This window comes from Setaria italica, chromosome V, assembly GCF_000263155.2.
Source record: "Setaria italica strain Yugu1 chromosome V, Setaria_italica_v2.0, whole genome shotgun sequence".
NCBI classification, from domain to species: domain Eukaryota; kingdom Viridiplantae; phylum Streptophyta; class Magnoliopsida; order Poales; family Poaceae; genus Setaria; species Setaria italica.
In genome coordinates, this window is record NC_028454.1 from 5,065,708 (window position 1) to 5,203,977 (window position 138,270).

At 45.9% G+C, this 138,270-nt stretch overlaps 19 protein-coding genes across 25 annotated transcripts in view; 11 read left to right on the plus strand and 8 right to left on the minus strand.

Annotated features, from left to right (window-relative positions):
* The first annotated feature begins 1,362 nt into the window (after nt 1–1,362).
* LOC101757452 (zinc finger CCCH domain-containing protein 5) lies at nt 1,363–7,073 on the plus strand. The gene is made up of 7 exons (XM_004967755.4): nt 1,363–1,709; nt 1,885–2,051; nt 2,841–2,909; nt 3,025–3,138; nt 3,223–3,501; nt 4,032–4,352; nt 6,140–7,073. Exons 1-7 carry the CDS (start codon nt 1,652–1,654, stop codon nt 6,482–6,484), a joined length of 1,353 nt encoding a protein of 450 aa, XP_004967812.1. The 5' UTR covers nt 1,363–1,651; the 3' UTR covers nt 6,485–7,073.
* A 6,534-nt stretch (nt 7,074–13,607) lies between these two features.
* On the plus strand, nt 13,608–14,709 carry LOC101758123 (flowering-promoting factor 1-like protein 1). Its single transcript, XM_004967757.3, has one exon. It carries the CDS (start codon nt 13,905–13,907, stop codon nt 14,226–14,228), a length of 324 nt encoding a protein of 107 aa, XP_004967814.1. The 5' UTR covers nt 13,608–13,904; the 3' UTR covers nt 14,229–14,709.
* Nucleotides 14,710–19,601: 4,892 nt separating this feature from the next.
* Nucleotides 19,602–20,396, plus strand: LOC101758537 (protein RALF-like 22). Its single transcript, XM_004967758.3, has one exon. It carries the CDS (start codon nt 19,715–19,717, stop codon nt 20,120–20,122), a length of 408 nt encoding a protein of 135 aa, XP_004967815.1. The 5' UTR covers nt 19,602–19,714; the 3' UTR covers nt 20,123–20,396.
* Nucleotides 20,397–21,947: 1,551 nt separating this feature from the next.
* Nucleotides 21,948–23,219, minus strand: LOC111257307 (F-box protein SKIP23-like). The gene has a single exon (XM_022826608.1). It carries the CDS (start codon nt 23,217–23,219, stop codon nt 21,948–21,950), a length of 1,272 nt encoding a protein of 423 aa, XP_022682343.1.
* A 17,326-nt stretch (nt 23,220–40,545) lies between these two features.
* LOC101758941 (probable U6 snRNA-associated Sm-like protein LSm4) lies at nt 40,546–44,524 on the plus strand. Its single transcript, XM_004967759.3, has 7 exons — nt 40,546–40,762; nt 40,873–40,914; nt 40,996–41,094; nt 41,290–41,367; nt 43,100–43,142; nt 43,948–44,100; nt 44,189–44,524. The coding sequence occupies exons 1-7, from the start codon at nt 40,760–40,762 to the stop codon at nt 44,209–44,211; spliced, it is 441 nt and encodes a 146-aa protein (XP_004967816.1). The 5' UTR covers nt 40,546–40,759; the 3' UTR covers nt 44,212–44,524.
* Nucleotides 44,525–45,851: 1,327 nt separating this feature from the next.
* On the minus strand, nt 45,852–54,541 carry LOC101759340 (beta-glucosidase 10). Of its 4 annotated transcripts, XM_004967760.2 has the most exons (14): nt 54,263–54,541; nt 53,711–53,774; nt 52,826–52,878; nt 52,075–52,150; nt 51,913–51,984; nt 51,278–51,365; nt 51,145–51,180; nt 50,799–51,051; nt 50,331–50,446; nt 47,977–48,197; nt 47,343–47,365; nt 47,179–47,266; nt 46,896–46,986; nt 45,852–46,312 (listed from the first exon to the last, which is right to left on the minus strand). In XM_004967760.2, the coding sequence occupies exons 1-14, from the start codon at nt 54,431–54,433 to the stop codon at nt 46,084–46,086; spliced, it is 1,581 nt and encodes a 526-aa protein (XP_004967817.1). In that variant the 5' UTR covers nt 54,434–54,541; the 3' UTR covers nt 45,852–46,083. The 4 variants fall into 4 exon arrangements, with proteins under 4 accessions (XP_004967817.1, XP_004967821.1, XP_004967818.1 ...); XM_004967764.3 differs by lacking the exon at nt 53,711–53,774; XM_004967761.2 differs by lacking the exon at nt 51,145–51,180.
* Nucleotides 54,542–55,944: 1,403 nt separating this feature from the next.
* On the plus strand, nt 55,945–63,890 carry LOC101761113 (zinc finger CCCH domain-containing protein 4). 2 transcript variants are annotated; one of them, XM_004967766.3, is made up of 14 exons: nt 55,945–56,179; nt 56,746–56,932; nt 57,968–58,141; nt 58,272–58,419; nt 58,841–59,152; nt 60,025–60,171; nt 60,261–60,441; nt 60,813–61,090; nt 61,173–61,289; nt 61,489–61,633; nt 61,925–62,193; nt 62,301–62,492; nt 62,807–63,328; nt 63,452–63,890. In XM_004967766.3, exons 1-14 carry the CDS (start codon nt 56,026–56,028, stop codon nt 63,662–63,664), a joined length of 3,039 nt encoding a protein of 1,012 aa, XP_004967823.1. In that variant the 5' UTR covers nt 55,945–56,025; the 3' UTR covers nt 63,665–63,890. The 2 variants fall into 2 exon arrangements, with proteins under 2 accessions (XP_004967823.1, XP_004967824.1); XM_004967767.2 differs by lacking the exon at nt 55,945–56,179 and having other exon boundaries at nt 56,794–56,932; nt 57,952–58,141.
* A 738-nt stretch (nt 63,891–64,628) lies between these two features.
* On the plus strand, nt 64,629–66,730 carry LOC101761770 (H/ACA ribonucleoprotein complex subunit 4). Its single transcript, XM_004967768.3, has one exon. It carries the CDS (start codon nt 64,710–64,712, stop codon nt 66,465–66,467), a length of 1,758 nt encoding a protein of 585 aa, XP_004967825.1. The 5' UTR covers nt 64,629–64,709; the 3' UTR covers nt 66,468–66,730.
* A 2,855-nt stretch (nt 66,731–69,585) lies between these two features.
* On the plus strand, nt 69,586–69,972 carry LOC101762182 (cortical cell-delineating protein). Its single transcript, XM_004967769.2, has one exon. It carries the CDS (start codon nt 69,586–69,588, stop codon nt 69,970–69,972), a length of 387 nt encoding a protein of 128 aa, XP_004967826.1.
* A 3,529-nt stretch (nt 69,973–73,501) lies between these two features.
* LOC101762585 (protein SENESCENCE-ASSOCIATED GENE 21, mitochondrial) lies at nt 73,502–74,323 on the plus strand. The gene has a single exon (XM_004967770.4). The coding sequence runs from the start codon at nt 73,633–73,635 to the stop codon at nt 73,933–73,935; it is 303 nt and encodes a 100-aa protein (XP_004967827.1). The 5' UTR covers nt 73,502–73,632; the 3' UTR covers nt 73,936–74,323.
* Nucleotides 74,324–76,122: 1,799 nt separating this feature from the next.
* Nucleotides 76,123–80,082, minus strand: LOC101762994 (dynein light chain 1, cytoplasmic). Its single transcript, XM_004967771.2, has 3 exons — nt 79,737–80,082; nt 79,506–79,611; nt 76,123–76,655 (listed from the first exon to the last, which is right to left on the minus strand). Exons 1-3 carry the CDS (start codon nt 79,920–79,922, stop codon nt 76,573–76,575), a joined length of 375 nt encoding a protein of 124 aa, XP_004967828.1. The 5' UTR covers nt 79,923–80,082; the 3' UTR covers nt 76,123–76,572.
* A 7,028-nt stretch (nt 80,083–87,110) lies between these two features.
* Nucleotides 87,111–88,607, minus strand: LOC101774502. Its single transcript, XM_004971515.3, has one exon. The coding sequence runs from the start codon at nt 88,605–88,607 to the stop codon at nt 87,111–87,113; it is 1,497 nt and encodes a 498-aa protein (XP_004971572.1).
* A 9,877-nt stretch (nt 88,608–98,484) lies between these two features.
* LOC101763396 (cinnamoyl-CoA reductase 1) lies at nt 98,485–102,060 on the plus strand. The gene is made up of 5 exons (XM_004967772.2): nt 98,485–98,608; nt 99,007–99,161; nt 99,309–99,491; nt 100,191–100,543; nt 101,485–102,060. Exons 1-5 carry the CDS (start codon nt 98,485–98,487, stop codon nt 101,651–101,653), a joined length of 984 nt encoding a protein of 327 aa, XP_004967829.1. The 3' UTR covers nt 101,654–102,060.
* Nucleotides 102,061–103,628: 1,568 nt separating this feature from the next.
* LOC101763804 (disease resistance protein RGA2) lies at nt 103,629–105,098 on the minus strand. Its single transcript, XM_004967773.2, has one exon. The coding sequence runs from the start codon at nt 105,096–105,098 to the stop codon at nt 103,629–103,631; it is 1,470 nt and encodes a 489-aa protein (XP_004967830.1).
* A 594-nt stretch (nt 105,099–105,692) lies between these two features.
* Nucleotides 105,693–108,678, minus strand: LOC101764199 (epoxide hydrolase A). Its single transcript, XM_004967774.4, has 4 exons — nt 108,145–108,678; nt 107,843–108,025; nt 106,648–106,889; nt 105,693–106,185 (listed from the first exon to the last, which is right to left on the minus strand). The coding sequence occupies exons 1-4, from the start codon at nt 108,448–108,450 to the stop codon at nt 105,939–105,941; spliced, it is 978 nt and encodes a 325-aa protein (XP_004967831.1). The 5' UTR covers nt 108,451–108,678; the 3' UTR covers nt 105,693–105,938.
* A 569-nt stretch (nt 108,679–109,247) lies between these two features.
* Nucleotides 109,248–111,778, minus strand: LOC101764611. 3 transcript variants are annotated; one of them, XM_022826568.1, is made up of 2 exons: nt 111,420–111,778; nt 109,248–110,523 (listed from the first exon to the last, which is right to left on the minus strand). In XM_022826568.1, the coding sequence occupies exons 1-2, from the start codon at nt 111,762–111,764 to the stop codon at nt 110,425–110,427; spliced, it is 444 nt and encodes a 147-aa protein (XP_022682303.1). In that variant the 5' UTR covers nt 111,765–111,778; the 3' UTR covers nt 109,248–110,424. The 3 variants fall into 3 exon arrangements, with proteins under 3 accessions (XP_022682303.1, XP_022682301.1, XP_022682302.1); XM_022826566.1 differs by having other exon boundaries at nt 109,248–111,308; XM_022826567.1 differs by having other exon boundaries at nt 110,646–111,778.
* Nucleotides 111,779–118,892: 7,114 nt separating this feature from the next.
* On the plus strand, nt 118,893–125,944 carry LOC101765030 (syntaxin-22). Its single transcript, XM_004967776.3, has 7 exons — nt 118,893–119,425; nt 119,983–120,076; nt 123,290–123,429; nt 124,670–124,744; nt 124,997–125,154; nt 125,259–125,359; nt 125,502–125,944. Exons 1-7 carry the CDS (start codon nt 119,208–119,210, stop codon nt 125,565–125,567), a joined length of 852 nt encoding a protein of 283 aa, XP_004967833.1. The 5' UTR covers nt 118,893–119,207; the 3' UTR covers nt 125,568–125,944.
* Nucleotides 125,945–132,403: 6,459 nt separating this feature from the next.
* Nucleotides 132,404–132,847, minus strand: LOC101774898 (putative ripening-related protein 6). Its single transcript, XM_004971516.1, has one exon. It carries the CDS (start codon nt 132,845–132,847, stop codon nt 132,404–132,406), a length of 444 nt encoding a protein of 147 aa, XP_004971573.1.
* A 4,827-nt stretch (nt 132,848–137,674) lies between these two features.
* Nucleotides 137,675–138,270, plus strand: part of LOC101765425 — an 880-nt gene continuing 284 nt past the window's right edge. The window contains exon 1 of the mRNA XM_004967777.2: nt 137,675–138,270. This exon is cut by the window's right edge and continues 284 nt beyond it. Within this exon, the coding sequence (XP_004967834.1) occupies nt 137,700–138,270 (571 nt within the window). The 5' untranslated portion in view covers nt 137,675–137,699.

Consider the following 138,270-nt stretch of genomic DNA (forward strand, 5'->3'; position numbering starts at 1 on the left):
AAACAGGTTCGACTAGTTTCCAGCTAACAACTCTCAGCTAGCCATCTAATAACCATCCAGTTACTTGCCTTCACCCAACTAATTAGCCATACCCGATCTGAGACTTTGTTTGGACCACCAACTAAATTTCGCTTCTATGGATCCAAACAGGACCTAGCTAAAGTTTAGCATTTAGCTGCTATGGATCCAAACAGGACCCAACTAAAGTTTAGCTGGCTAAAGATTCTTTTAGCTGGTTGAATCCAACAAAATTTAGCTAAACTGCTAAAAGACTAAATTGCCCCTCCACCTTCCTCGATAAAAGTTTGTAAAGTAAGGAGGTGTAGGATAGACAAATACCTCTTCAACTACCATTTAGCTAGTGGATTTAAACACTCCTAGCTAAACTTTAGCCAGCTAAACACCAGCTAAAAGAAAGTTTCTCACCTAATTGGTGGATACAAATAGAGCGTAAATAGGATTTTAGCCTAGCCGTTAATTAAAAAACCCTCCACAGACACACACGTGTGATTCAACTTGCTTATAAACAGTATTCTATTTAGATCCACATCTAGAAAGTAAAAAATACTCGTTAGAAAGATATTCTATTTGGAGTATGGGATTTTTTAATGCTTTTTAAGAGAGAGCGCACTTCAGTTACCGCAAGGTATCCGTAGGTACTGACTGAATTGGAGTCGGGAGTCGTTCCGAACGATCTTCAATCACTAGGACACAACTGTTTTAATGCTTAAATCTGACGTGGATTTTACTGCCTAAACAGTAGATGCAGTAATCAATCCAAATTACGGTATGAAATACTAGTAGAATCCATGACAACAACAAAGGGATCCCAACAGCTACGATAGCGGGGGACAGAGATGCTCCTAGGATGCGACCCCCCGGTCTACTGTGGCAGCGGCACGTGACTACCCCCGCGGCCAAGAAAGCAACGAACCACCGTCGTCCTCCCCCGGGCCCACCACGTCGACCCCGCATTTACTGCGAGTCTGCGACACGCGGCTCCCCCTGCCCAGTGCCCACCACCCCCCTCCCATTTCCGTTTCCCCTCCCGCTTCCATTGGGCCTCGCCTCGTCTTGCCGCCTACTACTAGCCGCCTACAGGCTACTACAGCGAGCGAGCGAGCGGAGCGGCACCCGCCAAGGCGCCAACCGGCCTACGCGCCCCACGGCGTAACCGTACCCGTTGCAGTTGCGCGGCGAGCCAATCCACGCGGCGTCCGCCCGTTTCGCTCGCTGTCCCCTTCCCCCGCGGGGCACGGGCTCCACCTCCACTCCACACCCCAGGGCCGAACGGAGGGAACCCCACCGCACCACACCACCACACTCCCGATCGATCCCCACACCCCCCGCCCGCCCCCATCCCTCTCCCCGCAAAAGGCCACCGCGACGCGACCGCGTACGGGGGCCGAGCCGCGACCGTGCAGGGCAGCAGCAGAGGGGAGAGGAGAGAGGAGGAGAGGAGTCGCCAGGAAGCAACCGCGGGGAAGCAGCAGCACTGAAGCAGCGCGGAGAAAAAAAATTCCGGAGTGATTTCTGCTCCCCCTGTTGGCTGGCTCCGTGAGCTCTCGGCGCCCGCTTGCCTGTGAGCTTCGATCGAGCCCGCTCGGCGAGGCAGGCGCCCGATCGCCGCGCTCCGGGTTGGGGGCGTCGGATGGAGCCGTACGGGGCGGCGAAGGGCGGCGGGGGCGACGCCGGCACCGGCTTGGAAGGTACGCGTCGTTCACCGCAATTGGGGTTTTTTCCCCGCAGCGTCCGTGGGGTTTGGTGGTTTCGCTGCGTGCTTTTTTCCTTTTGCTTGCTCGCTTGCTAGGGTTTTGGATCTCCGATTCGGTTGCTGTATTGCTTCGTGATGACGGTGGTTGTTGCCGTGGATGCTTTTCGCAGAGTCGATGCGGAGGCTGGGGCTCGGCGGCGGGGACGGGGACGGGGACGCGAAGCTGCCGGAGCGGCCGGGCGAGGTGGACTGCGCCTACTACATCCGCACGGGCTCCTGCGGATACGGGGAGCGCTGCCGCTACAACCACCCCCGCGACCGCGATCGGGCCGCCCCGGTGAGCGCCCCCTTCCTCCATGCCGTTTCCTCCCCTGTTCTGTTCTGCTCTGCTCTGTTTTGTTCTGTTTTTCGGTTCGTGCTCAGCGTGTGATGGTTACTGGAGTGCTAAGCGCTCCTGCTGTCCTGACAATGACCAACGCGGTTGGATTACACCTGGTTGGTGGCTGACGAGTGTGTTGTTGCTTAAAGTTGAAGATTTTGGGCGAGTGATGGTTGTTGTGAGGGCATGGAAGTGAAAGTTACGAAAGTTTGGTGTCTTTTGGCTGATGTTGGGAATTCTGAGTTCCCAACTTTGGCTCTGAAACCATACTGCTTACGCGCTTACTAGCTTGCATTATAGGCCTGGTCTGGCACCGCAGTTCTTCTATTTCTATTAGGATTGTTGTAATTGCCTGCCCTTTTCTCACGCCTCGATTCTTTACCACATGACTCTGTTCACATCTGCAATTATTAGGTGGTAGGAGCTAGACCTTCATTGAACATGTGTAATATGGCCAGGGGCGGAGCTTAGTGCAATTCAAAGGGGGCCTTGGCCAGGGTGGCTTGTAAAAATCTCCACTGTATGAACAGTAAATCAGCTACTGTTCATTGATATTTAGAGCAAAGTAACATGGCTGGCCTCCCCTGATTACTTGCTCAAGCCCCGCCACTGAATATGGCTATGGATTTTGTCACACCAAATTGAGTGAATTAGAGTCGAATCATATATTTATAGGATATTTTGGAAATATTTTAGCTTGCTTTTGATTTAAACATGTATATATTTGCTTTCGGTGTGGTTTTTCAGGTTAATGGAGTTGGAAGGACTGCAGGTACAGTGGAGTACCCGGAGCGACCAGGACAGCCACTTTGTGAGGTAATTAAACCGATTACAAAGCTAATTCCAATTGATAGTTTAGGTCAAATTATATGATTTTGTTTTACTGTGATGAGGTGGGAACTCATGTTACAAAATTTCTTGTTTTCTTCAGTACTATGCGAAGAATGGGACCTGTAAATTTGGTTCCAATTGCAAGTTCGATCATCCCAGGGAAGGTGGTTTTGTACCTGTGGCATTAAACAGCAGTGGGTTCCCTATACGTCAGGTGGGAGTTCTCGTTCAGCCCAAGTTTCTGTTTGATTGAGGATCTTGTTTGTTCATTTTGTGAAACTTCCCATCGCTGGTGCAGGGTGAAAAGGAATGCTCCTATTACATGAAAACCGGGCATTGCAAGTTTGGAGCTACATGTAAATTCCATCACCCAGAACTTGGTTTTCTTTCAGAGGCGCCTACCATGTATCCGCCAGTGCAACCATCGCCTCTTTCCTCCCCCCATCCATATCCACATCTTGCCAATTGGCAAATGGGGAGGCCTCCTGTTGTGCCAGGGTCATTTTTACCAGGCTCGTATCCACCAATGATGCTTCCACCTACACTTATGCCAATGCAAGGATGGAACCCTTATATTGTAAGTTTCTGTTACATGTCATTTTGTAAAAAAAAAAAAGACTCGATCAAGGGGAGAGACGTCCCCTTGACTTTCGCCTTAAGATAGGGGCCCACCGAACCCGGAAAGCAGGCAGGGGTCTCACGTGCGCTCGCTTCATTGGCGGTCGCGGAGTCCGCTGCTCTGTTACAGTCCAGGAGGTGAGCGCACGACCCTGCAGCGCCAGGATTCGAACCCTGGCGGGGAGCGCCACACCTGGGTGCTCTACCATCGCGCTATCAGCGCGTCTGCCATGTCATTTTGTTCTTTACTTCTTTATTTACATAAGGCACCTTAGTATATAAATTAGGAAAAATATTTTTGTTCTAAACTGGCTTGTCCAATATAGACCCAAAGAGTGAGAAATAAGTTCATAACATCCCTTAGTACTGATGTAACATTTATTGCCTATCACAATAAAATAAAATCAGTGACCCATGTCTTGAAAATGCAATCATAGTTACAAAAATAAAACACTGCTGATGAATTTTTAAACTCTATTTCGTTCCCAGTCACCTATGAACCAAGTTGCGCCAGCTGGGGGACAGCAAACTGTTCAAGCCGGACCACCTTATGGCATGTCGCACCAGGGGCCTAGCTCTGCAGTAACTTATGGCAGTCATTATGCACAGCTGTATTCTTCAACTGGGACTTCAAGCAGCAACATACAAGAATATACCTTACCAGAGCGGCCTGGGCAGCCTGAATGTGAACACTACATGAAGACAGGAACCTGTAAATATGGAGCTGCCTGCAAATACCATCATCCTCAATACTTCAGTGGACCAAAATCTAATTGTGTGCTTAGCCCTCTTGGTCTTCCACTTCGTCCTGTGAGTAGATCTCATACATTCACCTGCTATCATTTGGGAATGTCTATGTTGTCTCCATGAAATATAGTCCAGATTGATTTGCATCCTTGACTACCAGTGTGCATTTTATTGCCTGATACAATTTAATTGACAAGTGTCATTTAATTCGCACTCTAGCATTTCACATGCATTTTTTTGCCCTATAAAGGCTTGGTGATCACTACACATTCATCTTTTAGCATGTTTAGAAACTCCAAAATTTTATTCCATAAAGTTAAAATTATTTCATTTAGGTGATATTCTGTTAAAACCTGTTACGTTTTAATGTCAATTCTGGACAAAACTGATGAGCTAATGCACAGTGCACACCTTTAACAGTTGTCCACTCAACACCTTAGTTTTATGACCTAAGTCTGTCTGCGTAATATGTTCATTGTTCATTGGAGCACTGGTCCTAGTATTCAACCAGGCCATCTCATCTCCAATACATGAAGCACTGCTATCATTATAGAAGTCTGAGGTGGAAGATATGTGGAAAAACAAAAGTGCTAGGAATGAGATGTTGGTCGTGTCTGAACCGTTTTTCAGTTTTTCCTTTGTCCAATTATTCATCTTAAAACATGTATAGCATGCTGTTTTTTGAGCCATCAATTAAATGCAGAGCAAGACCAAAGGAACGTGAGTACGTGACTAACGACCTATGGTTTACTTAGGAGATTTCTTATCTTATGTGACTTATTTGTTGGTTCTGCTCTACAGTTTAGAATTTCATCCTGGATTACGAGTTGGGGTTCAGTGCAGATTTTACCTTTTCCCTGCGTCCACATGGAAATGCAAAACTAAGATACAATCAACTGCATGCTTTTGAACCATTCTTGGTTGCGAAATTCTGTTCTTTCTCATTTCTCACTCATGTAGCTTAGGTGCTTTTACTTCTTATAGCTCTCGACTTATAATATACAGTAAACATACCATTAAAGTAAAATATAAAATATGTGCATCATCTCATTCCATTCTGTTGATGATTTTGTGGGGCAAAATCTTGTTTACAAGTTCCACAGTTTTTTTATACTTCAAAAAACCCCTGTATTTAGTTACAAAGGTTTGATCTTGACCAAGTTAGAAATTGAAGGTTACCTTTGCTTGCTTGCACATTGAAAAGTAATCCTCTGGCTGTGTTATATCATGTTGGGGAGCTAAATAGTGAAAGACTAACTTTAGAATTTGACTGATGAGAGAGCGACAGAGCATGTTATAATAGTGCGATTTACATTCTAGCATCTTTGATCTACTCTTTTTTGTTGAGATAAATTGGTTTTCTATTAATATGGCTGAGGCAGCCATCCTTATCATAGAACTTTGATTAAAAAAAAAACCTTTTCCATTATGTAATCACAAAGAGGCTGGGTGTGAGAATGTTAATGAAGATCTGATCAATGATTGACATTTGTTTAGTTGTGGCATCTGCCGTGAATTCAGTTTCTTTTATTTGTGACTTGAACCTTGCGACAGTTATGAATGTAGTCATGCCCCATCTTTTTTTCTTTTAGCACTTGGCAACATATTTTTTCTGAGTTTACCTTGTCACAACTCACAAGCAATTTTAAGTTAAAGCTCCTAGTACTTTCACTGTGGTTGCAAGTGATCTAAGGCACGCAGAGTCCTGCATGACATTGAATTTTCTATAATGCGATATGGTAACAGTGTTGAGATAATGTGAGACACAAGGTTGAAATGGACGTCATATGTTGCCTGTTTTTTCAGTTCTTGGTTCCACATGTTCAACTAAAGCTTCTCTTGATTTGCAGGGTTCTCAGCCTTGTAGTTACTATGCACACCATGGCTTTTGCAAGTTTGGGCCGACATGCAAGTTTGATCACCCAATGGGTACTCTAAACTATAGTCCTTCAGTGTCGTCACTTACTGATGTGCCAGTTGCTCCGTATCCTCCCAGTTTGCCTCTTACTCCTATGGCTCCATATCCGTCACCTTCTGATCTGCGGCCACAATACACTCTAACCAAGGATTCCTCTGCTAATCCACCAGCAGTTCCTGGAACTACTTATGGACCTGTTGGGACAATATCAAAGGTTTATGCTCCGCACACGCTTATCCGATCCCCAACATCCGCAGCTGCTGGCATGCAAGCGTGATAGGAAGCCAGCGTGGAGAGCTCTAGTCCCCTTTCTGTCATGAAGATGTATCTTCAGCAAGCTTATCTGGACTTTCTGCCATAGGTGAAATGAGGTCTCGGATTCTTTTTTGCTCCAATTCGACTCCCCATCGATTGTGAATAAAGGCTGCAGCTGACATAGAAAAGGCTGAATAAATGCAAAGATAGGAATTGGCAAGCTCATTCACTTGCCATTTTTCTGTCCGTCTCTGAAACAAGAGAAGGGAGAGAATTCTGATTGTAGTTCAGAGCTCCGTTGTTATCTCGTACATAATTAACGGAGCAGGCCAGTAGATGCACCGTCGGAGGGGACTAATTATCTTCTGGAAGCTAATGGGTTTCGCAGCCCTTTCCCAAACCTTTTGTTTATCTCATCATCATCATCATCATATATATATAAATATGTATATCCCCGGAACAGCAACTATGACTTCCGCAATATGTATATCCAAAGTTCCAAACTGGGAATACGGGACACATTGTAACGAGACACTTGGAACCCCTTAATTCGACCATCTGAAACCATTCGCTGGTCATTTATCGTCATGTATTTTGTTCTGTTGTACTTTCTCTAAGTTTCGCGAACTGCATGCTTCCATTTCTTGTTTGTTGGAGTTGGTGTATAGTCTGGTGGTTGAGCTGCTGGTGCTTCCAAAATATCGCCTCTGCTTGCTGTTGATAATTTTCTTCCTAGTGCAGTTTTCCTGCGAACTGAACTGTTCAGTAAAGATCGAGTTCAATTCAACCGTGTGACATTTTTTTTTGAAAAGCAACCGTGTGACATTGCTTAGAGGGAAGAAAAGAAATGGACCAGCAAGCAGCAAAACGGCAACGCCATAATAGAAACAGAGAACAATGTAGCCAATGTAGGGGGGCTGGCGGTCGGGGGCCGGCGCTCGCTATCGACGGGACAGCGGCCTCCGAGAGGACAAGGGCAAGAGGAAAGGCCCGTCGCTTCCGTCCTTACCGGCGGGCGGGCGGCGGCGGCTGAAGCTCTATCTCCGGCGGCCTCTGCCAGAACAGCTATCGAGCCAGCCGCTGCCGCCGCCTGTTCGCTCGCTCGGAGCGCTGCTGCATCGGCTGCTTTGAGATCAATGCGGACAGGTGGCGTCCATCCGAGTTGGGGCCTCATGGGGGACGGAACAAAATGCATCGCGTTTGGATATGATAGAATTTTGGCCTCTGTGTTTGTGATGGATAGTGAATTGGTGATGGATTATCAGGTGACTGATGACGGGGGAATCTGAAGCATATAGAATACTGTCTTGATCGAATAAAAGTCACGCACGTTACTTCACGCACAACTGTGCATGCATACACGCGCATATTAATAGTGTGTTTGGTTGGTTGTATCGTTTGATTCATGTATAAAATGATTCAAAATAATAATGATCATTTTATTTGGTTAGGTGAATTGTACCGAATCATCCAGGATGAGATCATCCTACTTAATACGTTATTTTACTAATTAGAGCAAACCATATAGCACAAGCAAATTGGTTAAACCACCCCATTCAGAATCATCTATACATGCATCATGTGGTGCATGCAACCAAACACACCGCATACGTGATGACGCGCATCTACTCTTCTGTGCATGCTGCAGGGCCTTCGACGCGTTGTTGGATGTGATCCCCATATATTCGATCGCCAGCCATTCCCACGAGAACGATCAGTTGATTGCCCATCCTAGATTGAATACTATTAGCACGAATCAGGTTCTCTTAAAAATTAATGGTACTAGCTGCTCGGGCACCACAATGGTACTGTGTGCAACTTCGGGGTGAGCTCGCGTTAGACTCAGACCTAAGCATTTTAGATCAGGTCGGGATCGGACCGAGCGGGGAAAAAAAAATTGATTCATTTTTGATCGAAAATTTATACCCACAATTCATCTTATGGGTGTTGTCGGATAAAGTTTTCGGGCCAAACTCGGACTTCCCGCTTTTTTAGCATGAAAATAAATGAATAAACAAAACTAATTGTCTAGATGGGGGCTTTTTTCGAACCTAATTTTCATTATCCAAGCCCGACCCTACAACTAGCGTGGGTGGGTCAAAATTTAGTGGGCTCAAACCGGACCTGCGGGCCGGATTGGGCTAGGCAAAAAAAATGCTCGGATCTAGTTTGCGTTCTAATTCATAACTCAAGTCACAAAATAACGGGAGAGTATGAGTGTGTCTATTATTCTTGTTATAATAAACTTTATGTGAGACCCATTTACTTTTTTTTTCTTAAAAAAGTACTACTTTTATTTCAAAAAGAAAACAAAAGCAGGAGTATAAGTACAACTGTAGTATGTCGTCTATATCTACACATTACAGTCATATGGTGCTCGGGCTTGCTCGGGCTATGTGATTGGTCCATGCAATACTTCCACCACCGTTCTCAAAATATGATATTTAGAACAAGAAAATTAGTTCATTGACCTAATTAGCTTATCCTAAACCTTATATATTCAAGGACGGAGGTATTACTTGTGAGTAGACCTGAGCTTTATCGAGTTAGGCTGGGCTGAGGGTAACCCGGTCTAAGCCCACCCCAGTATGCTGGGCTTGTTCGGGACAAATGTTCTTTGCCTCAAGAAGGCTCACTAAAAACCATCCAACATTCGCAGTATCTTCATATCTCAATATTTTGACCATGGTTCACATTTTTTAAATCACAATATCGAAAATTATTATGACGATGTGCATGGCAAGACGAGTATACTCATACGACCTTCATGTTTTTACTCCATATATACTCCATCCGTTCCAAAATGTAGGTTGTTTTGACTTTCTATATATATAGATTTTGTTGTGCATCTAAATATAGAGTTATGTCTAGATACATAGCAAAAAAAAGCTAAAACGATCTATATTTTGAAACGGAGGAAGTACGTTCTAAACAATATTGATAGGCGAACTAGATAGGAGGTTGTTCGAAATGTGGTATATTTATAACCGGTGGGCCTAGCCTCTGGAGGCAGGCACCATCGTCCTTATTTACCTTATTACCTGCTGCCGATCTCCTTAAAGACATGGACCTATTTGGTAGAGCTCCATATGATTCTAATTCTCTATGGGAGCTAATTCTTTGATAAAAATGATTCTCTTTGATTCTCTAGCATAAACTATTAAAATCTGGATGGAGAATCACTTTACAGAATCAGAAGAAGCTACTTTTTCCAGCTCCCAGCCTCTTAGTTTATTTAAGAAAATCACTTCACAGAATCAGTAGGGAATCACTTCTCTCAAAAAAAATATTTGGCAAAGCTCCTACTAAATTCAGCAAAGAATTAGCTCTGGAAGTTCTGCCAAACGCACCCATATAAATCTGGTAGCTCCTTCAGGCTAGCTTCGTGCTAATCCAAGCACGGGCGGCATGGCTGGCCAATAATCTGGAACATCCCTAGCAAGCTGGCTAGCACGATTAACGAATCGAGATCTTGTCAAAACGCAGTGTGAAACGTAAAACAAAGTCCCAGCCGGTTTGAACAAAATTTAGCATCTCGAGCTTGACTGGAGAGGAGTACGTTAACTTGTGGAAACCATGCATCCTAGTCACCAGCCATCTAGTAGTCATCAGAATCAGATCAGCCTAAGTACTGTTAGGTAATTAAAGACATATTTGTCCAAATATTCCCAAGCTGAAAACGAGAGAAAAGAATCACACGCATGAAAGATGAATACGTCGACGACTAGTCAGCTCCATCACCCATATGCATCTGATCTCAGGCTCATCAGCACGTGTTCAACTCGTCGTCAAAAATGGTTAGGCACGAGCTCGCCTTTTCAGATCAGCTACTAGCCGGCCGGTTGCTATCTGAAAGATTTTGGTGTGTACAGTTTGCACGTACGTGAGAGAGAATATGTCATACGCGAATTGGTATGATCGGTCGCTTCGTTCTCGAATGTGATTCCCCATCTAGAATTTCGTGGCTGTAAGTAACTGCATATATCCATGCATGCTGCTGGCCAGCTAGATCAGTGACGGAAAGCGCATGCATGCCATTCGTTCACAACGTGCAAGTTGATGTACTTAATGTAAGTGCCTACCTAATCATCATACAGCAGTATATAGCCTGATGTATACAGGGAATAAAACTAATGACACCGGCCGCCGGCTCCAAAACAGGGGCATGCATGTTACGTAGGGATTCCCAGGATTCACACTCTTGAAACATTAATATGATGCAAAAACAATTCGTATGTGAAGATACGTACGTATAGGTGTGTTAGGATTTCAAAAGTCAAACTTCAGAAATTTTGAACAACCGTGAGTTAAATCATATAATTGTTTAGTGTATAAAAGCTATATGAAAAGATTTATATTTCAAATCTCTTCTAGTGCAATCATATAATCATGATATATTCAATGAGAAATTGGCCGGTGGTCGAAGTATATCTTCAAAGACTCAAATTCCTAATTAATACGCCTACTAAAAATGAACGAACGTATATAGTACTAAATTCAGTACCTATCAAGTTCTAACTCTTTTGCATGTACCTCCCAAGTGGGATGGTAATGCTCTAATAGTTTCAGTGATAGATCGAAACTTGTGCTGCTGTTAATGTGTCACTGGTTGCAGAACAACAAGCAAATAGTACTAAACTAGAGCGCCACATACAAAGCACAAATTCTCCAGCAGGATGGTTTGGCTAGGACACAGCATAAATTCACATATTAGTAACGGACAGATTCAGAAGGGAGATAACGGCAACTTTATATATATAGGGCATGTTTGGTTCCTCTTGCTAAACTTTAGTTGCTAAAGTTTAGTCAAGACTGTTTGGATACCTTTGCTAAACATCATTTAATGAGTTGTAAAAAGACCTATGTACCCTTATTAAAGGTACCCTTCCTTTCCTCTCTCTCCTCCCACCTTCCTCCTCCCTCCCGCCCATCTGGTGGCCGGCGAGCACACCCACCAGCCTTGGCTCGCCGCCGTCGCCTGCACCCCACCGCCAGCATGTGATGAGCCCGTCCGAGGAGCCCACGTACACGGCGCGGGCCTCGGGGCAAGCGGCGACTGCGGTCACCGCGTCGTCGCCCTCCCGGAGCACCCGCTCCAGGACGTGCCTCGTCCGGTTGCCGCTGGCCACTGCCGCCTCCCGACGCCACACCTTGACGGTGCCGTCAGCGGAGCCGGTGAGGACGAGGCTGCCGAACCCGGGCGCGGCGACGGTGTTGACGGCTGGAGCCACACCGCGCGACGGCGCCGCCCACCGCCCCTCCCGCCCTTCGCGACGTAGCTGGATGGGTTGACGGAGCGGATCCGGTGGTGAGGCGGGGATGGCGGATCCGGTGGTGAAGGGGGCGGGGATGGCGGATCCGGTGGGGAAGGGGGCGGGGATGGCGGATCCGGTGGGGAAGGCGGCGGGGATGGCGGATCCGGTGGGAGGCGGTGGTGATGGCAGATCCGGGGGAAGAACAGCAGCGGGGATGGCACAGGGGGGTGGTGCGGCGGGGATGGGAGCACGTACCGGCGGCGGGGGTGGCCTGGAAGAGCCGAGGGTGGCGGTGGATTCTTGAGGAAGGGTGCGGGTGCGGCTGGGGAAGAAGCTGAGTGTGCGGGTGCGGGTGCCGCTGGGGAGAGAGAAAACTGGGCAATAAAAGAGGAGCAAAGGGTGTCCACCCTACCTTTTAGCAAGTTTAGCAAATAAAAACTTGCTAAAGTGCTAAACTTTAGCAACTCAACTTTAACAAACTTTAGCAAGGGCGTTTGGCAGTTTAGCAGCTAAAAGTTGCTAAACTTTAGCAACTAAAGTTTAGCAAGGTGGAACCAAACACCCCCATAGAGGGAGAGATCAGCTCAATGTACTTGAAAAAAGCGACTTTATAACACAAAAAAGAAACACTTCCTTTGCGGCGCTCACCACGTACTGTGCAAACCGAACCGACTCTATTTAGCAATCCATCAGCATGCCAAGTTTGCAGGGAGAGCTAGCGGATCCAACAATGTGGCATCACGTAGGCACTAGGAAAACTAAGATAAGCCAAAATCTCTCTTTGTAGATGCTCCAAGCAAATAAACACCAATTCCATCCCTCATTATTCCTACCGTACACCGAAATATATACTTGACAATGAGCGAGTATCGATTTTTTTTTCCCGATGATCGAATTCCCTTTCGCTAAAAAAAAAATTTGTTCCAAGGATGAGCACGTACAGCTCAAATTCTCTTGTGTGATGGCTAAGCAAAGTAGTAAACTAGAGCGAGTGAATCGTATTCCCTTCTTGAGAATTTGGCTCCTTTTTGTTTTCTTTTCGGGGAAAAGGTTGGTAGGATTCCGCACACAACGTATATTTTTTCGACAGGCGATCGAATACTTATCTAACTCCCACGGAATTAGCTTTCTTTGTAAACAATGAATGGACAATTGGTGGCTAGATCTCCCCATTTGCAATTAAGCAAACATTTTTCACATCCACCATCCCCATCACTAGATGCAAAATTGTAGCCATTTTTTCCTCTCTTTTGTACGTGTCCCGATGGCACCACGACACGTGGTGGATCGCGCGATCCCAAACTGACCTTTCACCTGAATTCGGTCTGAACATAATATATGGCAGTAGCTTCTAAGGATTTTACTTCTTTTTTCAGAGGCTATATACGGTGGTGCATGCATGTACAGTGGATGCATGATATCGGATGCCACTGCACTATCACACACTTTTCAACCATCCGTGCACTGCTGGTGCGTGTCTTTCAGCTCTTTCTTTCAATTCCGCAAATATATTCCAGGTAGCTTATCAAGCACATTGCGGATCGAGGAGAGAATCCTTAATCAACACTGTTGCCAATAAAGACATGCACTTCTCTTGCTTGGTTCGTTTCACATATATTCTCCCGCGCACACCCAAGTTTAATCTTCTTCCTCATCCCGCTGGCTCTCTCTCGCTCGTTTCTCAAGCTATTCATCAGAAACGGCGGCAGCATCTTCCGCGTGACCTAACCTAACTGCGACCCCACACTGCAAACCAAGATGTTCTTCTTGATATCTCTAGCTTTTCTCACCACCTTTTCCCCCATCTATTATATCAGCATCATGATATCTACCAACTATAGTACTCCAAAAGCTAGTGGTAGTATATATCCACACTGCATTCTGTCTGCGTGCTGTATGCCTCCCACACCCATGTCAACCATCACCATGTACATTTGTTAATCTGGGCCTTTCTGGCTACCATCTTCATCCTCTATATATAGACCCCCTTGATCCCCCTCCCTTGCTCCATCATATCCATCCCCAGCAGCAGCACAACCATCTCTCTCTCGAGCTCTAGCTGCTATAGCTGTTGTTGATCGACCGTCGACGACACAAAGTAGCTAGGCCAGGTAGCTAAGCTTAGCTTGTGCAGCGTCCGCAGCCAAGAAGAAGTAGCCGATCGAGGAGGAAAGGGAAGGAGCGAGGATGTCGGGCGTGTGGGTGTTCAAGAACGGGGTGGTGCGGCTGGTGGAGAACGGGGCGGCGGGCGGCGGCGAGGCGGTGCGGAAGCGGAAGGCGCTGGTGCACACGCCGAGCGGGCAGGTGGTGAGGTCGTACGCGGAGCTGGAGTCGGAGCTGCGGGCGCTGGGGTGGGAGCGCTACTACGAGGACCCGGCGCTGTACCAGTTCCACAAGCGCGGGTCGCTGGACCTCATCTCTCTCCCCGCCGACTTCGCAAGGTTCTCCTCCGTCCACATGTACGACATCGTCATCAAGAACCGGGACTCCTTCAGGGTCGTCGACGTCTGAATCGATCGATGATCTTCCTCCATTGCCGTTGTTGCGCCGAGCTTCATTCCACTACTACTACACTGATCGACGATCCATGCGTGCATGCACGCGTGCGTCCATGGTGATCTGATCTAGGTGACGATTATCTTATCGTCTCAGTATCCATGCAGTTGTTAATTAGTTGTGACTTTGTGAGGAGTTGAGCGTGCAGCAGCTAGTGATGTGACATCGTCATCAGTGAGAGAGGTTGCTAGCTGCTACTGTGCTTTTGCTTAATTTCGATGCAGTGTGTGTGTTCATCAGAGTGTGTGAGACTGAATCAGTGGCTGGTTTGTGTGCCAGCAGTGTGAGTGGGGTGTCTGGGAATGCTGTGCGTAGTTGCTCGAGGTCGGTCCTGATGTAGTCTGCTCTCATGTGACTGTAAATCTACCGTTTGTGCCAGTGAGACCAATACTTTTATGCATTTCCATTGCATTATACACATATACGATACATCAAATGGAGCGTGTGAAATTATAAACCCAGTACTTTCCTGTTTACCATGTCTTTCATTTCATTTTATTTCAGATCTATTCATTTCAAAAAAAGAAGTTCAGATCGATGGTTAGCAGGCGCCCTGCTGAAGGAATACTTGGGCCGAGTGGCCCGTTAACAGTTGCAGAATTTGCGGGCCGTGTTTGTTTGATGTGAAATGAGACGGAAACATGCAGTTTCCACCTAAGGGCCCACGGCCCACACAGGAGATGCAAGGCGCAATCTTCTTTTTCTTATCCGCCGGCATTCTTACATTTTGTTGTTATATGTTTCTCTCTTTCTCCTTTCTTTTTGGCCGCGAGAGAAATATCTCCTCGGGGAGAGAGAGAGCATGAGTTTCACACAAGATCTTTTTCAAAACAAAGGTAATTATAGTAATGATGAATCACGATATATACTACATTACTAAATTACATGAACAAACCTATAGGATAAAGAAAATACAATGAAGAATCTTCGAGGTTATATTCCTCCTTTGTTCTCATCTTTCATGATCCCTATCATCCTTTTTTATGTTGCCTTGAGTGGGGACACCACAACCACAGAACAATCTCCGTACCGGCAGTCCGCAAGATTCAACGCCTAGAGCTCACCCCGGATTGCATCTAACTCCATAATGGAATATTGGTATAAAGATGAATCACGACGCATCACTAAATTACACGAAGAAACCTATAGAATATAAAGAAATGCAATGAAGAATCTTCGATGCATTTCTAGCATTTCCCTTTTTAAAAAGATTTAATTTGATTTTAAAAAATTTATATTGGAGATGCAAGGAATTGAACCCTGATCTTCTAGCATGCAATACATAGTGCTCTACCAGTTGAGCTACATCCCCAATTTATTCTAATTTGTAATATAATTAATTTATTAATATTTATGTTCTATTTAATGAATCAGCATACACATAGACCGCCATGGTGGCCATGGGATGTCGCACCGGTACATCACTATGTTGCCTTGAGCGGGAGCGCCACATAACAATCCTTGCACCCAAACTTTTATCTATATGCGTGCATATATGCGCGCAGTTTTATCTACTTAAATATGTGCACTATGGTTTGAACTCTAATGGACGGAATTGGATTATTCGTGCCGAACTAAATTCACGGTGCCATGCCATGATTTATGATGAGTGTACCTTTGATGTGTTTGCATGCAGATCGATCGCCTCATCATATCATATTCATAGGTCACCACCGTACCTCTTGGCTGAATTGAAGCCAGAAAAAGGCGAACCGCCAGGACATGCACCAAACGGCCATTGATGCCTCGTGTCGCCGATGAGGTCAGCTTTGCTAGCTCGGTAGGGCCTCGGGCTCACAGCAGGGGCTTTGGACGGAGACGTGTGAAGGGCTTGCAGGTGGCGCTGTCCCCTACCGTCGAAGCAGTTCCAACTGAAACGGACGGACGGACGGCTGCTGCTACGACGACCGAGCGGAACGACCAAAGTGTAGTATATACGATGCAACCAATAATGTATTGTGTATATATCGCGCATATATGTGTACGCATGCATTGACACTGCAACAGCCGTGGACTAATTAATCAAAATATAGTAGTAGATTATAGTAGGTAATCAAATGGGGAAAAAATTGCAGTGTTGGTCATCCGTCAGAATCGGTCAGCTCCGGTTCGATGCGCGCATGCAGAGATCGATCAAATCGGTGCGTGTACACACGTGACAGTTTGCTCAAGGAAGAAGCGCTATAGTTTAGAACTCTGAACACCCATATATGATATTAAGTTAAACAGTATTTTTCGCGAAAAAAAAAAGTTAAACAACGTACGTTTGTTTCAGGGCAAGATGGCAAGAGCAAGAAGCCATGCATTGGAAACTAAACGCTCTGAACAGCAGCCATGACACAGTGGCCCAGACTGATCCAGCCACATCCAGCGCGGGCTGACAGCGCGCCTGCTTGGTTCGACCGGCTCTCCGGCTAGGCTACAGCGGCGTGGAGAATCTGCACCGTCTATAAAGTACTGTAGAAACTGGAATAGCTCACAGAGGCTGACGGTCAACGACTTGGCCGGAGGCCTTACCTGCAGCAGTTTTAAGTTTTGACGCGTTCGATCCGACCACGCTGTCCGCCGCCCGGTCAGTCGCGCGCGTACGTCACCATCCCCTCGCCGGCTCGCCGGCCGGCACGCACCAACCGTGTGCGTGCATTCGCGTCTCGTTGAATTGGTAGCACGTACGCGTGCCAGCAGGTGTAAAACCACCCACTGCGTGCGCGTAAGTATTAACTCCGTCCTCGCTCCTCAGCAAGCACCGCGTGTTACCACGTACTGTGCATTATATTAGGCTGGCTCCTGATTTTGTCACGAAACCACTAATCCTTAACCATGGCCAGCTTCTGGTTCCAGCAATTTGGTCCCAAACTCGCTGGCTGTTGCCTGTTGGTCACTGTTCGTACATACTAGGTGATGAGCGAGGCATGCACGGTGGGAAAATGACCATATCCTTGCTGCACATCCACCGCAGCTCCTTCAATCATGCAGCAAATGCACGTACGGGGCATCGGCCTTTTGGTTTCGGTGGTTGATGTGAGGCACACTGGAAAAGCTGGAAAAAATTTCGTTCCATGAACAAAATCTAGCTGGAAAAGCAAACTCTCTCCTATTTACTTTGGAACACCCGTTAAGGACGTCATGATTGGTCGAAGATGGATTAGGGACGTAAAAAGGACCCTCACATTACAGGTCATCGCCCAATACCTACATTTGTGTGACCATCTTCAGGATGTATACCTAAACCTCGAAGTCCCAGACCGCTTCAGATGGAAATGGCCACTGGATGGAAGGTACTCGGCAAAGACCACATACAAGACCTTCTTCCATTGTCATACCTACTTGCTGGGTGGGAAAATAATTTTCTGACACTTTTAAAGTGCAAATTTTTCTTCTGGTTAGCAGTCTACAAACGTTGCTGGACATTAGATCGTTTGTCTCGTCATGGCCTGCCAAATTACAGCAATTGTGCGTTGTGTGCACAGGAATCAGAAACGGTCCACCACCTTCTATTAGGGTATATCTTCAGCAAGGAATGCTAGTTTAAACTGCTCCGGGTCGTCGGAATGCGGGCCCTCACCCTAGCTATTGGGGATGAGCTGTTGTCGTGGTGGTTACAGGGTCGGAAAAGAATCGACAATCGATCCGAAAAGGTTTTGACTCCTTGATCATGCTCACAATTTGAAAAATTTGGTTAGAACGGAACAATAGGGTTTTCAGGAGGGAGGCGACGACGTTAACAATGGTGCTGACCCGTATTCTTGCAAAGGAGGATGCTGGATCGAAAGCGGGCTAAAGGAGCTGTCGTTCTTCATTAAGTCTCATGGCTAATTTTAATTGTCGTTAGTAGTAGGTCATTTTTCCTTTTTCCTTTCGTTGTAAGTTTTCTTTTGAGGTCGATCAAAACTTTGTGCAAATCTCTGCTTCTTCTTAATGAAATACTTGCTCACGCAAGTTCTCGGAAAAAAAAACTTTGGAACACCCTACATGTGGGCCCAACATAAACAATTAAAGTTCCAGTTAATATTTCTAATGCCAGGCCGACAGAGTGCTGTACTCCGAAGGACCCCGCCTTAGCTAGGAGTACCATCGAGCTAATCGTATCATACATTTTGCGGAGCATTCTGAAAAATAATTATTTTTAGGCAAATCCACTCGTGTCATTTTTTCATAACAACAATTTGAAATAATCGACTTCATAGAGGAGATAAGAGTGTACATCGCAACACACGCACCTGCTACGGCAACCGATATACTCTGTGCTAGCTCCTGTTTTGCATCACGTTTGCGACATCTCCTATTCTCCTCCCTTCCTTAAGAGACGACCTACTAGCAGCACAAGCAGCGCTACTTCCACACTGTTCATCATAGATCGAGGACCAGTACGTTAACACGCCAGCAAGCGAATACGCTGTCAGGCACGTGCAGCGCAAGATAACGTAGAATGCAAGGGACTGGATTCATGTTCAGTTCAGTCTGGCGCCTTTAATCACAAGCATTATGTGTTGTACCACTGATTTGCATTTGCACCTTGGTTTCCGCAGCCTGTACTACGGTGTGGTAAAACCTTACAGACAACGTAGAGCTCAAACAGAACATACTGCGACGATTGTGCATAAAAGCCCTGCTTTTTGCAAACTAACAGCTCGATTTTACTTTCTTCGCTGGCAAAGATTTAGTCATTTTACTATGGTCGTCCTTAATTACTTTTTGAGACCAAGTTTACGGGAGTTTTTCTTTCGTCAGCAAACCATGGCCAAAGCTAGACGGTGTCCTCCACCTCCACAGCCACAGGCCACATGCGCCGTGCAGGCGCCGGGGGGCGCACCCGTTGTCCCGGCCGAGGGACCCAACCGCCGACGTGCCAGCCATGCGGCCGTGCGCGCCCTTGGCTCCTAGCGTCCCTCCCTCGCTACGCTACCCGACCCTAACAGATAAACTTCCCCTTTCCCCGAGCACCTGGGTCCTCGTCTCGCTCGCTGCGACGCTCGTGATCCGATGCGCGCGCGCACGCACCAACCGCACGCCCGCCCCGCCTGCCACCGTCCGTCCGTCGAGATCACGCAATCATGCCGCCGGTATATTCGTACGTGTACGTGGGAGAGGAGACAGCCGGATCGGCGATCCCAATCCATGTGTGCTGCCGCCTCCAACTCCAACGCCCCACCCCCCCGCGCGCGCCCCCAATGATCAGGTGGTGATCGCGTCGCGCGCGAAGCGAGCGCGAGCGACCAGCCAACGGTCGCCGTCACGCCCCACAGCGCCGCACCGACGCCGACGCCCGGCCTCCTCAGTCCTCACCTACTGCCGCCCCGCCCCTTGCCATATAAGCCCCCCCTCCCCACCCCTCGCTCTCCCACACCACCAAACGCGCCTCCACCTCCTCCTGCTCCATCACATCAGCAGCAGCAGCAGCAAAGCAAGCGAGCCGCCTAGCTCTCCGCGCATTGCTCGCCATGGCGCGCCTTCTCCGCGCCGCGGCGTTCCTCCTCCTCGCGGTGCTGGCCGTGGCCCTCGCGGCGCTCCCGGCGCCGGCGTCGGCGGGCGCCGGGGACCTGGCCAGCGAGCTCCTCGTGGTGCGGCGCGGCAGTAGCGGCGGGCGCGCGTGCCGGGGCACGGTGGGCGAGTGCATGGAGTACGCGGACGTGGACGCCGAGGGCGAGGGCGACGTGGCCGGGATGGCCACCGGCGGCAGCAAGCGCCGCGTGCTGCAGGGCGGGTCCGGGTACATCGGCTACGACGCGCTGCGCAGGGACAACGTGCCCTGCTCCCAGCGCGGCGCCTCCTACTACAACTGCCAGCCCGGCGCCGAGGCCAACCCCTACTCCCGCGGCTGCAACGCCATCACCCAGTGCAGGGGCTGAGCTAGCTCAGCGCTGCACGCGCGCGTCGTCTCCAGTTAATATAAATCATGTATTTGTCGCGGCTAATTAATCCGTTGCGGCTGCTAGCTTGATGGTGATGTTTGTTTAAGAGTTTGGGGGCATGGCTGATTGGTTGTGCAGTGGATATGTGTCTCTCTTCTGTTCTGTGTTCTAGCTTCGCTTCGCCTTCAGGGTGAAAGGAAAAGTGATTATGATCGTGTAATTCTGGTGTCTCTGAATCTACAGCCAATGAATTTTCACCGTACGTCTTTCATGTGTTTGTTCCAACAGATTTGAGCAAATTTTCTGGCAAAACACGGAACAAACATTTCTGCATTTTCCTCTGCGAGTAGAGTTGCGCTCAATAACTTAATTTCTGGAGGCTTGTCAGGAACGAAACGTCAATTCCTTTTCCTTTTGAGTTGAGCTGTCAGTTCTGAGTATCAACTTCAACCCTTTTTTTTTTTACTTTGTTTGGGTGATAGGCGGATTCGGATCAGACCAGGCACTATGATGGCCAGTCATCTTCGGTTTCGCAGGGAAAACGACCCTGTCATGTTGAAAAGATCAATTCCAAATGGGTCCGTGATCAAATTGGTGTTTAGATATACTCTTTGAAATGAGTCATTTGCTCATGCCACCAACTGTGGTTGGGCTGTCATTTTTCACCTTATGTGGAGTCAATGTACCTAGGAGCTTTATAGTTGGCATAAACATAAACAAAAGCAGATTCCTTTGCTTTTCAAAGGGACGTGTAACTACTCCTTGAGTTGTGCAGTGCAGCCTATAATATAACAAAATGACAATAAATCTTTACCATGGCCAACTAGGAGCTAGGACCTACCAAATCCGTATCCAGGCTTTTCAGTGGAATTCATATGTATCGCACAAGATTGTTAGTGATAATTTTTACCACATCATCAGATGCCATCAGTGGCATTTCATTCAACCACTAACCTGAATCGTTAGATACAAGAAGATTGTCGGCCATGCTTTTACCACTCCATCTTTAAGAGGCAGGTTGCTCATGAACTGGTTCTGGGAAAATTTCTTTGCTGCTCTAACATCTTTAACACTTTTCTCCGTCTCTATTTTTTTTAACAACATATATGCATGGTCAGGAAAAAAGGGTCAACTGTGCATGCCAGGGACCATGTCAACTTTGATTATGTTGACATCTAAGATGATAGTAGATTGGTAGTAAGAGATCAGACGGTGTAGTAATTTTTGGAAACAAACTGTTATCATTTAGGAGGAGTTGTAAATTGAGAAACATTAAAGGAAGCTAGCAAATTCTATCATCAAAATGTATGGATGGACAACAGTTCATAGTAGCTGCAATAGCACGACAATTCAATACAAATGCAGCTTAAAACTAGAAGGAAAATTCGAGACAAATGCATAATTCTTTGGTACAAGTACAATTTATAAAACATTGTTTAACATCGTAGTAGCTAACTTTTTTTCCAAGTAGTATTTTAGCTATTTTGAGTGTTCCTGTCATATACAACGGTAAACAAACAAAAATTAATATCGCTCCGTTTTCATTTTTTTTCTAAGATTAGCGCATACTTATATCGTCTGCGTGTCAAAACAGATTGAGGCATTGAGCACCGAATCACTTATATAATTGGTTGGTCATCAAATCAAGGTGACATCGGAGAAGTAATAAAAGATATATAAAAGAATCTGTTTAACTTTAGGTGAACAATTTGCATGCATTTATCAATTAGTAGGGGCAAACAAGACAAGAAAGAAGAAAAGACAGCATACAACCTGCATCCAGTAAGCCAATATGATCAAACTAGGGTAATATCCAAATTTATCAGCCAACCCATTCACACGAGGGTCTAATCCAAATAGGAGGCGGCCAGTTGAGCCTTGAATCACAGGGCAAGAATTCAGCGAAGACATTTTCATCGAGGCTGAAAGCAACAATATGGCGCCGACTGAATTTGTGTCCTCCGATGTACTCCGTGTTGTCATCAGTATGGTAGATACAGTTCGCCTTCAACATAGGGGAGCATGCAACTGGGAGGAAAAATGAGGTGTTGAAACCAAGGAACAGGGCATATCCCTGTAGGTCCTTCACTTCAGCGACCTTCTGGTGAACAAGATCCATCTTGTACACAACCAGCTTCTTAGTGACCCACTCACCGTTGTCGACAACATCGTCGTCCCTCCAGACCTGAATGAGGTCACCCCTCGGTGCTCTAACAAGATACTTGTAGTTGTCTATATAGTTGACAACTTTTTTGAAGATGATTTTCACCACAGGAGATGATGATCCACTGAAATCAATGGTGTGAACCTCTCCAGTTCCTCGGAGGGCGTAGAACAGGGAGTCCTTGTCGTTGTAGAAAAGATCTTGGTAATGGCAGAAGTGTTCTTCGCCGTGAATCCATGTCCACTCGGCATCCCCAATCCTTGCGAAGGAAAGCTGCTCTTGGAAACAGTGGATGATCAGGACGATGCAGTTTCCACTGGACGGATCAGCAGAAAGGGCAACCCTCCTGTATAGCAAGAAGCGAGCTTCATTTGGATCATAAAATTCCCGCAGGTCGTACATGTGCGAGTTACGACACCCTGCTGCGACATCCATGTAGTGAAGGAAGTAGCCTTGGAGGGCCTTGGAGGATCTAGCAAGACGAAGGTTCAAGCTCCTCATGGTCTTCACCGGCGGGAGCGCGATCTGAGCACGCGTGACTGGATTGACGAGGAAAAGCTCCGACTGCTCGTCGGCAGTGATAAGCCAGCCGTGGGAGGAGCCGACGACGTAGCGGCCGCGGAAGGACGGGGCGGGGAGGGTGACATGGTGGCGGCGCCTGGTGCTAGTGGTGTGGTCGGCGGCGGCGGACTCGGAGAGGCTGCGCAGCGTCGCCACGTCGGCGTCGCGATCGGCAGAGGAGTAGAGCAGGCACGGGCCGCGGAAGAGGGGGGTCGCGTCAAGCCGGGGGTCGAGCTTGTACGCGGCGCGCCAAGAGCGGCAGACGGCGGCGGAGCGGAGGAGCTCGGGGACCTCCAGCGCGCCGAGGACGAGGACGACGAGGTCCGCCGGGAGCTGAGACCAATCGCGCCCCGCGACGGCTTGCTCCATCGTGTCCCCGACACGGAGAGCAGAGCCGAGATCGATTCTGGTTAAGCAATTTTTATTCTCCAAAAAATTGCAGCTTGCACGACACGATCCGGCCGGCGGCAAGGCGAACCCCAATTCGGACGGACTCCCTCGGCAGCCCGTCGCGCAGAGTTTGATCGACCGGCTGCACCTACAGCAATTGTGATGCAGTGGATGCCTGTTCTGTTACAGCTTCCAGGATGAAAGTAAAGCTTCTGTGATTTTGGTCCATCGGCCAATGGTTTTTAAACGTTAAGTATTTTCCACAGATTAGTTATCACGGTTTGTGAGTTGACTGAATTTTGTGTGGCACTACATTTTGATGAGGCAACCAACATTGATAGTATCTCACATTTGGATGAGGCATCTTTTAGTTGATTTGTGCTGATTACGGTTTATCTGGAAAACAACCATCAATTCTCTTTGAGTTAACATCTCTCTCTTTTTTAGAATCAACTTCACTCTTTTCTTTTCTTCTCTTCTTTCATTTTGTTTTCGGTGATCGGCTGATTTGGATTAGACCAGGCGTGATGATGGTGTCAATCTTCAGTCATCTTTGGTTTCAACGGGGAAACAACCCTTCAGACTTGTAGAAAAAAGATCAATTCAAATGGGTTAGTACTTAATGATCAAATTATTGTTTAGATGTACTCTTTGAAATTACTCATTGGCTGATGCCATGCCACCAACTGTGGTTGGGCTGTCATTTTGTCATCTTACGTGGAGTCAATGTACCTATGAAACTTCATCGGCATGATAAGAAGCAGATAGTCTACACTTCTTTTTCTTAAACGAGATAGAATTTCCAATACTAGAATTAAAGTAATTTTCCAAATTTCCAATACTAGAATTAAAGTATAAATCTTGCCAATTTTGATCGACCAGATTACCACTCCTATGAAATTTCCTTTTTCTTTCAAGGACTCTTTTTTTGGTATTCATATCGATTGCTAATAATACTATTAAGGCCATCATCGCAAATTGCTAATAATACCCACAATTCTTGCTCCATCAATTCCAAATTATTAGTCATTTTGATTTATACTAAGTCAAACTTGTATAATTTTAACCAAGCTTATAGAAAAATATAAAATATATAATACCAAATACATGCACTATCAAAAACATATATAACCAATAATGAATTTAATGAAACTAATTATTATTGCAAATGCTATTATATCTTTTTATAATCTTCGTGTCAGTATTTCGTACCGCCGACTAGTGATTGTACGCTGCGCTTTCCTCACTTCGGATGCTTAGCACACAAGAGACAAGGGGTTATACTGGTTCGGGAAGATACGTCCAATTTCGGCAGGAGTCGTGTTCCTTGGATCGAGTGCACTGGGCTTACAATGGGACGCTTGGGCAATGCGTGGGTGTGTGTGTATGAATGTGAGCGAGAGGGAAGGAAGGCCCAGTTCTCTTTATATAGGCCAGGGACCGGGAAACAGTGTTTGGAACTCAAAGGTCGGGGTGCGTGGCGTGGTCGGGTCGGCCTTGCACCAAGGGGCTTCATTGTCCTATCCTGTTGACCAGTCATGGATTCGCTCACCCTGTACGGTGGCTCCTATGTGGCGTGGCCTCCTTGTCCCTCCGCCAACCCCGTGGCAGTGAACGGGACTGAAGCTCCCGCTGACGCCCGTATTGGAGATGAGTGGGTGAGCCCTGGTCAGCGGCCTGGATAGGGCGTGCCGCTTCCCTTGGCTTTCCCTAGCCTCCTTGTTGCGCTCACGACCACTCCACGTTGTTACGCCTAACGCTGGGCCCCACCTCGCCAGTGGGCCTGCACCAGGCCTGGCATGGTGGCATGGCCTTGAGCTTGACAGATCACCCTGGCGGTGAGGGTGATGATGATGTCGTGGCCCATGGGCACATACAACCGCGTGTGGCGTTGTCCTGTAGGTCGTCCTGGGAGGTCCAAGGGGTGTAGCCTCACCCTCGGACCCCCCCGGTTAAAGGTCGAATCCCTTCGCCTGGTCACGTCCCCGCGTGGGGCGGTCACGGAGGCCACGTCCCACATTTAATGCCCTCGGTATGGTGCAGGTCATCCCTAGTCAAAGGAGTGGGTGGAGCGATGTGGGCCCCTTGCAGTCCTCACCCCCGATCTGGCTGGACTGGTGGGTTATGGCCCTCAGACCCCAACCAAGGGAGGTCGGGAGGTGGGTCGCGTCGTCTCTTGGGCCGCCTCCAGTATGCTTCTTGCTGTTGGGCCTTTAGCCTTTTTGCGTCTGGCTGTCTTGAATCCCTTCCCCGGGGGTACCCTTGGTATAGGAACCCGTCAGTAGCCCCCGAGGCCTATGGTCAGGGGAGGGCTCATTCATTCTCCTTGTGCGTCGTTTGATGGTTGAGATGTCCTGTGGGTTCGCACGAGCAGACCCACTGGGTCTAGCTCCCGAGCTTCTAAGGGAATTGGAGATTCGCTCAGAAGATTTTTTAGTGCGTGCACTGCTCGGTTTTTGTCATTGCTTGGTGTTGCTAGGCGACACCTCATGAACCCCCAATCACTCCATGGTCGCGTGCTGGTGCGTAGTCAGGACTAATTCGCCCGGTGCATCGCACAACACGGAATCTCGAGGTCCTACTCAAGACACCATCCCATCCTATAGCCGTTCACGTGGGTCTACCAGTGCATTAGGGCTTGCGATGCCTCCACCCGGCTGGCCCTCCCCTCACGTCGTGGCATGCCTTATGATGTTGTTTGGCTTAGCCCTACGCTCGGGCTATAAAGCTTGCACCGTGCTTTGCCTAGGGCTCCAATCCTCTCTTCCAGAGAGCCTTCATGTGCAGATAGAAGGATGAGGCTTATGAGAAGGTGTCTCTGACTCCTCCAGGTTGGCTGTCGTGCAGCCTGCTCGTGGTGCTAGAAGAATCTCAGCGAAAAGCTAGACGTACCACAGGGGGTCTGAGGCACCTTCGTTCCCATTACTGATCCTGCTCCAAGATCCTCGCAGATCCGGTGGGCTCGATCAGCAGTGACCACGACCGTCATCGGTTTCCGCTTGAAAATGTTTAGGAACTTCGATGCTCCCAATCATTTCCACAGTGGATTACTAGACATAACGAAGGCCACCATGACGCTGCTCCTAAGCTTGTTGGGTACAACTGTAGGGCCCCCTCTTGCCTCCGATGGGAGGCTTTGAGAGTGACCGATGTTTGCTCTCTTGCCAGGGAAGATGGTGGCATCGCTTGTTGGAGCTGAAAGTGCTCTCATCCTCGGTACCACCTCCGTACAGGCGGCCCTCGAGGTGTTGATGCTACAAGAAACTCAGTGACATGAGCATCCGTTGCTTCACACCGTCCTTGTAGCAGCATGCCCCATGGGCCCCAAGTGTTGCCTTGCTCGGCAACACCAACGTTTTTTGTATATGTACATGGTACCTCGAGCGCCCTATTTGTAATGTTTGTTCCATGGAATGAGAATTTTTGTCCCCCTGTGTCTGTTGCGAATGGCTCGCTTTGCCTTGGGGGCTAGTCGCTCTGAGCCCCTAGGTGCGCTGCTCCGCGGGAGTGTGTTTGTGTGGTCGGGGATGTGCCCTACGCGGTCCCTTCGTGGGGAGCGGTTCCTTGCCTACCAGGCTGGTCGAGCAAGTGCACTCGTTCGAGCGTCACTGTGAAATCTAAGTGGGACACGATCGCCTCTCTGATTACGGGGAGTTTGGCTATGTCTCGCTGGGAAACATCCCGTTAATCCTGGTTATCTGCTCGTTTGGTCCCCAACCCCCTTCGGAGGGCACGTTGCCTTCCCTCATCGGGAATACCTAGGGTGGACTTGTAATCAGGACTCAGATACAGTAGGAAGAGGTCAGGGGCCACGTGGCGTCCCGATACATTGTTGTTGGGACTCTCTCAGCCCATCCGTCCCTAGCTCTAGGTTTAGTTGGGCCTCAGGACACCGCGAGCCCATTTATTGGGCCAGCCTTCGTATCCTGGCCTGCTGCTTGGGCTTAGCCCAACCGCCAGGGCGGAGCAGCTAAGGGGTCACTGCACGGGAGCCAAGGTGCTGCCCGGTGGCCACCCTGTCATGTCTTGTCGTGCCTTGATGGCGCGGGCCACGCGCGCACGTCGTGCTTTTAGCGCGCACATTTCCAATGCCGCCGCAGGGGCTGGACCGACCAGCCCATACAGTTGCTTGAAGGGGATGGTTGGCCTTCTTAGGGTCGCGCCCTTAAATCCGCCGCCTCCCCTCTCCACCTCATTCTTTCCACTTGCCTGCCCTTCCCCCAACTGTTGCCCAGTAGCCACATGCGAGCAGCTAGGAGAGAGAGAGAGAGAGAGAGAGAGAGAGAAAGAGAGAGAGAGAGAAAGGAAGGAAGGAAGGAGTTGTGAGGGTGACCTAGGGAGTCCTGTGGTTCGCTCGTGCGCATCATCCCTCGCCTCCGCCAGCGCCGTTGCCTCCACCTCTTCCCTAGCGATGGGTTTGTGGGCTCCTTCGGTGGTGACAGAGAAAAAGCTGCAGGAGTTGGTCGCCGCAGGCTGCCTCCCACCGAAGAAGGTGGCCAGTGGCACACCGTCGCGGGAGAGTAGTTCCCGCAGCCTAAGCCCGGGGAGAAAGTTTCTTTCCTCGAGTTCCATACCCGAGGCTTTGGGCTGCCGGTGCACCCATTCCTCCGGGGCTTCCTCCACGAGCTCGAAATTGAGCTGCAACGCTTCAACCCCAACGGCCTGCTGCTGTTCACCAGCTTCATGATGGTGTGCAAGAGATTCCTCAGCATTGCTCCCCATGCGTCGCTCTTCCATCATATCTTTGAGGTCCGGCAGCGGAAGATATGTTCAAGGGATGCGGAGCTTGCGCTGCTTGGCGGTGCCTCCATCCAGATGTGCTTCAGGTACGCAGACAAGTACCCCAAGATCAAGGTGAACGACTCCAACTAGGGCTGGCACGCCAATTGGTTCTATATCCGTGATGACAGATATGGCTTCGAGTAGGGCACTAGGAAGTTGCCGGCGTTCATCAGCAGGCGCCCCGTGTAGCAGGAGTCATGGAGGTGTGGCTGCCTAGAGGCGGACAAGGACACGGTCGACCGCATCATCGAGATTCTAGCGGGGGGGGGGTGCTGTTGGGATACGAGGTAGGCTACACTAGCACAAATCAAAATTTTCTACCGCGTAAACTAAGAAAACTGCCGTATAAGGATCACGGGATTACCACTCGACGCACTGGTGCTGAAGATGTAGATTCGCGTCGATGCAGCGAAGTCGATCAACGTTGTCGTACGTAGTCGATCACGTCGACGTCCAGCAGCTCCTCAGCAGCTCGTCCACGTGCAGCAAGATCGCCCTCATGCCGTGGCTCATCGTCGGCTCGTCAGCGGCTCGTCCAAGTGCTGCAGGCACAACACCTCCAAGGTATCCACACGTGCAGGGAGGAAGCGTCGCAAGCCGGACTGCTAGATCCGTGAGTTGCAACAGGCGAGGGCGTGGGAGGCGCGGCAGATATGTTTCGCCAAAAGGGTGTCAACCCTAGGGCGCCCCCACCCCTCTATTTATAGAGGTTCCTAACGGGCCTCCGGGTCCGAGGCCCATTAGTACTTCTAAACCTAATCCAACTCGGATCATATCCGAATTGGGCTTCCAGCCCCTTAAGTGTGCGACCCTATGGGTTCGGATACGTATAGACATGGACCGAGTACTCCTACTCGGCCCAATAGTTAGTAGCGGCCTCTAGCAAGACGTGCCAACTGCTATACGCACACGAAGATCATATCAGACGAACCATCACAACATTATATACATGCTATTCCCTTTGCCTCACGATATTTGGTCTAGCTTCAAGCCGACCGCTCTTTCTCGATCCTGTGATTCGGAATCCCTTTGTGGGTTAACTCTTAACCGTACGTAGCATGGCCATGCATTTTCGAATCTGATCACTCGAGGGCCCCAGAGATATCACTCTCAATAAGAGAGGGGCAAATCCCATCTTGATTGACCATGTCTCATAGCATGCTTCTTGACAAACCCGAAAGCTATCTTTATAACTATCCTGTTACGGCGTAGCGTTTGATAGCCCCTAAGTAGGTCGATCCACATCTTGAATACATGCGATAATCTCAGGTCTAAGGACAAAGCGTATATGTTGTTTAAAGAGAGAACTACTTCTCGTGTTGGGTCAATCCTAGCACATGTCTCCACATGTGCCCACATTATTAGTTCAACATCTCCATATCCATGACTTGTGAAACATAGTCATCAACTAATACATGTGCTAGTCTAATATTCATGTGTGTCCTCACATGAACTCCGACTAGGGACAACTTTAGAATAACCATACAAGTAAAGAGTTTCACACACAATTCACATAATTGCAAATCAATTCAAGTAGCCTTTAATGGATATTCAAGGAACACAATATAAATCATGGATACAAATGGAATATCATCATCTCTATGATTGCCTCTAGGGCATACCTCTAACAGGTGCGAGTCGAAGTGTCCGCCGTGGGGGTCATCTAGACCTTCATCAAGCGATAAATGGAGGCGATGGCGAGAGGATTGTGATGTTGACGCATTGAAACTACTTCGAACATGTGATCCAAGTTCATGATGGGTAGGTCAGACACAAGGCGGCGGCGACGATCTGCTCGTGCTGCGTTTCTTGTGCACCGACGATTCCTTTGACTCTTGGTCTCTTCTCCTTGGACATTGGCGGAGAGCTCATCCGCTGACATATCGTCTGGATGACATTCATGCCACGGATGCCTTTCTGGTGGCTCCTCGCCGTCTCCTTCCTGCGGAGCAACGATGGTGAGTAGTTCCCGTTCTAGGGAAAAACTAGCCGAGCTTGACGTGATGATCTCTGTAGAGCCGTTCTCTTCGTAGATAGGAGACAGAGGTGTTCCCTCCTGGTATAGGAGGTTGTCGAGGCACGCAACAAGGTGTGACTCATCATCCTTGGCTAGAGCGGATGGCTTCATGTCGGGCCAATAGACGAATCTGCTTTGAGGAGTACATGTGATTACCAAGCCCTGCTGTGGACTTGATAAGGGAATCTCCTCGTCCAGATCCAAGTAGTAGTCGAGGTCGTCAATCGAATCTGAGTTGGATAGGGATCTAGATAGGGTGGCTTGAAAAACAGCACTCGCATTTCGGAGTTTGAACGGGAATCGAGTTGTATCATAGACCGATTCACACGATAGCTTAAGCGCCGGCTTGTGGGAACCAGTCCGACTAGTGGTAGAGGTCAAGTTGTACTCGGACTCGCCCCTAGGACCTCGGAAGAGGTCAAAAATTTCATTAAATTTTCCAATGTAGTCCTCCAAAGCTTGGTGATGGAGGTTGATGTTGTAGTGCTTCTCCTCCGAAGCTGGCGTGATGTGGCACTGGAAAAGACCCAGGAGCCGAAGATGAACATCGCGCCCGCTTCAAATGCGACGGTGAGCTTAATGATGATTGGAGCCATCGAGTTCACCGATGGATCTTTGGCAAGAACTCCTACCTGGCGCGCCAGCTGTCGGTGTTTAGACCGGCAACCTATCGAGGGGGTACTCGAGGTAGTGTTTTATGTGTGGGGCTCACTGAAAACCTGGAACTTGAACGTGAACTCAAACACACGATTTAGAAAGGTTTGGGCCGCTTATGTCGTGTAATACCCTATGTCCTGTTTGTTGGTTGTGTTGTATTGATTGATGATTGTTTGGAGGGGGTCCTTGCCTCGCCTTATATTGTTGGGGGTAGGGTTACAGGTTGATTGTTGTAGAAAAGTACTAGTCGGGTTCGACTAGAGAGTCCTACTCTAATTTCTACAAGTAGTTTCCTAATCCTCGATTAGTTCTTGTCTTTCATGTAGACCACGCCGTCTTCCACCATAGTCTCCATGTCTGACACATCTTGGTGTACAGCCCTATATGTAGGATTGTCCAAGCCTTCTAGTGGGCCCATAGATGTATGGCCGACACCTACACCTTCTTTGAGTACACCGGGGTGACGGACAACTCCTGGGAGCGTCCGGAAGTCCTCCCCGACCACAAGATCACAGCGCGGGTGCGGGATCCCCTCGACACCCATGTGCCCGTGCCTACGACCCTAGTTGGGCACCCGCGGGCCTTCTCAAGGGATTCCCCTCCCTGCCTAGTGAGCTCCTGAATTCTTTCCTTTCCATTCTTCGTACTTTCTTGCAAGCGCACAGAGGCCCGAGCTGTTGTTAGTGCATAGGGGCTCGAGCGGCCGGTGTCCCGATTCCGCTACTCGGACGGTAACCTCGGGGGTGTCGAATGGGCTGCTGCCAAGTTCCGCACTACTCAAGAGCGGCAGCGCAAACATGACAAGGAGGTCCGTCCTCGAGAGGAGAAAATTTGAGAGAGTGCGAGGCGTCGCCGCGCTCGTCGTGATGCAGGATTCCCTTCCGATGAGGAAGAGAATGAGGAGAAGGACGAGGACAATGATGAGGATGAGAGAGGGAGCGACAGCGCGCCCGTCCTCAACCTCCCTTCTAACCGGGAGCTCTCTCGTGGGTCCCTAGGTCAGCCTTCCCGACCCCCTTCGCCCAATCTTTGATGATGGAGAGGTCGGGATCGGAGCAGCGGGAGCGCGGGGTTGTGGCCCTAGTGCAAGATCGCGCATCCCAAAAATGGGCCACCGATGACTCAAGCACCAAAACAAGCATGAGGCGCGTTCGAGCCCACACCAACCGAGGAGTCGATCGGCCTTCCTCGCGCTCTGATGGCCGTCTCTTCGGGAGATCGCGGTTGCCCACCCGCCGGGGTCGCGGTTAGGGAGCCCCCGAGCAGCTACCGCCACCGCTACCCGACGCTCCACCCAGCACAGCACGGAGGTTAGTGTCCCTCCCCTCAGCTGATGGCAGGTCAGACTTGGAGGGTGGTAGCCACCAGCTGGTCGCGGCGAGCACGTCCTCGGCTAGTGGTGGCTCAAGCATGGCTGGCGGCACCGGCGGGGGCCTTAGGTTGGCCCAGTACCCTGCCGCCGACGCGCCATGCTTGGCAATAAGATCTGCGCTGGTGGTCTTGGGGCCGCCGTGGTAGTTGCGCGCCCCCAGGCACCTGAGGGCGCAACGACTGCAGCCCCTCTGCCGGGGTCGGGGGTGGCTGGGATGGTAACTCAGCCGCCAGAGCTTGGAAGCGCTGCTACGGCCTCTCGGCCTATGGAGGACCTGGGGGCGGTGCGCAAGGCCTCTGGAGATGCTTCCAGAGACGATGTTGTGGTTTTGGGGATCCCGGCACCGCCACCTCCGGCACCACACCCATCGCTGGGGTGGCCAGCACTGCACAACGCCCCTCCCGTTGAGATGATCTGAAAGATAGGAAAATTGGATTCTGAAAGGTCGGGTGCTTGCTTGAGGCACTTTCTTGGATTTTTGCTTGATTTTGCGTTATCATGTTGCAGGGAGTTTGTCCCAGCCTCACGGTGGTGCTCGCATCGGTGGGTTTCGTGGGGCCGATCACACGGTTGTCACCAGCTACCATCGAGGCGATGGGCATGGTGATGCCGGCGGCTCTAGTTGCTCCCATAAGCATCCCGCTCATCATGGTGGCCCTTCCCCTGCCATCGTCGGCCCAGCTACCCTTTGCCACTCCTCTAGAGGGGAAGGGTGAGAGCTCGGCAACCATGGAGGCTCAGGCGGCCAAGACAGCAACTCTGGAGTTGGTCGTCCTGGTGGACTCCTCATCTTCGAAGGTGGCCGTCGGTGATGGCGGCGCAGAGGCAGCGTTCGAGTGGACCGCGCCGCCTAAGGTGGTCACACCTCCCGGCTTCAGGTGGCGTTGGCTGGGGTGGTGCCCATACTGCGCGGAGGCCCCACACTCACCTGGGAGCACCCTTGGCGCCCGGGCAAGGTGTTGTTCACCCTCAACGATGTCTAGGAGATGGCGTCGTGGGGGAGCGCGCTGGGGCACGGGTTTCGGGTGCACGACGAGCTTGGCAGAGCTCGAGAGCTGCTCAGTACGGCTGTGGGGGCAGTGAACGACGCCTTCGGGGAGATTAATGGGGAGGTCCTTTTGCGCGGGTAGGTAACCAGATTTCGTTCCTCCTTCTTGCTTGAGATCAATTTCCCCTGGATGTTTTTGACCTTCTGATGTTTTGTTCCGCATCGTGGCATGTCCCTTTTCTAGGGGCTAATGGACGCTTCTGCGAGGGAAGTCACGGTTCCTACGTGCCACGTATCAATTGCAGGTGGAGGAGGTCGCAGATTTGTGGAGGCTGGAGGAGGAGCTGGCCACATCGGGGAGCGCGTGCGTTCAGGTGGAGTAGCTTCGGGAGGCCTTAGCTAGGACCAAGATGGAGATGGAGGTGGCCCAGAAGTCAGAGCAGCGTGCCCTCCTTGTTGCTGCCGAGATGGCACTGGCAGCCGAGGCCGTGAAGATGGAGGCCCAGGAGCGTGCTTCCCGGGAGCTGGAGCTGGTGACCGAATGTGCTCACCATGCCGAGGATGTGGTGACACGCATGGCGGCGCTAGAGCATGCCGCATAGGGGGCAGAGAATGCTCGCGTCATAGCTGAACAGGCACGCGAGGCCATCGACGTCGAGGCGCAGACCCTTTGGGCGTCCTACAATGGTGAATTCTTACCTTCTCTCGATGTGCCTGTTTCTTACAAAGCTGATCGTACTGTGCTGATCCTGACTCGGGTGATCGTCGCTGCAGAGCTACGCACTGAGCTGTTCGCTATGGCCAAGCAGCAGGTCGCGGTGAGCACCCATCTGCAGGAGGTGACTGCGGAGCTCGAGGTACTTTGTGGCACGTTGGAGGCATTGTGGGCCCACCTATTTGTGGGCATGGCGCCTGAGGGCCCGCTGGCAGATCGGGTCGAGGCGGCCCGTGGTTGGTTGGATGACCTGATCGTGGAGGCCCTCTACCAGCGCGCCCACACCGCCTTCACCTCGGTGGCCACGCACTACAACGACGTAAATTTCACCACCAATGGAAGCGGGTACGCGAAGAATCGCACCTCCGAGGACCTGATGCAGCTCGGGGAGATGGTGGCCCCTGCGGTGCAAGAACTGGTCGGGCAGATCTTGCGCGGTCGTGATCTGAGGTGAAGACCCTCTTGAAGCCCCTGCGAAGTAGCCATTTAAGTTTTTCCCTTTCTTGTATTAAGTCCAAGATTATGTAATAAACTTGAATGTTTTCATCGTGGTTTTGGCGCGGATTTGTTTCGAAATTTGGTTCCTCTTTTGCGCATGTTTTTTGCTTTTGTCATTTTCTTTGCACAACGAAGTCCGGGGACTGGCCTGCGGGGGACTTTATTCTTCCCTGGTCGGTCGAGTGACACAGGTTAGGATCGTGAGAGGCGTACACAGGTGTAGCTGAGGAATGCATATGCATGCAAGTAGCCCCCACAAGCAGGTCGCGCCGATTGCCTTCGTAGGTCGGCGCGGGTTGCTCAGCTATGAGAGTTTCAAAAAAGATATTGCAAACTTAACCGAGCATGTTGCTTCTTTTGATTGCATGACACGAAGTGCATGTACAAATTCGAGAAAAAATCTAAAGGTAAAAGCAACGTAGCTGCTCGATGTTCCAGGAGTTGGTGAGGACTTCGTCGTCTTTGTCTTTGAGGCGGTAAGCCCCCGAGCACAAGACCTCAGCTACAGTGTATGGTCCCTCCCATGATGGTGTGAGCTTGTGCCTGCCTTTGCTCTTCTGAACCATTCGAAGGACCAGGTCTCCGACCTGAAAGGCGCAACCTCGTATGCTCCTGCTGTGGTAGCGTTGGAGGGCTTGTTGGTATTTGGCTGATCGGAGGAGCACCACATCACGCTCCTTGTCGAGTTGGTCGAGCGCCTCCTGGCGGGCCTCCTCCAACCTTGCCTCGTCGTATGCCTTGACGCGGGGCGCCCCGTAGTCAAGGTCGGTAGGCAGGACGACCTCGATGCCATACACCATGAAGAAGGGGTGTGAAGCCTATGGACCGATTCGGGGTGGTCCTTAGGCTCTAGAGCACCGCGGGCACCTCTCTAGCTCACCGTCCTGCAAACTTCTTAAGCCTGTCGAAGATACGAGGCTTGAGGCCCTGTAGGACCATGCCGTTGGCCTGCTCAACTTGTCCGTTGGTGTGTGGGTAGGCCACGAAGGCTCAGTTGACCCGAATGTGGTAGTCGTCGCAGAAATGCGGGAATTCCCCTCCCACCCCACCCGAACTGCATGCCGTTGTCAGTGATGATGGAGTTTAGGACCCCGAACCTGTAGATGATGTTGAGGAAGAACTCAACCGCGGCTGCCGATGTGACCTTGGTAATGGGCTTTGCCTCGATCCACTTGGTGAATTTGTCCACCACCACGAGGAGTGGGTGTAGCCCCCGTGCACTCTCTTGAAGGGCCCGACCAGGTTGAGGCCCCATACTGCAAGGGACCATGTGATGGGATGGTCTGCAGCTCTTGAGCCGGCACATGAGTCTACTGTGCAAAGTACTGGCACCTTCGTAGGAGCGGACGATCTGTTGGGAGTCTGCTACTACCATGGGCTAGTAGAAACCTTGTCAGAACACCTTGCTGACCAGCGACCTTAGGGCCGTGTGGTGGCCGCAGATGCTAGCGTGGATCTCCAGGAGCAGCTCCCGCCCCTGATCGGCGGGAATGCTCTTTTGGAGGATGCCCGATGTGTTGTGCTTGTACAGCTCCTCTCCGATGACCACAAAGGCCTTCGCCCATCTGGTGAGGCGGCACGCCTCAGTGGTGTTGGTGGGGAGAGTGTCCCGCAGGAGGTAGTTGAGGAAGGGCGCGATCTAGTTCGGTTCGAGCGCCGCAACCTTAAGGTCGGGGGGGGGGTGCTTTGCTTGGCCGTCGTAGGAAGCTCCGATGTTGGGTCAGGGTTGGCTGATTCTGGCGAGGGGTTGGGAGCCTTGGTGAGCCTGATCGACGGCTCATAGCCGTCGCTGACGATGACTCCCAGCGAGGCATGCTCGCGGCTTAACACGAGATTCACTAGGAAATCAGTGGTGATGGTGAAGCTCGAGGCCATCGAACTTCTCCTCGAGCTTTTGCACCTCGTCTGCGACCATCTTCTCATCACGGCACGAGGCTTCTTTCATGACTTGGTCAACGACCAGCTCCGAGTCGCCCCTGATGTAGAGGCGGTGGGCGCCCAGCTCGGAGGTGATCTTAAGGCCATGGATGAGGGCCTCGTATTCCACTACATTGTTGGTGGCGGGGAAGTGGAGGCGGATTGCATACTCGAGGTGGTCCCCCTTTGGAAAGGTAAGCACGATGCCAGCCCCCGCCGCCATGATCGACCCGTCAAAGTACATTGTCCAGTATTTGTGACTGGTCAGGGGTGGGGGGGTATGGGTCTCAGTCCACTCTGCGGCAAAGTCGGCGAGGACATGCGACTTGATTGCAGTCCTTGGCACGTAGCTGATCTAGTAGCCCATGAGATCCATTGCCCATTTGGGTACGCGACCAGAGGTGTCGCAGTTCTGGATGATCTCCCCAAGCAGTGCTGACGTCACCACCATGATCGGGTGACTCTTGAAGTAGTGGAGAAACTTGCGCTCCGAGATCAAGATGGCATAAATCATCTTTTAGATTTGAGGGTAGCATACCTTGGTGTCGGATAGTACTTTGCTATCAAAGTACACCGGCCTCTATACTTTGAGGGAGTGCCCAGGCTCCTCGCGCTCTACGATGAGTGCCGCGCTGACCACTTGAGTGGTCGCGGCGACGTAGAGCAATAGAGGCTCCTCCAGCGTTGGTGAGACCAAGGTCGGGGGTGAGGCGAGGAATGCCTTGAGCTTGTCAAAGGCCTCCTGTGCCTCCTCGTTCCAGCGGAATTGGTCAGATTTCTTTAGGAGCTTGTATAGGGGCAAGCCGCGCTCCCCGAGCTGCGAGATGAAGCGGCTTAGGGAGTCTAGGCACCCCATGAGCTTCTGAGCGCCCTTGAGGTTGGTGATCGGCCCCAGGTTCCTGATGGCCGTGATCTTCTCTGGGTTGGCTTCAATACCGCGTTCAGAGATGATGAAGCCTAAGAGTTTGCCCTTGGGCACTTTGAAGACACATTTCTTTAGGTTGAGCTTGATGTTGTAGCAGCCGAGACACTCGAACGTGTCTCTTAGGTTGTCGATGAGCAGCTCTATCTTGCGGGATTTAACGACTATGTCATCAATGTAGACCTCCACTATGTCCCCAACCAGGTAGTCGAGGCAGCAGTGCATGCACCTCTGGTACATGGAGCCCGCGTTCTTGAGCCCGAACGGCATCGTGACATAGCAGTATGCATCGAACGGAGTGATAAAGGAGGTTGCGAGCTAGTTGGATTCCTTCATTGCGATTTGGTGGTAGCCCGAGTAGGCATTGAGGAATCAGAGGACATCACGTCCCGTGATCGAGTTGACTACCTGGTTCATGCGAGGCAACGGGTATGGGACCTTTGGGCATGCCTTGTTCAGGTTCATGTAGTCCATGCACATGCGCCAGGACCTGTTCTTCTTCTTCACCAGCATGGGGTCGGCCAGCCACTCGGGGTGGAAGACCTCCTTGATGAACCTAGCTGCTAGGAGCCGGGCAATTTCTTCGCCAATGGCCTTCCGCTTCTCGTCGTCGAAGCGGCGTACGCGTTGCTTCACAGGTCGAGCGTCCGGCCTGATGTCGAGGGCGTGCTCGGCAACTTCCCTCAGGATCTCTAGCATGTCAAAGGGTTTTCATACGAAGATGTCCTAATTTTCGCGAAGGAAGTCGATGAGCTCGCCTTCCTATTTGGCTGGCAGCACAATGCCGATCCGCACCACCTTGTTGGAGTCCTCAGGGTCGATCTATACCATCTTGGTGTCCTCCGTTGGCTTGAAGGCCCCCGAGGTCGAGGCCTTGTTGGAGTTCGGGGCGACCTCCTGCGTGATCTGCTCGATCTCGAAGAACTCAAGGGAGCAAATGGTCTGTGTTGCTAGCTCACAGTTCTCCACATCGCAGAGAAGTGCAAACTCGTGGTTGGCACTGACCGTGATCACACCGTAGGGCACGGGCATCATGAGCTTGAGGTAGGTGTAGTTCAGGATCACCATAAACTTGGCGTAGCATGGCCTTCCGAAGATCGCGTGGTATGACCCCTCGAAGTTTACCACCTTAAAGGTGAGGATCTTGGTGTGGAAATTGGTGCAGGTTCCGAACGTGATGGGCAGGTCGATCCGCCCCAAGGGGACCACCTGCTTTCCCGGGATGACCCCGTGGAAGGGTGCCCTAATTGGTTGGAGCTCCAACCTCAGGATCTTCGTGTCATCCAGGGTGGTTATGTACATGATGTTGAGGCCGGAGCTCCCATCCATGAGGACCTTGGACAGGCAGGAGTTGGCGATGATCAGGGTCACCACAAGAGAAAGCCTCCCGGGCGTCCCGATGTGGTCCGGGGGATCCGTCCTGTCAAAGATAATCGCCGTATCCGACCACTTTAGGTAGGTCGAGATGACGGGGTCAGCATTCAATACTTGCCTGGCCGTGTTCTTCCTTTTGCGACTCCTGTAGAAATTTGAGTCGCTGAAGATCATGAGGCAATCCCGTGGCTCGAGGAAGGTGTCCTCCTCCCCGACGTTGACGTCAGCGTCCAGTTGCTGCTTCCCTTTTGCGCCGACCTTGAGGTCGCCTCTCAGGTAGCGCTTCATGAAGTCGCAGTCCTTGTAGAGGTGCTTCGCGGGATAGCCATGGTTTGGGCATGGTCCCTCGAGCATCTTCTCGAAGTGGTCGGTCGAGGGTGGGCTTCCCCCCTTCTGCTGCTTGCCGGGGCGGTCGGTGGCGGCCACGAGGTCGCCCTCATGGTGTTTCTTGCTCTTCTTCTTGTTGCCATTATGGCGAGAGGAACCGCCTCCTCCCTCACCGTCGCACCTGACAACGTCCTTCCCCTTGTCGAAGGTCGCGACCACCGCCTCCTCTCCGGAGGCATGGTTGGTGGCGATGTCCAACAGCTCCTTGGTGGAGCGGGGCTTGGAGCACCCGAGCTTGTGAATGAGGGTCTTGTAGGTGGTCCCTGAGATGAACACCCCGATCACGTCGGCGTCGATCACGTCGGGTAGCTCGTTGCACTACCGGGAGAAACGGTGGATGTACTCTCGGAGCATTTCCCCCAACTTTTGCTTGCAGCTCTTGAGGTCCCAAGAGTTGTCGGGTCGGGTGTACGTACCTTGGAAGTTACCGATGAAGATCCAGTAGAGGTCGGACCAGCTGTGGATGCAGACCGTCTAAAGATATTCCAGTCATGCCCGAGCTGAATCAGCGAGGAAGATCGGCAGGTACTGGATGATGAAGTCATCGTTGGCTGAGCCGGTAGTCCTCGAGCCAAATGTTGGGATTCGTGTCCCCAGCGTACTTGCTGATATTGTTTCCAGCGGCCTAGATAGGGCGTGCTGCTTCCCTCGACTTTCCCTGACCTCCTTGGTGCGTTCACGACCACTTTACGTCGTTACACCTAACGCTGGGCCCCGCCTTGCCTGCGGGCCCGTACCAAGCCTGGCGTGGTGGCATGACCTTGATGTTGACAGGTCACCCTGGCGGTGAGGGTGATGATGACGTCGGGGCACGTGGGCACGTACAACCACGCGTGATCTTGTCCTACAGGTCGTCCTGAGCGGTCTAAGGGGTGTAGCCTCACTCACGGACCCCCGATTAAAGGTTGGCTCACTGTGCCTGGTCACGTCCCTGCGTGGGGGCGGTTAGGGAGGCCACGCCTCGCATTTAATGCTCTCGGTACGGCGCAGGTCATCCCTAGTCAAGGAGTGGATGGGGTGCTGTGAGCCCCTTGCAGGCCCCACCCCCGATCTAGCTAGGCTGGTAGGTTTTGACCCTCAGCCCCTAGGAGGTCGGGAGGTGGGTCGCGTCATCTCCTAAGCCGCCTCCAGTATGCTTCTTGTTGTTGGGCTCTTAGTCTTTTTGTGTCTGGCTGTCTTGAGTGCCAAACCCATCACTTGAACTTTTTTACCCATATTTATATAAATAAATCTTGTATTTTTTTATACATTATAAGCTCGGATTGAGCTTGTTGTGAAAGGCCATCCGTAACAATCAATGGGCTTGTCAAAATTGGGCTAGGCTCGAGGATTTTCCTTTCAAGCATGGTTTTCTTTAGGGCCTATAGCTGTTCAGAAAATATCATATGCCGCATATATAAGTTGTCACGTTGCTTAACAAGTTTCTTGTAGAGATTTAAAAGGACATAGTAGTATAGTACATCTGCGTACATATAGGTAAATAAAGTGAGTATGCACGCATGTATATATATATGTAATCATGCTGTGTTTTAAAAACTATATTAATTTGATCTACGCCGTGGTATCCAACTTTGCTTTTCGAATAAACTATCGCTGCTTTGCAACAAGTCGAGGCCCGAATTTAATTCAAATCAAATGCCAAAAACGTTAAGTTCTCATCAAAGGTGAAGGGCAAGACTCGTACGGAACCCGTTCGGTGCGGTCGCTTTCTGTACTCGGTCTCGAGCTCTGCCCTCTTCTCGCTTCTCGCCGAGACGAAGCTAGGGTTTTGCTCCCGGAACCTCCTCTCGCCGCCGCCGCTGCCGCGCCGCCGCCGACAGGCCGCACGCCGGCGATACCACCGCCTACCTCATCCGATCCGGCCCTTTTGATCCCCGGATCCTCCCCAAGATGGTGCGTCTCTCCCTCAGTTTCCCTTCCCTTCGCTCTCATCTCGATCCCCAAAACCGAGATGTGGTTGGTTGGCCGCGTCTGATTCGACCTTTTTTCTTGTTCTCGTGCAGCTTCCCCTCTCGCTTCTCAAGACTGCCCAGGGGCATCCCATGGTAAGATCCCGGTGCTTAGCTTCGCCTTTCGTCGTCGTTGGATTCGTATTGTTTCTGATCGTTCAAACTTTGTGATCTCAGCTCGTGGAGCTGAAGAATGGAGAGACGTACAACGGGCATCTGGTCAACTGCGACACGTGGATGAACATCCACCTTAGGGAGGTTATTTGCACCTCAAAGGTGAAATCTCGTGCCCTTCTTATTCATGTTGTGATAGGTTTTAGTGAGCACAAGATTAGTTAGTACAGTGTTTGATTTTGGGGTAAATCACTTCTCTGATCTGAAGAAATTCAAATAGTGATATGGTGGGGTTCTATTGACGTCTATGGTTTGTGGATTTCCTGTACTTATGGTTTATGATTGCTGGAATTGCAGGATGGTGACAAGTTTTGGAGGATGCCGGAGTGTTACATCCGCGGTAACACCATTAAGTATCTTCGAGTGCCTGATGAGGTATGGATTTCTGGGTTAATGAGCTTAGCTAGTCTCTATTCTCAGTTTGTTCAGTTGCTTAGATTCTTGCGCCTTTCATTCCCTGTCATTAGGATGTGTATTTCCCTCAGGAATCATTTTTTTGTATTGCTTGAAATTTTGATCAATATCTGCTTGTAGGTCTTTATTAGATATTAATTTTATTTGTTGGTTAAAATTTGATTGTTTAGAGTAAGTTTTAAGCTTACAAACTCCCTAATGTATTACAAAGGACATGACTGTTTGGAGTACTTGATCTTTTGTTGAGTTGGTTATTTAAGTAGATACTGTAGCATTGACAAGCTGAAGCATTTATTATCTGAATGGTAGCAGCAAATGAACTGGTATTTTGTACATGAATCGTAAAAGAAGCTACGAATTTTCATCTCATATTCTTCAATAAATAAGGCACAGAGTATGCTGTCTTCTAATTTTTAGTTGGCCTGCATGTCTTTGCCTCTCTGGAAAAGTACTCCATGCCAAAATAAAGTTATTATTTTGGTATGTGACAGTTATTTTGATTTCACCAACAATATGTATATAGAAGTATTTATGTCCAAATCGTGATTCATGAGAACGGTTATTTGCATCAAGTACCTTGTACTTCCATAAAACCGTTTTCCAGTTTTTGTTATTGTATATTATGATAGAGTATAGCCGTCAAGTCAAACTGAAATCCTGGAGACCATGAGAATAGGACTTATATTTCAGTGAGCTGAGGGAGTGTTTGGGGTGATTGCAGGCTATACATGAGTTCTTGTCCTTGCATTGTTATTGTGACACTGAATGATTTGAAAAGAAACTAGAGCAATGAGCCTTTGTGCGCTGATTCTTTTTTCTGTTTAAGATCATTACTAAGTATGACACCAAGATTGGTCTTACTAGATCGTTAGAATTGCAAAGAGCCTTCCCCTGGGAAAACATAACGTGGATAAGTTACTTAGATTATGGGGAACAATATGAACGCATATCTTTCTGATGCAGACAATCAGACATCAATAGTAAGCACAAGTACAAGCAAATTTCTAATGAACTGCACAAAAGTAAAACTGTAAAAGTATTGTACATGAGTTCCACATAAAAACCTAATTCTGTTGGCAGTTGAGGTGTAATTGTTATATTGTAGTTATGTGGTACAGGTCCAAGTACTTGTAGTTTTGTGTACAATGGTGACAAGACTTGAAGTTTTGTGCAGTGCACTCTAAAATTTCGTCTACTGGATTCGATGAAATAAGTTGTAGCATTGCATTTGGCACATGTCTGAAATAGTTCAGAAGTACTCAAATGATTGATAGAGTTGGGAAACAAGAAATATTTCAACACTGCCTTTTGGCTGTCTGGTGTGCGCAGAACGATGTTGTTGTGAGAATTTTTGGGGTTTTCATAAATCAACTGAAAATGCAGAATAAGTTATGTATGTTCAGCTCAGTTTCCCTTATCTGGTCTCATGCTCTTGTACGCTTCCTTCAGTCTGTCTAACTTTCATTTGTTGACTAAAGGTTAGAACATCAATTGCAATTAAATGTGCTTTGCAGCCATCAATTTTTTTCGCAGTACACTAGGATTTTCTTTTTCTGTAATTGTAGCCTTTTCTTCCCATGCAATTATTGTTTATATTCTGTTATTGTTACTTTCAGTACACTAAGATACATTAGCATTATTCTATTATCCAGTAAGTATAGCCTTATTTGAATGAGTTGGTTTCCTTTCTCAGGTGATTGACAAGGTTCAGGAGGAAACTTCCAAGAGTCGATCAGGTATGAAGCTGTTAACCAATACTTATGCAACATGTTTGCTTTGTTCATTTAGCATAATTTTGAATTCAAACTATATGCTATTGGTGTTATCTATGACATGTGAGTCTCTAATAGGCATTCTTTGCTTCTGTCATCAATCGTAGTATGTTATCGGTTGAATGCAAAGTATTATGTTTCAAAAGCATGTTGGATAATTGGTACCATTTTTGTGTGGCTGACTGGCATTCTTAATTTCATCAGTAAGTAAGATAAGTCTGGTCCATAAACTTCACTGGTTCCTGACTTACATTTGTTAAAGAGGTGGTAATTCCGCTGCTCGTTTACATCCATAAGTTTCTGATCTAGTATAATATAGACTCAGTTTCAAATTATGCATGGTGAATGCATCTATGTTTACAGAACGTCATTTTATGGAATATGGATAGTTTTATTAAAGAAAATTCTGTCTCTTAACTCATCTTCAATCTTGATGTCCCCATCTATAAATGCTTGCTGTCACTGCATGTTTTTACAGTTTGCAGTGTGTTGGTATGGACAGTTTCCATTCTTTTCTTCCATTCAGGCAATAGTGTATTTGCTGTCATCAGTTATATTCTGTCAATGAATGGATAAATATTGTGATATCTGTTCATGGGGAGTTTTGAGTACATACGATAGCAGTTGGTTGCCTATTCAGGATTGAATTGTTGATGCTGTTGGTTACCGATTTAGTATTGAATTATTGATGCTGTTGGTTACCGATTTAGTATTGAATTATTGATGCTGTTGATTGCCAATTCAGTATTGAATTATTCTGTAAATGCAGATAGGAAGCCACCTGGTGTTGGCCGTGGAAGAGGAAGGGGGGATGTCGGTGCTAAGCCTGGAGGCAGAGGCATTGGACGTGGCCAAGATGATGGAGGCAGAGGCAGTGGTGGCCGTGGAAGGGGTGGAATTGGTGGCAAAGGTGGTAACAAAGGTAGCCTTTTCTTAACCACTTGAAGCATTTTTTCAGTTCCCCAATTTCAAGAGATACTAATCTGTTGCATGCTTCTATTTATTGGCAGGAGGGGGCCGTGGCCGTGGCTGAAGCTGATCGTCACATGGGAGAATGCCGCTTTTTAAGGCCTGTAGCTGTGTTGCATAGATTGCTTAGGACTTGAACCATGGAGCTGGAATTGGTTGGTTGTTTTCGTGGCAAAAACCAAAATGGTTCGTGTGATATAAACATTGAGGGGGAGGCGGTAGCCAGACTTGCCCCTGTTCCTCAAAATTGTTCACTTGATCTGGAGTATGAGTCAGATCTGTTCATTTGCTGAGAAGTATCCAGATCAAGTGGCTAGTTGATGTTGCTGAGTATTGAGATAGCTGCGCTTCTATGTGCAGGGCTTATTGCGAGTTCATGCCTTCCTGAATGTCTGCACTTTCAGCATGCGTTGTTTAAAAGTAGACTTAGGCCCTTAGGTCCCGTTTGGTTCTTTAGGTCCTCCTAAAATTCTAATATTTAAATATTAATTAGGAGTATTAAATATAGATTAATTACAAAATCAATTGCATAGATGAAGATTAATTTGCGAGACGAATCCATTAAGCCTAGTTCAGATTTGATAATGCGATGCTACAGTAAACTTGCTAATGATGGATTAATTAGGCTTAATAGACTAGGTTTAATAGATTAGCTTCCATTTGGGTAATTAGTTTTATAATTAGCTCATGTTTAGTCCTCCTAATTAATTTTCGAATATTTGATGTGAGTAAACATGTGCTAATGATGGATTAATTAGGTTTAATAGATTCTTCTAGCCTCCATCTATGTAATTAGTTTTATAATTAGCTCATGTTTAGTCCTTTTAATTAATCTTCGAATATTCAATGTGATAGGAATTTTAGGAGGGACGACCTTATAATACTTTTAATTTTCGATGCAGCAACGTTCAGGTTTCAAAGATCAGGAAAAGGCTAATGTGGTACCTAAGAGGGTACGGTTGTTTAGGCTTGCAGGGAGCTTATTCACTCCTGGTCACGTCAGTTCCGTGCGTTAGAGAAGGCCCTGTTCTGTTTGGCAGAGCTTCTAGGGTGATCTGCCAAACGTTATTTATGTGAGGTGATTCCCTAACATGATATGGGATCTGAAAAACACTTTAGGTGGTGTTTGGTTGGCTCAAATGTAACGTAATCTGATTACAGAAGGTAATGAATCCCATTACATATGTTTGGTTGCGGTGGTTTGTAATCAATTGACACTGTAATCGAATCCCTTACCTAAATAATATCTATACAAGCTTGTTACCCCTCCTTCCCCACCGTAATCAGATATAGCACCCACACAGTAATCTGATTACGTTACCAGAGTGCAACCAAACAAAGAGGGCAATCACCCATTCCACCACCAACTACACTGTAATCTGATTCCCTTTGCGTTTACATTACCTTAGCACCAACCAAACACTATCTTATTGTGAAAACTTCTTGCATAAAGTCACTTTCAGTTTATTGTGGCTACTTCCTGCATAAATCACTTTCTTTCAGTCACACGAAGAAAGATAGGTCAGCCCATTGAATGGATCGATGGAATGCCACAGTCCGGGACCAAATTTTGCATATTTTGACCAAAGCAACCTCCCCTAAACCGGCGATTCAACCTCCAACCATAACAAAAACCCGCACGCATTTCAACCTTCAACTCTAAAAGCGGACATTCGCAACCTAAGACTCCAGACACTCAACCCGGACATAAAGATGCCCCCACAGCAATTTCGCTTTAGTTTTCATCCTAACATGGCTCTTGCAGAGTGGTTTTGACATTCATTTTCCGGTGCCACGCTCGGTACGGCACAGCCGCAGCACACGAACAGTGCCAATCCTTTGCATAGTTTGACCAAGGAGAAATTTCCCCGAGCAAAAGTTCTAATTTTATAAAATATCGAAATCACAAGAGCGCTTTGAGTGCTATCAGTGCTGCTTAAACACTGGATACTGGCAGCGAGGAATCTGAAGATCTCTTGGGCATCGCAGCTCTCCTGCCGTTCAGAAAATCTGTGTACCAAATTGCAGAGCGTCTTGGATACCTCTTCAGTTCCTTGTCTGCAAAGTCCACGTAGTAAAGGCCATATGTTGTGTTGAAGCCACCGGTAAGCTCGTATAGATCCATCAGTGACCAGACGAAGTAGCCCTTGGTGTTTGAACCATTCCTGCAGGGAAAATTTTAGGTCAGATTGTTGCAGCATCAATGAGATTTTGTGTCTTTCCGCCTCAGTGAATTTCTCCTTTCAGTTTATACATCTGGAAGTACTTCAGCAACGTTTTTTTATAAAAAGTCATTGGTTTCAGCAAATGTTCAAACAAAGTTTATTATCTGAATTCTACACAGTAGGCATGAAAAAACCCAATATTGTTTCTCCGCATATCTTCAGTTTAACAGTTTTGATATTGCAGTGCTGACCATTAAACCCTTTTTGGTGACTAGCTACCTAATCCAGTTCTTTAAGAAAAGGCATGACGCACTGAAACAATAAGTACACTATGATTAGTGTGTTACTGAATGCATCTATGCAGTAATTGTGTTATGCGGAACAACAGTTCCATGCTTTGTGCAGTAGGGCATCAGCTTTATAATTCACACAGTAAACTTCTAATATCGTCGTTGATGTACACTACTTCTATATCTTCACATCTGATTGATTCCATGGCATTGCATTAAACAGGATGAACTGCCAAATCACTAACTAAAGAGGTGACGTGTGACTACAAGGAAGAAGGGTAATACAGCAATACCTGACAGAGTCCGCTAGGCTTCTAAGGTGCTCACTCAAGAATTCCACCCTAGGGCCATCGTCAAATACCACATCGTGGTTCATTGGATAACCTAAAATGAAGTATTTGGTCAGTGATGTAAATGTGTCGAATAGATGCATATGCAAACTCGATGTTATAATACTGAATGACGCGTTAGAAAAATAAAACTTATATAACACAGGAGGCAATAAAAAGATACATAAAGGTACCAAATCGCAAGACTATTTATTCTCAGGATTCAGGAATGGTTACAAGAGCTTACCATTCTCATGGATGTAGATGGGCGGATTGCCATAAGATTGCTTGAAATATTCAAGCGCTCCCTGGAGACCATAAGGTGGCACATAGAGCTGAGTAGCACCACACATCAGCACTATGCTATCATACATTTATGTATGACTAAATTTGCTTGAAAGCTTCTCTTACCTGAGTGGTAGAATTATTCATATCTGCAACAGAGATATTGATTAGGCATGATAAGGTGGCATGCGTTAGTTAAATTACACTGTTAGTATGGTGAAGTTTTATATGATTGAACAGCTGAAAGATATGGGATCAAACTCATTTCATTGTAAGAATTAAAATTGACAGGTGTTGTATAAGCCACCCACTTACTGACAGTAACTATCAGTCAGTACCATACCAAATCATGCACAACGTAATTACAGTTAGATTAGCAACTTTATGGATAGCGAAACTATTAGCATGCACAAGCAGAGGGGCTTTTTGAATGTCAACAAGTGAAATATTTTATGAAATAAAAGGTAAAAAACATAGATAGTTTTTAAGTTTCCTTAGTTGAAGAACTTGCGTCCAAAGTGTATCTATCTGACTTCTGACCACAACTCCACAAGCTCATAAACAGATATACATTCTACCATTGAGTAGGAGGTATGAATTATGATAAATAATGATACTCCATGGAAAATGGTGAAAATCAACTAAATTAAAATGTTTATATTAGTGCTACTTGTTCCCTGTGTTTGATCTTGCATGAGAATAACAATAAAAATTTGAATGTATGTTTAAGTCACTGGACAAAGCCGAGTATGTAACTCACATATTGTTTTAACATATGTATCAGCCAGGAAATCCCTTTCATTGCTAGGAGCAGCATGTGGATCATCCTTCACATACATTATTGAGTAGTAATTTACACCAAGAAAGTCAACAGAATTGATTAATTGTTCAGATTGGCTGTTAGAGAATTTTGGCAGCTTGGAACCAGCAATCTTCTTCATTATATCTGGATAGTCTCCATGATAAAGCGGATCCAAGAACCTAACATAGAGACACATCAGGAATTCAGGATTAAGAAAGTTCCACTATTGTTCACCATTATTGGCACAATGTGTCAAGATTGATATTGAAAGTCTAAGTTCACAACTACACTAAATATATTGATGTTATGTTATCAAATTGTGGAAAGGGCTGCATCCATGTGGAACTACACAGGCATTTGCACACCACACAACAAAATAAAGATAATTCTTATAAAAATAATATTAGTAAGTATTTTCATAGAATGCCTTGTTATCAGCTACACACTGAGAAATCAAATTAATTCTCTTATGCAAGTGTGTATATGGAGAACCAATGTTGGACCCAGAAATAGATGATAGAGGAAGCAGACATTTAACATAAGTCATACTGAACATGTTCCCCATCACAACCAAGTCTAATACCACCTTATATTTAAAAGAAGCAGTTGAGTCTTCTTTTGTCAACTTATCTGAATTCATCCCACGATTCTTGGTTGGTAAGCCTTGGCCTTTATAGTAACTAGCATCCCTTCTAAAGGAAAACGAATTAAATAAAGGAAAAGGTAGATGCTAAAATTGAATTTTAAAGCAAACCGATGTGGAGTAAACCTGGATGTGTTTGCATCAAGTTTTTTAATTTTTAATGATCTTTACTCTTCAGGTGGCAATTAAGGTAAGGGGTAGTTTGCAGACTTATGTTTCATATTTAGTCTACTTTGTTGCATAATGAAAGCTATTGGTGCAATGAATAAAAGTGGAAATGGTGGCCAGTTGGCCACACTGGCGGCTCCAGGTATGGGCCTGCCCTGCCAAGAATTTCTATTTATGCTTCCTTTATCTATGCAGTCACGCATATCCAAGGTTTGTATGGGTGGGTGGGTGTGTTGTGGACAGATTATGGGATACTAGAACAGCAGGATAGATCGGCTAACTCGCCCTCCCACAGGAGGCTCTGAGATGCTCTCTTTTCTGCCTCCTAACCCATAACTCACGGCTGCCTCTATAGACTAGGCACCTAACAACCTGCTAACAAATCTAATCCAAATAACTAACTAATCTTATCTGCTAACAAACTAATCCTGATCCCGCGGTACTGTTCACGCGCTACAGTACAGTGGGCTCAGGCCTAGAGCCGGTCCCACTACCATAACAGGGTGTGGGTGTGGGTGGGTGTGTGTTGGGGGGGGGGGGGCGTTGTAAGGGTGAGCAACTCCAAGAGTATTCTAAAAATTCTTTCCCAAAACTATGTATTGGGGGTTCTTCCAAAAAAATTTCCCCCAAAAACATATCAATCCACAGCAGATCGCTAATAAATAGCCCCCAATATTTTAAAACAGGCCATGTCATCGTATTGGGCCCATCGGAAGGGACGCGCGAGCGTGCGGGAATCAGGATTGGGGGAGGAATGCCAACGCTAAAATATACGCGGTGGTAGGCTGTTTTTTAGCGTTGCTAAAAAGTTGGGGAAGGTTTGGGTGGACTGTTGGAGTTCGTTTTTTCTTCTTTTTTTCCTAAAAAAGGTATTGGGGTAAGATTAGCAGCCTCTTGGAGTTGCTCTTATACCCTCTTTTCTTCTCTAATATAATGATACACAGATCTCCCATGTGTTCGAGAAAAAAAAAACATATCGAAGTTGCTAACAGAGGAAAAATAAATAAATAGAGCCAGTCAACCTCAATACAAATGCGATTACGCACACTGAGCACATATCACTTTATTTTGCTGCATGGTACGTACACGAACCAAATATAGCCATGCACTAATACTTTCAAAAGAACGTATTTGTCTAAGAAGCAAGAATAATAGGGAGGCAATGATAAAAATCGTGAAGTAGATTCTTTGATTAACCACAAATGCTTCACAGAGCATTACTAAAATCACACCTTGTTTTTATTTCTGACACATAATATATGTTTAGCATATCGAAAAATAGACCAGGTTCCATTGTAATGACTCAAGAGATGAGATGAGATGAAATATAGCAGACAAAGAGCTAGTGGCATCTTTCAGGGCTCAGGCTATCAAAGGTTAATTATTTGGGCGTTCATCGTTTGGCTGCCTTATAGAGTTTTTTTTCACTAAGGCAGACTATCCATACACCAAACAGATGTAGGCCTCGTAAAGATAAAAAGTCAAGAAGATGATCACGTACCATCCAGTGTAGAAGGCCTTTGCTCTTTCAGTTGCAGTTATATCCTCTGTTGAGTTTGTTAAAGGTACAAAGTCATATATAAAAATATTCATGCCAATAACTCCATGTTGCTTTTCCTGCAGCATAAATATTTATTGGTTGCTAAAAGTATGCATGCTCTTTGTCATGGATGGATAATGATGGTTTTAAAATTCATCTATAAGAGTCCAAGTAGAGTTCATATAGCAATTTCAGGGCAAGCGAAAGTATAACCAACTTTCCCTATAAAACATGCTTCTAAATTACCAGCATGAAAAGAACAAATTTCAGGGCAAGTGAAAGTATAGAAAACTTTCCCCATAAACATGTTTTAAGTTATCAGCATGAAAAGAACAAAATTAGCTTCGAAATTTCAGAGCATAAAAATTGTTAAAAACACTATTCAAATATTAGATCTAAATATTCAACAAACACTTAAGGAAATAGTACCTGATACATTTGCCTATACAGTGATACAGCTGAGCTATGAGCCAACAAACTATGATGAGCTACAATGTAAGGCTCAGTTACAGAATTCCCATTGGGGCAATTGCCAAATGGCTCAGAACACCTCCCTGGTGGTGCCACTCCAATGTCATAGCCAAGCAATGCAAAAGCATTAGGTTCATTTAGGGTAGTCCAATTCGTAACCCTATCGCCAAATTCCCTAAAGCAGACATCTGAATATGCTGTAAAATCATCACTGGAAAAAGAAAACAGAGTTTAATACAAAAGAAAGTTCATAAAAGCCGGACATGATATATGTTTTCTGCAGACAGCATATTGTTCAACACACCTTTTTTCTGCATGATCATGCATAACATATGACATTCTATAATGATTGATAAATATTAGTGTGCCAGCACTAACACATCAAATTTTTCATCAACGAAGACAAAATGTGTAGTGAATGCAAATAAAATACATACATTATTTGAGGACCCAACCATCCATTGTATTCATCTTCAAGGGCTTGAGGAAGATCATATTGAAAAAGGGTAGCGTGTGGTTCAATTCCTGCAAATTCATCACAAAAGTTTTTAATACTGAAAGAGCAATTGTATTTTAACAGGAGAGGTACAAGCATATACATAATACATATCCTTCATCAATACCAGTCAACAATCCAATCCTACGGGTTCTCAAACAATAAAAATAATACCCAAGTACATCTATATCTTCCACTAGAAGGCAACAGAAACACAGTAAACATCTATATCTACCTTTGACCTTTAATTAATTTCTCTTGCAATATGCCAAGTGCTGAAAAATCAGTACCATCTTAAAATCATTCAAACAGGTACGAATTAGTGCAATGTTTGTACACTATGAACACAAATAATTTGATTAATTGTTGGTCAAAACTTACAACATTTGACTTTTCAAATCAAATATGCATTAAATTGACAGAGGGAGTGTACACCGGTAGGCTGTGGGCATCTTTAAAACTTTTTACCGAGCGCATGCAAAAATGTCTGTTTGCAAACATTTGGGGTTCATGCTAGTCATGATGATGCTAACGGCTAATAAGTAAACTACTAGGTATACAAAATTAGTACATTACCATGATCCAGAAGTTCACTGATAAGATTATTATAGTACTCCAATCCTTGTGGGTTGACTTCTCCTCTGCCATCTATGGCATGTGAAAGGTAATCAGTGTTACATCCTTTTAAGAAAATCCAATCCAATTATGACAATTTGGTAAAAGTTAAACAAATCATACTAGGAATAAGCCTTGGCCAAGAGATAGAGAACCTATAAGCATCCAATCCAGTTTCCTTCATTAGTTTTACATCCTCCTATAACAAACGTAAAGAAAAGGTGAACAATTATTATTTATTAACAAGCAGCTTCCCAGAAAAGGAACAGCGCTTAGCATTTTACCCAGAACTTCTTTTTCTCATGCCTGACAAAGCTAGAGTTGGTCCTTGTTATAACTTAGCAAATTGGGTTTATTTATGCTAAAATGTAGGCCTGCTGAAGTGCCTCAAAATAAGTGATACCAATATACTGATCAAGTTTTACAGTCTTGCCAATGGTAACATACCTTACTAAAAATACAATAAGCTCAACTCTAATAAGCAGTGCAACATCCCTTGCACTACAGCTTCAACATAAATCACACATAATTATTAACACTGAAACACTTCTGAATAACCATACCTTAAGGGTTAAATATAAGGGAAACTATAATATTTGATTGAGAAGCTAAAATGTTTATTCAATAAAACTTTTTAACTCAACTAGCCTTTACTAAAGCAACCGCCTACAAAATGCCATCCCTCATTTATACATCTCCCAAACATTCCACTCCCTCAAAAAATAGAACCGTGAAAAGGCTGCCTCCCAGCAATACCCAATAGGTTAGTTGTGAAGGGTTTGCTCATTGATTACAGGAGCATTTGTGCCATGAGACGTCAGACAACAGCAGATAACTAAAAACTGATAGAATCCATGCATAGGAATCAGCATACCTTGTACTTGTGGTAACCATTAGCTGCTACATCACCATCTCCAGAGTAATGGCCTGTATTGCAGAATTAACTCATGAATGCATAGGCTTACCCAAATGCAGAACTTGGGGCAAATGGACAGTAGAAAGTATCTATCGGTCATGTTCCACAGAAGACCCCCCCCCCCCCCCCCCCAACTAAAATCATTTCATTCTGATTGCCACTATTATTAGTCTATACTGCTACTTGGGTATAATCTGTGTATTCTAGAAAGCAACAAGTTTCCAATAACTTGCACTACCTTTAGTGCATCAATAGTTTTTTTTTTAATAAGCGTGCATTTACAGTTAAACTTGACTACAATGCGAACAAGTGCACGAGTTGCCATTTTCTGGAGAATCCGCAGAATGGTGGTTCCGCTGTGCCCGTGAAATTCCAATCATCATCACGACCTGCTCTGATGACGCCAGGGAAGGTATCAGCGCGAGGCACGCTTACCGATTCACAGCCCACTTGCTTTCCCACAGCACGCGGCGGCGGGGACTCTGGGTCGAGCCGCCGGCGCTTTGCGGGCATCAGCTGGACGAGAGCAGGGACGGTCGTGAGCTCACGACGTTGGACAGCGACGGCCGACAGCCCCCGACGCGGCGGGCTCCATCGAAGCCTAGGGATTATCGGTCGGCAGACGCGCGGGGCAATGCAGGGGTGTTCCGGCCTCCGGGGACGGCGAGACGTGCGCCGGCGGCGGAGCGGTTCCGAGTGGGGAAGGGAGAGTGAAGGAGCAGGGACTGCTCGTGCTCGCTGGGCTTTTCTTCACTGACTAACGGCCCATATCGATTTCTGTTGTGCGAGCGAACGGCGAAGCGAGTGGTGTGGTCTCTCCGTCTCTGTGAGACTCTGACGTACCGGCGTGCGCGAAGGTGTCCCAGACACTGGCCCCCCTGCCGTCCTCCGCCGCCGCGCCCTCCCACTAAACCAGAAAGAAGCCAACGGCAGAAGAATTCATCAGGATAATGCCATTGCCAGTTGCCCGAAATGCGCAGCTTTTGAGCGTCGTGGGGCTGTTTGGCAACCGTATGTTAAAATTTAACACCCGTCACATCGGATATTTGAATGCTAATTAGGAGTATTAAATATAGACTAATTACAAAACTAATTGTATAGATGGAGTGTAATTCGCGAGACGAATCTATTAAGCCTAATTAGTCCATGATTTGATAATGTGGTGCTACAGTAATCATTTGCTAATGATGGATTAATTAAGCTTAATAGATTCGTCTCGCAAATTAGCACAGGATTCTGCAATTAATTTTATAATTAGCTCATATTTAGTTCTCCTAATTAGCATCCGAATATCCGATGTGATACTGTTAAAATTTAACGCCTCGTATCCAAACACCATAAGAGAAAGGAATCAGCGTTAGATACCGTGATCAGAAATTAGCATCGATCACTCACTTGATACGCTGATGTGCCGGCGCCGAACACGAAGCCCCCGGGGAAGTCGTCTCTGCTGAGGCCCCCGCCCAGCTCGCCGCTCCCCGCCGGCGCTGCCCATCCCACGGCCTCAGCCGCCGCCGCCGCCGAGACGAGGAGCAGAGCAACACGCGGGGGCAGCAGCCTCGTCATCGACTCTCGGGCTACGAGCAGAAGCAAACGCTAGCTACAGTGTGCGCCGCTGCGCGCTAATACCCTATCCACGTGACGAGTAGTACGAGACTACGAGTGGTGCCTATGCCTATGCGCCGTCCATCCACTCGCGCGAGGTCTGACTCCAAGGCTAGCCGTGGGGGAGTGGGACCTACCACTTCCGAACGAATGAATTTTATTTTAAAATTTCCTTAAAGAATGTTACTAGTAGTACAGTATGCAAGATTTCATCGTAGATTATTGCAGCGTTCCAAAATCCATATCCTAAGCAGTCCCGGAATGATAGTAGGATCAGGAACATGGAATGAGAAACGTGGTATGGTATTTATGAAAGGTTTTTACACTGAATTATTCTGTTCCCAGAACATGGTCATGTTCCACGTTCCTGGTAAAAGCCATGCACAGCATTTTTTTAGCTACGTCTCTTATCGTGGTTTACCAAGTAACTTTTAGCCGTGTGTCAAATTATTAGCAATTTAGATTGCAAACTCAGTCGATTTAAGAGAATATGCTAACAACCTTGAAATGTGGGACAAAATGAATAATTAAGGGTAGTGTTAAGTATTTTCTCCGTTTTTTTTCTCAGTTTATTCCAACGCTATTGTTTTAAAAATAAGTGAAGTATCTATTGGTGAGTTCATGAATCTCGGTCCGATTTTTTGAAGGTAGGACATACGACTGTGCGTTTGGGTTAGCCCACCCCCAACTCCCAACTTTGGCACTATGCAAAAAGAAGATTCTCCATCACATCAAACTTGCGGTACATGCATGGAGTACTAAATGTAGACAAAATTAAAAACTAATTGCACAGTTTTGTTGTACTTTGCGAGACGAATCTTTTGAGCCTAATTAGTCAATGTTTGAACAATAATTCACAAATACAAACGAAACGCTACAGTATACTACAGTGCTGTAACAGTAATTTGGCACCTCCAAACTTTGGCAACTAAACAAGACCTTAGTTGGGTCCGTGTATACGAGCGCACTTCGATTTGCAGAAAAATGCCTAGGTAGATGCCACCTGATTGATGAAAAATACTTCATCACAAGGCCGTCCGCATGTATAAAAATCAGCAAAAAAAAATTACGAGGAGCGAATGGTACCGGAACATGGCGCAGGCGGCAACAAATAAAACACAAAAGATCTCCCATCTACCTGCCCTGTAACCTCCAGTCATCTGACCAATCCTCAACTGGTTGACCACCAGGAGCACACGTCAAACTGACAGGTGGGCCCATCAACACGACCCCCACCATGCCCTCGGTAGAAAGCGCCTGGAAACCCCTCGCCAGCTGTGCTCCGGGTCACAGCGTCATACCTACCTGGATCCGGTCTTGGTGCACCGAAGACTTGTGGCCCTTCCCCTCCCGTGCTCTCGCCTCGTGGGGCCGGTCCATGCACCCGGGGCCGCTGGCCGCTCCCGAGCGCATCGCCACCACCCCACCCCCTTCAAAAAGGGAAGCAAAAACACTGCCACGGAAGGCGCGAGCCATTGGAGGCAAGCCCAAAGGAGGCGGAAAGCTTGCAGGCGAAGGCGGCGCCGTCTCGGGAGGAGCCCTAGCCGGCAGCCATGGCGCCGGGGGTAGTGGTGGTGGAGGAGGGGGAGCAGCAGCCGGAAGCGCCGCCGCCGCGGCCGCCGCTCGCCGTGGAGGCGCTCCGCGACAAGATCGTCGAGAAGGTGAAGGCGAACCGCGTCACGCTGATCGTTGGTGACACCGGATGCGGTAATCGCCGGGGTTTTCTTTCTCCCATTCCCTCCTAGATCGGTTCGACTGTGTGCGTCTCTGCTGGTTCGTTGCGATGATGCCTTTTTTCTGCTTTTGGGGTTTTGTTGAGGCCTGGAAACGAAAATTATATGCATATTTTAGATTTTTGTTGGCTAGGTTTTCATGAAACTTTTATTTTTCCTTCGTTTGCTGTGGTTTTGGATGGGGTTTCTGTCGTAGTGGGGAGAAACTCGATGGGTTTTAGCAGTCTGAACTTTTATTCAGGTTGTTTCCTCAGTTCTCTCTTTATTAGTGTTTTCTTTCTCTTTTAATATTTTTATGCCTGTGTGATGTTACCTTCTGTACCTTACAGTGAAATTTGTACTAGTCTTCTCTTCACATTTTATATTTTGATTTTGATGCCTGTGTGAAGTACATTCTACCTTATAGTGCCTAAATTCACCGTATGGGGTTCGAATTTCAGATTCAGAATGGAGAATGTTGGGCAAGATGCAATTGTCTTGTAAACAAACATTGATTTTTATTTAATCTACTAATGTATTCACTTTTCTGTTTTGTTGCAGGGAAGAGTTCTCTAGTGCCCCAGTTCCTCTTAGAAGAAAATATGGAACCCATTCTGTGCACACAGCCTAGAAGGTTTGCAGTTGTAGCAATTGCTCGAGCGATAGCGGAATCTCGCAATTGGCAGCTAGGCGAGGAGGTTGGATATCACATAGGGCACTCAAATGTGTCGGATCTCAACTCTAAAAGGTACTTAACTCACAGTTACACGGTGCCATTGTTCTAGAGATATTTGACTGCTCTCAAGTCTCACACTCTCACTTATCACACAATACTCAGCTAGTCTGCTAATTATCGGAGCACCCTAGTCTGCTGATGTGGTAGGGGCCAAATTGGTGTTTCTGAGTGTTACGTTGCTTGTCTGACTATCAATCAGCATGCTTGACAAATGCTTTCTTATCAGGCACATTAGCTTAGTCATAGCTTGTGCTCTGGTTGTTGGTGGACTGCTTGGCTCCAATATGCTAGGGTGCTAAGTTTCTTCAGGAAGGATATCCTGCACTTAAGCATTTTGGGTTGGTGCTCCAGTAAGCTTTTAAGTGTGCATTGATCCCCTCGGGTTCGTACCTCAAGCATCTGTCACGAATGCAAACTTGATTGAAGTCTTGTGGGTACAATTAATCTTATTTTACCCTCCCTATCCTTTTCAACTGCCAATTAAAAAATTATCCTTGCTAGAACCCTAAACCCTGATCCTGAAAACATTGCATTTTAGACTCAGTGCTCCTTTATTCCATCTTTTCGTCTTGGCATATCTTTCTAATACTATTTTTCAAAGACCAGAGATGAAACCCTATGTTATCAAGATACCACCACAGGGCAATGGCCAAGACATGTGGGGCCTTGGTCGCACATGTCATCGATACACTGTATGGGACTTCTCAGTTTTACATGGACATGGCCTGACTCGGTGTGGGTGTATGGTTCGGCGGATCTTTTGAGGAGATGCCAAAGAGCACTTTAGAATCTGACAGGGGTGTCAGAGTCTGACATGGTTGAATTTCAGTGGGTGTTATTTAATATTTTTTAACATACTCTTCTGTCAATATTGACCACCACCATTCATTGATAGCTTCCTTGCTATGAATTTTTAGTAGCTTGCCTTCTTACTTGGGTATTTGATTTGCCTGAACTGGATGATCCATTTTTACCTACTTATTGATTTTGTACTCAATCCTGTTATGATACATGATTGACTTTCTACTTAGTTGACATGTGAATCAGGTCCAAAATTGTGTTCAAAACAGCTGGTGTAGTATTGGAGCAAATGTGTGATAGGGGAATTGCTGCGTTGAGGTATAAGGTCATTATTCTTGATGAGGTACATGAAAGATCTGTGGAATCTGATCTTGTCCTTGCTAGTATCAAGCAGTTTTTGATGAGAAAAAGTGACTTAAGGTAAGTACTGTAGTAATGTCCACTAGTGCACACATTATGTTTGCCTATTAGCAGTAATGTTCCTGTCTCACAAAATAAACAAGTAATTGCCTACCTGCTGGTTGATATGCCACCTTGTCACTCTTGGCAGGTTGGTTTTGATGTCTGCCACTGCTGACATTACAAGATATAAGGAATATTTTAGGGATTTAGGAAGAGGTGAAAGGGTTGAAGTGATTGCCATTCCCAGCAGTCCACGTACAAACATTTTTCAGAGGAAAGTCCTATACCTGGAGCAGGTAAATATTGCGTTTCTTATCTTCGTTCATCATATATCATTAAACTTACAATTAACCAATTAGCATGATGTGTCTTCAAATCTTAAGATGTCTGATTGCACCACAAGATGAGTTTAATTCTGTATTTACAATTACTCTCCAGCTTTTTATGATGACTTACCATTGTACTGCTGATCCCATGTAAAATTTGCCATTTTCACAAATTATATTATTGACCTGCTAATAAAACACGTTGATGCACTTCATGTTTGTCATTAATGTCAGTTTCATTACTTTGCCAACTTCATTATTGTTGCCATAAGACTTCATTTTCTGTTCCATCACCTGGTTTGTGTTTTTAAGATAGATGGTAATTTATATTCATCTCCTGAAGCTTGTTTCCTCTGTTAATTATAACCTATTACAATTTAATTCTTTTCAGATTGCTGATATTCTCAAGATAAATTCTCAATCGCTTTCAACAAAATATTGCTCTGGCCTGGATGCTTCTGCTGATGCTGAAATTAACTATGATGTTTATGAACTTATCCACAAGTTATTGTTGCATATACACCAAAGTGAACCAGACATTAGCAAGAGTATTCTGGTTTTCCTCCCTACATACTACGCATTGGAGCAGCAATGGATCCGTCTGCTACCTTATAGTTCAACCTTTAAGGTACATATTCTTCATCGGAGTATTGACACGGATGAAGCTCTTCAAACTATGAAGATATCAAAGTCTTGCCGAAAGGTATACAGCCTATCATAGTTGTATTTCTTACCTTTAGAGTCTTGCTTCAATTTCTAAAAGCTATGTGGTGCCAGCAGCCATGAGGCATAATGATATTATTTACGGAATTTCCTTTTTCTACTCCCTCATTTTCTTTTTATAAGGTGCACATGTATTTCAAGATTCAAACTTCATGATCTTCTACCAGAAAGTTGCTCAAGAGTTTTTTTTAGATTGTTAGATACCATTCAGTGATCGGTACCATTGTATTCAGATATACATTTAGTCTCACATGATTTCAATTTTATGGTCATGGGCTATGTCACAGGAAGAGATTAACAGTCAAAGTGTAGCATTGGAGACCACACCAGGTCAAATAGTGGCACACATTCTGAATGGACGGAGTATGTGTTACATGTCTCAGTTACATGTCATTCCTGATTAGCTGTTGAGTTTTCTTGTATATGTTAATTTTCACACCAGCATTTTACGTGTTTCCTATCCTGTAAAGGGTAAGGGGAACTAAATACATCTTTGGTCCATCTAGCCTCTCACACTTCACCATATATAACTCCAACAATTTAAGCACCCTTACCTTAATTAGGCTAGTGATTGAGGGGGTATTATAACCATTGTACCACCGCCTTAATTCCTTTGCATTAGTTGGACTTACATTGGAAGGAGTACTTTTTACAAAGGAGAATGGCTTGAACCAATAACCTCAACCACTGTAATCTTGGGCTTGACTGGACTACATGGGAACCTCATAACAGTTTAAAAGAACTTTGTTTGGATGCGGTTTTGTATTGAGATGATTAAAACAATCCGCTGTTCCCAATAGAGCGAATGGAAGATCCTTTCCTCTGAGTTTGTATTTTTCTTCTTTTCTGCAGGTGATACTGGCTACAAACATTGCTGAATCATCTGTTACTATCCCAGGAGTTGCATATGTTATTGATTCTTGTAGATCATTGCAAGTCTACTGGGACCCAATTAGGAAAACAGACGCAGCTGGGCTTGTTTGGATTTCAAAGTCTCAGGTAACTCCACATATATTACAATGTTTTTCTTGTTCAATTTTACTTTTGACCCTGAAACTTTTTGTCACTATTCTTTAATCTTTTCCTAGGCTGAGCAGCGTAAAGGCAGGACAGGACGAACCTGTGATGGTCAGATTTATCGTCTGGTGACTGGAACGTTTTATAGCAGTTTAAATGATCATGAATATCCTGCCATTTTAAGATTATCCTTAAGGGAGCAAGTGCTCATGGTTTGTTGTGCAGAGCCCAGATCTATGAATGACCCTAGCGGTAATTCTTTTTTTTCTGCAGCTAAGCCACCTTTTAATTCATGTTTGTTTTTGTGATTTTGTAGGGTTATGTTCGTTGTTTTTTCTTTGAAGCAATCTTATATCTATGATTATCCCTGGTGATTTTGTCACTGAACTTTTTACTTATCACACATTCGAAGCACAACTTTGACAATTCAATTCACAATTCCATATTTTTTTGTTAAATCACAAAAGAGTTAATACACCATGGAGATACTTCCAATGAAGAATACATTAATAATGCTATATTCATGTAATTAGTCCAAAAACTTCTTTGTGTTTTAATGGTCCAAATTTTTGCTACCTATTTAGGTTAAGATGAAACTCTCACTATGTTTTTTTTTTCTCCAGCACTTCTGCAAAAAGTTCTTAACCCACCAGATTCAGATGCTATTGAAGATGCGTTAGAATCACTTGTTCAAATTCATGCATTGGAGAAGACAGGCCCTGGACGCTATCAGCCCACTTTTTATGGCTGTTTGCTCAATAGTTTGCCATTGTCATTTGATTCTTCTGTTCTTACCCTAAAATTTTGTGAGCTTGGTGCTGTCCATGAAGGAATTCTGATAAGCATTTTGTTGGACATCCAGCCGCTTCCTATCCTGCAACCTTTTGGCTATCAAGCACTGGTATGTTTTGTTGAGTTATAGATCATCGTTTATCTCCAATTCGCAATGTTGTGGTAGTTATTCCCTATTATCTGATTTATAGTGCCAGAAGTATAGAGACAATTACTTCAAGGAAAATGGCAGTGTACAAATTGGCAAAAAGGAAGCTACTACTGTTGGAAATCTTTGTGCATTCCAATTTTGGGAGCGTGTATTGAAGGTATATCTTTTTTGTAATAATCGCTGTGCATATACATTGGTCATTCAGGCATTTGGTTGTTGCTTTATTTTTTTTGCCAACATTCCATGCCATGCTAACATATTAGACATTATTTTACATCTTCATCAAAGGATAAAAAATGCACATGAAATTTTTATTGTCTGTTATTTGGGATTAGATTTCTCATCTTATGTTTCAGGACAAGCATCGTCTGGATTATCTAAAAGATGTGGCGAACACTGAAGAATCAGAAGAATCACATACCTTCCTTGCTAAACCTGAAGAGGAGTGGTGTGCAATTCATAATCTTGTCCCTGCAGCGTTTAAGAACATATCTGAAATTTGTATGTTCTTTCCCTTTACTTTTTTGATTTGTGAGCGTAGGTGCTCCTAATACAATATTTATTTTTACATTTCGTAGTGCCTTAGTTACGCCATTTTTCTTGCCATTTACATTTTCCAATATATTTTGGAAAATTTTACAGGAGATAGTAGAAAAGGTAGCTTACTGTTCGGCTTGGAACTAGCTTTTGTTCAAACAAAGTTTAATTGGTGTGAGGATTTACTCGGAGGAGTGCAAGTTATTTCCATACAATACAAGTGCCATATGTCAGCTAACTAGTTCTTTTGAACAGATGATGATGTTATGCAGCAACTGCACCGTTTTCGACCTAGTTTTCTTGTCAAAATAAATCCTCCGAAGCATCTTCAGCCTTCTAAATTCAACCACACGTGTCTCCATCATGAAACACTGGAGCTGGAGGAGGATATGAATTCACTCTCATTAGAGGCTGAGAATTCTCACTGCGATTTACCTAAGCGGTGTGCTGCAACTCCATATGTTTCGCAAACTGATTTTGGGACCACTATCATTGTTGAAATGCTGAAGACACTTGTCAAGGAGGTGTGTTCTAATCAATGAACCAAACACACCCTATGAACATTCTATATATGGAATGCAGTGTGATTTATTCTCTGTGCTACCCATAATGGTTGTTATTTGCTCCACAGATTAAGGTACAACATGTCGAGGAAAAGAAAGTTTCTTATAAGGGACCGCTTGGTCCTTATATGAAGCCAACCTTGGGAACTGAGGCGTGTGTGTTCTTTGTTAATGGATCATGCAATCAAGGGGCTGCATGTCGCTTTTCTCATTCATCCTTTGCTCCTAAACCAGCATGCAAGTTCTTTCTCACATTACAGGTACGATTTTGCATATTAAATGTTCATGGTTGATGTTTCATGTTTTATTGGCTCATGTCTTCATCATTCTAAGTTTGTAGCCTGAGCTGCCAATTTGGGTTGTTTTCTTGTGCTTCTAATAGCAAGTTCTTGTCATAATATTTCTGAATGAAAGAAGTCAATGCAACAAACTGAATAAACTACAAATGACTCTGTTTTATCTGGCGTAGATTTGTATTTTCTTAAATGCAGGGGGTACCGAGTTATACCAGAGAATGATACCACTTACCACTAACATTCCTCTGTTTGAGTCGTCTGACGTTCTCTTGCATCAGGGCTGTCGTCATGGTAACTCTTGTCCGTACTCACATGATACTGGCTTCTTGATTTCTACGCCTATCACATCTGGAATATGCTCTCAAGAAGGCAGAGCCACTTCACTATGTTGTACAAGGTTGTTTCCTGCTGATGGAGATGGGCATATTCTTATCCTGAATGATAAAAACCTGCAGTTCACTAGTAAGCTTAGCCTGTATTATGATGCCTGTAAGATTGTTGCTGGTACACCTGGTCTGCAGCCTGTTGAGTCTCATTCAGTTCCAAAGGGCCTCAAGATACTCCAAAATGTGGCTGATCCATCTAGTCTAATCACTGGACGTGACCATAAATTACCAGTTCCTTGGACAAAACTGAAGCGAGTTTTCTGGTTTGCTGATTTTGATAACGAAGAATCAGCCAGTGAGCAGGCTCTCTTGCAGAAATTATTTGAGAATATGGCCATCAAGATCTTGTCAGAAAGGCTGTCTGACCTGAAGGTCATCTTGATCATGAAAAACACAAGATACATACAGTTGCAGGTACGCCATTCCTCAAGGTTCATAGCAAAATTCAAAATGTGCCTTGGCGCATTGCATCCAACTGTAGTGGACAGGTGACGATAAGCTCCCTGCGAAATATAATTTTGCCACTAATTTTTTCAGGTGGAAAGGTTGGCGAGGGAATGCTTCTTTTCCCTCAGCGAATCATTTATGTTTGATGAAGCAACTCTGGGATGGTTCTCGGACATATCCAGGCATCCAAGAGGGATGCAAGTCTCAGCACCAGTCACCTACATCTTCAACATGCATCCTCCCTCCGTGACCCAGTTTGGTGATTATCCAGCCGAGCTGCGCAAGGCGCTAAGCAAGAATTAGCTAGGCCAGGTTACCCTCCTCGTGTGAATAGCTAGTGACACCGGAGTGTCTCGTAGTGAACCTTGTTCGTGGTATCGGCACTGAAGACCTTAAGTGCTTAACACGTTTTAAGTTAACTCTACTTTATCGTTTGCTTCGATGTCCTGGACGCCTAATCACTTGTCAACTGTCCTCTCTTAACCTGCTTATTGTACATTGCTTGCAAATACTCGTTTGCAGGCGCAAACTGCTTGACCTTGGTACCTTAAGGTTAACGATGCTTCAGGTCGCTGCTTGATGGTGAGATCAACACTTCGGAGAAAGTCGTGCATGATGCTTTTCGAGCAAAAGCTGTTGATGATACTTTAGAACCTGATTGCTTCAGCTTTGTATTCCTAACATCTAATTGCTGGTTATGGATTCTAAAAAAGCTGTATTTTTTTATTCTTTTGAGAATAAAAAAGCTGCGTTCCTAAAGTTGCAACAGCGTGTACCTTAACGATACCATCTGCAGCGTGCAGGCCATTACACGCAAAATTACGCTCAAACAGAACTACCATATAACAAAATTTGGGAGCAATCTTCTCGCAAAAAATTGGGAGCAATCTGTAACCTGGTTATCTGGAGAATAGATGTCCAGGTATCCTTTGGCAGGCCGCCAGGCCGGGTTTTGTGAGATGGATTGCAGTGCTTACGCTCTCCCTGTTTACACTGCAGTTGATGCGGAAAAAAGAAGAAGAAAAAGAAATTGTCGTGCTTGACCTTGACCCAAATCGAGTCCTTGCTCTATTTTATTATGACGTGGCCAAAAAATGTGCTGACCTTTTTCTAATAACTAAAGTTATTGGGCCAAATCAGCTCCATTTCTCCTTTCTAACATTTAATCCGGCCTGGTCCATGCTAAAGACGATCAGGCCGAGCCACGACCGGCCCACTCTCCCGCCACTAAACCCTAAACCCTTCCCGTTAAAAACCCCCTTCCTCCGTTGCCGCCACGCCGCCGCCGCCCACCTTTCCCCTCCGCCGCGAAAACCCTAGAAACTACCCAACCCCCCGGCCCGCCGCCATGTCGTCCGCGACGCCGGCCGTCGCGTCCCCCGCCTCCGAGCAAGCCAAATCGAAGAAGAAGAAGCACAAGTCGAAGGACGACCCTGCCGCCGCCGCCGCGGCCGACCCGCCGTCGCTCGCTGAGGCCGAGGAGAAGACCGATGGCTACCTCATCAAGCCCCAGGCCCTGGTGCCGTCCCTCGACGCCTCCACCTGGCCGCTCCTCCTCAAGAACTACGACCGCCTCAACGTCCGCACCGGCCACTACACCCCACTCCCCTCCGGCCACTCGCCGCTCAAGCGCCCCCTCGCCGAGCACCTCCGCTACGGCATCATCAACCTCGACAAGCCGTCGAACCCGTCCTCCCACGAGGTGGTCGCCTGGATCAAGCGCATCCTCCGCGCCGAGAAGACCGGCCACAGCGGCACGCTCGACCCCAAGGTTACCGGCAACCTCATCGTCTGCATCGACCGCGCCACGCGCCTCGTCAAGTCGCAGCAGGGCGCCGGCAAGGAGTACGTCTGCGTCGCCCGCTTCCACGCCGCCGTGCCGGACACCGCACGCGTGGCCCGCGCGCTGGAGGCTCTCACCGGCGCGGTGTTCCAGCGTCCGCCGCTCATCTCTGCGGTCAAGCGTCAGCTCAGGGTGCGGACCATCTACGAGAGCAAGCTCCTGGAGCACGATCCCGAGCGCCATCTCGCCGTGTTCTGGATCTCTTGCGAGGCAGGTACCTATGTCCGGACTCTCTGTGTGCACCTTGGGTTGCTTCTTGGTGTCGGCGCCCATATGCAGGAGCTGCGCCGTGTCAGGTCGGGGATCCTCGGGGAGCAGGACAACATGGTGACCATGCATGATGTGATGGACTCGATGTGGTCGCTTGACAACCACAAGGATGAGTCCTACTTGAGGCGTGTTGTGATGCCGCTTGAGGTACTGCTTACTAGCTACAAAAGGCTTGTGGTGAAGGACTCTGCCGTGAATGCTATATGCTATGGTGCTAAGCTTATGATCCCTGGGTTGCTCCGATTTGAGAATGATATTGAGAATGGGGAGGAGGTGGTTCTCATGACGACAAAGGGTGAGGCGATTGCAATTGGTATTGCTGAGATGACTACTGCTGTGATGGCCACCTGTGACCATGGTGCAGTTGCAAAGATCAAGAGGGTAGTGATGGACAGAGACACATACCCGAGGAAGTGGGGGCTTGGCCCGGTGGCACTCAAGAAGAAGAAGCTGATTTCTGAAGGTCTCCTTGACAAGCATGGGAAGCCAAATGAGAAGACCCCAGCTGAGTGGCTTAGGAATGTGGTGCTTCCAACTGGTGGTGATGTTGCAATTGCCAGCATTGCAGCTGCTCCTGAGCCAGAGAAGGTGAAGGTGGAACTGGAGGCAGCTGTGACTGACGAGGTCAAGGAGAAGAAAAAGAAGAGGCAGAAGGATGAGGAGGACAATGATGCTGATGCTTCTGTTCCTTCAAAGAAGATCAAGGTTGAGGAAGCTGCTGAGACAGTTGAAGGGGAGAAGAGTGAGAAGAAGAAGAAGAAAAAGAAAGACAAGGGTGAATCAGGATCAGCTGAGGCCGTGGAGGTCAAGGAGGAGGTCGATGTGGCAGATGAGAAGGGCAGCGGGAAGAAAAAGAAGAAGAAGAAGAGCAAGGAAGGAAGTGATGCTGCTGATCCAGAGAGTGCTCAGAATGGAGATGGTGCAGAAGCTGAGAAGAGTGAGAAGAAAAAGGAGAAGAAAAAGAAGAGCCGAGATACAGAGGAGGCACAATAGGTGTAGTTTATGGTGGCTGGCTACCTTCTTTGTTTGGAGTTGCGGGGGGAACTTGAAATCCCTTTCTTGCTTTGTATCCCTTGCAACTGCTGTGGCTAATGTACCATTCTTAGGTTATTACTTATTACTATTCTACTGCCTTGAACTGCTATGCCAAGTGGTGACATTTTCATTGAAACTCTTGAACAATGGCTGTATTTTTGTTTCTGTTATCAGATAATGCAATGAGTTCTCCCGTCTTGACTAGCAGGGCACTCAATTGATATTTTGAGCAATCTGTGGTTATTGTCTGATTTGAACATTTACACCAGACTCAGTAGCTTCCGGTGATGCTATAGCTTGTAATGATATGAGAACCTTATTCACATTAATGTTGCTACTTTGGTTCACACTAAATACCCTGCTTTGCTAAATATCTCTTGGCCCTTGAGAGGTACACTCGGTCCAGGGTGCAAAGGGATGCTTGTGGTGCAGTGCAGAACTCCAGACCATTGATTTTGCCATCTTCTGCCTTAATTCTTAGGATGGTCTTATTATTTCATAGTGTTTGTTGAGTTCCGCTTAATAAGATCATTGTTAACACGTCGCCCTAATTGCAGTTGGTTCTAAGGCAACATTCTTTCCGTTTCTTATACCATGGTTTGTTCAGACTAAGTGTTGGTAATTTTTTGTGCGTTTGGAGTTTCCTTGCGACCTGGAGGGAAATAATAGTTTTGTTAGGTAACAGGTTTTCGTGTAATCTTTGCTTTACTTGGTTGTGCCTTCTACTGTTGACTTTCTTGGGTGTGATTGTGGTGGCGTTTTAAGAAATTTTACCATGTGGGATTCACATTTCAGGCTGAATTGATAGTCTTATGGGGATTTCACCTCTACAGGCGCAGAACATTTTTTTCTTTGGCAATCAAATTTAATTTCATTCAACAAAGGTGTTGTCAATTTGCTTTTCCTTTGCAGGAAAGAGTTCAGAGCCCCACTTCCCATGCGCAGTCTATCAGGTTTGCAGTGGTAGCAATTGCTCAAGCATTGATATATCTCCCAATTGGCAGCTAGGCGAGGAGGTTGGATAGCTCAATTCTAAAAGGTACTTTTAACTCACATTTATCTAATAACATCTTCTAGCAGATATTTGGCGGTTGGATATGCATCATTATACTCTTTTATTTTTTACTTTTACTTTTACTACTGCTCTCAGTTATGAATAATCACTCAATGTTCAGCCACTATATGCATCTTTACTATGTGTATTTATACTTTATATTGTGATTGATTGAACATGGCTAATTTTTCTTAGAACCTTAGTCTGCGCTGATGCTGTAGGGGCAAAACTAGTGTTGCTGAGCACACTTCACTTCCCTGACTATCATCCGGCTTGACAGTTGACACACCTTAGTCATAGCTTGTGCTCTGCTTCTCTTGCTGGACATGGGCACTTGCTCCATTGTGCTACTTCAAAACCTTGAGGGAGCATACCCTGTACTCGCGTATTTTGAATTGGTCCAAGGTGCTTTGGAGTTTGGATGTGCTGTGCATAAGTACCCTAGGGATTGTTCTTCAAGAGGGGTTGGAGACCGGTACTAAAAGAAAGGGAAAACACTTTCAAATACTTTTCCATCATTCTAAAATATATACCTTACATTGATGGACGTAGAGAGTATTAAACAGTAGGGAGTCTTATTTCTTTTGACTCGTGTTATCTAAACTTTTCTTAACTATTTGGATATCTAAACGGCTTCAAATTCAAAAATTTCAACAAAGATGTAGATCTTGGTTGAACCTACAATTTTCATAAGCTTGTCTCCATTGTCTAAGTCCATATGCATACTTTGTGAATTTCCAAAATAATTTATAACCGCGGGAAAGTATTCGTGCCAGCTATAAAAAAAAAAGCCAGCACATAAACTTATTGGCTGGTGTATAACACTTAGACCGAGCAAACCTGAGCCCGAGCCGGCAAAAAGCCCAGTTTCTTTCAGGCCCAAAATATCCACCCAAGCCCGCCCATTAACTTCACCGGGGGCCCAATTCAGGCCAGGCTTGAGCTCAGGCTGGCCACTCATTATTTTCTAGTGTAAATTTAATTCATTTTATTATTCGGGCTGGGCTCGAATCCACCCATTTTTTCGGGCCGCGAAAATTAACGCCACGCCTGGCCCTAAATGAGTGTCGGGCCGGACCTATTTTGCTCAGGTCTAACACTTGGAGGATTTCTTGCCGCTACCTCTTACAATGTTGTATGCTAGCTCTAATATTACTGGTATGGATGAACCTACCTAAGACGATGAGTGTTCGAGGCTCCTAATAAGAGCAGAATTTATTAGTGAGTTCGTACATTGTCGACGTTCAGGCCTTGTTTAGTTGGTCAAATTGGGAGGTGCCAAATTACTGTGCTGGCACTGTAGCACACTGTAGCGTTTCGTTTGTATTTGTGAATTATTGTCCAAACATTGACTAATTAGGCTCAAAAGATTCGTCTCGCAAAGTGCAACAAAACTGTGCAATTAGTTTTTAATTTCATCTACATTTAGTACTCCATGCATGTACCGCAAGTTTGATGTGATGGGGAATCTTTTTTTTGCATAGTGCCAAAGTTGGGAGTTGGGGTGAAGTAAACAAGGGGTCAGTTGAATTGTTTGAGAGTTAAGTATGTCCAGTAAACTAACAGCTCTCCGTAGACACGTAATACTCATACCACTTTTCTGTGCCGTGTCAACTTGATGACAAATCACTGCCGCACCATTCCCCATGTATAGGATGATATACTGCTAGTACAATAAGCAGTACTAGATGCTATACGATGGTTGACATTACAAGTTGTTATTCAAGTCAACGGATGAGAACTGTACGTGGCAGGGACACGTAGTAAGTGTATGAAGAAAGACGCCCTAATATTTTGCATGCATGCACGTACTCCATGGACACCTCACCCTCCAGCCCCATGTTCGTCGCATGCCATGCTCTCTTCTTCTCCATGAAAAAGCGATGGCCCTCTTCAATCCCAGCCTATAAATACATCACCATAACTATGCACACAAAATTCCACAAGCCAGAGACGCAGCTATACCTTCCTCTAAGTGCAGTCGTACCTAGAGCTCTATAGCAACAGCTAGAACACCCAACCATGGCAGCCAAATCCCCTGCTTTCCTCGTCCTCCTGACCATCACCATGACGCTCATCTTCTCCGTCTCAGTTCATGGATGCGAGCAGTACAGCTGCTCCAGCCCACCGCCGCCTGCCGTGCCAACCCCACCGGGGGCTACGTGCCCGATCAACACGGCTGACCTCAGCGTCTGCGTCGATTTGCTAGGGTACTTGCTCAAGATCCGGTTGAACGCTCCTCCACAGCCATGCTGCACGCTGCTCAAAGGCGTTGCCAATGCTGATGCAGCGCTCTGCGTGTGCGGGGTCATCAAGGTTCTCAACCTTATTAGTGTCCCGGTCGATGTCAATCTCCTTCTCAACGAGTGTGGAATGACATGCCCTCCTGGGTTTACCTGCCCACTCTGAAGCGTGTGCCCGTTCACATGCTAATGCGTGCTAGTAACCGTGAAACCTGTCTCACTGTCTGCACAATTGTTTCCAGGTTGTATCTTCGAGAGTCGACACCTATAGGCTATAGCTATACCTCAAGCTAGCAATAGGTTGTTACGAATAAGTTGTTTTTTTTCTTTTTAAAATCTATGTATGCCTCCTGTAATATTGTCTTGGTGTTTTGTATGTGCAAGTTTACTTATCTTATGATATAATAAAGAGAGACGATTCATGGTTTCACTGTTGACAAAAGTTGTGTGACAGTGACACTGGGTCTTGAACAATTTTTGGTCGCGGCATGAAGTTACTTTGTGTTTTGTTTGGCTCAAGCAAGCATGCATAAATTCAAATGCTACCTTTCTCCTTACGACGTGGCTTTTTTTATCGAAGTGAGTACCTATTTTTTATATAATTAATTTTTTATTCCAGACTCGTTTAATTTTTTCTGACGGGTTGTGGAACCTGCCCATAGTTCAATTTGGTGAAGGTAGGAACTTCAATGGTTAAATTCAGTTCCAGATAGTGTCCAAGGTGATTGGAAATGCCAGGTTGTTGAGGCAACTGTCTCTTTCTGAATCAAAGTACAGCGCGAATTTTCTCTCAGGAATCAGAGGTAGCGATTCCTAGCAGGATACGAAACAGAGAGAACTGGAAAGCGGCGAAAACCATGCCCATATCTTAAGAATAGGATGACCTGTCTGCTGGCCTACCACTATCCTCATTGCTAGTATGACAGAAATCTAGCATGATCATTAGACGGTCAATCAGGCGTGCAAACTACTACAAGATTCAAGTCTTGTGGCTACAATCTTTGCATCTCAATTTGTAAAATCTGATATTAGCCAAAAATGCCGATCAATCTCCCGTGAAGGCGTGTGCACCTTACACGTCACGTTAGCATGTATATATAGTCTTAACACATCCTGAGCTCCTTGATTCCTTATTATTGCAAATTTAAAGTGTGCTATGACTCATCACATTTAAGGCATAGACCATTTTTGTCTCTCCCGTGGCAATACGGATCGCGTTTGAACGGGCACATTCGTGTCCAACGTGAACAAAGTTCCTCTTAGGAAGGGAAAAAAAATGAAAACACATCGCGCTGACGGTCTCCGGCTCTCTGCAACACACGCTCTGCCTTAACCGTGCTTGTTCACGCGCGCGTGCAGCTGACCGCGCTAGCTGACTGCGCGAGAGCACACGCACTGACGCACGCCTTGGGTCGCCGTCGGCCATCCTCGTCGCTGCGCCGTAGCAGAAGGCCGGCATGACCAGCCTTTGCCGCTCTACCACCAACTGGGCCGCCGTCTCATTAACGGGACCCTGAAGCAAAAGCGGCCCAAGCTAGCGTCGGACTCGATCGGTGGGGGAGGAGGAGCTGCTCGGCTGCGGGCGTAAGTAAGGGAGAAGGGGCACGCACGGCTGGCTTAGTACCACCTCGCCCGCGCACCACGGAGGAAGGCGAGGCGCGAGAATAAATGGAGGCGAGGGTGCCCTGCTGCAACTCATACCTTTCTCGGCCTTTTGGCTAAGATCAAGTGTAGTATCTGTTCTTATCAGTTTAATATCTGATATGTGGGCCATGTGCCCACTTCGATATTAAATTTATTTTTTGTGGGGGAGGATCCACCACAGTGGCTTGCCACTGGGATCTTCGAGCGTCGCTTGGGCTTTGCACTACTGCCCTAGCCTGGCGCACCCCAACCAAATCAATGGTCAAATCTTTATGGGCCTTGCATTTGGCCTTGGTCGGCCCAGTCCTACGGTCGGCTTTGTTTAACGAGGTCTTCTGAACTGTTTGATTTGGCTAGCTTTTGCTAGCGTGATGGGAAGCTTCCGCAGGGGGCCCTTGAAGCGGGCCAGCTGGGTTGCATGAGGCCTTGGTCTATTAGCTCGGCCCAGCCTTAAAGTGGCCGGCTTGGTTTGTGATAAACGAATTGAGAGGCCACAACGAATTTATTCAGTTCCTGAATCTGATTCGGCTTGCCTTTGACATGCCTTACTAAACGGGAAGGTCACGAGATATCTAAACCGGACCGTACGAAAATCTTTCTAACATCTTTGTATGCTCCCTAGCTTGGTTTGACATGCCATGGACTTCAAATGCGACTTACGCTGATCAGGCTCCTTGATTTGGGCCTGCCATGGTCCATCCTCGAGAATATCTTGGCTCTCACACGACGACATGCCTACGACGCACGGTCTTGCTTGTTCTCGAGCCGTCCGTCGTAACAGAAGGCCGAAATTGAAGCCCAAATAAATAAACTCGCAACCCATTTATACATCAATACATCCATCAGAGAGCACGGCAGCCCGCAGAAGTAAAGCAGCCCAAGAGACGATGCGGTGTCCAATATGGCATTATCCAATAATAAAAAAAGAAAAAGAATATTATAAACATGATCCGAAACGAACAAAACCGTCGGTGCACGTAACCCCGTCTACTGGTCAACGTCACGTTTTATATTTTACGTACCCCCAAATCCCCACCGCGCGCGGCGACGACCCAGCCGCGCGGCGAGTCGCGGTCGGCTCCCCTGCACAACCGCACCAGGTCGCGCGCAGCTCCGACCAGTCAACCCCTGTCAAGGTCACGCAAAAGCAGAAGCACCCCACGCCAGATACGACCTGTCCAGCCGACGCTCCCCGCCTCGCGCGCACCCCGTCGGGTGCGTCGGCCGTCGGCCGCCCCCACCAGTCGGCGCCTCGCCCGCGCCGCACGGAACGCTCCCTTCCGCCGCGCCAAGGGACAAACGGGCCGGCACCTCCGCGCGCCCTTGCCTTTTCGGCGGCGGTGCGCGGCTGACACGCCGGGCCCAGCGTGTCTGGAGGCCCGCCACGCCGGCTCGGCTCGGCATCTCGCTCCCTTTTTCCTCGGAGAAAAGCTGCCGGAGCTTTTGCCAGCGACCTTTGGCTGCCATGCTGCTGGTGGTGCGAGTCGGCACGCGCTGACACCGCGCCCGGACGTCGGAGTGATCCAGCGAGCACTTTGCTTGAACCATCGTCAGCCTACGCAGTCGTAGCCCCCCAGGCCCCAGCTGAGCGAAAATCACCTCTGAGCTGAGGCAATCATCCTACCACGCCCCACGAGTGGAGAAACGGGAGTGCTCCACCTCCACTCACTGATCGATCCCTGGGCCAACTTTTCCTCCTATAAACAAACGGTGAAGAAGAACAAGGCAACTTCGCGTCTTCCGCTCTTCAGCGACCCGTCGCCGTCGCCGTCGCCGTCGCCGCTACGTTCCCGTGAGCTGCCGAAACAGTCCACCGTACCCAACTTGCACAGCGCTAAAGATCCCACCAGACCACGCGGCCGTTTAGATCAAAGCGGCGACGAGCGCGAGCCCGCCGCCGACGACTCGGCGAGCGAAGCGAACCCGCGGCGCCATTTCCTGCTCCGCACGTGCCTGCCTCGACGGTTCCCGAGGCCGTCGCGATCGGAGAAAAAGAAAAGAAAAGCGCAGGGCACCAGCGCCTTTTGCTCCTCCCGACCTCTTTATAAACCCCGCCTCCCTCCACTCATCTCCTCCCCACCCAGCTCACCACGCGCAGCAGCGAGCACCAAGCAGAGCAGGGGAGAGAGCAGAGCGCCAGCAGCCGTCCGATCCTTCGCCGCAAAAGCAAGAGGCTGATCCGATGGCTCTCGCTCTCTCCGGCTCTTCCGCGCTCCGCGCCGCCCTGTCCACGCTGGCCCCGAGGGCCTCGGCCACCAGGGGCTACGCGGCGTCGGCGGCGTACGGGGCCATGCGGCGGGCGGCTGCGGCCGCGGAGGGCGCCGCCGCGGGGGAGGCCAAGGAGGCCGGGCGCGGCGCCGCCGCCGAGATCTCGTGGGTCCCCGACCCCGTCACGGGCCACTACCGCCCCGCCAACTGGGCCGCCGCCGCCGACCCCGCCGACCTCCGCGCCGCGCACCTCGCCCGCACCTACGCCAGGGCGTGAGGAGGGCCCCGTTTGCCGCCGTCTGATATAACATACCAAAGGGGAAGGGGTGGTGGGGGTTCGTTTGGCTTGGCGTCGTCGTCGCGCGCGCTCCGGTGACGGCGGCGGGCCGGCATGGCCGTGGAGGAAGTCCTCGGTTGGTTGGTCGCTGTGCAACTTGACGCCTCAACATCTCGGCTCGGCCAAAGGGAGAATGAAGATACAATACAATACAGGAAGAGCGGCCTCCGGTCGCCGTGGTGTGCGTGCGTGTGTGGGCTGGATGCCCTGTTCTCAGCTAGCGCTCTCTTATCCTATCAGATTCAGAGCAGGGTTTTGCTGATGTTCTACGTTTTGTTACTCGCTATCACCAGAAATAAAAAAGTTCCTTGCAGTTTGTTCTAATTCCTACCATCGTTGCAACATTGGATATAGTGTCTAAGAACAGGAGAACCTGTAGAAAATAGACAAGCACAGAAACTGTACTCGAAATCGTCTGAAATGCGAACTAGTGCATTTTCCTTGCGAAAATCTCTACAAAAAATCTCGTGGTAGGCGTGCGTGGCCGCACTAAAAGAAAATGTGCCCCGGTCGGTGCAGAGAACCCGTCCCGTCCGCTCGCTGTCTGACGTGTGGTGTGGTCCGGCCCTACGAGTAGGCCTCGTGCCTATAGGAGCGTTCCAGCACTGCTTCCCCACTAGCACAGAGCCGTGCAATTTTATCACACAGGACTCGAGAAATCCACGAGATCGCGGATTGGTATTGCTTGAGCGCCCGGTGATCCCCGTTGCACTCCAGCCGACCACCACCGACTCCTGCGGCGCCTAGAATTTCCCGTGCTCCAGCGATAGGGCGCGACCGGGGTGAAACTGAAACCAGTGGCAATACCATTGGGTCCCCACCGCGGGTGCCCGTGAACCTTATCGTGGCGCATGCCTCCCGCACCGACCGACGGCATGGACGCCGTCGTCTCTGCTAGCCCTTTCTTTCTTTCTTTCTTTTATTTAACGCGGCGGTGATCGACAGCGACCGGCGGCGCGGGAAGCACCCGCAGAGCTTGCGTAGTTGCGTCCGGCTGGCTCCGTTCTCGGATCAACTTGGGCTGAGGGCAATCGACAGTGAACGGGCCTGGCCATTGAGTATTTGAATTGAGCACCAGTGGTAGCTCAAATTTACCACGCGCAGGTCGGCACACGGAAGGATCGGGAAGGTAAGGCGACCTGGACCAGTCATCAGTTCATCACATGACGCGCTGCCAAGATACCCTCCAGGCTCCAGCAAAAGAAAAGCTGTTGGGAATGGGCCGCCCTGCGTGGGATCAATCCCCGAGAAGATCAGATATTATAACGTGGCACTAAAAAAAGAATAAAGTAGCCGCCGGGATTGTCTCACAAAAGAATAAAGTAGCCGTCGAGATTGGTCTCACAAAATATTAAAGTTTCAGCGTGTTCAGATCCGACAACGTATCGAGGGTACCCGAGGTAGTGTTTAGTGCGTGGGACTCGTTAAGATTATGAATTCGAAGGTAAATACAGACATACGATTTAGACAAGTTTGGATCGCTAGATTGCGTAATACGCTACTTCTTGTGTGTCGGTTGGATTGAATTGGTTTAAAGGGATTCCTGCCTCGCCTTATATTGTCGGGAGCAGGGTTACAAGTTGGTTGATTTATAAGAATACTAGTCGAATTCGATTAGATAAGGCATACTCTAATTATTACGAGTAGTTTTTCGAATCCTCGACTAGTTACTATCTTACCACGTAAATCATACCATTGCAGTCTTCACATCTTGAAGTACCTAGAACTCTCCAAACCTCCTGATGAACCGTAGATGTATATACGACGGCCGCCGAGGTTCGAATGCGAACGGTGCAGGTCATCTAGCTAGTTGGTGTGCAAATTTTATTTGAAATGCTGTAGTCCACCGACGAACAAATACTTCAGCCCATTTTTAAGTCATCTCTTGCTATTTTATCCTTCCCGAGATACCCAATGCCGACAGCATCAATTAGTTGCTATTTTATCCTTCCCGAGATACCCAATACTGACAGCATCAATTAGCGTCCATATAGCTTTCAGTAAAAGAGAAGGCTTCTGGGCAAATAATGAACACAGCTGAAAGGGAGTGTCAATTTTCTTCAACACATGCGTAGTGCGATTTTCTTACTACGCCATAACCTTTAGTACTGTCTTAAGCCCGCTCAATATGTGCAAACAGATTATCATCTGGACCACAGAAATCTGAAGGAATGCAAACATACACAGCCCATACAGATACAGATCACCACACATGGGCCACAAACTACCCATTAACACCCACAGTAAGAACCACAAGCATTGGGCGTGAGCAAGAGCTGCTTCCAAAGCAAATCTCAAACAGATCGGAGGGTTCGTCCAATTTTTTGGGCAATCATATTGCAATAAGACAACGTCCTCACAACACCTAGATATATCAGACGCAAAACAGATACACAATCTGATCTCACACTGCTGGAACACGGAGGACAATCCGTCGCTGATACATCAACATGAAGACTCATAAGATTATCGCCTTACCGGCTTCCAGCTTGGCTGCAGACGACTCAGAGAAAAGGGGGACATACAGGAGAGTAACCGGATGTAGGCATGCAAGGGTGATCGCATTGGCTGTGCCAATCACCCAGACTTGAATAGCAAGACGGCTTTGGAATCGATGTAGAAGTATACAAAGTAGTTTGTCTCATGCGTTACATACGAACCTGCAATAGACGAAAAATGGTTAGCAAAAGCGTGGGCGTTCAATATACATATCATGGACTCATAAATGGAAGAGGTTAATAAGCTCTCACTATTTTCAGCTTTACTTTTCCATTCACAAGCTATGCATATACCACTAAAGTTCAGCGGTCAACATAACCACATACTCCACAACCAAAAGGAGTAACTGGATGTTTTTAATGTAGATTAACAAATCCAACCAATTTATAATGGAGAAACTCTAGCAGGACTTGGCATATGTTCTGTCTCACTGCTAGAATAACTATCCCATGTTACAGAGATGGTATTTAGACATAGTAAACAAGATGCCAGATAAATATCAATCAAAGGCAGAAGAGGCTAACGCTCTTCTAACTTGCTAATTGATCATTTCTCAAGCTATGAGAAGTAATTTAAGATAAGATTTCTCCCATAGTCCTATCATAATAGAGTAAAACAGAAACATGTAGAAATTAAGACAGCTCTTCATTGAGTTTTATAATTAGTTTGTGAAGTAGAATCAGTCAAAAATATCTGGAAACTACGACAGCTCATCACTCAGTCTTAGAATTAGAGAAGCAATTTAAGAAAAGATTTCTCCCATAGTCCTATCCTAATAGAGTCAAACAGAAACATGTAGAAATTAAGACAGCTCTTCACTGAGTTTTATAATTAGTTTGTGAAGTGGAATCAGTCAAAATATCTGGAAACTACAACAGCTCATCATTCAGTCTTAGAGTTAGGTTGAGATACAATCAGTGCAATCAAATAGAAACATCTGGGAACTAAGACAGGTCGCCGAAGTGTCTTAGGATTAGTTTGTGTGACAGAATCAGTCAGTTGTGAGTGTGTCATTCTCTCTAACGTTTGTCCTTCTCTTCTTATTAGTAAAAAGAAAGCTGAAGTGCTGCCCAAGTTTGGAACAACAAAGGGTGACCAAATTTAAAGGAAAAAAAAATAAAAAAGCACTGGAATTCAGAGACAGCAACAACCAGCCTCTTGTTTCTATGCCATCGATAGAGAAAAACCTTTTTAATTTTGCTAATACTTTCAGTGCTAAAATGTGTGCTCAATCAAAAGGGACATTCAGCCATTGGTCAAATCTTTCTAGCCTTGTCAGAGTGGCAGAATTCGTAAGAATTTGGTGACTTGTTGCAGTACACCAATTATCAGAAGCACACTCCAAAATTTATTAACAGATGTTGGCCCAGAACGAAAAAACCAATAAAAAATGTGCAGATTTGAGTTATGGCTATTTTATGATAATTGACAATGCCTGAAAGAAAACCAAAATAGTGTATGTCTGACTTGCTTATAGAGAATGCAAAGGAAGGAGAGAAAGAAAGCAATGATATGCTTTATTTGTTATGCACGATATAGAAGTTGCAGTGATAAGACCTAGCTACTAGGCATGCTGGAAAATTTCCAATAACAATATAATTTGGCATCTTGATCGAGAAGAAGCTAGAATGGAAGATAAATCAGGAAATTATAAATGATCCAATGCTACACGTAAAGCTATATAGCATGTAGAAGAATATGAACACAGTTGAGAAATTGCTATAAGAAAATATGACCTGAAGTATAAGATTAAACATTTTGTAGAGGAGAGTCGAAAAACGAACAGCTAAAACTTATGTTTGATAAGAACATAGCCACATAATTGCAATAAAAAAAACAGAACAAATGCAGAGTTAAACAGTTGCTGCAAAACACAAAAGCTGTTCAATCTGGTACTGAAAATTGTTAGCTTAGATCCAATATCACAAATTGGTTAGGCCCATTGCATTAGAGGTCTCTAAACTTCCTTTATTGCACTGCTAATTGCAGGAGTGTTTGTCAAGTGAATAAGTAATGTGCCATGCCAGTTGACACGGAATATAAGTGACATGACAGTATGACAGTCAGCATGCCCAGTCAGTTGCGAGTCTACATAAAATGCCATGCCATTTCTTTGTTACATCTGATTAACAGAGTACAGTGACACTAAGTTAAGGAACTGAAAAATAAAGCATGTGCTACTAATTTATCGAAACAAAAAATTTAGTTTTAGATAAGAAAGAGTTGAACAAAAAATTGAATAAGTCAATTAAAAATGTGTAAAATTGAATGATACTCCCTCCGTTTCAAAATGTAGGTCATTTTTGCTTTTCTACATATATAGATTTTGCTATGTATCTAGACATAACACTATATTTAGGTGCATAACAAAATCTATGTATCTAGAAAAGCCAAAACGACTTACATTTTGGAACGGAGGGAGTAGCTTGCTAAGTTGGATTTGGTTGATATCAGGAATAGCCTACCCTGTTGGCTGAGCAAAGCTTAGAGAATGCTTACATAAAGTTTTTAGAATTTAAGCCAAGCCAGAAGCAAGGAGGTAAACTTCAAATTCGAGAAATAAGACATTGTCATACTTGCACTATACACACTCCCGGAAACAATACTTCACCCACTCCATTACAGGTGCTACATTCAATAAAAAAAGATACAGGTCATTCAACATTCCCTTGTCAAATTTGAAGCATAATTTCAGTTGACTGCAATAACCGTTTCAGCTTCTTCAATTTTCCTAGTTCATTTCGTCCTGTGTACAACTTATTTGTGGGGGTGAGGGTGGGGAATGAGTTTCCTGCGGCTTCTATTGACAGCATAAGCAGTCCTACAAGGTCCATTCAATCAATCACGTGCGGACCTTTAATGGGCCAGGCACGGACGAAATCGACCATGGAATAACCAACGACGCAAAGCATACCAGACCAGACATCAACAACTGTCCTCAGGACAGGCGCAATCATCCCACATGTTCCGCGCTAATTAAGGAGTCCTCCCGGACAAGAGGAGAGCATTACCGAAGTTGCGGCCGACGATGCAGTGCCAGGTTGGGCCGTGGTTCTTGTCGAACTCCTTCTTGATGTACTCCGCGATGTCCTTCTCCATGGTGTGCTTCTCGAACGCCTGACCGAAAGAGCGAGAGGTTGAAAAAAAAATCCCCCGAACCCCAACGAACAACTAGTAATATGAAAACCAAATCGAGAGCAGGAAAGAAAGCAATAGTGAGAGCAGAGGCACGAGGTTCGTACGATGCGGGCGATTTCGAAGGCCTCCTGCCGCATCTCCTCCTTCATATCGGCGCTCTTGAGCTGGATCTTGTGCCCCGCCGCGGCCGGCGGCGGGGACCCCGCGCCCACCGGCTTGCGGTCCTCGGAGGAGGCCCGGAGCGCCGCCTGCGCGGCGCCCCCGGCCCCGCGCCTGGCCTCGTCGGACATTCTCGAGGGCGGGTGGAGCAGAGCTGCCGGGCACGCTTCTCCTCCCTCTCGAGGAATCCTCTCCTCGCTTTTTTGGCGATGGTGGGCGTCTGGGCGAGGACGAGAAGCAGACACCGTGGGCGTGGGCGTGCGCGTGCGCGTTGCAGTGGAATCTGCCTAGCAGCCGGCGGCCAGAGAGAAGAGAGAAGGTGAAAGTGTTGAAACTGGGAACTTTGGGCTGAGCCATGGGCCTCCATATACAGAACCGGCCCGAAATAAAGAGTCCATGAGGTTGGTCCAGTTCCGTTTGCAATGCGAGTATTTTGCGAAACCGTTGCAGAAATTTTAAGTGGAGCAGTTCAGCTCTCGTAGAGTCGAGAGTAAGACAAGAACAGTCATGAGTTCCAAATATGCCTTCTTTATAAAAATTTTTTTGTCGTTAACAGTGCGCGTGTGTGTCTCCAGCAACTTCTAATGTGACCCAAATGGCCAAATGTTACGGAGCCCTACGTGTTCTGGAGTTTCAAAGAGACGTATGAAGACCACAATGCAAAAATGATGTCTGCCTTTTCTCTGCCCGGTCATCCAGGGTGTCACATGGAGTTTTCAAGGTGTATTTGGTTGCATACACCACATGATGCATGCATAGATGATTCCGTATGAGTGGTTCAACCAATTTGCTTGTACCATATGGTTCATTCTAATTAGTAGAATAATGTAACACAGTGTTTTACCATACATTTGCATATCAACAGTCTCGCAAACCTGCAAACCTTCAAGGGTATTACAGTTATTTTTTTACCAAAATTACAGTATCACAGCTGTTTCAATCAAACGGCTTTCAGCTTTTTCACAGCTCATAGCATCTTTTCCATAACCCGCAGCTCACATCAACTTTTTCACAGCTCACAGTTCAACAAAATAGACCATATATAAGTATGTTCGTGTGCTTTCAAATTGCACGGGCATCCTAAACTTACCCTCAGCTGCAATTTAGGTCCATGTGTTTGCAAATGCAGATCTAAGTAACTGAATTTAGCTTAATTGATTATTTTTTCTTATGATGGAACCTGCTTACCCGACTTCAAATGCACTGAGTGCTCATATTTTTCTGAATTTATTTTAGAAAATAATAACTATGTTTTTTAATGGTTAGCGATGTACCCGTCAATAGCGAGGTCCTTATGTTTCGTCAATCTCAAAATCTGTTAGTTCAATCTCTTTGAGATATGGTCATAGGGATAGGACGTGTGTGTTTGTATGGAAAAGTTGACTTCACATTTTTTGTGCTAGTTTTTTTTTCCATGCAACACCTTCACATCTAGAGACCTCCCCTAAAAGTACATCTCCCCTAAAAGTACATATATAGAAGCCTACATACATGCATGCACAATTACACAATATACACCTTTAGAGGATCCGCTGAGGCTACTAGGGTCCCGTTTGGCAGAACTCTCAAAACTGATTCTCCACTAAATCCAGTAGGAACTCTGCCAAATAGTTTTTCAGAGAGAAGTAATTCTCAAATGATTCTATGAAGTAATCCTCTGAAACGAACTAAGAGGCTGGGAGCTGAAAAAAGTAGTTTCTCCTAATTTTGTGAAGTAATTCTCCATCCTAATTTTAAGAGTTTATGCTAGAGAATTAAATAGAATCGTTTTCAACACTTTTCTCAGAGAAGCATATGGAGTTCTAACCAATATTACGTGCGAATGGTGGGGACGTTGTTTTTTATGGAGGGGGTCATGTTGGAGACAAACTTTGCTCAAAAAATTGTTTTAGTTCCCAAACTATCGAAAGGGTCAATTTAGTCCCTGAATTGTTGTTTGTAGTTCAATCTAGTCGTTAGTCTTACATGGCATGCCATGTGAGCTGACCGGTATGCCCACATGCAAAATGTCCATATTACCCGTCCTCTTTTTTCTCACCCTCTCGCTTCCATGCGGATCCCACCTCTCAGTTCAAAAAAAAAAATGGTCCGGTCCTTCGATCCGTTGTAGTGCATGTGGCTCCCGGTCCCGTCCCGCCGGCCGGCCAGGCAGGTGGAGCTCATGAATTGGCCTGTTCGCTTCAGCTTATCAGCTGGCTTATCAGCCACCGAACAGTGTTTTTCTCTCATAATAAATCAGCCGTTTCAGCTTTTCAGCCGGCTTATAAGTCCAACCGAACATACCAATACAACTCGGCAGGGAAGACCGGCTAGACGAAGATGCATCGGCAAAGCATGTTATTGGTCTTACGTCTTGCCTTGGCCTTATATTTTTGCATGTGCGATGCGTAATTTCTTCAATTTCTTCATGAGGCTCGGCGACACATCCACATCTCAACCATTTATTTGTTTTAGTTTTATTTTTCCCTCAACCATTTCAACCCTGACAGGTGGGACCTGCTTGGAAGCGAGAGGATGAGGAAAAAAGATGAAGGGTAATTTGGACATTTTGCAAGAGGACGTAGCAGTCAGATGACGTGGCATGGTAACTTGGTCCCACATAAGACCGCAGACTAGATTGAACTATAAACAACCGTTCAGGGACTAAATTGGTACTTTTGATAGTTTGGGGACGAAACCGATCCTTTGAGCAAAGTTGGGGAACCAATACAGACTATTTTTCCAATTGCTAACGGACGAGTAAAGTGCATGGCAGCGTTAAGTGTCCGTGTACTTTCAAATTGCACTGTCCTCCTAAACTTACCATGGGATGCGATTCAAATCCATGTACTCCCAAATGCTGATCTAGCGTACAGAATTTATCTCAATTGGTTATTTTTCTTCTGATGGAACTTGCCTAACCTGCCTATCCGACTTCAAGTGCTCGACTCGTCAACACAGCTACTCGTATTTTCCAGAATTTATATCAAGAATCAATGACTATATTTTTTAATAGTTTGCGATGTACCCGTCGATACCGAGGTTATTGTGGTGATTTCGTCAATCTCAAGATCTGCGTCAATCTCAAGATCTGTTAGCCCAATATCTCTCATATGTACTCGTAGGGAAAGGATGTGTGTGTTTGTATGGAAAAGTTTTAAGGGTCTGTTTGGATCCGTTAGCTAAACTTTAGCAGCTAAACTTTACTAAACTTGAGTTGCTAAACTTTAACCATGACTGTTTGGATCCATGGGCTAAACATCATTTAATGAGGTGTAGAAAGACCTGTCTGCCCTTATTTAATGCGAGGGGGGAGACAGAGAGAGGGTCCAGACAAGCAATAATGAGGGGCAAAAAGTATCCAACCCCAAGTTTAGCAAGGTTTAGCAACCAAAAAGTTGTTAAAGGACTAAAGTTTAGCAACCATAGTTTAGCAAAGTTTAACAAGGGTTTGTTGCTAAACTTTAGCTGCTAAAGTTTACCAAGGGGTATCCAAACACCCCCTAAGTTGACATCATACTTTTGCAGCCAGATTTTTTGATGCAACACCTTAGATTTCCCCCCTCATATAGATGCCTAGATACATGCACCAAATGCTTACCCATATAAAAAGGCACACTTAAATACTATGCACCTAGAGTATCATCAAAAAATACTGGACCCGCAGATCATGAGAATGACGAAATTACCACAGCCACCTCACTATGAACGGGTACGCCGCTTACTACTAAAGAATAATTAGCCATGAATGCAAGCAATCGTGTTGAAGTTGGAGACTTGGAACTTGGATGAGCAAGTTCAACCAAAAAATCTAATCAACCTAGAATGTCGCTATGGCAGAGAGTTTGCAGCAGCTTTTGAAAACTATGGCTAAACATGTTGAAAGAACACAACTCTAATTAATTCTAACTAGAATGGGTCCTACTACCAAAGTAGCTATCAGGTATTTCTTGGAAAGAATGGAATTTTTCTACATTCCCAACATGATTTTTCTCTCTCTCAAAAACACAGTTCCCAACATGACCTACAAAGAACCCTTTGATCGATTGGCACATAATATTTCCTCGGCAAGGGATCTAGCCAGACTGCATCTCTATTCTCTAGTGGCCTAGAGGGCTTATGAGCATTTTGGTTGTGTATTGGCAGCAGATGGACAACACATGATGGATGCACTCATCGAATTTTGGATTAGTGATCAATCGGGCCATCGGCTAAGGGGGTGTTTGGATGCGAGGTACTAAACTTTAGGAGGGGTCACATCGGATGTTCGGATGCTAATTAGGAGGACTAAACATGAGCTAATTATAAAACTAACTGCAGAACCGCTATACTAATTCGCAAGACAAATCTATTAAGCCTAATTAATCCATCATTAGCAAATGGTTACTGTAGCACCACATTGTCAAATCATGGACTAATTAGGTTTAATAGATTCGTCTTGCGAATTAGACTCCATCTGTGTAATTAGTTTTGTAATTAGACTATATTTAATACTCCTAATTAGTATCCAAACATTCGATGTGACAGGTACTAAACTTTATGAGCATGTATCCAAACATGCCCTAAGTGCATATGCAGGCGAGGCCCCTTTGCATATGCAGGCCGGAGCTGTATGCGCAAAAACAAAATTCAATTGCAAAAACAAAAAAGGAATAAAAGAGATGATGGCGGATTTGCTGCCGTCGATCTACTAGGTTTGCACACGATCCATGCCTATTGCTCTACCATTGCCACCATGCTGCGTTACTCGCTCTCCGGATCAACCAGAGAAGGGAAAAATTGAAGGGGAAAGGTAGCAATAGAAACACATAAAAGATTTGGAAAAAAAAATCTTGCGACGAGCTTCCCGTTGTGCCACTCGTTGAGTGGAACCTGAATCACCTCATGACGGCGTGCTTCCAAGAGCCGCACTATACACAGTCCGCCGAGATCAGCACTATGCGCGGCCTGCTGGGATATGCACTATATGCAGTCCGCTAGGATGCGTTAGCCTTGATGAAAAATCGTGGAAGGGACCACCTCTTCCATTGAGAATCCACAGAATCTGGGGCAGAGAGAGAGGGAGGGAGGGGGAGAGGGATAGAGTTTGAGGGAGGAGGGAGAGAGAGAGAGAGAGAGATTGCTCACCCTCCCCTTCATGGTACCAGTTAATGCATAGTCTCAGCCACATCGCAGCTCCCAATCAGTAGCCCTCGAGCCGCACCAGATCCCGCTATGCCAGCATATGTGGATCTCGCGGGTTCTGAGTTCCTATCCCCCATGGCAGCATGCATCTGCCTCACCTGTCGATGACGAGTCGGAGGTGGCCGCGGAGCAGGGGAGGTGTACTGAGATCCGTTCGAGCCACCTCTGCGGTGTGTTGTGGAAGCCAACGGGGTAGAAAAGAGCGAGGAGGAAAAGGTAAAGGGAATGAGAGGGAGCGCTTGTCGATAGAAGATATAGGGGAAAAGGTTCTCTGAGTCGGGCACACTCACGTGAAAAAGGGAAGAGGGGCAGCGGTGCATGTCAACAACGTGTTGATGACCTGTAGGGACTCCACATACAGCGAAATTAGATCACCTAACCAGGGGCAAACAAGTTCAACTATACCTTGGGAAGAATGTATGATCCATACATAACTCCTAAGTCTCCAACTAGCAACTTAGTGGGATGGTCATTGAAGGCAACAATCGCTCGAAACTCTTTGAGATTTCATTCTAGCGGCCCCTGTCCCATCCCTCTTTTTTGTGGTAATTGAAATAGTTAGGTAGTTTTTGGTTGTCAACTTTAAACCTTAGCATATAAGGAAAATGGAAGAGTTGTATAATCGTAAACGATTTAAGCAATTACTTATTTTGTTTGGTTTTGCCCAATAATGAAGTATAGTGTTAAAAACAAAAATTAAAGAAGAAGTATATATGATCAACGAGACGGTGACAATGATAAAGATCTTTTGCCTGGCATTTTGCCCTGGCAACAACACCATAATGTTCCTGACAACCTGCAGGCTGTGGTGGTAATGGACGTTCATTTGCAAGGTGTACACGATCGTTGTGGAGACGAGGTCAGGGTGCATCTAATTTTAAGGACTTGTTCGACATCGTTCTTCTGGAGTACTCTCTGTTACTATTTATTTTGATTTTTCTAAATATATATTTAAAAAGATCAAAATGAATAGTAATTCCAGGAAGTATGTAGGAAGCAAGCGGATACGAGGATTAGAACGGGCAGTGAGCCTCATTACACTAGGTAGGCAGCAGTATCTGTTTACCTGGTTTTTCCTTATCTCCGTGGGATTTGATTGTGCCAGCGTCTAAACAAACACAGGTTGCCTCCAGAAAGGAATTATATTAAAAAACATGAACCAAAGAGAATCTAATAAGTTACACGCTCGTGAGACTTTGATGCGAATTTATGCCAGTTATAGGTCATCTGTAAAGTCCCACTTAAAAATCTTTTCCATTGATTTCTAATTCTCTTTTTGTCAGGTGAATTTGTTTTCAATTTCATGCTTATTTTTTCAGTTACATTCTAGATTCTTGTGTTCAAGGTGGTCCGGTTCTGGTACCTCGCGGCCAGGAAGAAGATGAGGTCCCTGGCCTCGACAAATTGCAGAATCATGTCATGGCGCTTACGAATGACTAGTTACAAATCTTATTATTAGTAGAAAACAGAGTATGTATAAGAATCTGGTACACTAGTCTTGCAGCATCACTTTGTGTTTGGATTGAGGATCGAAGTGGGTTGAGATGGGTTTTACAAAACAGAGTATGTACAAGAACATGGTACACTAGTCTTGCAGCATCACTCTGTGTTTGGATTGAGGGTTGAAGTGGGTTGCCAACCCACTTCGCCCCATGTTTGATTGAATTCCCAATCCAGATGGGAATATTCCTATGAGATTCGGGTCGAGCGCATCCCATTAAATCGGAGGGACTGCATGGACCCAGTCCGACGCCATCTCCGTGCTTGCCTGCGCGCTGGGGAGGAGCTGGGATGCCGGGTGGTGGCGGGCGCGGGGAGGTGGCGGGGGAGGTCGCCACCGCGAGGAGGCCGCCGGCGCGGCGGATGCAGGGGCCGGCGGTGGCGAGGGAGAGCAGGGGGCGCGTGGGAGGAGCCAGGAGAGGAGCCGTGCGGGGAGGAGGAAGAAGGTAGAAGAGGAAGGGAGGAAAAAAAGAGAGGCTGACAGGTGAGCCCCGCAACTGATAGGTGGGGCTCACAACTAACGGTGTTAAAAGGACATCCATCTTAACCTTCTCAACCTCATCAACCAAACAAAAAACTGGATCGACTCCAACCTACTCATCCAAACATGAGATGGAACGGCTCCAACTCAACTCACATCGTCCCAAAATCAAACGCTACCTTAGTCTCTTCCTCTTCAAATAACTGCTTCTCGTCACGGCCAGGCTCTCCGCCGCCGCTTCCACGGCGCAATTCGTGACGTAGTTGTAGTAGGGCGGTATAGGGGACCGCCATGCTAGCACGCCCATCTTGTCCTCGCCACGGGGCACGGCGCGGCCGTCGAGCACGTCCTGCAGCGTCACCTTGGGAAGCTCGGCGCTCTGCGCCGGACCGGGTCGCCACGTCCCCGTCTGCTTGCGCCAGTCGTAGTAGAAGCAGAGCGGCGCGTCCTCGGCGGCGCCGCAGAGGTAGGCGAGCCTGCTGCGGCCCGGCAGCCGGCTCGGGTGCTCGCCGAAGGCGGTGTAGTTGGCGCGCACGCCGCGCCTGACCACCTCCAGCACGCGGCGCCAGAACCGCGCGTCCATGCTCGAGTGCATCAGCCGGGAGAGGATGTTGGCGGCCATGAACGACCCCTTGAGCTCGTCCACGAGGTCCATGGCGATGGAAGCGAGCTCCGGGTGGTCGCCCGGGTCGGCGCTGCCGAAGGCGAGGACCTTGAAGAAGTGCCAGTATTCTTCTTTGTGCAGGGTTGCCAGCCTCAGTGCCTGTCCCGTTCCTAGAGTTGAGACCTGCTCTGTTTGGCTGATGACGATGATCTTGCTTGATTTGTCGCTGTTGCTAACAGAGGAGTAGAACCTTCTCCAAGCTGAGGCATCCGGCGCACCGGCAAACTCGACGATGATCAGTGATCCCCCGCCGCTCGGGACGTGTTCCTGGTGCTCAGGAATCAGATCATATTCGCCGTCTCCAAGTTCGTCGCCGCAGAGATGGGTGATCAGAGGGAATTGCTTCCGCACCCTGTCGTCGGCGCAGACGTGCTCCACGAGAGTCTTCTTCCCAACCTCCGGTGGGCCGGTGATGGGGAGGACTCCGGGAAGCGAGCAAGGCCGCAGCAGGAACTCGATAACCCTCTCCATCTCGCCGTGCCGGCCAAACATGCACCGGCCCATGTGCAGATACGTGCTGTACGGCTGGCGACCGACGCGCGGGTAGCCGCCGAGGAACACGACGAACTCCTTCATGTCGCCGAGCACGGCCTCGAGGCTGTCAACGACGGCCTGGAGCTCGTTCATGCTGTCTCCGCTTACCTCCACTGCTCCTTCACCGTTGTTGCCGTCGACGACCGCCGCCGCGTCGAAGTACGGCGAGGAGGAGGAGGATCGGCGCGCCGCGAGGACGCGCCTTCTTGTGCTGACGGCGGCGAGCCTCCGGGAGGCGTCGAGAACGTAGTGGCCCCGGTACATGCCCTCCCTGAGACGGCCGAGCTGCAGGAGCATACCGCGGTTGGTGATGTGCCGCGTCTCGGCCTCCTCGATGACGGCGCGAGCACGCAGGAGGAGACGGTGCAGCCTCCCAAGTTTGCTGGCGGCGGCATGCTTCTGGTACCTGGCGATGAGGAAGGAGAGGCACCGGCCGATGAGGTCGCTGACCACCGCAGAGGCCAAGGCGTCCATTGCTGAAACTGATCGAGGAGTTTCTTGCAGGCTGCTGGTTAGTGATTACTGAACCGACGAGTGGATTCCCGCCGGTTCGCGAGAAAAAGTTTGATGCCATGGATGGAATGTGGAGGTCCAAGTCAAGGGTCAACCCCTGAGACAGCACGGCGGTGACTGTCCCGGTTTGTGGTTCCCCTTCCAAGCAGGCGGCTGGTCGTCACTCGTCAAAGTTGCATACAGCTGATAAGCCGGTGAAGCAATCAATTTATTGTGAAATGTTAACATAAAAAGGACCAGCCCAGAATCTGTTTACTGTTCTTTTTTTTAAAAAAACACATCCTAAACATCGAACTCGAAGTCTTTTTTTTTGTTTCATCAATGGTGTTTCCGAAGAAATGGTTGAATAAGATTTAGTGAACTTTCAAACGTACGACGTCTAACAACCCCATTTAAAAAATCCGATTCAGAGAACAATGAACCCTAAAAACAAGAATGGGGCTTGGGGTGTGCATTTTTTTTTTCAAGATGATTTGTTGTTGCAAAAGATTTTGGGCTCAGAATTGAAGAAGGCTGACAATGTTCACCGGAATGTATGATGTTGAGTAACACAACAAGGATATGCTGACCACAGGTCACAAATAAGTGCCCAGAGTAGTTTAAAGAACCTTTTTACAATCCTTGACTAGGATCCCGATCAACTAGAGATTGTGAAAAAACGTCTTTAGCTTGTGAATTGTTAAGAGTAAATTTCTTTTATGCCATTAAGAAAATTCCAATCTCTTTGGTGCCATCAGAAATTTTGGAGAAGACAGGGCAGTTTAGTCCTTAACAGAGCTCAGAGATATGGAACGTGACGTTCATGGAAGGGAACAGAAAATTTTTAACTGGTGGCATAGAAGGAAACTCAAAATTTGATGGTACCAAAGGGATTTGAAATACTACTTCTAGATTTCAACAGCTTATAATACCGTTAGTGGAGACGTGGGTATGTGAATGACAAAGGTGGCCATTTCCAGTAAAATCCAATTGCCAATTTGGTCTATTTTTTCAATGCACAAGATGGCAAAAGCTAATGAGAGGCAACTTATGGGATTGTTAAAAGATGGTAAAAGTTGGCATGCTTAGATCAACCAGACCTTTTAAAACCAACAATCCGCACTTTAGCCGATCCAGACAGGGCCTAGAAGTGTAGCATGATTTTGGTAGAAGAGGTACGTGATGCTAGTTTCTCTCAAGTTAAAATTAGTAGCTCTTTGCGAACTGAGTTAGTGAACTGCCCATCAAGTCTTCAACTCAACGTAGGTGCTTGTATTTTTTTATATTTATTTCAAGAATTAACCATGCTATTCTTAATTTTAGTGGTAAGTGGTATGCCCGTTGACAACGAAATGCTTATGGTGACTTTGTTAATCTCAAGATTTGTTGCTCAGTTTCTCAACAATGCTCGTCTAAGAGTAGGATGTGTGTTTGTATCGATATGGGTAATTGTCGTAAACATCTGCATGGGTATCGCTGTTTTGAAAAAATGGGCTTGTTTTACCTTTCCAAGAAAGAAAATAAAGCTCCTGCGTGCCATTTTCGCTAGGAGATATGAAGGCGATAGACACCCTACTACTATTATTATATGTGTTATTCATGCGACTCTAACATGAACTCACTACTCACACTTATGAAAATTATCAAGAGACTGCTTGAACAGATCATGAGAATATCAAAGTTACCACATCCACCTCATTGTGAACGGTACACCACTTACTATTACAAAAATTAGCCATAAATGCAAGTACTCGCATCGAGTCAAAGACTCGAACTTGGATGATCATATTCCACCATTACAAATCTCACCAACCAAGTGATGACTAGAGATTTTGCAACAGTTTTATAAACTATGACTAAACACATAGAGAGAAACAACTCCAATTAATTCTAACTAGAATGGACCCATTACCAAAGTACTCCAACTATTAATGACATATTTGCACACATTTCTAAGAGTAATAATATTTTTCTCGGTGGCTAATGTTAATAATATTTTCCACTTGTTAAGAGTGCGGAAATTGATTGTGGGGTGGGTTGGGGGGGGGAGCACAACATATAGGTGGGGTAGCCCTCACCCATCGGACTAGTCTTTTGGGTTGAGTTAGACCCAAGTCCTTGTTGTGGGCTCTGGTGGGGCGCCGTCTCGTGGGTATAACAGGTCGGGTGGATTCCGCTATGCACTCTAACAGTTAATCTAGGGATCTAGCCATTTCTCATCATTAGTGGCCTTGATGACTCCTGATCATATGGTTGCGTGGCAATTTGTAAGAGATGGGACTAAAGGTTGCAAATGATGGATGTAGTAGAGTTTTGGACTAAGAACCAATGTTGGCTAAGTGCGTATGCAGGCGGGGCCGCTTCGAAACCTGGAGCCTGGGGTGGTCGCCACATTCACCATCCCTAGGTCAAGGAGATGGGCACACCAAAATTTCAATTGAAGAAAACAGAGGAGGGAGGGGGAGGATGGGGCAGTGGGTAGATCCGCCGGTGGTAATGACCCACTGGGCTCACACATGCCCTATGCCACCACTCTACCTTGGACACCACACCACATCACTCACTTGTCAGGGCAACCGGAGGGGTAGGGGGGAAAGGATGAAGACGAAAAATAATTGTAGAAACACACAATAAAATTTGGAAAATAATTAAAAGGAAAGAAAAAACTGGTGATGAGCTTCAATCCCTTGGTGCCACTCGTTGGGTGGAAACCAAGTCGCCTCACGGCGGTGAGATCCCGAGAGCTACACTATGTGCTCTCCAACCGGATCTGTCCCATTCACTAGGAATCCACCGAGAGATTGCACCCACCAGTTGAAGCACCACTGCATGCTTCACATATGCTCCATCACACCACCTCTTGTTACTCAACTCCCAACTAGCGATGCACGGGGGGAGTTTCCTCGAGCCGCACCAGATCCTGCTACGTCGGCATGTGCAGATCCCGCGAGCTTTGGGTTCTGGTCCCTCTCCATGGTGACATGTGCGTTCCATGCCTAACGCAAACAAACAACACAGTGGAAAGACCATTGGAGTGGAGGTAACAATCACACTTTTATTGAGACTAAACTTTGGTTCCAGTTGTCATCCCACCCTTGTTTCCACTATATTTGAAATTTTTTCTATGCTTGTTAGTTTTTGAGGAGAATTTAGACCAACATTAATTGTGTATATCTACGTTTGGAATGTTGCTTATGTTCCATTTTTGGTCCCACATACAAATAAACTTTGGTTCCGGTTGTCATCCCACCCTTATTTCTGCTCTATTTGAAATTAGTTGTATGCTTGTGAGTCTTTGAGGATAATTTTTTTTATGTAACAGGAGGGGTGTGACCTCCAGAAAAATATTCGGTGCAAACGACCTTCTCGCGGTGGAAACGTGAAAACCCCTTAAAAATCATACTTTCAAGTAATAAATTTTTTTGAAATGATGCACATTCATAGTGCATCCATAGACACACTTTGTGGCAAAAGATGGGATGCAAAACCATTTTTGCAAAAATTCATACAAAAATGACAAATTTCAAGTGCATATGCACTAGAAGACCAATTTCCAGGAATTTCATCTTTTAGTGTTTATGCACATGAAATTTATCATTTTCATTTGAATTTTCCTAGTTTGAGTTTGCATCGCAACTTTTGCCACAAAGTACATCTATGGATTTTTTGAACACTTACAAATATGATTTTTGAAGGGGTTTTCACGTTTCCACCGAGATGGTGGTTTGCACCGAATATTTTCATGTGACCCCCTATTAGTTATATATTAAAACAATAAATAAAGTATTTTACAGGGAACAAAAAGATCAAAGAAAGAGAAAGAGAAAAGAGAAAATTACAGCAGATTTTGTATCCATTCCTTGTGTGCATATATCCACGGCTGGAATGTTGCTTATGTCCCATTTTTTCTCCTTAGAGATCATTTTCAATTAAAAGATTGAAGCCGATGATTTTAGTTTTTTCAGTTTACCTAGCATCCCAGTTTCTTTTCATGGGCTAGTCAGCATCCTCATGATCTTTAGTTTTTTCAGTTTACCTACCATCCTGAAGATCTAGCTGCCAGGTATTCAGAAACCTGACAGCCTCCGCACAATTGCAAGTAACCCGATCCTTTGTACCAGGAGCAACCACTAACCACGCACTAGCAGTCAACGTGATACAGATCCAATCTTGGGTTAAGCCATTAAGATCAAATCAGTGAAGGATGGTCTGACCTTCCCCCCTGGTCAATCGAATGGGATAACTTTTTTCGACTTACGAGATGCAAATCAAACATAAAAATGAGCACAAAGTTTACCAATCAATTCAGAAAATGACCTGCTGTGAACTATCCAATAACTTAAAGTCTTGCTTAAAATCAAGTCCGTGACAAATGCTCGAAGGTAATATGGTACAAACACGGGCAATTGAGAGCTTGCAAAGTTCCAACCATTTAATAAAAATGAAGACTAAAATGAGCTCCTTCTCCAGGTATAATATTAGCTGCAACAGAAGCTTATATGCGGTAATTGTGCTGCATGTTTTTGGTAACAAACGTCTATTTTGTAAATGGGATAGTTGTGTGTCCACAGATAGATGTGCTACATGTTTTTGGTAACAAACGTCTATTTCGTAAATGGGATAGTTGTGTGTTCACAAATAGAAGGAATAGTACACTTCTGGGGAATGCGCCTTTAGTACCTGGTCAAAATCCATCTTTAGTACCGGTTGTGCAACCGGTATTGTTATTTCGCCCTTTAGTACCGGATCAAATAACCGGTACTAAAAGGGTATTAAAAAATAAAAAAAAGAAATCCGCCAACCGGAGACCTGACCGTACCCTGCAGCCATCCGCTAGAGCCCTAGAGCCCCGGCCGCACACCTGAGCCTCGCACCACAGAGAGAGAGAGAGAGAGAGAGGGAGGGAGGTGGCGTACTTACGCTGCTCAGCCACCGCCGCTGATTGCTGCCACCGCCGGATCTGAGGGAGAGGTGGCCGCTACTCCAAGATCCACGCGCTCCTTGCTCCACCATGCCTGCCGACGCTCCGCCACCGCGCCCTCCCGCCGGAGCTCCGCTGCTCCTTGCCTCGCCACCGCTCCTTGCTCCGCCACGCCCTGCCAACGCTCCACCACCTTGCCGCGCCCTCCCTTCTTGCCTCCGCTGCTCCTTGCCCCACCGCCGCTCCTTACCACATGTAAGAGGTGAGGGGCGAGTGGAGGGGGGAGGAGAGGGGCGGCGACGGGGGCGGGGGGGGGGGGGAGGGGGGGGGGAATGGGATCTGTGGGAGGGACAGAGGGAGGGGATTCAGCTGTGGAGAGAGAGGGGATTCGGCGGGGAGAAGAAGAGAGAGAGAGGCGCGGGTGAGAGGATGAGGGGGACGAGCAGATAAGTGTGGGGAGGGGGTGAGAGAGACAGAAGGGAGGACTGATGTGTGAAGAGAGGTTGCGATTTAGTACCCGGTGAAGCGTCCACCCGGTACTAAAGGCCTTCAGGCACATTAGTACCAGTTGGAGGCTTCAACCGATACTAATGGGTGACTTTAGTACCAGGTGAAGTCTCCACCCAGTACTAAAGGGGGTCACAGGGGTTCCTCGGGGACTAGCCGTTAGGTCCGGTACTGAGCCTCAGGACGAATGCTGAGTTTTCTAGTAGTGATAACTATTATCACATAATATCTTGTGGACTAAGGGACTGATTGGTTGGGCACCAAAATGTGCCAAACCAAAATCAGGGCAAGCCCAATGATTCTAGTGCTCGCTTGGTTCAAATACAAAAACCTGGCGTGCCAAAGTTTCTGGCACATCGGCAAGGTTCAGCTTGCCCACGTTTTGGCTGTCCCTGCCATGCTCCCGTATTCCCATCCCTTACTAGTTTGCGCTGTTGTCCTCTACCTGTCATCTCACTTCTTGCAGCCTCCAGTCAACCCGCCATCGTCTCCTCTCCTCAAGTACCCAGGTTCTCACCCATCAACAACAAAGCACTGGAGCTGGAGTTCCACCACCACCCTTTCCCGTTGAAGATTAAAGGGAACTACCTTGAGTATAGATGGGGTAGCAAAATCTTTCCATCCGTTGTTATGCAAGCTGCATATTCTAAAAGTGTGTGCTAGTATGAATCATGAACATTGGCAGTTGTGTTTTGGCATCAAACCAATTGGGGGCCAAAATTTTGGCTGCCACATTTTGGCACCCAACCAGGTGCCATCCTAAAACTTTTGCCCAGATTTTGGCATGCAAATTTTGGTAGGGCACATTTTGGTGCCCAACTAATCAGACCCTAAAATTAAAAGTCTATGGTTAGAAACTTATTATGTTCAATTTGAACCTCTAATTTATTAGTTCCATTTTGGGCTTTGCTACAGTGCGCCGGTTACTTCCCAGGAGGTACAGGAGCTCACATAAATCATAGCCGTTGATTTGTAGAATAACTTATTCAAGAAATTAAAAAAATCAAGGAAAAGAAGAAAAAAAATCCATCCCAGGAATCACGTTATTTCTTCTTCATCCGGCTCTTTCCTTGTCACCCACGGAGAGAAAGAAAGAAAAAGCTACACCGACATGGAAGTCGGAACGCAGGTCCTCGGCGACACCTCTCGTGAATCCTCCCCATTCTGCAGCATCCCTTAAATTGCGGAAGCAAATCAAATCCAGGTTCAAGATTTTCGATCTAATCGCAATCGACTTTACCTGCTAGATCTAATTGCCACGTTAAAAGAAAAGACGTGATACATGCCATCACGTGAAAAGTCATCCAGATCGATGACATCATTTATTTCGGTCGTCGCAACGTCCACTTTGATAACGTTCGATACCGCGGATGATCCAAGATTCATAAACGATGTTTTCAAATTTGGTTACGCATGCGACGTGCTTCCTTGGTGGGCTATAAAGGTAACTTGTGTGACGTACTTCCTTGGTGGGCTATAATAATCTTCTATCAAGAGTAATGGAGCGATAGCAAGAACTAGATCTCTTTCAAGCCTTGTGGTCCTATTATCTTCCAGAGTCATTATCATCGTGAATTTAATTCTAACTTTCCAACAAGGCAGCTATTCGAGTAGCTACAATATGTCTATTTCTCTAAACCAGCTGTGCCTTTCAATCTCTTTCGTCCTTCCGTTCGTTCACTTAATTTCATCGAGGAATTGACAAGATCAAACGTGCTTTACCGTAGGAGTTACCACGCGCACTCACCCATATGAATACACATATGCAACCCTATCCATATGAGAATATTTGAGAGACACCAATATTATTTTTCTTTCGCAAAACACAGTAAGTTCATGTATACACACGCATACTCACCCTTATGAATACACACATGCAACCTCACAATAGACGGACATGTCGTCTAGGTACCACTGAAAGAATAGTATTTAGCATCTGTTAATTCCTAGAATAAATCTAGGAAATATTCCAAGTCGAGGACTCGAACCGAGTGGGTAGGTTCTACCACAAGAAACCATAGTAACTACGCTTAGTTCACCACCTATAGATATTTAGCATGATCTGTGCACAGCTTTTCTTAGTATCCAACCAAACTTGGTGATTCGTGGTTTTGAAAAGGTCTTTTAAAGCTCAGCTAGGATTTTCTGGGTGGGACCTTCAAAATAAAAAATGGTTCACAAACCAGATTCTAGTAGGAGATCTGGATAGGACTTAAACCACTTAAGGAAAAAATTTCTAGCCTGTATAAGATAGTCAATTATTACCCTCATGTTACAATGACAAATGTGATACATCAAATGCCACTCAATATCTATTTTCAAAGAGCTCTAGTAGGGGGATAAGTTGACAGTGTGGCATAATACGGTAGCTCAAATAACTTTCAGATTTCTAACGAGTGGGATATTTTTACCTTCAACCTACATAAACATGGGACTGTAGAGCAGAGACATCACACAAATATTCTATGCAATTATGGCTAGACTCTCAATTGTAATTTTGCTTATCTTTTTTGTTTCCTTTTATGTTTCTTGAGGTTTTATTTGTAAGCTAAACTCTTGTTTCCTTTAATATATATAATCAGTAGGGGCTCTCCTCTCCTGTTACCATCAAAAAAACATGGGACCGTACGATCAATGTATCAATACCTAATTAACCAATTTCCAACCGTAAGAAATTCATATGGAAGTTAAAAAATCCTCTAAAAATTGGTACCTCCAACAAGAAATAATTTTAATAAAGGATAATTTGGCCAAAAGGAATTGATTTGGGAGGCAAAAGTGTTGTTTCTTTTATTGCAAGGAAACAACTAAACACATCTTATTTGACTACCATGCCAAAGCAATTTTGAGGATTGTTCATATTGTTACCGAGTTAACTTCACCTAGATCTATAGTTCATATGTTTGGGGAATTGGTTAACAGGCATAGAAAAGAAGAAAAAAAATGATCTTTGTGGGGTTGTAGAACTTCTGTGGGGTATTTGATGTACACAATGATTTATTTTTTAATATGAAAACAATTTTTCTTTTATGCAGGCTACTTTTAGAGAGAACATATTAGCTATGATTTTGGACACTATTGCAGCGTGCAGATAGGGAGACAGTCCACCTAGCAAGAAGTCATTGCTTTGAATATTTTCACAAAAATAGTGGAGAACCAGTAATAGACTTTGCAAATTGGTTGTAATTGTTTCCTTTCATTTGTGTGCCCCCCCCCCCCCTCTTGCGCCCTCGTGAACAATGCTTGAGAATATTGTGAGAATTTGACTGTGTGCGTCCGGCAGAGGTCTAAAACATTTCCTTTTCCTAAAATATAAAAGTGTGTAGGGTGGTTTATCAATTTGCGTAGAGGACTCCTTGTTGGTCATATACAGGAACAGAATATAAATAAAAGAACTCTGATGTTTAGGTGGGTGAAATGATTATGAGAAATTTACTTCATGTGTCCACCTCTTGCAGTACCATCTTAATTTCAAAGCTGTAAGCATCATGCTTTTAATTTGCATCATTTTCAGTTAGCTTTCCTATAGCCAATGCATTTGTACGACAAAAATGACAGCCTATTATGGTCGTGCAATATGTTTATTGCCCTAAGCCACATGTGTTTTTCATTTCATTCTTGTTGTTTTGCGTGGGCTCTATACTTTCCCCTAGAGAATACGATGACAACTTGCCTCAAGCCCTCGACTAGTCCTAACATAGAGGCCAATAAAGACAATTAGAAAGAAGACTACAACGTAACTGATGTTTTTCATATTAGTATAGATAAGTCTGTTTTAGCTCACCCACACATTTTACCATAGAGGCCGACTGTAGACAATAAACATGCTCAAACATGATCTATGCAATGTGGCCGTGCATTTTAGGAAAAAATGGAACTGTTTTTTTTTACTGGACGAATTTTTTTTAGCTCATCAACCCATGCCATTTCTTCTTTATCTAATAATACATCAGCGGCTAAAGAGGCATGCTCGTGGGCCATGGAGATGGGTGAAAGAACATGTTTTTTTTGGCACCTCTTATATTTCAAGTGCTTGAAAATTTTTATTGTTTCATGCAATGTATTTCAATATTATAAATGCTGCTACGTGATGTTGCATATGTTGGTATCTGATATTGCGTACATCGCTATTCAAGTGTTATAAGTGAATTGAATATGAAACATAATTTATTTTTTTATGTTTTGGATGTTGATTTTCAATGTCGCAACCCATTACCTAAAAATTGTTAAGCTAAGAAACCTGGAATATGGAAACTATAAAAGACATGTTTTCTTATGAAAGACATGGCCAACATGTTTTAGGTTTTCAAAATTTACGCCACCTCACTAAAAATAGACGTGCTTTAGTGATCAAAGCAATAGTTGCCAACCAAGATAGCCTATATAAGAGCTCAAGGCAGAGCTAGCATCTCCCAAAACGGATTAACGACAATGCTCGGTGCAGCAACTGAGCAGCTGGTCTGTGTGACCGGAGCTGGAGGCTTCATCGGGTCATGGCTAGTCAAGGAGCTTCTCCACCGTGGCTATGCTGTAAGAGGCACCGCAAGAGACCCTGGTGAGTCAGCGACTCGGTGTAATGCGTCCATCAAGGGTGATTGGTCTCTAAATTTGCATGGATTTTTCAAAGGACTCACCAACTAGTGTCGGAGCACCCATTGTCCTAGCTTTCCCACTCACTATGCCACACCAACGTATCTCCTTCCTCCACCCTCACCAGCCATGTATGATATATAGCATGCCACACGCCCTTTAATGCCTTCTTACATCTCAATCTCTTATTACTAGGTGCAAACTGTGTAAACTTCAAACAACATGTTGCTAGCTGGTTGCTGATTTTTGTGCATCTGCTAACATGATTCCAGTGGACCGCAAGAAGTGTGTATATTTATCTCACTAGTTGTTTTTAGTTCTGTAATTTATAGATTAATGATTAATTTTTTGTTACGGTGCTAGACGACTGCAAGAACGCCCATCTGCATGCACTCGATGGAGCTGAAGAACGGTTATCTCTGTACCGTGCTGATGTGTTGGACTACAAGTCACTTCGTCCTGCATTCAGCTTATGTGATGGTGTTTTCCATGTTGCCTCCCCAGTATCGAATGATCCTGTCAGAATACTTCCTATAATAAGTACCATCTATCTAAGTCTCCTACATGCTCAGAAAGATTATTGAATCCATGTCTAACATGAACCTATTTAATTTATTCCAATTGAAGCAACAGGCAAATGTTAAACGTGTCATGAAAATATGCAGGAACTTGTGCAGGTTGCTATTGAGGGAACAAAGAATGTCATCAACGCTGCAGCAGACATGGGAGTGCAGCGTGTGGTGTTTACCTCATCTTATGGAGCTGTGCATATGAACCCTAAGAGGAACCCTAATCAGATTCTGGATGAGAGTTGTTGGAGTGACCTTGAGTACTGCAAGGAAACACAGGTCACCACTTCTACCATATAAAAGAACCCTTCCAAAATAATTACACTATTCAATGATATTTTTGGTAAATGAAGCACACTTTTTTAGTTATCACATAAGCATTCGATGAAAATAAATAGGAGACAGCGGAGTTAACTAAATATAATTAAGGTAACACCACAACAAACCTTTTCTAACGTGATACACCGACAAAAAATTCAAGAAAGAGTGTATTTTTGTCATGGAAATATATCAAAATATCCTTCATGCCAATCACCACACAAGTAATGACCATTTCTGAATGCTATTTGTGACATTTTCTTGCAGATGCCATCTCATTTTTTTTATGAAAGCATGTTCGTTGCCACATTATATTAACTCTATAATTTTTGTGTCACTAAATAATTTTGTTAGAAGCATATAAATAAACTAACAATCTTTGCCATTATAAATATAGTACATATTTTCCATTATATTGGAAATTTAATTTCCACTGAGAATTTTTTGAGTGGCACATATATATAGTACACCTGCCTTATGGGTCTATTAACTTATGATGAAAGTGCATGCACATTCCTTGACATTATTGCACGTTACGCTATAGATAAACATGTCTCGTGAAAACCTTATGACACGGGAATATAACCATCATTATTGGGTTAGCACACCTGCCATGATTAACATGCATCATATTATGGACTTATTATGATTGAATTATAGAACTGGTACTGCTATGCAAAGGCAGTTGCTGAGAAGACTGCAGTGGAAGAGGCATCAAAGAGAGGGGTACAACTAATAATAGTCGTCCCTGCAGTCACGATAGGCAGAATGCTACAGTCAACGTTGAACGCAAGTTTATACGGAGTCGCCACCTACATGAATGGCACAAAGAAGGCGTATCCAAATGCAGTTGCCGCATATGTCGATGTGCAGGATGTTGCTCTTGCCCATGTTTTGGTGTACCAAGATCAGAATGCACATGGACGCTACCTCTGCATAGGTGACGTGCTACATCGGTCGAAGTTTGTTCAAATGTTGAGAGGGCTCTTCCCACAATATCCTGTCACCGCTAAGTAAATCTCTGCACTCTGCATTAAAATTTCAGACATATATTTCATTCAAATGTGGCCTTGTTTAATCTTTTATATTCCTTTAGAAAAGCTATGAAATTTTATAAAGCAAAGTAATCAAAATTAGACTGCCAACTTAAAGTTAATCCAATTTGAGATTAACCATAGATAAAATTTTGAATATTTTAAAAAAAGTCTGTGTCAACCGGAAGTTTGAGGATTAATTAGTTTATGTGTTCAGAATTTGAATACAATTATACTGCTCCCAGGTCCATTTCTATATAGATTAAACTATAATGATGTCCCTGGTGTGCATTAAACTTGAGTTCATATTAGTTTGAGTTTAAAAGATTTGGCTACCCTTTATTTGCATCTCAGTATTACACAATATATCACTATTCATATGTTCGTTGTATGTCCTTGATGTCTCACTGGAACGAAGGTCCAGGTTCCACAAGTGAGCCACAAGTGCATATTGTGGATTTCTCCTTAATTATGTAAAATATTCTAAGTAGCCATTTTTATATGTTATTAAGTGATGGCAAACTACATGTATATACCATTGTCGCACAGTCTTTTACATGATGTTTTTGACATTTCTTTCGAAATTTGAGTTACTTTAGGCAACGACCATGATAAAAAAAAAAAGAGGTTTTCATCAAATTTTAAAAATATCTAAAGTAATATTATTTTCATAACATTACTAGTGCTGCTGCAAAGGTAAAAACTATTGTCATACTCATCAAGTGCGGTATAGAAAAGTGCTATGTATTACTTCAACTTTTGGTTCTTTTTCCTAGTAACAACCTAAACACTCACCAAAAAAAATATAAAAAATATCTATCATCAGAGCAACTTAGTTTGGTCCCAGCTTCCATAAATGAAAAGGTAGTATTTTGATTTACAAATTTAATTTCTCTTGTCTTTGTCTGCCCATTATTTAGATGTGAGAACGACAGTACGCCGATGGTGAAGCCTTACAAGTTCTCTGTGCGACGGCTCAGGGCTCTGGGTATGAAGTTCACTCCTTTCAAGGAAAGTGCATACAACACAGTGATCAGCCTACAGGAAAATGGTCATATCCCCATACTGCCACATAAGTCAGCCCTGTGAGAAATGAGGATATATATTTAAATAAAGGATTTGAACATGGGTGTTGAGTCAATACTTTAGTTGGTATACATGGACTATGTATGAAGGATTGTTCAAGCTTTAAAGGGAATAACCACTCAAATTATTCTTAAATAATATATAGGAAATTCGGAGCTGGTCTTCGTTTATAAAGCAAAGGCACAAGTGTGGGGATAGATCCTCTAGTAACCGTAAGGAAGGAAGAAGATATGATTATATTAGAATTCCTAAGTACATTTGTAATCCTACTAGAACTCCTACCTTTACATTGTAATTCTATCAAGACTTATATTGTAACCCCTTAAGATATATAAAGGAGGGCAGGGGTTCACAACTCATACCTCATACATCCAAGCACATGGCGCAATAAATATACTCCATTTCAAATATGACGTAAGGTATTACGCTACTCTGACAGTCCAAACTTGTATAAATCTGTGTCTTATGTCTATTGATTTACCACCAAGCTTCAGGCCCGATGATTCCTCCATTTAACAATCTACTATCTCAGGAATACTTTCGGTAGGTTAACGGCTACAGAACACCAATCTACTATCTCAGGAATACTTTCGGTAGGTTAACGGCTACAGAACACCAACAACGTATCTGCTCAGTTGGTTTCTGTGACTGCCCTTTGCTTGCTTTTGGCAAACATATTAGATGTGTTGTATGTGCTCTGTCTGTGCGTCAAACCTGCTCTTACATCAGTAGCTTGATTGATCCTAAACTTATTCTGACATAGCTTGTCAAGATATCTTTTACGGTCCTTAGATGATGAGACACAAAGCATAGGGGGAAAAAGTCTATATCACACCTAGGTGTTTATGAAGGCCCAAAACACCCGAGCTCGCTACTTTATCGATAGTGCTCCTCCTTCATTGTCCATTCCTCATTTCTTTCTTCCGAACCGCACTGCGGCCCAGATCTTCCTAGCTCTGCTCACCCACGAGGCCACGAATGCCTTGCACAACTTTAGTTTTGACTTAAGGATCTGTCTTGCACAACTGGGTGCTTTGACTTAGGATCTGACTTGCACAACTTCAGCTTCGAGATTCAGGTTGAATTGTAGTTTGTACACAGTAGATTAAACTAGTCCAAATATTTATATTTAGGCACTGTTTGGTAGAGCTCCGGCTCCTATCAAAACGGTTCCAGCTCTAACTTCTCTGGTGGAGTGGCTTCTCCAGTGGACTGTTTTGAAAAACGCTTAGTAGTAAAACGGCTTCTCAGTGGCAATATGGATAATTTTATGGTCAATTAATACTTGCAGATGGAGAAGTCGGTGAAGCCATTTTTTTTTGTCCCCTCCGCTTTTGTATAAGCCGTTTTGTGGTTTCTTCTCGGTTTCGGTGGTGAAGCCGTTGTGAATTTGCTTCTTTGATACGTCTTCACTAGAAGCTGGTGGAAACGCCTTTTGAGAAGCCTTACCAAAGGTTAGTCTGCACTATAAACAAAATTATTCACTAAATGTTCCTGACTTACGTCTAGCTCTAGATCCAAAATTTCTTAGTGCTACCAATATCTACCTTTAAGAGATCCATAGTTTTTTTTAGATAAGCTATACCAAATAGACCCATATCAGCCACTAGTTTGAGTGCCCTTGTGTTGATTTTGGCAAAAAAAAAATAATTATCATTGTCTTGACTGAGCCAAGCATTTCTCTTGTACACAAGCGATCAATACAAGTAAAAGCCGGCATACCTTTTTTTTTTTGCGAGTAAAAGCCGGCATACATGATACATGTACACCCATAAACCTGCGGTGTGTAAATTGGCCAGATAAAACGCTGCTGCATTCCTGGCAGTCTGATCGGGTGCTGGAGCACCGTTTCTTTTTTTTTTGAAAATTAAGTGCTGGAGCACCGTACCATCACAGTCTGTTGATCCATACCATTGGTGTTCTCCGCGCGACGCCGTCCCTCCGGCGTCCTCCATTCCCCGTCGCCGCTCCACCTTCATCACTGAACGTCTTCCCCTAGCTCCGCCTTCTCTTTGCCGGAGCCACGAACCAGTTGGCCTCTCCTCCTCTTATTCAGACGCCGTTTCTTGCCGGCCTCCACCTTAGCAGCTCTCTCCATGTCGCACGTCGCGACGTAGCTCGCGTACGGAGGGATGCGGGATTGCCACACCAGCACGTCAAACCGCTTCTCCCCGGCCCATTCGACGCCTCTGCCAACCTCCAGCATCGTCACCGTCGGGAGCTCGCTCCGTGCCATGCCCGTCGACTTTCGCCTGTCGTAGAACAAGCACGGAGCATTCGGCGGGGCGCCCTTCACCGGCACGCGGGGGTAATAAATCCCCCACTCACCGGCGCCAAGCTGCAGCACCGTCACTCCGGTGGACACCTTCAGGACGCGGCGCCAGGACCGCGCGCTCAGGTCGGCGCGGAGCGACGCGGCGATCTTGTTCACCGCGGCGAACGGCGTGAGGTCCGGGATGCCGGCGAACAGCGCCATGGCGACGCGCAGCAGCTCCGGGCGCTCCTCCGGGTCGGAGCCTCCGAACGCCATCGCTTTGAACAGGTACCAGAGCTCCTCCCGGCGCAGCTTGCGCAGCCTGAGCGGCGGCACGGTGCCCAGGCCCGAGTGCGCCTCCGTCCTGCTGATGATTACGACCTTGCTCTCTCCGTGCGCGCGGCGGCGAACGGACGAGCGGAACCTTTTCCATCGCTCTTCCTCGTCCACGTCGCCGCCGGCGAGGTCGATCACGAACAGAGATCTAGCAGCGGTGTCGATCAACCCTTGATGATGCTCATGGCTCGGTAGAATAAGATTATCACTGTTAAGATAATGAATCTTGGCGAATTTCTCTCGCACCCTCTCCTCGAGGCACGCGTGCTCAACCAGAGTCCGCTTGCCGACTTCGTGAGGGCCGATGACCGGAAGAACATCCAAATCTTTAGCAGGTTGTAGCAGGAAGCTGACGATCTGCTCCTTCTCTATCTGCCGGCCAAACATGCACGTCTCCATGAACAGGTAGAAGCTGTACGGCTGGCGGTTGAGACGTGGACAGGCACCGAGGAGCACGATGAACTCCCTCATGTCGCTCAGCGCAGCTTCCAGGGTGTCCACCAGAACAGACAGCTCACCTGTGGCGTCACTGCCCGGAGGCAAGCCGAGCGACCGCCTCGCCGTGGCGTGCGGTCTCCTCCTGCTGCGCTCGACGGCTCGCCTCGTGAAGGCGTCGAGCACGTAGGCGCCCCGGCACATCTCTCCCCTCAGCTGGTTGAGCTGCAGCAGCATCGCCCGGTTGGTGACCTGCCGCGCCTCGGCCTCCTCGACGACGACGCGGGCTCGCAGCAGCGCTCGCTGCAGCCTGACGACGTCGTCGTCGGTGGTGGTGGAGCCGGGCTCCTGGAACTTGCTGATGAGGAAGGAGATCAACCGGCCGACGAGGTCGCTAGCAACTGCAGACAGCAGCGCCTCCATTGCCAAGGACCAATGCCCCGCCCTGCCCCAGGCCCTTTAACTCCTCATTGACTGAACAGCAATGGACGTATGAACGTAGTAGGATGCTGGTTTGGAATTTTATTCGCCATTGATTATGTGTGCGGTTACGGTTGTCACAGGTCACTGACCGAGATGCATTGGCCGACGACCGGGTACACCAGTACAGAAAAGATTAGCGCCATCTCGCTTTCAGACACACGGACCATATCTTTTCTCCCCTCTTTGCAAACACGCAATGCTTGGTAATAAGGCAGGAAAGATATGCTGACTGGCAGAGAAGAAACTTACTTGCTCGTTGTCCAAGGGAGGACCTCTAGGTGCTCAATATTCCATCAAGGCATTGCCACTGTAATCTTGCCAAGAAACAGCAATATTGCCCGGTACATATTTGAATAGTATTTCCTTTAACAGGTTTACAATGGAGCCATAGTTCTTCTCATATAGTAGGCACGAAAAATTCCCCAGCATATATACTAGTAAAAAAGAAGAGGAACGAAGCTCTCCAAAAATCCTTGCTGCGCTGTGCAAAATTCAGCTGCCAGAGTAGCTGCACAAAGATGTCCCAGGACAGGATACGCAATTGGTGGATTTATTTGGGTTTCAGCTAGTATCAGCTCGTACATTCCAAGCTGGCTACATTTTGCTCCAGTGCGAGGAAATAGCAAGCACTGTGCAAGATCCAAGAAGTGGGAACCCACACAAATTCTGCTCCAAGAGAGAAATTGTATTTTATTTATATGATTCAGTATGGTGATCCCACAACTGTATTTGCCACATAAGCAGCCCTAAAGCCTATAGGCTTCATAGGATTTCGTTATATCAGAACTTGCTAAAGAACTCACAGATGTGATCAGAGACCTCACTAGGCTTCTCCTGATTGATGAAGTGGCTCACTCCCTCCATAACAACAACATCCTCCAGTTTTGGTACGCTTGCCTTGAAGCCACCCTTGTGGATGTAATCCTGTACCCCCGGAGTGTTGTACGTAATATCCAGGTCCCCAACAATGAATTTTGTTGGAACTTTTATCGGAGCACCAGTCCATGGTGCAGAAAGCTCCCAATTCCTGCATGAACATAAAATGAATCTGATGAGATCAATGCCTTGGTCAGTTCTAAACAAAGCCCCCATACATAAAGTTTGAATTTGATTGGCTGACACTATCTGAAATCTAATTCAGTCATACATACCAACTATTGTTTATTAAGATGAATATATTTCAGTACATCTGTCATTAACTCCTCTCCTTTTTAAGTTTTGGCAAACATTTCAGGGTGATAGATCCTCCTAGCATGTGAATTCAAAATCATAAGGTATGCACTACAGAATGTCAAACCATTTAAACATTTGAAGGCATCAAACGACAGTAAATCAACAGTAAAATCACAAAGGTATGCACTACAGAATAACAATAACACTGGCCAACAGTGAACTGAAAGTTGACTTGGCGGATGGCAAATAATTGATTGCCTGAATAAAGAAGTAAATTGAAAATAAAAATTGTGAGAGTGAACCATAAAAGACATACAGGTCCATGCATCTGTAGTAGTTAAATCCTCCAGTAAAGCCTGTCTTTGAAAATTTTTCTGCATAGTAGGAAATATCTTCCTCTGATAGCCATGGAGGGCATGTTCCGTCTGAATCAAGTGAGTCAAAGAAGCTCTTGTCCTTGGGTAGAATAAGAGGAGCTGGCTTGCGCATGCCAAATGTCTTATTAAAAATATACTTGGCATCATATTGAGCGAATTCAGCTTCAGCAACTCCAGGTTCCTGCATGCAACATTATGCAATTCAGATGCGCAATATTTCTTAAAAGAAAAATCATGTCTAAAGCGATATCAATATGCACAAATTATATCATATAAAAATAAAAATCAATAGCTGACTCCATACAACCACACTAAGGGAATGCTGCATTTTATATTCAAAGGGTGTTACGAAGTTGAGGATTTCAAGAGAGTGCCATCCCAAGAGTTATTATTGTTCTTAAAGATCTAGAATGAAGAAAAATCTTGGAATTCAAGACCGATTACTGATTACTAGACGATGAAGCTTATCCCCCATCGTCCCACTGGCCGACCTTGACCCCTGTTATTTTTGGGTCATTCTGAAGTCACTGAGACAATCTGAATTAGTAATTTTTTTACAGCTTTGAAAGACCCGCTGCTGCGTGCATATGCTCGGTTGGTAGAATCCCAAAGAAGGTTTGATATTTTCCAAGAAGCAATGCTATTAACTGGTGGTTTGCTGATGCTAATTTCTTTTAGGAAAAATGAAATCATGGACTGAGTATTTAAGCTTGTATAAAATGATCTGCTAATAATCTCTCAATCAAGTCTAGGGTTGCTTCTTCATCTTCTAAATCAAGTAATCTCTCAATTAGCAGTTATTTCGTAACCCTTATCTATCTACAATTCTGGATAGTTGTTATTGGTCACTCGCAGTATTATCTGGCGTCAAATCTGTTCCTTCATCTCGCTATTTTAGAGCAGCCAGGAGAATACAAATTGCACAGAAAGTAGGCACCAAGTAATCGTTCCAGCATCGATCCAACCAATCTGCCAAATTAAACGAGTCCATCGCCAGGGCCAAACCTCGTCCATTTAATGTTTGCCAGGACAGAGGACAGAACAGGGCTACTCATCATAAATAAAGGTCAATTCTGCCTGAGTAGTGAGTACAAGTACACAATGGGAATGGAAGCAGAGTACTCCACTTGTTACCTGGAAGCGGCACATGTAGTGGTCTTCCCCGCAGGCGGCCTTGATGGTCTGGAGCGGGCTCCCCTCCGGCCGCCGCGGGTGGTACACGACGCTGAGGTTCACGAGCGCCCGCACCAGGTCCGGCCGGAGCAGGCATAGCTGCCACGCCACGATGGCGCCCCAGTCGTGCCCCACCACGAACACCTGCCGCGAGCAGAGGACCCAATCCAAAAAAGAAGAAAATAGAAGTCAACGTCGAGTAGGTGATTGCTGCTTCGCAGCTTCGCTTCGAGGAATCGAACGGATTGCCGCTGCCATGAAACCTGGGGCTGGCCGAGGTCGGCGATGAGCGCGACGAGGTCGCCGACGACGTGGAACGTGGTGTAGGCGGACGCGTCGGGCGGGGCGTCGGAGTCGCCGTAGCCGCGGAGGTCGGGCGCCACGGCGCGGTAGCCCCGCGCCGCCAGGGCGGCCATCTGGTGGCGCCAGCCGTACCAGAGGTCCGGGAAGCCGTGCAGGAGCAGCACCGCGGGGGCGGCGCCGCCCTCGGGCCCCGCCTCCGCCACGTGCAAGCGGACCCCGTTCGCCTCCACCGTCCGGTGCCGCACCCCATCCACCACCGCCGCCATCCCTATCCTGTGCCCTCCTCTCTGCTCCAGTGCTCACCGAGGCGCCCTGGCTCACTCAGGCAGCAAGCCTGCTACCAGTGGCGCACGCGCAGCCGCCTGCTTTTGTAGCGGGGGGCCGCCGGCGGGTGGCTTTGGGAGCGCAGCACGCAGCTGGGGTATTTTGGGGCGTGCGAGGCGTCCGAACGGACGGGCGGCGCGGGCGAGAGTTTGTGCGGATTTCTGGTGGTTGCGGGCGCGCGTGGCCGGCAGCGGCCCAGCGGCAGTCGGCAGGGCCTGGGGCCTTGGGCGCTTGGTAACTTTCGGGCTTCTCGTGTCGGGAATTGGAGGTTTGCTTGGCACTGGAAGCGTGGAACTTGCACTTGGTTTAAGCAAGCATGCCCAAGCGTTGCAACATGGAAACAACGTTGTTTTTGCTAATATTAGGATGAACTGATGATGTGATATTAAGGTCCCGTTTGGTAGGGCTTCTCAAAGTGCTTCTCCACCGATTTTTGATGAAGCCCTACCAAAGGGTCAATTTCTAAACGGCTTCACCACCAAAGCCGAGGAGAAGCCGCAAAACGGCTTACACTAGAGAGGAGAAGCCGAAAAAAGTGGCTTCACCGGCTTCTCCTCTCTCTCCAAGCATTAAGTGATCATAAAATTACATATATTGCCATTGAGAAGCCGTTTTACCAAACATTTTGCAAAACGGCTTCAGCTTCACTAAAAAAGCCACTCCACCGAAGAAGCCGAAGCCGAAGCCGTTTTATGAGAAGCCGAAGCTCTACCAAACGGGACCTAAGTTTTAACCGGCTTGTCACGGAGAAAAGGCGATATTATCACACGAAGATGGGTGTGCATTCGTCTGGAGATACGAGGATTTGTAATAAGATTGGTCCTCTCCATGGTAGATCCCTTGCAGAAAAAAAAAGTAGAAAAATGGACTGAAATTGTTAGCCTTTGTAAAATGGACTGAAAATGAACTACTTTAGGTGAGGTTGCATTTTATACAAGAGATTGTACTATTGAATCGATTTGAAATTTGTACAGGTGGTTCGTGAGGTGATACACTGGAGGGGGACGTGGGGAGGGAAGTCGGTTTTACGGTGAACGGCGAACGCTAGCAAAGTAGCAATTAAGGTAAGTTTTTAGAGGTGGACAGTATTTCGAATAAAGGTACTTTCTGTGTTTATCTGTTTTTATATAAAATGTATCCGATATAAATTCAAATATCCTCAAAATACTAATGTAAATTGGATGCTTCGGTTTGCTGATTTTTTGTGTCAGCGTCAGTCTTCCATTTGCGGTGGCAAACGCTGGGCGGCAAGCGGCATGGGTCGCTCAGACGGTCGCGTCCTGCGGTTGGTGACTTGGTGGACGACCACCAGCCGGTCAGTTCAGCTGTTAGCTCGCTACTGAAAGCTTGAGGCTGATTGGCAAATCCCTTAGCTGAACAAAACAAAAGGAGAGCTTCTGGAGAGGACGAAAGAGTGGAGCAGCTTTTACATTGTAAAGTGCTAGGATTGGTGGTAGTATCTCTGACTTAGCTTGGTGGTAGTACTTGGTTAAGAAAATTGCATACAGACGGTGAAACCTTTTTGAGAAAATTGTATCTGCTTTATTTTAACTATGTAGGATTACAATCACGAAATAGAAAAAGCAAGAGAGCAGAAAGAAATCAAACTTTTTGAGATAGTAAATCTTGATGATAAACTAGACGAGTAGTTCGAAACATTATAAACAAGGAACAAAAGCTAATAATTACAAACCCACAAGCTAAAGTCGATCGACACTAGCTTTTTTGGTGTTTTTTTTTTTTTTGAAATAGGAGATTCTAGGTGCCTATCAGATTAAAAGGTCATGTTAGGGGATGTTTGCTAGTTTCGTTTTCTCTTAAGGCACTTGTTTCCAAGGTTAACTCTTCTATTTTTCTCCACAACCCAGCATGATACGTAGTTGTGATATGGAGGGATGTGAGATTGACCGGCTATATCAAACATCTCTCCATTTTGCACAGGCCTTGAAGTAAGCACATCTTCGGCCCTTTTCTTGTTGGTCATGTCTCCTTGCATCATAGACCTTGTCTTGTATCTGTTATAGCAAAACATGAGAGGACTATCCTGGCTAAAGCCAAGAAAATACGATAAAAATCTATTGCTAGATTGTGTTTCCCTTGGGTCTTCTCCAAAGACATGAATGTGCACCTGCATTACCTTTCTTATAGAACACAAAGCACGGCGCCAAAATTGCACATTCAGATTACCTCTTAGCACCCTAGCAATTGTTCTCGTTGTCATAAGTGAACCACGGATCCCCATTGCAATTTCCTTAGCTATCGAGGCAAGATCTGGATGATGATCATATGGGTTTGCACTACCAAAGGCAAGGACTCTAAAGAAGTACCAATGCTCCTCTTCACGTAACCTTGTCAGCCTAAGAGCTTCCACTGTCCCTAAACTTGATGCACAATCCATTCTGCTGATGAGTATGACCTTGCTGCTGTCGACTCCACGGCGCAATGAATGGTAAAGTTTACCCCATGCCACCACATCACTGTCATGAACAAGCTCCACGACAATCACGGATCTCCCACCCGAAGGATTAAACTTCTTACATATATGATTATCCGTGTCAGTACCATTAGCTAGATCCATGAGATCATCGCTGCTGAAGTGCAAGATTTTTGAGAAGTTTCTTCGCACTATCTCCTCTCTACAAGCATGCTCAACTAGGGTATTTTTTCCAACATAAATTGGTCCAATAACAGGAAGGATATCCAAAGACGAACAGGGGCTTAATAAGAAGTTGACAATATGCTCTTTTTCCGACTGTCGGCCGAACATGCACCTCTCCATGAACAAATATGTACTGTATGGCTGACGAATAATCGGAGGGCAATTCATCAAAAGTAACAGAAACTCTTTCATATCATTAAGCATGGCTTCTAAATTGCTCATAAATTGTACTTGGAGTTTGTATTGGCTCACCTCTAACAGCCCATTTGATCGAGAGGGCCAAACGTCGGAGGTGTCCAACATGTAGTAGCCACGGTACAGGGACTCTCTGAGCTGCTTAAGCTGCAAGAGCATGCCATGGTTGGTGATTTGCCGCCCATCGGCCTCCTCAACGACGATGCTGGCTCGCAGGAGCAGCCGCTGCAGCCTTGAAATCTTATGGGTGGCAACCTGATGATGAGCCTGGTAGTTTTCAACGATGAAGGAGATGAACCGGCTGATGAAGTCGCTGATCACTGCAGATATCACTGTATCCATGATCTCTGTGTGCCAGGGAGAAATAAAATGATTATTGTACAAATCATGATACAGCTGCATACATATAGTCAGGATTGGAGGGACGCAAGCAGGAACTTGGCTACCAGACATGGGGACAGGGTAGTTTTTTCCCCCTGATTTTTCCACAAGTGTCCCTCTCGTTGACTAGTCTTCGAAGAAGATGCCGTTGTGCGAAAAAGAGGGGTACTTCCGTCGTCAAACTTGACGAACTTATGATATAACCTTTTTCTCCATAATTTTGAAGGGGTAGACTTTTCATGTTTTTTACAGGAGTCCCTCTCGTTGACTGATCTTCAATAGGGCGCTCGCCATGGGTGTTCCCAGCTATAGATTCCTGACAACTCGAACTTGTCTTTTTTTAAAAAAAATTATTTTTCACAGCTTTCCATTTTTGAAAAATGATGAAATTATATATATAACTTTTATGCATAATTTTGATTTCCAAACTTGTTACGATAAAAATTATATATATAAATTATGCAAAAGAAACGAAAAATTATATAAAAATTATACATATAACTTGTATGCATGTATAACTTTTAAAAAGAATAATTGTATTTTTATTTAATCACGCTTGCACGTAGAAAGGTTGCATATGCAAAGAAGTATACTTCAACCCTCTCTACAGGTTCCCTCAAACCTCAAATATGGAAGTAGAAGTCGGGTGCAATCATTTTTATTTAATCATACCTATCAAGATTAATACTAATGAATTGCATGCAAGACTAATTCAACTAAAAATTTAAGATAACAAGAAAAGATGAGCAATTTATTTATACCTCACCATTATCGCCTCTCAGCCTCCACGACGACGCGACCTCGGAGGAGCAATCTGTTTGTAGCCTTGGTATTTTGCTGTGGCAACCAGAACCTCGGATTTTGCAGCGACGAAGGAGATGAACCGGCTGATGAGGTCACCCGCCACTGTAGATAGCAGAGTATCCATTGCATACGCACACTACAGAGAGTGCGGCGGTTCTAATTCAACAGTGCAGATTTATACATAATTGGGTTCAGGGGGAGAAAGCAGTCGGTGAGGGTGAGGCACAAGTTCGAAGCCAGACAGCTTGAGCGGTGTAGCCTGTTGCGCAAAGGCAAAGGGAGGCGACATGATTTTTGTTGTCTCCCTGAAATTTTTCTTGCTCTGACCGACGCACCGCCAAAGGGTCTGTTCGCTTCAGCTTATTCGACCAACTTATCAGTCACCAAACAGTATTTTTCTCTCACAACAAATCAGCCGTTTCAGTCTTTCAGCCGACTTATAAGCTGAAGCGAACAGGCTGTTGACGTTACGGCGCCGGTTAGTGGCCACCGGAGCTGCGCCGCTTCCAGCCACTCGATTTGGCCGTCGTGACTTGTGAGTTGTGGCGGCGGATCCCACAAGACCTGCTGAAGTTGTTTTACAGGAAGACCTGTAAGTATTTAATTTGAATGGGAGAAAATAGGAGTCAGCAGTCCATTTTTGCGTAGTCTTTTCGCCTCTCGCGGATGAACAGATTCTACAGCGATACGCCGATGCCAACAGCGAGGCGTCAAAAAAGCAAAAGGAAAAGAAAAAAAATCGACGCTCACTTTCTGGGGGGTCCTATATGCCTTCCACGAGATGTATAAGAGATACAACTATAAAAGCCCAGTATAGCCCAGCAACGGCCCATAGGATTACGCATGCGCAAATTAGAAAGCAGGCTGCCGAATCGTTGCATGCGTGTGCCTCCGTTCCTCAAGCAGGGAGACTCGACGATAGGGCCAATCATGGAAAGAGACTCATGCTTTATCATTTTTTTGGTTTTATACTTCGCTTTGTTTTTTTTCCTACTAGATCACTATGAAACAGTATATTCAACATTTTTGTTAGACTGAATCAATATTTTTTAAAAAAACTAGTTCAACATTTAGTGAAAATTAATTCAACATTTTTCCAGAATGTTGAAATAGTATAGCATAAATGTTGAAACGATATCTAAAGAATGTTGAACATTTTTTTAGAAAATTTCTTTAGAGGAATCAATATTTTTTTAAAAAGTTGAAATAGTATAGTATAAATGTTGAAACGATATATAAAGAATGTTAAACATTTTGAGAAAACTAATACAACATTTTTTTCAGAAATGTTAAAATAGTAGTATAAATGTTGAATCGACATATAAAGAATGTTCAACATTTTAAGAAAACTAATACAACATTTTTTTAGAAAAATTTGTTAGAGTGAATCAACATTTTTTAAAGAAGTTGGAATAGTACAATATAAATGTTGAAACAACATATAAAAATATTGAAATGTTAAAATAAACAATTAAAATAGTATATTGGATCTTGTTTTGTTGCATTAATTCTAACAAACATTATGATTCAAATGGATTTAAAATCAAATGTAATAAGAGAAAACATCATTTGAAGTTTGAAATTTGTTTAGCCTCCCACCCACCTCCCAGGTCACGACACGTGTCCCTGAAAAGCTGGTGCTATGTTTGACCCGTGCAAGCTTCGCCTGTGTAGTGGACGCTCTTCGCATGTGCGCTTTCTTCCGGTATAATCTCGACATGCTAGACTTTGCACACATCTCAAACAGTGGAAGATTAGTTGATAAAAATCTTCCGAAAGATAGATACGAATCCCATACTTTTTGCTATTACTCCACAATGAGAGGACGTGGCTAGGGATGGTAAAGGATCATCTAGTTTAGCCTAGCAAATTTAAAATAGTATATTGGATCTTGTTTTGTTGCATTAATTCTAACAAACATTATGATTCAAATGGATTTAAAATCAAATGTAATAAGAGAAAACATCATTTGAAGTTTGAAATTTGTTTAGCCTCCCACCCACCTCCCAGGTCACGACACGTGTCCCTGAAAAGCTGGTGCTATGTTTGACCCGTGCAAGCTTCGCCTGTGTAGTGGACGCTCTTCGCATGTGCGCTTTCTTCCGGTATAATCTCGACATGCTAGACTTTGCACACATCTCAAACAGTGGAAGATTAGTTGATAAAAATCTTCCGAAAGATAGATACGAATCCCATACTTTTTGCTATTACTCCACAATGAGAGGACGTGGCTAGGGATGGTAAAGGATCATCTAGTTTAGCCTAGCAAATTTAAAATAGGATCCAATAAGGATCAAACTATAATATTATATGATTTTAAATTAAAAATAGATGGAACTAAGTTGGATTGTGAAGAAGGTACAAGTGTCGTGGCATGTTCTTGTCATGGGCCTCGGCAAGGTTGAAAATGGCCGCGTTTACTGATTTGTGCGGCGACCAGCCCTAAGTTGTCGAGGTTGTCCACCGGACCTTTTAAGCCTGGTGCTGCACCTCGTTGTTCCAAACTTTCGAAAACTTCAAACGGATGAATAGAGACTGCAAACCAAAGCTTTTTCTTTCTCCAGTTTGTATGGGGCATTAGAACGTTGTCAGGAGGGCTGCGGCCACGGACGCCGCCGTTGGCTCGGCCGCAAGGCCCTGGGGCGCCTCCCCAGCCAACGCATGTTGCCGCGGGCTCGGGCTGCCCGCGGCTAGGTGGGGGTCCTGACTCCTGCAATTCTATTTGGCCAGGCGCCGCCGGCGGGGAATGGGTGACCGTCGGCCCTATGCGCGACAGCGGGAGGAGAACAGGCAGGCGGCAGGAGGGGAACGAGCTGGAAAAGAATTGGCGGCACCAGAACTGTCGTTTTTGGATGGGCTGAATTCTCTCTTTGGGGAGAGTTGAGCTAGGATATTGGGATGAACCAAAAAATACTGGGAAAAGAGACATATTTTGAGAGACTGTTGGAGCTCTTTTCTTCCCAATGCTAGTAATTTTTCTTGGAAAAGGGAGACCGGTGTGGATGCTTAGATCTTAAATATAATCTTTAGCTTATGTATATTGACAAGGCTGTTTGCATACATGTATACTGTGGAGTTTCAGGTCACCCACTGCTGCAGATATCACAATGATCAATTGTATATGTACCACTAGCCCACTACAAAGAGCGTGGTGATGATTCAAATTCAGCGGTGTGGTATACGTACAAGTGAGATTACAGAGAGGAGATACGCCCTTATACATAAACGTAGATGGGATTATAGAGTGCAGGAGCAGTAGCGCACAAAGATCAAAGCCACACAGCTATAGCGGTGTAGACCAAAGGTAAAGGGAAGCGACTTGGCTTTTGTTGTATTCCTGAATTTTTCTTAATGGAACCGACACACGGCCGAAGAAGACGGCGCCGGTGAACAGCCACGGGTGCTGCGCCTCTTCCAGCCACTCGATTTGGCTGTTGATGTCACGGCGGATCCCCCTCGAAGACCTAATTAATTTGTTTAGAGGAAGGGCCATTTTAATTTGGAAGGAAGAAATACAGGAACAAGAGGAATTGCATTCCACTTTTACGTAGTCTCTCTCATCGCCGCTCATTACCCGGTGGGCCGCGACCCGTTCGTGTCATGGGCCTCTCTAGACCGCGTTTACCGCTGATTTGTGCGGCTACCAGCCCAGCTGCCGAGCTACCTTTTTGGCCCGGTGTTGCACCTCGTTCTTCCAAACATCCTCGATCAACAAACAAATCCTAATAGGAATTTTTTTAATAATAACGATATATAAATCGAAACGGGTGAATTAATACGGTAAAGCAAGCTTAATTTCTTGTTCTCCACCAGCTTATCTAGAACGGCAAAAAAAAAGTATGACAAGGGTCCAGAGAACGGAAGCTCAACGTCACGGCAATCTCTCCGAAGGAGCGTTGAAGCTGGATCACTGATCGGTCAGAGCAGTTTGTTCAGACGTGAGTTAGGTCTTCAATTTTTTCCAGATTATTTGTGTAAGAGAGCTGGACTGCTGGAGAGGAGGGGTGGAACTCGACCGCGCGTCAGGGATGAATTCACGCACGAGATCCATCAATGCACAAGTACTGACTAGCCTGCTGCCTCGCTCCTTACCTACTCGGCGGCGGGCAAAATTCCTTGTACCTCACAGTACAGTATGGATTGGATTGGAGCCCACGGTGGAGGGAGCTCGATGGATGGGCAGGGGCGCAGGGCTGCAGAGAACATAACTTCTCACCGTACGCGCTGGTTCCACGCAGAATTGTTGTATATACACATCACTACATCAGCTTCAGCTGTGACCAGACCAAGTCAAACAGCACGCACGATGTCGCATTAACAAACTCGGGAGATTGACCCAGATCAAATGAATTGCCGGAGCTCGTCGGGAGAACAGGGTGGCAAAAAGTAAACGGATCAGCCGCTGGTCCATCTCGTTTCTTGAATGGCAACAGATCCAACCGAATGAACTGGTCCAACGCAGGCAGCTGTGGCCGTGCTAGCTACCACCGGTTGTTTTCCCTTCGTTACAGCTCACAGGACCGAACTTTTTGCGTTTGGACGTCCCGCTTGATCGAGTTCGACGGTTTCTTCAAAGAAAGATACTTTCCAGCACGAGTTATCCTACCTGATGAATGAAAGAAGAAAAAAACGCCTGCAACATGAAAGGAGGTCAAAAGTAGGCTTGCAACTAGGTATCCATACCCTCTTCCTAAATCCACACCCATTTTAAATAGCGAGGTTATGGGTAGAAAATTATATACACATTAGAAATAGGAAAGATAACAATTAATCAATTGGATATGTATACGTTGAGAAATCGGCGTCCTGAACTTGACACCGATGTACTAGAAATGGCACCAAAGTAGTGTGCTACTACTTTTTTTTAGACCCTTACCCACATTACTTCGAAAAGATATTCGTACTGATACCAATGCGGGAGATCAACTCTCTACGAAGAAACTCAAACATTTATTCACTATATACCAGACTTACTTGCACACTCTTTGTGTAGCTATCCTACCATGACACCACTATACTACATGGCTACCTTGCAATCTTGTATGAGACATCTTATGCTATGGTATGGCTAGGAGGGAGGGGAAGCTCATGATCATTGTGGTGTTGCCATGCGGCAACTTCCACATTTTTCCATACAAAATATCGTAACTCTAGAACCCTCCTCATCCTTATCTAGTTTCTTATATTTCTACTATGCTAAAATATCTAGTTTTAAAGTATTCTACACTTCACCATGAGCATGACAACTATGACTTATGCATTCTCTCCAATTTTCTAGAACCTTCTTAGCTTGCCATGATCTTATCCCTATACATGGCAAAGTTAGTCTCTTGAGATCTTCACAATCTTCTAGAATGTTTGTATACATTACATATTTCTACAGTATATATGTGTAGTATAAAGTTAATTATTCATGGGATATAGGTTGGATTGGGAAGAGTAAGGAGTTGATAATAATTATTTGAATTTCCATGTGAACAAGAATGGATTTACCCGTACCCTCCTGATAGCAGGCCTAGTCAAAAGGTGGCGAAGCACACATGGGCAGAGAGGCAGGCATGCACGAGCACGATATGATGCCATGATGGGAGGAACATCTCCATTCTCCAATGCTGTGGAAAAGAAAAACAAGAAATGATGAAGACGAAGGAAAGTAGAGCTCTGGCACGTAGCCCGGGGAGGGGAGCACGATCGAGCCGGCCAGTTGTGCACATCATCACTCCATGCCGATGTGGCGCCGCGACACAGAGAATACACGTTGGTTTGGGATAGTGGCGACTGGCGAACCGCGGTAGGATCATGTCCTGAAGCTAGTTTTGTTTGTAACGTCGTCTCGCGTGCACGTACACTTTAGCTGCACCGGCCGAGAGGATAAAAGAGGATCGGAGAGCGACGCGCCATTAGCAAAAACAAACCAAACTCTCCTGCCGCGTTCGCATACCGCTGCTGACCCCGGAGAATCATTCTCGCCGGTGAGGTTTGCCCGTCCTTCTCAGCCTCACCTCGCGGCCCCACCTTCCTTCCTTCGCCCCGACGTCGACGCTGCCGACTGCCAATCACCACGCCAAGTTATAACTATCTTAAACAAATCCGATTCCCAGTAGATTACTCCTCCTGACACGTCGAGCTAATTAACTCACCGCTAATCCAAGTCGTCTTCGGCTTGAGCCCGCCGGCGCGCGTGACCCACGCGGGGCAATTCCAAAACCAACCGGCCGCCGCACGCGATCCAGCCAGCCGAGGCCGACCCGGCGGGCAACCTGGCTGAGCGGCTGGCTTGGCCCCAGACCCCAGAGCCAACCGCATAATTAACGCCCGCTCACCCGCGACAAGCTTTTTTTTCTTTATCGCTGCTCCGCTCCGGCCCTTCCCTTCCTTCCTCTACCTGCCCCCAGCGAGTGAATTCCGGAATCCCCCCAATCAATCCGACGCCACACACACGACACGAGAGAGAGGCGACGCGGCGGCCTCCCCCAATTCCCAATTCCCCTCCGCAGGGACTCGGCCGGCCGGGACCCCGATTCGATTTCGAGCCCCCGTCGGATTCGCCCCCAGCTCCTCCTCCTCCGCCGCCGCCTCGATTTTCGAGCCGCGGGAGTCGCACCTGCCGATCGGCCGGTAGGCAGGGCAGCAGGGGGAGGGGAGAAAAAAAAAAGGAGGATGAGCTTCCAGGACCTGGAGGCGGGCAACGTCCGCGGGGCGCCGCTGGGCGGCGGGCGGCGGAACGGCCGTGGGGGCCCCGCGGCGGCGGGCGGCGCCGGCGCGTCGCAGGCCGTCGCGTCGGGGGTCTTCCAGATCAACACCGCCGTCGCCACGTTCCAGCGCCTCGTCAACACGCTCGGCACGCCCAAGGACACCCCCGACCTCCGCGACAGGATGTGCGTCCGCCCTACCTACCTCCCCCCCCCCCCCCCCCCCTCCACGAATCTGTGGTTTGGCCCTCGAGTTCGATCGATTCGGTTCCGCGGACTCGGTCAGCGCTGCTCCCGATCCGTGTGCGGAGTCGATTTAGGTTTTCGGCTGATGCGTCGACGCTGGCTTCTAAGGGTTGCTTAGGGATTAATTTTCCTGTATTTTTTTGTGAGATTGCTTACGTGTTCAATTTGCCAACTCCACACGTTACCCATTCCTTATTCGTGATTTGGCTGGTAGCCTTCTTGGAGGTTGAATAGGGTGAATCACGCCATAGGGTGTAGTACCCAAATAATTTCAGGGCCTGAAATCAATTCCTATGATGTCCTTTCATATGGAATTTTACAGGATTTAGCTCACATCTAATTCACGCCGTGTTGTTTTCGTGAAATTTAGTTTTAAAATTTTTAGTTAAGCTCTAGTGCCTTAAGCTTTATTTTGCAGACTCTAGGTCAGGCAAGTTTGCTTGCAAGTTGAAATCGTTTTGATGTGTCAGCTAACTATAAGTTGGTGTTGCTCGCAGACATAAGACACGGCAACACATAACACAACTAGTGAAGGATACATCGGACAAGCTTAAACAAGCTAGTGAGGCGGATCATCGTGTTGAAGTCAGCGTATGTGCCTATCTCTACATATAACTTTTTGTTCATTTGAATGGTACTGTTTTGTTCTGTTTTATGGCCTGAAGCATTTCCACATTCTATTTTCCTCCTTTACCAAGATATGATGGGATTGGGAACCATGCTCTTTTCGCATTGTTAATTTCATGGTTTCATAATGTAGCCTTGGTGTTTGCCTCTAGTTTGGGAATAAATTGAGCAAATATTTCATGTTTATGTAGGCTGGTTATTATGCAATACATTTGATGCTGCACTTTGAACTAAAACCTGCAACAACATCAAAGCCTTTCCAGTTCCAAGCAAGTTGAGGAAGGCTAGTGATGAAACACAACATGAGCCACTAACAAAATAGAGCAATGCATAAAATCTAAAAAGGCCTTAATAATAGCCATATTACTGGGGGCTCTAGCCTAGATCATGTCTCAAGCACGTGGATTGCTGATTTCCACGTGTTTTTATCCAAGGACAATTGTTTGGGTATATTTCACCCCTTCGAGTCCCTTTTACTGTCTCTCCCCCATTTTAACTTAGATCGGCCCTTGCCTCTCCATATATTGTTGTCGTGCCTTAGGATTCCGCTGTGGACTAGTGCCTCTGGAGGCCTGTGTGGCGTATGTTTGAACCATCTCAATTGGTGTTGGACAAGATTTTATTGAACTGGTGCTACCCTAGCTTATCACATATATCATTGTTCTGAATTCAAGCTAATACAACGACAACAACGACATAGCCTTTCAGTCCCAAGAAAGTTGGGGTAGGCTAGAGTTGAAACCCAACAAGAGCCACAAATCAGGGTTTGGGCACATGAATAGCTGTTTTCCAAGCACTCCTATCCAGGGCTAAATCTTTGGGTATATTCCATCCCTTCAAATCTTCTTTTATTGCCTCTTCCCATGTCAATTTTGGCCTTCCTCTACCTTTCTTCACATTACTATCACGCCTTAGGGTTCCACTACGCACCGGTGCCTCCGGAGGCCTTCGTTGGACATGTCCAAACCATATCAGCTGGTTTTGGATAAGCTTTTCTTCAATTGGTGCTACCCTAACCTATCACGTATATCCTCATTCCGGACTCGATCCCTTCTCATATGACCACAAATCCAACGCAACATACGCATTTTTGCAACACTTATCTGCTGGGCATGTCGTCTTTGTGTAGGCCAACATTCTGCACCATGCAACATTGCAGGTCTAATCGCCGTCCTATAAAACTTGCCTTTTAGCTTCAATGGTACCCTCTTGTCATATAAAAATCCTGATGCTTGGCGCCACTTCATCCACCCCACTTGATCCTATGACTAACATCCTCATCAATATCCCCATCTCGTTGTAGCATTGATCCCAAATATCGAAATGTATCCTTCCTGGGCACTACTTGGCTTTCCAAACTTGACATCTCCCTCCTCATGTGTAGTAGTGCTAAAGTCACATCTCATATATTCAGTTTTAGTTATGCTGAGTCTAAAACCTTTTGACTCTAGGGTCTCCTGCCACAACTCCAGTTTCCTATTTACTCCTGCTCGACTTTCATCAACTAGCACTACATCATCCGTGAAGAGCATACACCAAGAGATATCCCCTTGAATGTCCCTTGTTACCCCATCCATCACCAAGGCAAATAGATAAGGGCTCAAAGCAGATCCTTGATGCAGTCCATTCTAATCGGAAAGTCATCTGTGTCGTCATCACTTGTTCGGACTCTAGTTACAACATTGTTGTACATGTCCTTAATAAGTCCAACATACTTCGTTGGGACTTTATGTTTGTCCAAAGCCCACCACATAACATTCCTTGGTATTTTGTCATACACCTTCTCCAAGTCAATGAAAACCATGTGTAGGTCCTTCTTTTTCTCCCTATACCGCTCCATAACTTGTCTTATTAAGAAAATAGCTTCCATGGTTGATCTTCCAGGCATGAAACCAAATTGGTTCATAGAGACCCGTGTTATCCTTCTCAAACGATGCTCGATAACTCTCTCCCATACCTTCATAGTATGGTTCATCAACTTAATTCCTTGGTAATTATTACAACTTTTAATATATCCCTTATTCTTGTATATTGGTACCAGTATACTTCTCCACTCTTCCGACATTTTGTTCGACCGAAAAATATGGTTGAATAACTTGGTTAGCCATACTATGGCTATATCCCCGAGGCATCTCCATACCTTAATTGGGATACCATTCGAGCCCATCGCCTTACCACTTTTCCTCCTTTTCAACGCCTCTCTAATGTCAGATTCTTGGATCTTCCGCACAAAGTGCCTGTTGGTGTCATCAAAAGAATCATCCAACTACAAGGTTGTGTTCTCATTCTCACCGTTGAACAATTTGTCAAAATACTCTTGCCATCTATGTTTGATCTCATCCTCCTTTACCAAGATGTTCTCGATTTCATCCTTGATGCACTTAACTTGGTTGAAGTCTCTCGTCTTTCTCTCACGAACCTTAGCCATCCTATAGATGTCCTTCTTTCCTTCCTTCGTACCTAATCGTTGGTAAAGATCCTCATACGCCCTACTCTTTACCACACTTATAGCTCGCTTTGCGATCTTCTTTGCCTCCTTGTACTTCTCTATGTTGTCCACACTCCTGTCATGGAACAAGCGCCTTCTGAATTCGAGCTAATAAAATAAGAAAAAAATTTGAACAATTAAATTACTTCTCCTGAATATCCAACTGACTGATTAATTTCTTATAACACACTCTATTTTTCTTTGCCAAATAAGCCAGCAAACGTTGACATTTCTGCGGCACTTGCTGAATATGTTACCTTTTAGTAGGCCAAAACTTGCAGCACAGACATTTATGTTCTTCATTGCTACACAAGAAGGGAGTAACGGAACACAGACAACTCATGTACTCTGATTGGGAAGATCAAATCTATTATGCTGTGTTTTGTTTTATGTAATTTTTCCATTAGTAACAGGAATTTAGATGAATTTCCTATGTATCTGTAGAAGTTTTCTTCACTATTGCAACATACTTCAATGTTCATATTATGGCATGAATTCATAGTGATACAAGATGCAGCAAGATCTTAGATTTGCATTTAAGATGAGTCCTATATCAGCTCCTGTGTTTAATGTTAGTCATTTAGTTACCTATGCTCATATCTTCATTACTTGGGGAAAATTTGTTTTCCTCATGTGCTGCTAGTTTGTCTAAATACAAATTGTGTTTATGGCATCATATTAAACTGCAGGCTACCAAGAAGATCGCTGATGCAAAGCTAGCTAAGGATTTCCAAGCAGTCCTAAAAGAATTCCAGAAAGCTCAACGGTTAGCAGTAGAGAGAGAAGCTGCATATGCACCTTTCATTTCTCAAGCGGGCCTGCCACAGAGGTAATTTGCTGCTCAGAATTTTCTGCGCTGGTGCCACATGCTACTGTTTTATTTTTGCATTACTACAGGGATTCTTCTTCTTTGAGATGAAATGACTGCCCTGTAGCTTTTTGATTTGTTGTTCGTTTCTACCCTTCTTGGTAGCCTGTAAGAGTAGAATTCCTGAAAACTATTATCATGCCTCTGTTGTAATAACAAAAAGTCCAATGAATTTGGAGTTAGTGGTCCGATTCCTGCTGTCTTGACTTTCTGGCTTCCCTTATGCCTTCCTGGTGGGTGGCTGATCTAGAGATGGCCCGATACTTCGATTGTTGGTTACTCTAGAAATGGTCAAGGATTTTGCGAGCCAGTTGCTAAGTGCAATAAGATGCCTATTAACATCATAACATCACAAAGATACTTATTGGAAATTGATTTAATTGTAGTGAACCTTTCTTGACTCCTTTCAGGACCTCCTGATCGTAAATTTCAGTGCAAGGTTACTCATCGATTGAAAATTAATCCAACCTGCCATTAACCTAGAATATCAGTTATATTCTGTTCTGAGATGAGCCCTTAAATTGAATAATTTCTGCTTAATATAAGTCTAATTGCCTCTTATGGAAAGAAGTTTGGTTCACTGCCATATTTTGCCACAACAAAGTTAAGCTTGTTTGACCTAGCACACTAGCATTTGGTTGGTTCATGATTGCAGCCGTGGCTTGCAAGGCCCTGAGCCCTGCTTCCATAATCTCATTTTCTAGCTGGGAATACTTCTGTTGCAAGAAGTTAGGGAAAATGTGGCGGTCTTGATTTCACATGATAAAATATTCGGTAATGCTACAGAACAGACATCCAAAATATTAAAAAAAAATCGAATGGCTCGACATGTGTTCCAGTATTTAAGCATCGATGTTGCAACTATTGTTTCCGCATGTTTCATAGTGAATGTTGCATCAAACATAGTGTTCATGTTGCGGCGAGAATTTTCTATCCCAGAACCGAACGCCGTAGTCATTTTTCTTGCGTAGTTTATTTTAGTTGGCTCTTCAAGACACTGTAAGCTATGCCTTCTGACATTATTTCCCCTTCATGTTACTATACCTCTCTTTGCAATAATTTTCCTTCTATAGTTTGCGAACTCAATAAGTTTTAACCAACCATTGCTTCCTTTTCTTTTCGTTTGCCTTAGTTTATTTCTAAAGCAGTTTAAGTCTATTGCCACCATATGCCTAACCTAAGAGTGACCATTTTTTTGCAGCTACAACTCAAGCGAGGTGAATAATGGCGCTGATAAATTGGCTGAACAGCGCACGCAGCTTCTAGAATCTAGAAGGTAAGTTGATTATGCCTGTTGTGTTGTGGAACAACTTATTTTGTACAGGTTCTGTCGAGTTTTGTGGATCTATTTTGTATAGATGTCTTTGTTCAAGCCGTACTTTGGAGATATCTATTCCTTGATGTACAGATGCTTGGATAACCCATTCAGCCTCCATTTGGATGTCAAGAATGAGCCTTTCCCCCTTAAAAAAGGGTCATCTTTCTGAATATGTCAAGGTGCTAATTTTATACCTTTGATTTACCACAGGCAAGAGCTTGTCTTCTTGGATAATGAAATTGTGTTCAATGAGGCCATCATCGAGGAGAGGGATCAGGGAATACAAGAGATTCAGCACCAAATTACTGAAGTAAACGAAATCTTCAAAGATCTTGCTGTGCTAGTCCATGATCAAGGAGCAATGATTGGTACGTGACCTGTTGGGCTGACAGATGATATATCTGCATTTCAATATGTTCAAAGCATAGGTCTGCCTGTTTCCCCGTCTAATTCTGTTTGTCTTGTGCTGCAGATGATATTGACTCACACATAGAGAATGCTGTTGTATCAACTTCGCAGGCAAAAGGCCAGCTTTCGAAAGCTGCTAAAACTCAGAAGTCGAACTCTTCACTGGTAATTTCGGGAGCCCTTTGGACTTCATTAATGTCCTCCATCTTTTTTTTTTTTTGAGAAACAGCATCCTCCATCTTAAATTATTTTCAGGGATATTTATGTTGCTCACTTGGCCACACATTCTTATTCCCCCTTGCTGCAGATATGCTTGTTGCTGGTTATTTTCGGAGTTGTCCTGCTCATAGTGATAATAGTCCTTGCAGCCTAAAAAAGCTTGGAAGGCGCTTGAGGCTCCGAAATCTGGTCAAGCTTAGCGCGAAGGATTCCTTCATAAATTATTTTTGCTGTGCAGTCAGGAATGTATCCTGGTTCCCGCCTGGAGGGTGGGTGGGGGGTTGGCGTTCTGGTCGTGGCGTGGTGGTGTACGGGGTGGTGATGTGACTGGAATGCATCGGTTTATATAAGCATAATTTCCTGTCAGTGTAGTGCCTCTTGTCTCACATGCTCGCTTTGTTTATATATATGTAATGTATCGACGAGTGCGTGCTGTAGAACAAGGAGGTTTGGATTATCTGTGGTATGAAATTTCTTGATTCCGTGAGAAATCATTTGCAATGTATCAACTTGGTTTTCCTTTTCTTCTCATTTGGGTGCGTAGCATTAGAGGTGGTATTCAAGGTCCAATGTTTTCTGCTTATTGAATGCAAAGGTTGCATTGGATGCCTGTAACATTCAGTTCATGGGCTGGTTGGGCCAATAATTTGGAGTAGCATGCATGTGGCATGGTAGTTATGGAAGTTCACTTCCAAATTGGAAGTGGAGAATGAGTGAGGCCAACTTAAATAGCTTGAGTTAACCCTTTTACGCGAAGCGAGCACGAAGCGTAAACATGTTGCAGTGTAGGTGTGGTTCACTCAGTGTGCAGAGCGGGAATGAGCCGTTTTCCTAGGCTGGAACGTTACAATTTTATTGGATGAACTGTCTTCCTTGAGATATGTCATGATCAATGCTTAGGATTTAAACACACCCACAATCACAACTAGTTGAACATCATCACAACATAAGTATAACCATATGTAGTCCATCACATTACATAAAGAGGTCCAAGTTCTCATCGAGTTTTGCAGCGGAAAGTTATTTCAGTGCGCTCACACGATATAACACAAAATAAGAAGGTTAACACTATATGCCGATAGTGCCCTCATAGCCATGGCCATCTACTTCTTCCTCGGACCTCTATTCGTGGGGAAGAAGTACCCAAAGACGACATCCGGCTGCGGATCACCTACAACAACTTAACGTTGGCACCGTCAGTAAAAAGGTACTCAACATGTCTTATAGAAAATATGGGTATATGCTTACCCGACTCTATAAGGAGAATGCATTTGGTTAAGTAGCAAGGAATGGCATAGATAATTAATTTGCATAAAAGCATCTAAATTTGATGAAGTTATAATAAGCAAAAGACATAGCATTCTATGATCCCTAAGTCAAGCATCAAATAATTGCAATAATTAAATGTGATTCTGAACGTGAGCTCAATCTTCCATGAACTCCATTCGGTAACTCTACTTTGAGTTTCCAAACTCATGAGCGTGCTCTTTGACCGGGAGCGTGGCTATTGCAATAGTTAATACCCTGCATGGGTGTACAACTTTCCCACATGAAGCGCAAGACCAACAACCATACCCTAAGTCTAGGATAAGTGTTGATTCATGCCCCCGACCATTCACATACCCACACCCATCTATGAATGAACGGTCGGAATGGATAGATGCACCGGACACGACCAATCACACCTCGTCCCCTCCCGCACCGAATCCGGTCAAGGCAAGGTGTGACTTATGCTACTTGACTTACAATTCCCATATTAAGCATGTGGTTTGTACTAGATAGTGCTCAAGAGTCTAGCTACAAAGATTGGTCCTTAACCAACTCAAACAAGTCTAAGCCAAGTGAGCTCCAATCTCAACATGGCCCTACCATTCTTGCTCAAGTCCAGCTCATGATTCAATGTTGATCAACTTTTATTTACTTAGCTACTTAGTAAGAATTAAGCATACATGCCTATAACTCGCGAGTGGTGACCTTGCCACTTCTTGACTTCTACCGAAACTAAGCATGGATAAGCAATTAAATTCGTGACACCTATACAAGCATACTCACCTAAAAGGCTTTATTCTAGATCAAGGATGGTAATGCATCAAGTAGGAGCTAAGAAAACATATACATAGTATTAACTCATGCACATACAAGACACATATACTTCATTGATCCAAAATAGGGCTATAGGATGCTTAGGTGCCTGCGTTGGGGGTTCAAAGGAAGCTTCATCGGTGACGGGCTCCGGCTGAGCTCACCCTCCTCTTGCTCCGACATTTCGATCTCTATGCGAATGCAATGATGCATAATTAATAAAATACATGAAGATGGTGCAATGATGTATGAGATGCATGGAAAAGAAGGTACATGATAGAACACTTAAAATCCTACACAAAACAAGGATATATTCATGTCCTCAATGGTATAACTGTGAAAATGGTATTGCCGGTGATTCCAGCGACCGATTGCAGTGGGGTTTGATCCCAGAGCTTCCTTAGGTGATGGAGATTCAATTTTGGGTCATAAAAATGACATGCACAAAGGTTTGGACAACATGCAACATCAACTGGATTGAGCTTCCATGGGAGGTTAATAGAGAAGCTTCCAATAGAGGAGAGAGGAGGGGGAAACCATAGGGGAACCTCACCTAGGATGGGGAAAGACGATTCAGAAAGCCATAGGTTGGAGTAGGGTGGCAGTGAAGGAGATCGGCATGATCTTGCTTCACCGGAGTTGGGAAAGAAGTCGCGAAAAATAGTTTGGCTTGTCCTTGTCTCGGGAGAGATGGAGGGCAGTGTGGGGGAGGAGGAGGAGGTCGCCTCTGGTCTGGCACCCCTTGTGCCTACCACCTGGAAGTAAGCCCTCCCTCTTTGAATTGTTTATTTTTTTAAAGGATGGACTTATAGAACAAGAAAGTCATACTGATCACAGCCTGCACACTTAATTGGTAATGTGCACTCTCCCACAAATGAAGGGCAAGTAATAGAGTAGATATATTTCTAATGTACACATCAACAATAATAATATTTAAGTTTTTTCTAATGTATTATGTAATATGGTTGTTGATACTTTGCAGCAGGAGACATCCACTGAAGACTGTACATGTTTACCTAGTGAGCAAATAGTTGCCAAGATATGCTTGTGTTGTTCAGAGCATACTAGTTGAGTATGGCATAATTAAGTAGACACAACCTCATACACTTACCTGTATACCTACCCTGTAATATTTCTTTAGTTAACTTTAATATAAACTTAGCTACGTTGTGGCTGCAGGAGGAGGCACATATTCAGAGTTCTATTCATGAAGATAATGGTAATGCAGCCACAAATTTTTCACAAAATCCCATGTTGACAAACATGGTATGTCTAAGCTAACATTGCAATATTGTTTATAATGAGTGAACTTACTTTAGTGATGCTGTATTTTGACTAATATAATTTCTGCCTATTCTAGAGGAATCGAAGAGATAAAGCTCCCAGTTTGAACTAGCCAGAATCAATATGCTTCTATTCTTCTTGTTTCTTTCATAATTAAATTAGTTAAATGTACAAAACTCTTGTCTTCATGTTTTGCAAAATGGTAGAACCGTTCTCCAGTCCATCTTCTTTCACTAAGAAACAAATGAAGAATTATGGCCAAAGCGAAGTTAGTGACTATTGATGGCAAACAAGAGATTGGAGAAAGTATGCTTGGAAAGGAATATGTTGGGGTTTATGTTGAAGGTCTTGAAAATGTTGACAATAGAAATAAAGGAGATGAGCTGATACCTAGACCTATTTTTAAGATTCGTACACTAATAGATGCTATTGGCTATACTATACCTTGGTCTCGTTCACATGTAAGTTTTTTTCAAATATTAAACCTACAGTATCGTAATATCATCAAATTGTGCTATCCATCTAACCCTATGCCCTGTTGCAGGTGAAGAAAGCTACAAGTTCAAATGTAAAATAACCTAGTGATGTAACTTTTCAAGGGAGAAGTGAAGATGCGATGGAGATAGGGGCAAGAATGGGAAAAGAAGCGTAGGTTTTAGTTAGTAAAAAAATTTAGAAATAATTGTATGATATTGTCACTTTATCTGTGTTTCTTTGTCAAGGCAATTGTCTTGTTGACAGTACTTTAATTAATGAACATGTTGGTTCTTGAATGAAGTACTTAGTTTCTTTTTGGTGAAGCAAAGAATTGATTGCCAATGCAATGTCATGGATAATTTATTTAGGCATTATTAACCTATTAGAGAATAAAATGATATATTGGATTTATAAATGCAAATAAAATAATCATTATATACACATGAAAATAGATGTATCTATAAATCGTCTCTCCATTTCTTGATACATAATATGGTGTTACTATAAAACGTGTCTATAGATGCGTAATAAAAATGTATCTACGATATTGTTTTGACATTTATTAACACGCAATTTGGTGTTACTATGAAACGTGTCACCCGCCACATCACCTGTCACGCTCTACTAAATCGTCTCTATACTAATTACTGCGCAATAAGGTGTCGTTATAAAAAGCGTCTATATTAGTAGGCATGTTTTATATATGTATCCATAAATTGTATCTATATTTCTTAACACGCAATGAAGCGTTACTATACTACGACCACTAGAGATGTTTTACACATGTGTGTACAAAATTGTATCAATATTTTTAGATATGCATCTAACGTATAAAATGTCTCTTTCGTTCATAGCAACGCTTAAATAATTCATCTCTACAAGGTCTGACATGGTACATACGAAGACGCTTCTAACACACTATATGAAAGCATGCCTACATTGACATAGAGATGAAATAAAGCGTGTCTAACTCTAAATCCAGAGGGGGGTATTCTAGTAATGCACATGACCCTATGATAAATTTGCCTCGCATATGTGAAAACTTGTTGAAACTCCTAGCAAATGTATTCAATTACCTCAATGGTGTGGGGCAGAATGAAACTATCAAAAAATCAGTTAGCTAGCTACCACTATGAATCGCCTCAAAGGTCGCCATGAGTAAACTACCATAGACAACACAAAAATGTGATCCACCCCCAAATCCACACCACAAAATGGCCTAAGACTAGACTACAAGGCATGGGAGTAAATCGTAGATGGTAGGAGAAAACAAGAGGACTGAAAAAAGGGTGGAGTACGGGTTGAAGGGGCAATAATGGACAGACCGTAGAAATCCCCTCACGTCGTTGCCTTGGTGCTCTCCGGGTGGTAACACTAATATATAACTCACCTTCCATACGTCCCCTTTTGTCCCGATTTAAAGTTAGCCTGGAACAAAAGTTTCACGAACCGGGACTAAAGCTCGGTCACTGGTAGGAGGCTCACCAACCGGGACCTTTTATCCTGGTTGCAAAGTCTAGTGGAAAAAAAGGCCTCGAGAGGTCTTTTATCCCGATTTGAAACACCAACTGGGATAAAAGACCCCCCCTTTTATCCCGATTGGTGTTACCAACCAAGATAAAAGGGTCAAGGACCTTTTATCCCAGTTTGTAATACCAACCGGGATAAAAGACTTCCTTTTATCCCGATTAGTGTTTCCAACCAGGATAAAAGGGTCCCCGGATGGCTAAAAAAAGGACGAAATCCCTCGAACCCTTTTATCCCGGTTTGTAATACCAACCGGGATAAAAGGGGATTTTTTATCCTCGTTGGTGTTTCCAACCGGGATAAAAGGGTCCCCCACGAGTTAATACAAAAGGATTGCATCCCCTATATAGTCAAATATGCTGTGTAGGTGGGATGGCAAGGAAGCTGCACACGAGGCTTGAGGTCGTGGGTTCGAATCCCACGCATCGCACACGCGCATATTTCGCGTGAAGAATCACGTGACTTGCGACGTGCGCGTGAGGGGATCCCCCGGGATTTTTTTTTTTCTGGGCTGCGCCTAGTGTGGTGATTCGGGACAAAAGACCCTCTCTTTTATCTCGATTGGTTTATCCGGATAGATTTTCGAGAGATTTTCTCTCTAGTCCCTACCAACCGGGAAAAGACGAGTTTTCTACCAGAACGGAAAATTGGAGGGTAACGAGTCCCAATCTGAATGAGAATAATGGAATCAGCACAGATTAATGAAGAAAATGGGAGAATCAAAATGAAATAACTAAAATCTCTGGAGACCCTAGCTAATCACCATCACATGTTGCATACGGGGATCCCATCTTCTCGACAGCGACGGCGCCGACCACCCTCAACTCACGTATCGCGAGTGCCTCCTACGCGCCGCCGAGGCACACTGCACGGGACGTTGGAAAGAGGATGCCCTGGGTGAGGTGGGCTGCGAGCACGACGACGTGGTGGTCCTGCGCCAGTTGCACATGCGCCAGGCCTCCGGTGATAGGACGTCGGCCAGGATGTTGGTCGTCCTATCGGAGGCAGCGGTCGCAGCCGGGTAGAGGGACCTGTTGTAGGGTTGAAAAAGTATCTTGCGCCCGTGCCTTTTATTAACGATCGACGATGGATAGAGCCGGCCGTTCCCGGAACCATAATACGGCCATACCTTAACTAACCAAGTTTTTAATATATTAACATCTATTACTGGACAAATAATGCAGTAATAAGATATATATATATATATATTTCATAATGATTTTAATGAAATTAATTGGATGTTAAAATTGTTGATACCTTTTCATATAAACTTGGTCAAAGTATCAGAAAATTGGAACAACTTTAACATGAACTTTTTTTTCTTCTAAAAATAGGACTTAGGGTGTACAACTTTAACATGAACCTTTTCTGAAAATAGCTACAACCAGCAAAGCTAACACAAACAGTTACCCAAAAAGAAATAGGACAAGCTCGTCCGATTGCTGACGTAATATATCATCTCACACGTGTTCTGCTACGTACTCTGACCTCGCTCTGCATGAAGCCATGAACACAAAGCATCACGTTAACCCTATCATCACCGGCTCACACCCTGTGTGGCAATGCAACATTCACGTACGTAACATGTGTTGCCAGTGCACTTGACTGATACAGCCGTCGTCAGGCATCGGACCACGTGACGGGGACCCTGCCGACGTCGGTGTCGAGCCCGAGCGCCTTCCACACGGCCGCCGACGAGTCGACGATGTTGTCGTCGCATCCGCGCGAGGAGTCGCACTCGTCGACGACCTTGGCCACCACGGACCGCCCGCCGCGGCTCGTGATGCGGATCATCCGGTTGCACCGCCGCGTGCCGTCCAGCCGGAGCCACCCGCTGGAGAGCGCCACGATCCTCTCGCCGTTGCTGTGGAAGTGGCCGTCGCAGGCCGACGCCCCGCCGCCGCTGCCCCCGCGCTCGAACCCGTTCACCGTCATCACGGCAGGGGTGTGCGCCGACACCGCCGGCGAGTGGTGGCGGGCGCACGAGACCGAGGCCAGCTGCAGCAGCAGGGTGAGGACGACGACGGCCAGTAGTGGCGCGGCGAGAGGCTTGGCGTTCGCCATTGCTGCTTGCGCAGTGTTCTTGCTCTTGCCTTGCGCTGCTGCGGTGCCGGGCTATGTGCATTTCACGGTGTTTATATAGCGATTGCTGCAGGCGGCCCAACAAAGGGAAAACGGCGCGTTCTGCCGGACTTAACCAATCGTGAGTCTCGGCTTCCTTTAACCAATGAGATTGTTTGGGAGACGTTAATCATAGAAGCAGTGTATCTTCTTTTGGAATTGATTCGCCGGCAACGATACGCGGTAAATCCAGATAGCGAAGAACAAGTCGTTGATGGGGGCTGGAATTCCAGTTTACATGTGGGTGGTGTCAGATAGTAGCTACTAGCTCAAAAAATCACACTCTCCGACACAGGACAGGAACAACCATGACATCATATCCTAGGAGATGGACGATCAGCCGTACGTACGCACGTAGTTAAGCTAACTGCGCATGTCTAGCAAACCCGACATTTTGTTGAAAATATTATAGCTTCTCCATTCACCTAATTAATCATAGTTCTTAAAACAAATGCATTTTAAAGATTTTTTTTATACAGATTAGTAGTCATGAGAAATGACCTAAGTACCCCTAGACTAAACACCGGCAAAGGCTTGGGCCAAAAAGAATACCCTAAAGTTAAGTTTATTTTATTTTTGGATGTTAGAAATCAGAATAATTATTTTGGAAAAAAGGTAATCGAGATAGTATTGGTTAACCTAATAGATTACTTTTGTAAACCAAATAATATCGGACAATCTAATATATCAATTTTATAAATCAAAATAGTACTCCTCTATCGAGAAATGATAGGCGTTTTTAAATTGAGGGAAAGATCTTCCACAGTTATTTTCTGTTATAATATGATGCCAATTAGTAATGGCTCAATATCAATCCAAATTGACTTTTAAGTATAAACATATTAATTCCAATTTTATACACTAAGGGCGTATTTGGGACTGCTCCGCTCCAAAATCATCTTGTCAAACATCTCCCGCTCCAACTGTACCAACTCCAGAAAAAGGTGAATCTGAGGCAACTCCAAGGTTTTTAGGGCTTTTCAAAGGGCGCTTCCAAAAAGCTAGTTTCACACCTTTTCTTGGAGTTGGGTGGAAATTGCCCAACAATGCCACACTATTTACACATACTGATTCGAGGGAAAAAAACAAGCCCTCGCGCCTCGCGATGTCTCCTGTTCCGCTGCCGCCCCCTCCCTCGCGACATCTCCTGTTCCGCTGCCGCCCCCTCCCTCGCGACACCTCTGCCTCCGCCTCCGCATCTCCCCTTCCTCCGGCCGAACTTCATTCCACCCGCCGGCACCCATGGCCAAGCTCATTGTTGGCTGATCCGTCGCTGCCGCTGCTCCCACCACTCCTCAACGACAAGCCGGGCTCCTCACTCGCCGCGCGCGCCATGGACCCTCTCGCCCTCCTAGCGCTCCCGCGCGCCACGCGTCCCTTCGCCGCCACCGTCGCGTCGCCATCACGTTCCACAAGGTGAGGTGCCACCCGCCTCGTCCTGTCGGGTCATCGGTGTCGCGGTGGCGCCTACCGCCAAACGTCGCGTCCGCCGTGGCGCGTGAGGCGCCGCGCGCTGACGAAGCGTCAGCTCCCGCGAAGGAGCGGTTCGACTGGCTGGACCGATGGTACCCTTTCGCCCCTGAGAGCGAGCTCGACCCAACGCCCCGCTCGGCAAGACGATGCTCGGGCTCAGCGTCGTCGCCTGGAACGACCGCACTGCCGGCGAGTGGCGCATGTTCGAGGCGCCTGCCCGCACCGCCTCATGCCGACAGGGGTGTTTGGTTCCATGGGCTAAAGTTTAGTTCATGTCACATCGAATATTCGGATGCTAATTAGAAGGACTAATATGAGCTAATTATAAAACTAATTACACAGAGGGGGGCTAATTCACGAGTCAAATCTATTAAGCATAATTAATCCATCATTAGCACATGTTTACTGTAGCATCATATTGTCAAATCGTGAACTAATTAGGTTTAATAGATTCATCTCGCAAATTAGTCTCCATCTGTGTAAATAGTTTTGTAATTAGTCTACGTTTAATACTTCTTATTAGTATCTAAATATTTGATGTGACATGACTTAGACTGAAGATCCAAACACCCAGATGCTAGCTGCTGCCGCGATGAAGAAGAAAGTCTAAAAAAAAAAGGCTAACTAACCTGATGCTAGCTGCTGCCAAAGGTAAACTGTGACAGCAGTCAGCAGTGTACATACTAACAGAGAGATCAAGGTAAAGAGCAAGCAAAGCGATCGAGAAGGAAATTATGGTCGCTGCTTTGGTTGCTGTCAGCATGGTTAACTGAGATTGCAGAGTCGTCAAAAATATCGGCCCAATGCAAGGCAAGGTAGGGTGTGCAAGTCGCAGCATCCATCTTACAGGTAGAGGAGCGAGCGCTAGTTTCTGTAGCGACGTGGAAAAAAATCACCTAAAAGCAAGAGTGACTATTCCACTGGTTCCTACAATTCCTAGACCTGGATTTGCATTCGGTAGCCAAACAGGTACATAGCTCCCTATTTTCCTAAAGTTGGTGGAGTGGAGTTGTTTTTTTCAAAAAGTGGAGCTATTTTTTTTAGCGGAGCAGTCCCAAACAGATCCTTAAACTACGCTCGCTTGGTCCACAAAGCAACTGCCCCTTGAATCATTTATACTTGCCCATTGACTTATCGAGCCACAATGACTTGTTTCAATCAATGGGAGAATATGAACCCCAACTAGTAGGGGATTAACTTAAGGTGATCTAACAAACTCTTAATCGAGACAGATCAAGCATAATTAGTGTGCCATGTTTGTGTTGTACCTATGATTTTTTCCTCCTTCATGGTAAAAAGAAATAATGACAACGAATGCAGTTCAGTCGAACCGATTCGTGATACAAAGTTACACAAGATGATTCCCTTTTTTTTTCACATTACTATTCACCTCAAGGCTCAAGTTTTATTTATGTGAACATGATCCATAGCCTAATGATTATCAAAAGTCCAAAGACAACCGAATGATACGGCAGGCAACCCCTGCCGCCACCCCCTTCTCCCTTACACATTCCTTTTGATCTTTTACGTTCCACTTGACAGTATTGTTATTGCAGAGGGCAGAGCACAACTCATGCATTACTGAACGGCATACACGTCAGGACGTCACGGATACCAAGTAAGCAAGAACAAAGATTTGAGAAACAGAAGTGCGAGACAAAAAGCAAGAACAAAGATTTGAGAAACAGAGGTGCGAGGGAAAGGGAGAAACGACTTGACAAGGACTTGGGTCTTCGCTGAGCAGAGCACAAGATCGGTCAGTCAACCACTTCCACTCGCACTTCAATTCGAGCTGCGCTTCCCACTCGCACTTCAAACACTCGGAGCAAAGGCTAATAATACAGCCGGCTGCTTACTGTAAATATCTTTGCAGCCTACCTCTCAGCCCACCCATATACTAGTGTGCTCTTCAATATTAATATAAAGCTCACTTATCTCTCTCACAAAGTTTCTTGATTCTTGTGTCTAAGCGATTTGTAAGTTTACAGTCTGCTTCTCCTCTCTCTCCTCTTCTCTCTCCTCCACATCAGTATTCAGTCTACTTACATCCTGCTATTATACTTACTCGCAGTTCGGTTGCGCGTCTTGCTTCCTTCTAGGAAATTACTTTACGGGGACTGGGAGCAAGGCAACAAAGGGAATCACCCCTCTATTATAAATGTCCACCCAAGATTCAGGGGGTGTTTGGGAACAGCGTGCTAAACTTTAGCACCTATCACATCGGATGTTTGGATACTAATTAGGAGTATTAAATATAATCTAATTACAAAACTAATTGCACAGATGGAGTCTAATTCACGAGATGAATCTATTAAGCCTAATTAGTCCATGATTTGACAATGTGGTGCTACAGTAACCATTTGCTAATGATGGATTAATTAGCCTTAATAGATTCGTCTCGCGAATTAGACTCCATCTGTGCAATTAGTTTTGTAATTAGTTCATATTTAGTCCTTCTAATTAGCATCTGAATATTCGATGTGACCCTGCTAAAGTTTAGCACCTCGTATCCAAACACCCCCTCAAGCAAGAACTCGATACGCCAAAAACGACGGGATGATACATCCAAGCACGGCGGCATGAGAACGCGTGAACTGCAGCTTTGCAGGCACTAAACAAGGATTTCCCGGATGGCCGGATCTACCTCACGCATTCCTAGTTTCAATTTCTTAGGCTCCACTTGGCAGTATTGTTATTTCACAAAGGAATCTGAATGGCATACACTTCGCGGAAACCAGCAAGCAACTGAGCAAGCAGTAACAAAAGAGAGGTAGCCATGGATAAACAACGACTTGACGAGGACTTCACGTCAGGACTTTAAAGCAGGGGGTGTTTGGGAGGAGGGGGTTAAAATTTAGCCCCCGTCATATCGAATGTTTAGACACTAATTAGGAGTATTAAACTTAGACTAATTACAAAACTAATTACACAACCCCTAGGTTAAATCGCGAGACGAATCTATTAAGCCTAATTAGTCCATGATTTGACAATGTGGTGCTACAGTAACCATTCACTAATGATGGATTAATTAGGCTTAATAGATTCATCTTGCGATTTAGCCTAGGAGTTCTGCAATTAGATTTGTAATTAGCTTATGTTTAGTCCTCCTAATTAGAATTCAAACATCCGATGTGACAGGGCTAAAGTTTAGCCCCCTCCTCCCAAACACCCCAACGCAGTTCAGTTGCGCGTCCCGCTTCCTTCTAGGAAGGGACTGGGAGCAAGGCAACCAAGGGAATCCCCCCTCTATAAATGTCTACCCAAGATTCAAGCAAGAACATCGATACGCCACTCTAGGAGTACTTGGCGCACAGCTGAATAGATGGGCAGCACCGGCAATGGTGTCGTAGACGTGGAGCGGTTGGGCCAGCAGCAGGGGCAGGGCGGCGATAGCCTCCCGCAGAATGATGGCGGCGGCGGCGGTGGACAGCACAAACCCACCTTCGACGCGAATGAGGTGAGCACGCTGCTGGTGGTGGCGACGCTGATCACGGCGCTGTCGTACCAGCTGGGGACCAACATCCCGGGCGGGTACTGGCAGGATGACAACGGGCACGTCGCAGGCGACCCGATCATGCGGGACAAGCACCGGCGGCGGTACTGGCTGTTCATGTTGGGGAGCTGGGCGGCGTTCGGCACCTCCATGCTCCTCACCTTGGGGCTCCTCACGGGGGTGCCCGCCAAGTCGCGCCTCGTCCGGTACGCGTTCCTGGTGGCCTACTCCAGCCTCGTGCTCACGTTCGTGACGTCGCAGCCGCGCACCTCGCTCGCCATGGACCTCGCCATCTGGGGCGCCGTCATGGCCGTGCTGACCGTCTTCACCAAGTACCTTCGCGTCGACACGCTCCCCAGCTGGGTGCGCTCATTGTGCCCTCCTCCAGCCTCGTGCTGCT

Bases quoted from the DNA above. Each gene is read 5' to 3' on its own strand.
- LOC101757452 (XM_004967755.4), top strand. From the start codon at position 1,652: ATGGAGCCGTACGGGGCGGCGAAGGGCGGCGGGGGCGACGCCGGCACC. The intron at 3,502-4,031 runs GTAAGTTTCTGT...TTTCGTTCCCAG, and splicing joins AAGGATGGAACCCTTATATT to TCACCTATGAACCAAGTTGC. The intron at 4,353-6,139 runs GTGAGTAGATCT...CTTGATTTGCAG, and splicing joins TTGGTCTTCCACTTCGTCCT to GGTTCTCAGCCTTGTAGTTA.
- LOC101758123 (XM_004967757.3), top strand. From the start codon at position 13,905: ATGTCGGGCGTGTGGGTGTTCAAGAACGGGGTGGTGCGGCTGGTGGAG.
- LOC101758537 (XM_004967758.3), top strand. From the start codon at position 19,715: ATGGCGCGCCTTCTCCGCGCCGCGGCGTTCCTCCTCCTCGCGGTGCTG.
- LOC111257307 (XM_022826608.1), bottom strand. From the start codon at position 23,219: ATGGAGCAAGCCGTCGCGGGGCGCGATTGGTCTCAGCTCCCGGCGGAC.
- LOC101758941 (XM_004967759.3), top strand. The intron at 41,368-43,099 runs GTATGGATTTCT...TTCCTTTCTCAG, and splicing joins ATCTTCGAGTGCCTGATGAG to GTGATTGACAAGGTTCAGGA. The intron at 44,101-44,188 runs GTAGCCTTTTCT...ATTTATTGGCAG, and splicing joins TGGCAAAGGTGGTAACAAAG to GAGGGGGCCGTGGCCGTGGC.
- LOC101759340 (XM_004967760.2), bottom strand. From the start codon at position 54,433: ATGACGAGGCTGCTGCCCCCGCGTGTTGCTCTGCTCCTCGTCTCGGCG. The intron at 51,181-51,277 runs GTATGTATTTTA...CAATCATTATAG, and splicing joins TGGTTGGGTCCTCAAATAAT to AATGTCATATGTTATGCATG. The intron at 51,052-51,144 runs GTGTGTTGAACA...TTCTTTTTCCAG, and splicing joins CATGATCATGCAGAAAAAAG to TGATGATTTTACAGCATATT.
- LOC101761113 (XM_004967766.3), top strand. From the start codon at position 56,026: ATGGCGCCGGGGGTAGTGGTGGTGGAGGAGGGGGAGCAGCAGCCGGAA. The intron at 60,442-60,812 runs GTAATTCTTTTT...TTTTTTCTCCAG, and splicing joins ATCTATGAATGACCCTAGCG to CACTTCTGCAAAAAGTTCTT. The intron at 63,329-63,451 runs GTACGCCATTCC...TAATTTTTTCAG, and splicing joins CAAGATACATACAGTTGCAG to GTGGAAAGGTTGGCGAGGGA.
- LOC101761770 (XM_004967768.3), top strand. From the start codon at position 64,710: ATGTCGTCCGCGACGCCGGCCGTCGCGTCCCCCGCCTCCGAGCAAGCC.
- LOC101762182 (XM_004967769.2), top strand. From the start codon at position 69,586: ATGGCAGCCAAATCCCCTGCTTTCCTCGTCCTCCTGACCATCACCATG.
- LOC101762585 (XM_004967770.4), top strand. From the start codon at position 73,633: ATGGCTCTCGCTCTCTCCGGCTCTTCCGCGCTCCGCGCCGCCCTGTCC.
- LOC101762994 (XM_004967771.2), bottom strand. From the start codon at position 79,922: ATGTCCGACGAGGCCAGGCGCGGGGCCGGGGGCGCCGCGCAGGCGGCG. The intron at 79,612-79,736 runs GTACGAACCTCG...TCTTTCGGTCAG, and splicing joins CCTTCGAAATCGCCCGCATC to GCGTTCGAGAAGCACACCAT. The intron at 76,656-79,505 runs GTAATGCTCTCC...CGTCTATTGCAG, and splicing joins CATCGTCGGCCGCAACTTCG to GTTCGTATGTAACGCATGAG.
- LOC101774502 (XM_004971515.3), bottom strand. From the start codon at position 88,607: ATGGACGCCTTGGCCTCTGCGGTGGTCAGCGACCTCATCGGCCGGTGC.
- LOC101763396 (XM_004967772.2), top strand. From the start codon at position 98,485: ATGCTCGGTGCAGCAACTGAGCAGCTGGTCTGTGTGACCGGAGCTGGA. The intron at 99,162-99,308 runs GTCAGAATACTT...GAAAATATGCAG, and splicing joins CCCCAGTATCGAATGATCCT to GAACTTGTGCAGGTTGCTAT. The intron at 99,492-100,190 runs GTCACCACTTCT...ATTGAATTATAG, and splicing joins AGTACTGCAAGGAAACACAG to AACTGGTACTGCTATGCAAA.
- LOC101763804 (XM_004967773.2), bottom strand. From the start codon at position 105,098: ATGGAGGCGCTGCTGTCTGCAGTTGCTAGCGACCTCGTCGGCCGGTTG.
- LOC101764199 (XM_004967774.4), bottom strand. From the start codon at position 108,450: ATGGCGGCGGTGGTGGATGGGGTGCGGCACCGGACGGTGGAGGCGAAC. The intron at 108,026-108,144 runs GTTTCATGGCAG...TGCTCGCGGCAG, and splicing joins CCGACCTCGGCCAGCCCCAG to GTGTTCGTGGTGGGGCACGA. The intron at 106,186-106,647 runs GTATGTCTTTTA...ATGTTCATGCAG, and splicing joins TACTACAGATGCATGGACCT to GAATTGGGAGCTTTCTGCAC.
- LOC101764611 (XM_022826566.1), bottom strand. From the start codon at position 111,764: ATGCAGCTGTATCATGATTTGTACAATAATCATTTTATTTCTCCCTGG. The intron at 111,309-111,419 runs GTGAGCCAATAC...ATTATTCGTCAG, and splicing joins GATCAAATGGGCTGTTAGAG to CCATACAGTACATATTTGTT.
- LOC101765030 (XM_004967776.3), top strand. From the start codon at position 119,208: ATGAGCTTCCAGGACCTGGAGGCGGGCAACGTCCGCGGGGCGCCGCTG. The intron at 119,426-119,982 runs GTGCGTCCGCCC...TGTTGCTCGCAG, and splicing joins CCCGACCTCCGCGACAGGAT to ACATAAGACACGGCAACACA. The intron at 125,360-125,501 runs GTAATTTCGGGA...CCCTTGCTGCAG, and splicing joins AGAAGTCGAACTCTTCACTG to ATATGCTTGTTGCTGGTTAT.
- LOC101774898 (XM_004971516.1), bottom strand. From the start codon at position 132,847: ATGGCGAACGCCAAGCCTCTCGCCGCGCCACTACTGGCCGTCGTCGTC.